At 40.9% G+C, this 104,495-nt stretch overlaps 7 protein-coding genes across 13 annotated transcripts in view; 1 reads left to right on the forward strand and 6 right to left on the reverse strand.

Moving 5' to 3' along the window:
* The window catches only part of man1a2 (mannosidase, alpha, class 1A, member 2), a 129,425-nt gene extending 104,865 nt beyond the window's left edge, over nt 1-24,560 (reverse strand). Inside the window, exons 1-2 of one of the 2 annotated variants that reach the window (XM_056388563.1) lie at nt 23,799-24,560; nt 21,690-22,218 (exon numbers count right to left, since the gene is read on the reverse strand). In XM_056388563.1, the coding sequence (XP_056244538.1) occupies nt 21,690-22,003 (314 nt within the window). In that variant the 5' untranslated portion in view covers nt 22,004-22,218; nt 23,799-24,560. Of the gene's footprint in view, nt 1-21,689; nt 22,219-23,610; nt 23,765-23,798 lie in introns of those variants that run through there. The other variant, XM_056388564.1, reaches the window with a different exon arrangement.
* A 10,435-nt stretch (nt 24,561-34,995) lies between these two features.
* trim45 (tripartite motif containing 45) lies at nt 34,996-47,793 on the reverse strand. 3 transcript variants are annotated; one of them, XM_056390092.1, is made up of 8 exons: nt 46,816-47,774; nt 45,423-45,711; nt 45,184-45,329; nt 44,388-44,704; nt 39,755-39,884; nt 38,357-38,471; nt 37,884-38,010; nt 34,996-36,970 (listed from the first exon to the last, which is right to left on the reverse strand). In XM_056390092.1, the coding sequence occupies exons 1-8, from the start codon at nt 47,301-47,303 to the stop codon at nt 36,816-36,818; spliced, it is 1,767 nt and encodes a 588-aa protein (XP_056246067.1). In that variant the 5' UTR covers nt 47,304-47,774; the 3' UTR covers nt 34,996-36,815. The 3 variants fall into 3 exon arrangements, 2 of the variants coding, with proteins under 2 accessions (XP_056246067.1, XP_056246066.1); XM_056390091.1 differs by having other exon boundaries at nt 45,184-45,711; nt 46,816-47,778; XR_008829101.1 differs by lacking the exon at nt 34,996-36,970 and having other exon boundaries at nt 38,357-38,466; nt 45,184-45,711; nt 46,816-47,793.
* A 175-nt stretch (nt 47,794-47,968) lies between these two features.
* Nucleotides 47,969-51,989, reverse strand: vtcn1 (V-set domain containing T cell activation inhibitor 1). Its single transcript, XM_056390093.1, has 5 exons — nt 51,798-51,989; nt 51,110-51,174; nt 49,831-50,190; nt 48,975-49,226; nt 47,969-48,501 (listed from the first exon to the last, which is right to left on the reverse strand). Exons 1-5 carry the CDS (start codon nt 51,827-51,829, stop codon nt 48,389-48,391), a joined length of 822 nt encoding a protein of 273 aa, XP_056246068.1. The 5' UTR covers nt 51,830-51,989; the 3' UTR covers nt 47,969-48,388.
* Nucleotides 51,990-54,482: 2,493 nt separating this feature from the next.
* LOC130178141 (CD209 antigen-like protein E) lies at nt 54,483-69,148 on the reverse strand. 4 transcript variants are annotated; one of them, XM_056390275.1, is made up of 8 exons: nt 68,591-69,148; nt 61,885-61,994; nt 58,947-61,627; nt 58,754-58,855; nt 57,442-57,591; nt 57,099-57,241; nt 56,176-56,285; nt 54,483-54,864 (listed from the first exon to the last, which is right to left on the reverse strand). In XM_056390275.1, the coding sequence occupies exons 3-8, from the start codon at nt 59,014-59,016 to the stop codon at nt 54,672-54,674; spliced, it is 768 nt and encodes a 255-aa protein (XP_056246250.1). In that variant the 5' UTR covers nt 59,017-61,627; nt 61,885-61,994; nt 68,591-69,148; the 3' UTR covers nt 54,483-54,671. The 4 variants fall into 4 exon arrangements, 3 of the variants coding, with proteins under 3 accessions (XP_056246250.1, XP_056246252.1, XP_056246253.1); XM_056390277.1 differs by lacking the exons at nt 58,754-58,855; nt 58,947-61,627; nt 61,885-61,994 and adding exons at nt 64,358-64,459; nt 64,551-64,677 and having other exon boundaries at nt 68,591-69,147; XM_056390278.1 differs by lacking the exons at nt 54,483-54,864; nt 56,176-56,285; nt 57,099-57,241; nt 57,442-57,591; nt 58,754-58,855 and adding exons at nt 62,953-63,095; nt 63,434-63,604; nt 64,358-64,459; nt 64,551-64,677 and having other exon boundaries at nt 59,682-61,627; nt 68,591-69,132.
* Nucleotides 69,149-70,130: 982 nt separating this feature from the next.
* Nucleotides 70,131-72,692, forward strand: dnajc15 (DnaJ (Hsp40) homolog, subfamily C, member 15). Its single transcript, XM_056389408.1, has 6 exons — nt 70,131-70,281; nt 70,983-71,034; nt 71,296-71,369; nt 71,726-71,802; nt 71,902-71,972; nt 72,156-72,692. The coding sequence occupies exons 1-6, from the start codon at nt 70,174-70,176 to the stop codon at nt 72,224-72,226; spliced, it is 453 nt and encodes a 150-aa protein (XP_056245383.1). The 5' UTR covers nt 70,131-70,173; the 3' UTR covers nt 72,227-72,692.
* Nucleotides 72,693-73,134: 442 nt separating this feature from the next.
* On the reverse strand, nt 73,135-92,668 carry sestd1 (SEC14 and spectrin domains 1). Its single transcript, XM_056389407.1, has 19 exons — nt 92,425-92,668; nt 90,474-90,543; nt 90,221-90,329; nt 88,706-88,796; nt 88,458-88,571; nt 83,275-83,388; nt 83,057-83,151; nt 82,894-82,949; nt 81,718-81,789; nt 81,003-81,160; nt 78,297-78,419; nt 77,883-78,077; nt 77,579-77,693; nt 77,314-77,479; nt 77,008-77,089; nt 76,666-76,788; nt 76,383-76,574; nt 76,046-76,149; nt 73,135-75,356 (listed from the first exon to the last, which is right to left on the reverse strand). Exons 2-19 carry the CDS (start codon nt 90,541-90,543, stop codon nt 75,077-75,079), a joined length of 2,259 nt encoding a protein of 752 aa, XP_056245382.1. The 5' UTR covers nt 92,425-92,668; the 3' UTR covers nt 73,135-75,076.
* A 631-nt stretch (nt 92,669-93,299) lies between these two features.
* On the reverse strand, nt 93,300-101,895 carry LOC130177661 (solute carrier family 22 member 4-like). Its single transcript, XM_056389562.1, has 11 exons — nt 101,330-101,895; nt 99,603-99,815; nt 99,072-99,175; nt 98,746-98,900; nt 98,367-98,538; nt 97,845-97,971; nt 97,671-97,771; nt 97,021-97,235; nt 96,178-96,360; nt 95,481-95,616; nt 93,300-94,615 (listed from the first exon to the last, which is right to left on the reverse strand). The coding sequence occupies exons 1-11, from the start codon at nt 101,537-101,539 to the stop codon at nt 94,513-94,515; spliced, it is 1,719 nt and encodes a 572-aa protein (XP_056245537.1). The 5' UTR covers nt 101,540-101,895; the 3' UTR covers nt 93,300-94,512.
* Nucleotides 101,896-104,495: the final 2,600 nt, after the last annotated feature.

Consider the following 104,495-nt stretch of genomic DNA (forward strand, 5'->3'; position numbering starts at 1 on the left):
CTGAGGATGTGAATCCCTGTCCTCCTCCAAGAGAACGGCAGCGCAGGTTGTCAGGAGTAAGAATGCAACATGATCCAGGCATTAAAGAAGAAAAAGAAAAAAAGAAAAAATGGATGTAGTTGGTGCGTACTTTGAATATTTAGACCCGAGAAAGAAATACAGAGTAAATTTAAGAACAATTTTTTTGTGCACGTGTCTAAGTGTGGTGTCTGTGGACCAAACAGAGATTCTCCAAACGGCTCTTCAGAGTTATTTATTTATTAACCCCTACACGTGATAGTTTATCATCCCTCTCTAAAGCCTGAGTATATTCTTGTTTTTATCTGGACTTCTTTTTCCCTCCTCCATACAGCAGCAATTTAAGATCATTAAGATTTATATATTTTGCCCTCTGCTCAGGTGTTTGACATGTGCACGTGCACATGCACGCACGGCACGTGACTAAAAATCACAGGGAAAAAAAAGGAAAGGAAGGAGGGAGAAGCAGGAGCAGAGTGAGGTGTGAGTCAGCCTACATTACAGCAGATGTCTTTATTGTAGACCTTGGTTGATACGACTGTGAGGTAGAACCACGAGCCAACTTCAGAAAAACAGGAAGACCCATCAGGCCACTGAAGAGAGGAACCATGAGAGAGAGGGAAAGTGTTTGCTGGAGGAACAGTGGCACATGACTCACGTGATTAAACCTGTTGCCTTCAGACGGCTGTAAAGGGAGTTTATCGACTGAAAGTAAAGGTCTGCTGTGGATGAGCGATGGTACTGAGAAATCAGCCCTGGCTTCCTGGTATCACTGCTGAAATGATAACAGGATCGTTAATAATAATTTAAATGAAAAAGACAAGGAAAGCAAAAATATAAAGGGATTTTATAAGTCTGAAAATGTTTATTAAAAAGGTGGGGGGGCTCTACAAACCCTCAAAGACGATGGGTAGCTTCTCATTTGTCTTAAATGTTTCCTCTACGTGTCTTGCAATTTGTAGAAATTATTTAGAAAAAGGAAAAGATATCGGAATTGAGGAAATAAACTTTTTAGAGAAATGACGCTTCTGAAGCAACCGCAGTTTCAAATGACGATGGCACAGCTGGATCAGCTGTCAGTCTGCAGGTGTTGACAGCTCTGTGAGCCTCAGAGTTTGTATTTGCACAGATAATGTGATCTACTGTCCAAACTTTAGTAATACCAGCGCATCAGAGTAGTGACAGACTCCGACATGACAGAAGAGAGTGTAAAAACACTTTGACAAGTATCATCACATTCAATAAAAAACCTGCACTTTGGATTTATATTGTAAACAGATTCGTTCTTGTGCACCGAAGGCTCATGAGCCAAAAAGGCTTTTTTAAATTTTTTGCATCTGTATTTGTTGATATTCTGTTTATAAATTCATAATGTAATTATCCAGGTTATGATGAAAAGATCTCGTCATTTATAAAAAATTTTCTAGACTGTTAAAATTATCTTAACTTATTTGATCAAAATGTTTTTACTGCTGAAAGATGAGATATGAGATTGTCTATGATACAGGTTAAAACGGGAAAATGAATAAAATGCTTTCTGTCTCCTTTATTAATCACACCTGCAGTTAATCTGATTCTGAACACATATAAAATCTGTTGTTGTATAAAATCAGTCAGATCAAACTTGAGAATCGTAGATTTTCTCTCATGAGTTCGATAAAGACATTCAAAGAAACCTGGAACCATCTCTGAAATAACATTTCACCAGACACGAAAAAAGACTGAACTTTTTATTTTTATCCTGTTAGTTACTCATTTATTTTCATTTACTTAGTTATGATTTGTTATTTACTTATTACTATTATCAGTATTGTCTTTATTTTGTTTTGTTGTCGTCTTTTTTTCTGTTGGTCGTTTGTTTTTGTTTTCTCTCCCCTCCCTTGGTGATGGGGGGATAAGGGTTTGGAAATGTGACGGAAAAAAAAGATTTTGTTTTTTGTAATTAAAAATGTTCAGGTCAACTGCAAAACAACAACAACAAAAAAAAAAATCAATCAGATGAGCTACAGCATCCGAATCTCTAACAAAGCGGTGTGTCTGTCCAATGAAAGACTTCTGCTGAGGACGGTCTCGTGTAACCTCCTCCAGGCCGCCTCCCCCTTCCTCCAAACACTACAAACTCTAACAAGGGAACCGACACGTCCTTCATGATGGCGAACCAGGACGACTTCCAGGTGACCCGAGGAGCGAGGACACGCGAAATAAAGTACTGAGAAGCATCAGTGGTTGCACCACACTCCCAGCCCACGGCTGACACGCTCCAAGCGGGCGAACCGGGACAACAAACACTCATTCATTCATTCTTCCCACTAAGGTGCATAGTGAGTCACCAAACTAACGAAGAGGCGCAGATGAGGGAAAAACAAAACCACTTAGCTTTGCTCCTGCCAAGTGGCAAAACATCTGCAACTCAGACAGACCTCAACAAGAGAGTATAGAAGTCTGCAAAGTCTGTCTGCTGTGACAGTGACTGTGTGTCTGAATTTTACAGAAAAGAGAATATAATGGAGTAAAGGCACAAGAGGACACATTGCAAAGAGAGGAATCGAGGCAGTAAAGAGAAAAATATGTGTAAAGAAAGAGGGAAGATTATGTGGGACAAGGAACGGGCTATGAGAGGAAGAGGGCCGCAAAAGACTGTGTGATCAGCATCAATCAACCATCCATTTTCTATTCCCGCTTTCCCTCTTCAGGTTCAGTTGGGGCTCCAAGTCTTTCCCAGCATGCACTGAGCAAGAGACAGGGTAAACCGAGGCCATCTCACGCATTGTTGCAGCGCATAAGAAGGAGCGAAAAACAACGTGTAGGATGGAATAAAATGTGACAGAACGCGACGAAATAAAGAACTGAAACTGTGACACAATGCCAAAAAGACGGGAGAAACGAATGTGCAAGACAAACAGGAAAGAGACAGATGTTTTCCACTAATCATCCTTCACACCACACAATGTGCATCCATTTTATAATTCTATCGTGGCGCTGAATGTGGGGCCAACAGAGACCAAAATAAACAGCTTCCCAGTTACGCAACACCGTTCTGGAAAAAAAACTCATAAATATTCATCCAGCATCTCTGTGTGTCTGACTTTAATTGATAGAAAACATATTTTGCAACACCGAAATGGCAATTACTGTGAACATGTTTGTGCTGGTGAACGCACGCAGCTGGGAAGAATGGTTCAAATGTGCTGGATTTATGTTTATGGTTTATGTGTAGTGTGTGTGTATTTCACCCTATGATGCATGTGCGCACACGTACAGTATTTGTGTTTTCTATTTCAAAGTCCATGATGAGATTTCTGTATTTTAGTCACTGCAGTCTTGCAATTTGTATGTATCTGTGTGCGTCTGTGTGTGTGTGTGTGTGTGTGTGTGTGTGTGTGTGCACCCAGGGGGTCACGCCTCCTCTGTATGCCATCCTCTGTGAATGAGTGTACCCTGAGCAACACGCATTTAAATGTGATATTTAGATGGTGTCGATGTTGGATGACTGTTTAATATGTGTGTGTCTGTGTGTCTGTGTGTGTGTGTGTGTGTGTGTGTGTGTGTGTGTGTGTGTGTGTGTGTGTGTGTGTGAAAGATGCCATGAAGCGTGACAAAAAGGAAATGAGGAGGTTAAGCTCGCACCATCGGCTCTAATGGGTGCTGATTCTGCTCCATATATGTTTATGTATACATACATGGAAAAATGTTGTCACGGAAACACAAACACCATCATACACACCACACGGCTCTGGTGAAAACTCCTTCCCACACTAACACACGTTAGTGCTCTGCAACCTCTTCTGCTCCCCTCTCTCCCTGATGATGCCTCCTCCTCCTCCTCCTCCTCCTCCTCTTCCTCTTCCTCTCCTCCTCCATCTCCTATCTAACGTCACTCCTTTCTCCTCCTCCGAGCAATTATCAGACTCATTCTAGCATTGCCGGTGATTCCCCTTCCAGTCTCATGTAATGTCAAACATGCAATTAAAAGCACCTCAACAGCTGCCTGACTCAATTACCTTGACACAGACAAGCGCGGGCAAAAAATCTATCGCGCCACCCAGGTGACCACGCCAGGCCTCGCCTTCACCTTTAGCTTTCTTACATCCTCTCATGTCCCCACCCACAGAAGGAAAGCCCCGCCTCCCTGATTAGCTGTCGCCAGTGTTAATTTCCTTTTTCTTTTTTAATCAGCCTTCCTTCCTGTCACTAGAATTTCTTCTTCAGCTATTGTCATGAAATCTGCTGCTCAGCAAACACCGGCCCCCTTTCCATGGCAACTGGAGAGAAGCAGCAGTTGTCGACCGCCTGGTGGGGTATCTATGAGAGAGGGGTTTTTTTTTTTTTTTGAAGCCAAGAAAACATAAGGCTCAGGGGAAAGCAGCACAGGCTAGATGCCATGTAACCATGGTAACAAACAGGCGCACGCACACACACACACACACACACACACACACACAAACACACATAGAGGTCATAGAAAGCAAGTCAAGTCTTAATTGCTTAATTTACTAATTTATGCAGAGGAATAAGACCAGCGGGCTGTTGGTGACTGCACAGTATCCGAATGAGCTGCTACTCCAATTTCAGGGGGAAACACAAACACGTCGGCTGCCTCTCAGACGAGATCCAAGTTACCAGGCACAGTGTGGGTCTCCTACAGTATCACTTTTTACCACAGCCAACAGACAGATTATACATGGAAAATGCGAATAAATGTGTTTATGTGCATCTAAGTAATTAAAGCTGAAAAATCATCTACAACTACAACATGTGCAAACCACACATACTAGCAAAACCCCTAAGCTGCAGGGATGATTGAAACCCTCACAGCTGGAGCGCGATCATCGCCTAGCATCACAGCTACCAAGTGACAGTGACTCATTTCACAGTCGGAGCGGACCGTTTTACTCCAGCTCCATGCCAGCTCAACCCACAATGAATCACTTTCATGAGAGACTGCTGCCACAGGTTCACGTCTGGTTGTCATCGTTCAGAGTCTGGAGTCCGCGGCTAAAGGTTCCAAGCACATCGCTGCTAAAACGCAAGGAGTTACACGAGATAAAATGAGAGCCGGTCCCAGCTGACATCTGGGCGAGAGACGGGATACAACTTAGACAGGTCGCCAGTCTATCACAGGACAAATAACCAGCACCCGGAGGAAACCCACGCAGGCTCAGGGAGAACATGCAAACTCCTCACACAGGAAGACCCCAGTCGCCATGTTCAAACCCACAATCTCCTCACCTTATCAAAATCAAATGCACATTGAACTTTGTCAAGAACATTGTGGGGGCCCCTTGCATACAAAAAACACAATGTTCCAGGTTATTATCCTGTAAATTATGCCTCTGAATGTATCTGACTACTGCCAATTATGTCATCACAAAAGGTTGTTCTGATTCTCGCTCTTCAGCAGCAGCTTGTTGCTTCTTCTACTCAGCTCTCTAGGTGACTGGAAACAGTCTTATCCTTGTACGGGATTGATTTTGCTTCCTGAGCATCTATTTTGCCATTTTTTAGGATGTGGTGTCTTCCTCATTCAGGATGTATCATAGATGATTGCTTTGCAACATCAGAGATGGCAGAACTTGGTGATACAGTCATTGACACAGGCAATGGACAGAACGTAAAGATGAGCAGAACAATTTCAAAATGGCCTTTCATTTTGTAAAAAGATAACCAAATACAGTTTCAGCTGTCCACTGTCACAATGCGATCCTCATTGAAACACGTGGAATAACATGTTCCTAGGGGATCACAACGGCTGGTGCACGTGAGCCGAGGTATGATGCATCATCTAGGTCAAACTTTGACAAACCCATGAAATTGTTTCTACATTAACAATAATTAAGTAAATATTCCTCAAAAATATATCAGTTTGATTGCATCATTTAACCAATCTTGGCATATTGCAGTATTTTGAAAGGAGCTCACCGCCGGGTTCTAATTGGCCAATTCATCCAATTTGTGTGGGTGTGATCAGGGCTCGGTTCATGACAAAGAAAAGGACGGCCATGTTGTATTCACTGTTTGTCTGTTTTTCTCTGTGTAACATTTTCTCACCATCACTGGACGAACATGGACCAGTTTGAGTTGAGGAAGCTCCACCTTTTCTTCTCCCTTCATCTTTTTTCATATCATGAAGTTCAGTAAGCTCAGGCTTAACTGACAAATTGTTTGAGAGGCGACGTCGCACTTTTCAACTGGGGATTGAAGTTGTCCTCAGTTAATAAGAACTAGTCCTGTAATTTCTGATGAAGATGCTTCTAACTTCTATTATTTTACTTTACATTTTGAGCTATTAACATTCAGTGATTCCAGTCAGATTGTGCAAATAAAGCACTGGCTCACTATTAAAATGAGAGTTCTACTTATAAATGTTATATTATACATCATGTCCTTTCTTTCTTGTCTCACACACTCTCTTAGAATATTGATGACGGTGACGTTTCTCTGCCTTCAGGAGGACGTAGCCCAAAGCCTGCCATCTCCTCACCTGAACCCATCAGAAGAGAGATGGTCTTGGAAGGCAGCGTTGTCGGGGATGTACTGAGGGCAATGTGCGGCCTGGAGTACCCGAGGTGCATCACAAACATTTTGACTTTATTCAGCGGGTGATGCTGAACCCGGGGTGGAAGTGAGCTCTTTGTGCACAAAGGTAGAGTGGCCTTGGTGCCATCTGCACACATCAACAGCCGTATTTACTCTTGAAAAGAGAATATATGAATAAAAGCCAGTGGTGATGGTGGCAGACATTTTAAAAAATACGGGGAGGTGCTCCCTGTCCACTTCTCAGCAAACATGACACACACTGAATACTGAGTAAGAGGAAAATTGATTATTTTTTATATATCATTTTTTAAATCTGTGGCCTTCGACCATTTGGAAAGGATTTGGTTTAAACTGTTATTGGCTCTTTTCATATTAAACCCATATAACTAATGCAAACTGCACTAAATATCTCTCCGTTGCCAACATACAAGTCCCACATTTCAGAACATAATGGCTGAACTACTCCCACACTACAGCTCTATCCAATGACATGACCTATCAGGAAAATAAATGAAAGTAATCAGAGAGTTGGATATTAGTTTAACAAGATTTACTGTCTCTTCAGCTGCTGGAAGTAACAAGGAATCGTCAGCTATCAAGTTGCTTGACAACAGTTCTGCAACTAATGATAGTTTCAATTACTGTTGTTTTGGTTTGTTGTTTTTTGTACACTGAAGCTACTGAGCAGTGAAAATGTTAATTTCAGAAGTTGTTTATATCAGTAATTGTTTAAAAAAAAAGGCATTTTTCAGTAGCTGTAAAATCTGAGATGCATAAAAAATCCATTAAAATGGTAAATAGACTGCGTTTATGTAGCACTTTTCTAGTCTCGTCGAACACTCAAGGCGCTTTACAGTATTTGCCACATTCGCCAATTCAGTCACACATTCAAACACACCGCACTATTAATGGATGAGGCATCATGGTTCAGTGTCTTGCCCATGATAAGCAGACTGGAGGAGCCAGGGATCGAACCGCCAACCTTTTGATGAGCGGACGACCCGCTCTCCCTCCCAGGTCTTTTGTTAGGTCACTGCCTGAAGACAAAAGGCCAGTCCCACATTCCCCCAGCTGAGTCACAAACATGGTGTAATTTAACCTTTTTTCATTGCCCTATAGCAACCTGCTGTGGAGGTGTAACATCAGTCCTACATGTAGGAAAGTGTGAACCTAGCAGACACAAAAAAAAAAAAAACACAGAATCAAAAGCCATTCTACATTTTTAACAGAAGCGATTGTAAGGTCAAGTGATCACGGATGAAAGATCAATAAGAGTTACTCTGTTTAATTCAGCATTAAGCTAAAACATCCAGGATCATCCTTTGTGCATTCCTCGCCAAACTTGACACACAAATATTAGATGAACTACTGACTAACTCTCCACTGATTAACATAACAACAGCAATATTTAATACAAACAACGATCAGCCACTCAAAGTGACTCTCTATAATAAAAGCCAGCTTGTCGATCCCTGCTACACACTGAAGCGTGAGCGTAAAACTGTGTAGAGCTGCCAGATAGAACTCAAAATATAGTAAATAATAAATAAAAAAAACACTTGACCTTCACCTCCAGAATAAAACAAGGCGAAACCAGTTCTGGCCTCTCTTATTACAACGGTCTGCAGTATTATGCAGAGCTGATAGAGTCTAAGACCTTGAAAGGGTAACAGCAAAAAGCTTCCACTGTATACCGTCTTAATACAATATAAATGCATGAAGGTGTGCTGACGGGAGCGCTGCTACTTTATACTGACTCAGGACAAGTGCATGAAGGTGAGTTTAGATCAAGGTTATCCCTGCGTGTGTGTGTGTGTCTCCATAGTCCATCTCTGACACCTGAGTGTTTGCTTCTTGCCGAGCATCTCTAGGCCAGAGAGCTCTCCTGGGATCAGGCCCCTTGAGTTTCAGCTTATGTGGACAAGTGTGGCTCCCGCTAGTCCCATAAACACCATAAGTGGAGTAACGAGGACCATGCTGGAGGTTGAGTAAGGCGGCAGAGTTCTTGTTTGTGGTGACCTGTAGCTCCCGGGGTTCCCTTCAACATCAGACAGCTTCCATGTCCTGCTTTCTCCCCGTGACCCACTTGGCTCATATGGCAGCTGCAATGCTGCATGTGTAACTGCTCTCCCAGGCTTAACTGTGGGTGTATAACAGCATCCGCTCTCTTCTTCTTCTTTCAATTATATCTCTGCCCTAACAACCTCCTCCCGTTAGCTACAACCTCAAACACACACACACACACACATTTCTCTCACATTTCTGCTTCTCCTGTTCTTGCTCTGAGCTGTCGCATCCATCTTTGAATATCTTCGCACCCGCCCTCTTTTCTCTTTCCGTAATTATTTGTCCCAAGCTCCTTCCTCCCACTTGTCAAGTGTTGTGTGTATCAGTTAGTGATCCGTTACTTTCCTGTTACAGCTGCATATCAGCCTGAACACTGACAAAGCAGTTAACGAAAATAAAATCATCAAACCCCAAATCAAAAACAATGGCAGGCTGAATCACTAACACATGTACTACACTACGGCACATAATCCTACGATAATGCACCTCTGAATGACAAAACATGTCCTCTCTTCCCTCATCACTTCCTCCATATGTGTACAAACACGTACATAATCCGTCCATCCTTTATCCCTGTATGTTTCAGATTGTACACCTGAGCCCAGGGAGCCCTCAGGCTGTACCCATGTCGACATCCAGCCCTTCTGACCTACATCATGGCTGGCTGACTAATGCCTTTATAAAAAAACACGAGAGTCCATTTCCTCCAGCCGACACAGGCCACCCATGAAACAAATAAACACTATATGTGGTCGGTTACTGCCCAGCTAGCTAAGGCTTTTCTAAGTGTGGAAAAAGAGGGATGATTGAAAGGTTCACAGAGAAACGCTTTACAGAGAAACATCTGTAAAAATGTTCCCGTTTTTCGCCCGGTCAAAAACGATGCACAAGAGCAATTTTGTCAACAAAAGACAATTTTCTTTCTGCATTACTACACTTTATAGGCTACTTAAAGGTAAGGGTGGTTGTTGAACTGAGCTACTACAAACTGAAAGGGGCATTAGAGGGGAAAATAGGGGCTAAACTGAATCCTACTATTTTCTGGTGAGCTATGAAGCACCTGTAGCTGCTGCCTCCATAACCAAAAGTTTTTCCTTGTCTTATTCTGTATTTTCTTGCTGTTGCAAAATGACACTTTCCCTACACTGACCATTAAGCCAAAAATCATGGCTCTCAAGTCTTTCATTCCCCCTGGTTCCTTGTGGATCTAGATTACCTCACAAAGGTTTAATGAAGAGTCATGACACAGAGAACAAAAATCACCATATGAACAGAGATCCCATTTCCCATCTCCGGGCCAATCATAAATCCACCAGCCGGCGTCTTACAACTCAGGTACAGGGAACATTTATTATCGGGCCCGTGTGGGCTCTGATACATCCTGTGTGGTTGTGCTGATTATAGAGAAGGGAGCTGCATTTGCCTGTCAATTCAGAACCGTTTATTTGAAATCCGAGCCTCTGAAACCTGAGGGCCAATTCTTAATTTGGCGTTGAGCGATCTCACTTTGATCCCATTGCTTCAACTGACAGGGAGCCACTGTGGAGCAGGGCTGCAGCTCCAGTGTTTGGCAGGGATGGGATTTTGGCGAGAAGCTTTGTAGTTAACCATGGTCACATCACCCCTGAAGACAGAGCCTCTCTCGCTCTGTATTTCTGTCTCTCTCCCTCTCTCTGATTGTCTTTCTTGTTCTTGATTTTGTCTCTTCTTTGGGCAGCGGCTCCAATTGTTCATCTGTCACTTAAACCCACTGCGCCGCACTCATGCAAACCAATTCAAACAAGTGTCTCTCTTTCTCTTTTCTTTGGCTTTTCAAGAGGTCCTGTCACCACTCTGCACTCCGGAGAGATGACAAATGGGAGACGGAGTGAGGCACACTCCCAACAGGTACTACTGATTTGTTTCGCACACTCTGTCGCTCTCACATAAGCAGATGAAGAAGAAGATGACGCTCACTTTTACTTTCAATTAATTTGTAATGTCAAAAACAATGACAAATACCCACAGTTAGTTAATAAAAGTGGATCAATCGAATCTCAATAGCTGCACTGGTAATCAGGGATTCTCCAGTCAAGGTTTTAGGGTCATCAATTACCAATCTGGATTTGTTCTTAAAACTATTTTCACACAACGTTCGCAAAACTTTTGACTGATGTCAGGCTGCTGCCCGTGCATTTTCCTTCCTCTACAGAAGTGGTAAATCATCTTCAAAAGTAATTTTAATAGGACCACTGATTCGTTACATCTCGCTCTATCCCATTATGCTTTGCAAAATCTTCAATTACCTCCAGGATTCTGGATACATCTCCCCGCGCTGCACGCTTCTTTGAGCGATCACAGAGCGGCTTCAAAGTGCGAACAGTATTGCAAACAGACATTTCTATATCTCTTTCACTGCGATGACATCACAGTTGCTACAGCACCATATTTGTTGCATGTGCAGTCCCGTGGGCTCGGCTCATTCTTATTTAGTCCGGAAATCCTGCTTAATTCAATTACAGGATTGTCCTCTGTGTTGATATGGGTCATGTGAGTCACAAACTCTTGGTTATATTTAGTTTTTTGCTCTCACATTCTTGCTCTTGCATGTATTTTGACAAACCTTCAAGACTGAAAGCCTGTAACCTGTGTTACAAAGTGTCTAAAATTCACCTCTATTGTGAGGAGATGCCAAGGTCGTCATCTTTGCTCGGTTGCGCTCCGCATGCAGGGAAGCATGGTGGCAAGTCTTTTTGATTTTCTGCTGCACTAACATGACTGCTGGCTCTGCTGGGTGTTCAAAGATGACTTGAATACAGCTGCTGTCAGTCATTCAACATTACTAAAACACCAAATCGCCCAAACACGTAAAGCTAATGTAATTATCTCCCGTATTAACCACAATCAAAGCCCCTACTGTCTGTTCCACTGCAGTTTTCCCCGACCTCCTGTCATGAAATCATACTATCCCATTGTTTTCAGAAGTACAATCTCCTGTATGATGATGTGGTGTATATGATTTGGTGTCATGTGGATGTCTCACGATCCCCTGAGCTCTCTGACAGATCATCAATCACCGTTGTCAGCTCGAGAAGAATGGCAGGCACGACAACATATCAGATTTTCCTGACAAGACATAAAATGCAGAGTTTGCTGGGTACACCCGCTGCCAGAACAGTTGGGGAATTTAAATGTGGCTGCATTTTTAAAAAGGCACAGCTTGTCCAGAGGTAAATATTGTATACACGTCTTTTTTTTATTTTTATCACAGTCAAAGTTGTGTTTTTGTGACACTGGATACTGCAGCTCCAAGCACTGAAAGATAACAAGATGTCAAACTATTATTTTCAACGTTTCTGCACATCTATTTACTTTTTAGAACAATCCAATGTGCCATTATCCTTTACTTTATCCTAGGATTTACTTTTTATACAGAGATAATTATATCTCAAAACTTAACCACTAATATTACAGACAGTGCGACTACACCAGCAGCACAGATGACAAGATCTCCTTTGAGTCTTGTTGTTCCAGCACCAGTGTCTTTATGTTTATTTATCATGTGTCTGTTTGACAGTTCCTTCCATCCTGTAACAAACTGGCTTTAGAATATTTTTTTTACACTGACATTTATTGTCATCTGAGAAACTGCAGCCTAATCTTGTGACTAACCACGGATAATGAATTGTGGCGCACACAACACGTAGATTTATCAGGAAGGATGGCCTTATGGAAACACCCCACTCTGAAAGTGGGTCATTTTTGCTTATTTTTATTTATTTATACAAATTTAATGTAATAAAACAAAATATATGGGTTGATCTTCAATTTTTTTTTCTTGTAAAAATCTAACTAAAATATTATTGCATTGTTTCATTACATTTGTATGTACATATATTAATTAATTAATTAATTAATTAATATTTAAAAAAGGATGTTCTACTTCTTTATACTGGAAGTACAGTCTTAGAATATAAGATTTCAACTGTCCCTGTCTCAGTCTCTCTGGGAATTTTTACCAATTCCCAAGAGTTTTGTGTTGGATGTTGGAATCTGCTGCCACTGTTGCTCGATGGGTGATATTATCTGGGGCACTGATGTACTGAAGGTGTAACTTCAGCACCTACACTCACACGCAGAAGGAGCAAGCATGGGTTTGTCGATGAGCATCGGAGAAACAAATGATTTTAACTAAAAGCTTGTTCTAAGTGGTACAAATTATTGTTTAACTTAAATTGGATTATACTGGTGATATCCACTAATCATGGGTCAGAAGAAAAGAACAATGCCCTGTTGTTTCCATACTGAATAACACAGTATAAAGACATCAATGTCAGAGCCCCATACTGCAGCAACCTGGCCTCATCTCAAACAAACACAAACACTCAGAATCACCAGTGAACAGACCTGATGTTTTCCTCCTGGTAATATCAAAATGTGTTTGTTTTTCTTGTGCTTTAATTAATTAAAAGCACCAACGATGTTTTTTTTTTTTTTTTTTTTACAAACAGAACAGAACCTCCAAACGATGGTTGGCCACTTTCCAAAACGACCGATGCGCTCATTTGAATTCTGCTATTTCAGCCCAAACACACTGCTTTTTACACTAAATCGTCCACTTCCCCACTTCCTTTGTGTTTTTATTTATACACCTTGATGGGCCAAAGCACTCTATTTCCTCCACAAATACTCTGTCCTCAAAAAGGTTAAGAGCATTGTTCATGCAAGCTGGGGCCTGGCTGAGTGTGTGTGTGTGTGTGTGTGTGTGTGTGTGTGTGTGTGTGTGTGTGTGTGTGTGTGTGTGTGTGTGTGTGTCTTAGTATTGTTGGAACTTGTTCAAAACTCACGCCAACTTTGGCACAGGTATCAAAATTATACTATATTTGATGTCTCACTTTGTCGAGACAAACGCCTCTTCTTCTTCGTTGACAAGTAAAGGTCACTGTACATTGTATTAACCTGCTGCGTTATCAAAACAAATAATACAGTCTAAAATAAATTCAATTGTGATTTAAATCAGGTGATATCTGATGACATAATACCAAGATCTAAAACCTGAATGAAATGAATGAAAAAATGTCCAACATTAACTACATAAAGCCTCTTAAATTTCTGCTGGTTTTGTCATATCACCGTGAACAGCAGGTAAAACAAAACATGACATTTACAGACGTCATCTTAGTCTCTGACAAGCTGCAATTGGCATTTTTCTCTATTATTGACATTTAATAGACAAACCATTCATCAATTAATCAAAACAAAAACAATCAGCTGAATGACCAATAGTGAAAATACCTGTTAGCTGCAGCTCTGCTTGGCGGTTTTTGATACTCAGTGCTAAGGATACAATTCAGTCAGTACTGAAGCGCCATAATGAAGAGAGGTGTTAAACTATGAAGGGGTATAAAGGGTTAAAATCATGCTGGTTTTGATTTGAAATGAAGAACAGCTGATTTTACCGACTCTGCTGTTTATCTAAGTTAATGAAGACTAATCAGTGAAAAGAACAAAGTGTTTTCTTTGGAAAACCTGTAGCACAGACTCTGAAGCATGAGCAGTCCTTATCTCCTCCCCCCACCCCCCTCTCTCACACACACACACACACACACACACACACACACACACACACACACACACACACACACACACACACACACACACACACACACACACACACACACACACACACACACACACACACACACACACACCCTCCCCTCTTTGGCCAATCTGAGAGGCTGCAGCTGTGTTATACAGAGAGAACAACATCATGATCACATGAAAAAGATGGAGACAAAACAAGAGAAAGAAAGACAGGAAATGAGACGCACAGAGAGCAGATCTGATAAAACAGCAGCAGTGTTAATGAGGAGATTAAGCCTGATGAAGTCCACTCCTCATTCTGCAGGCTGCTCGCTCTAATACCAACCGGACTAGATGAGATCTCCCGACAACAGACAAATTAATTAGGATGAGCCTTAGTGAAATGACTATGAACACTGATCTAAGAGATGAATTTATATGTGATATCTTATTCTGCATGTGTTGATATCTACTCTGAAACCAACACAACACTGAGTTTTAATGGACATAATAATGAGGACGGCTGCAACTAGAAAAACACCTTGCAGTGAAAGTGATTTTCCTTCTCTTTATAATTACTTTTCATACTAGTGAAGTTGCACTTAATGCTTGTGTTAAGTTCTGAAATTCCACTTTCTATGTCCTTCTAAAGAGGGTTTTCCACCAGTGATCATCCCTAATACATAACATTTATGTGAGATAATAAGGTTCACCTCTACCATTTTAACAGGAAAGACTGATACACTGATAGGAATTTAATTTGCAATTTAATTTACATAAGGTTTGTGCAGAGTCTGTTTAGAAGGTCAAGTGCGAGGACAAATTTCTTGTATAATTTTAATGTTCTGACTCTTAACAAGGGACAATTTGTGGGCATTTGTTGTCCAAGATGGAGTCCTCTTAAATAATTTAATGGAAATCAACACACTGGCTGCAAGTCCAAAACTCCTGCGGTAAACAATACTTATGAAAAATACAATACAACACCATCAGAATGAAAAAAAAAAAAAACGACCCCAATGCCAAGTCCTTGTTCCAGCTGGAAATTCAGAGTACCCTGCCAGCCACTTGGGCAAGTAACCAGACATCATTTTGAGGGGCTCATACTCTTCAAAAAGTTTAGCTGGCTGGTAAAACAGCAAAAAAAAAGACTATGCATTTTATAATTTACCAGCTCAGGGGGAATATATATTTCTTTTATAGCCTGCCCAATGAACAACACGGTACAAATGTAGGTATGGAGGTGGTTTGCACAGTTGAAAGCGGCCTAGCAGCTTTTACTTGCTGTGAGTCAAGGCAGCGGTATCGTGTTTTTAATCTATTTTTTGGCAGAGACGGGGAAACAACAGGTGCAAAGAAAAACCTGCAGCTGAAACTCAGATGCTTGTGAAAGTGCGGCTATGGTTGGAATTTTTAAAAGTAATCGTGGTGATGGGACAAAGCTAAAACTGCAGTGATGTTATCCTTTAAAGCCGCGTTTTAGTTCCAGAGAAATCCAACCTCAAGCCCAATACATACAGCCTGGCTTTAGACATAAAACTGTAAACAGTTCAACAATTTTGATGGATGTGTGAAAAGCCCATTTAATATAGGTGACTCCTCCATTTCCTCTGAACAACAGATGCTGATATTAAATGGCTCTGCCCGTGTTGAATCCACAAACCAGAATGGATGGGTTTCATGCCCCCTCCGCACCGACTGCAGCGCCTTGGTATTCTTTCCAGGTTGAGCTAGTTTGACAGTGTGTGTGTGTGTGTGTGTGTGTGTGTGTGTGTGTGTGTGTGTGTGTGTGTGTAAGATGGGGTGATCTGCACGCACAAGCTGGTGCTCCTTTATTAGCACTGAGGTTCTTACACATTGAGAAATACACACACTAGACACAAACACCAACCTAGATTTACTTTGTGGCTGACAGGCGAATGAAGCGTGAAGACACAGAAATAATATCTAAGATCACACTAAATATGATAAATAAGTGCACTTTGATGTTGGCCCGCGTTTTAAATACAACCTGAGGGAAGGGGGACTGTGCTGATGATTTATGGCCATATCAGGGCGCAAAGGCAAAGCTCTGGCCCTGCAACTCTAACAATAACTGGCAAGGCAATAAGTGCTGCAACCAGGTTACTTGCGGTCACAGCACTAAACTCCATTATGAGAAGGATGCTGTGTGAAAAGGTTGAGTTTGTGCATTTTCCTCTACCTCTGGCTGTGTTTGAACATTACATGACTCACTTGACGAATACTTGTCAGCACAGTAAACAAACACGAAAACCAACAAACGTGGGTTAACGCAGCGGGAAACTGAACCCTGAAGCCTGACAGTACGGGTATGAGTGGTACAGAAGCAGATTTTGTTCAGCACCACTTTATGTGTCAGCAGCACGGATGCACAGACACCGCAGGAGCGCATTCATACGATGGTCGTCAGCAACAGTTCCAGTTGATGATGCTGCTCACTCTCTAAAAATGTTTAATGCCAAAGTGCCATCAGCTTTTATTTTGAAAAACCTATTAACAGTCTTCTCCAGTATCAAATGTCAAGCCCTTTAAAGTCATTTCTGAAATTGGTCATCTAATAGCACGCAGGCTGGGCTTCTTCCTGGCCATCAGCCAGGTGTTGGGTGTCATGTGGGCGGAACCCAAATGTAAAGATAGAGTGACACGTTTGTACAAGCGTTTTTTTGGTGGAGTAACTGAAAGATTCAGGGGAGAGGCAGATGGGAATACTCTTCACTGATCTCAAACCCTGCAGACACACAAGCCTCCTTCAGTTTCTTATTAGTTTTCTAAAAGCATTTTATGACAAAAGACAGGAAGGAGCAGAGTTTGTGACTATTACATCTTGAATGAGCAAGTCATACTCATGCGGACGCCCAGGCAAGTTCACAGAGCCACAGGTAGATGATCTTTTATTTACTGGACCATGAGGCAAAAAAATTATTCAGAAAACAGGATATTAAAGTATTGACTTCAGCAATCCCTAAACTGCAGGAGGCTGCTTTTTTCTCCCATCAGCTGTGAAGATGATGCAGAATCCTAACACACTTCCTCGGTGCTGTACCAAATCCCTGGCCTACAAATGAAGCTGCACAGCAGAGAAAATCTTCATGACAACTGCAGATATTCCTGCGATGGTGAGAGAATTAAAGTGGGAAAAAGCGTCACCCCAACAAAACCATTAAATATGCATCTTCCTCTAGATTAGGCAGCACTAACTGATATTACTAAAACACACAAGCATACAGCTAAATATTGGTTAATTTCGGTGGCAGATGGCGAGCCTGTCAAACCTACTGGGCACTTTGGCAAGAACCCAGCATGAATGCTCATGTTGTAATTTCCAAACCTGGACAGAATAACACAATTCAGAGATCTCCACTTGGCTGCTGTAAGTCTAAATACACATGCCCCTATTGCCACATGTGATTCAGATTGTCAGACCAGCTGCACTGTAGAGCTGTTCTGCAGCTAAGGATTATTTTCATTATCAACCTGACAATTACTTTTTCAATCAACGGTTTAGTCTATTAAATGTCATCACAGTTTATCACATCATAAGGGGACATCTGCAAAACAGCTTTGGCAACAAGCAGTTTAAAATGCAAGGATGTTCAGTTTACAGTGATTAAAAGAGAGAAAAGCAGTAAATCATATCAGTGGAGTAGTGATATATCTGATCAGTTAATAAGAGGTGGGTTTTTTTCTGCCCCCTTCCATATTGCTGCTGTAGCCACTTACGGCTCTTCTGCTGCTGAAAAGTCACAGCCTCTGTCACCACGTCCACTTGCCCCCCTCTCTCACATGAAGTGCACTGCTCCTGGCTACTCCTATATTGTTTGAGTCAGACCAAAACAAAACCAAGGCAGGACCATTAATGGCCTCGCAGTATGTTGAGGTTGACAGAGCGTAACACCCGAGCGATTCGCAGCGATCCACACATCCGTCCGAAGGCATCCCCTTTTCCATTCACCTTGCAAGCAATCGACTGCAGGATCCTGGCTCTCCATCCATATAACAATCACTAATCTCTCTATAAACATTGGTAACACACAGTAGAAATGCAGACCATATTGAATGTTGCACTAATCTAATAACACAAACGGTCTCACAAACAAAAAACATATACTATACTATATATCTGTAACTCTGACTGATCACCAATACTTATTTTCAAATCAGAGGTTGCATTACTGCAAAATCCCTCCAGTGTTGACGTGTTGCATTCAGGTGTTACATATTAATCTTACTGTCTACAGATAGCTTTAGCTGGGATTAATGAGGTTTCTCCTGTTGTCACCACAAAAGGAGAAGACTGGAGACAAAATAAGACCAGCCTGTAGTAATAATCTCTGCATAGAAGATCACTTTCCAGTGCTCATTCTAGCAGACCTCCTCCTGTGCAGACATACTCATTTGGCAGTAATATTTCAGTAGAAAATTGTTCCCAATAAGGATGGCTGGCATGAGGGTCTGGACTTTTTTTCTACAAACCAAATGACATAAAACTTCACTGTATTGGACTGGCAACCTCAGCAGTGGACGTCACATCTTAAATCCTCCCCCAGAGGAACTGAAACTATCTGTGCAGCTGGATGGCACAAGAAGCAAGTGGGAAAATATATTTGTTTTGTCTAAAGTGTGCCTGCCAGAGTTCGTCAGCCCCATAAGTGTCCAGTAAAACCAGTCTTAACCAATAACCCATCTGCTGCATCGTGTTAAATGACTACTATAGAGGAGAAAAACTTCCAAATGACCACCTTCAGACAAAGCCATAAAGTCAAGCAGACGAGAAGCACAACGTGACGGAGGGAAAGATTTTAAAATGCCAACAGTCAGAGAAAATATTTTCTTGGTTGTAAACTTGACATTGAGAAGCTTAACAGGAGAGAGGGCAAGTATGAGACAGAATGACTGATTGTCTATTTGAGCTGTAAGAAGAAACTGTCCTATAATCATTGATATACTTTATATTCTGAAATTACAATAATATAAATAAGAAAAAGAAATCAGGACGTGATAAGTAAAGTGAAGCTCTACCAGAGCCACTGGATCCTTGTGATTTACAATTTTTCCAAAAACAAACATCCATTGCACAAAATCATAAAGCTACAAAATAGTTCAATACAGTGAAACAGCAAGTCATTTACCCATATATTTTCAGGCATTTTGAATAATGGTCAACATCTCAAAAATTCACTTGAACAGCTGGATTAATCCATGGCAAATCAAATAATAATCTTTTCTTTCTCAAAAGCTTTTATAAGACTAATAAGAGGCTGAACTTGAGAACAGAGCCCCGGTTCTCTGGGGGGTTTCTGTGGCCAAATACAGGTGGTGAAATTATTAGGAGTCTGCCTCTGTTCCTGAGGGTCTCTTCAAATGCTAGCACACCTCATTTTCCAGGGGCTGTTGGGACCCTGGTACTCTGGAGCACACAGTGATGATTTTCAGATCAGCTGAGGCAGCAACAAAACAAAAAGCAACTGGAACACATTTATATAAGCTGCTATAAGCAGACAAAAAATAAATAAAAAAGTATATCACATCACATGAATGCTTATGTGAGGTTAAAAGCACCGGGAGCATGCTTGTGACTTTACATTTGCATAAAACTAATTTCAAGAGATCTCTAAAGTATTATTCTCCCTCTTCAAAAACTAAAGTTGTCATCCCAGGGACATCTGAGTGGCTTCTTCTTTTATATCACTTTAACAAGCCCCTTTGGTCCAGAGCTACATTCAATGAAACATGTACCGGTATATTTTGTATATTTTATTTCACTTTAACTATTTTAATAAAGCTATATTTATTTATTCATTTTTAATATTAAAGGCTCAATTCAATAACACACATGTCTTCCAAGGATGCAAGCTTCCGCTGCAATCTGCAAATATACAGGAAGTAGATCACAAAGCTGAAAATTGCCAATAAAATGAGTCAGATTCAGCTTATTTAATATTGAGAGAAAAAAAGATCAAGGGAAAAAAAAATAAACTTAGCACCCGAAAGGGCCCAAAAAAAAAAAAAATGCAGCCAAGTCACGTTTTGCTCTTCTGTGTCGCCGGACAATAATAATTGCGTTATTTCAAGCAGGCTGCATCCAAAGCTCTGGGAGGCTTTCAGGATGGAAAAATGAAAAAAACACCACAAGGGACGAGGAGGCAACACTCAATGGTCCCCACTGTGAAACTGTTTGAGAAATTGCTTTTAACACCTTGCCCAGCACTCAGTAAAACTAATGACCTCCCTGGCCAGCATGGAGGAGACCTTTCCTATTAAATTATCCTTTCCACCTCCTGTTTGGCATTTTGTGCATTTTATTTCAGCCATAAGTCTTTGGTCGCCCCTCAAAATAATACACAGTTCATGCATGTATGAGTCAAGCTAAAAAAAACCTGATGCTGCTTATGTAATTATAAGTTAAATAACTATACTATTTTTGAATCCCTCAGTGTGTAGGTAGTGCACGGCTTAAAAATAAACAGAGGCTCTGAAAACCCTCCAAGCCAGACATCCAAAGTGCAATTAATCAAAATATGTAAAAAAAAAAAAACACATTTTTACTTATGTGCAAAGTAATGTTGTTCAACAGTTCAATTTGACAGATCAGAGATAAACAATCTCAATTAAATTAAACAAACACTTAGGGAGTTTGGGTTAACATTTTGGTAGAGCATCATAAAATTAAAAATATGCAGATTTTAAAGTACAAAATAGCTTTCCATAACTGATTTGCTGCCTTACAGTAAGTTATTAAAAATGTATTAAATGTCAATGAGGTAGACTTCCCTTTAAAGTAAGTGGGGTCAGTTAGGAATAATATTTGGTAAGAGGTCATGAAACTCGTCGAGCACAGTGGATTCCAAATAGCACGAGACACTCAGAGGAGCCAAATATGCATTTGATTTAGGAAGGAACAAAAAGAGCAGACGATGGCTGGCTACCGGCCAAAGAGCCTGGACAAACTAAATGACAAATGTAAAAGCTGCAGCCAAATTTCACCAGTATTTGGCTCGCAGAGGGCAGTCATTTCCGAGCCTGTTTAAGCAGTTACTAAAGCTTTTCAAACAGCCAGCGTGTTCTAGCTCATCAAGTTCAACCGTGTCTGTCCGTGGGATGGTGCAACAACACTGGGGCCAAGGTGATAAAAATTTCTGTCGTACAAGAACTTAAACAATTACACCCAGCGGAGACACAAAGGGCAAGCGTATTCAGGACAGCCCCAGCTGCACCAGAAGATGAAGGAAAAAAAAGAGAACACCTGCGCTGACGTGTACCTAAAGGCTCAGAAGAACGCGTCTCACTCTACAAACTCTGCCCCACCCCTGGGTGTCACCACAGACTGCTGAAGAAGTGGAGAGTTGCACCTGCCTTCATGGCCTCAAGCAAACATTAGTCTGTGATGGTAGGAACCAAAAATAAACCTGGTCATTTCTAACAATTAACAAAACTTGTTGCAAAAGTTTCTTCTCTGTATATTTATTATCAAATAAGTGACTTACCTATGTCTGTGCTCGTCATGTCCTCCCTGTCCATGTATGACCACCTGTCCAGAGGCATGCTTCCCCTCTTTGGGCGAGTCAATATGAGGGATGAGCACATCCTCCAAGCCCAGGTCAAAGCGCTTGTGCTTGGAATTGTCCGGGAGGAAGAAGAAGGCCCCAAAACATAAGGTGATGAAGGCACTGAGAATGAGGAGGAGGATGAACTTCTCGGAGAGCCTCAACGTAGCTCTGTGGTGCGGGAAGGAGGAGGCGCCCGGTGAAAGAGTGGGTATCCTGCGGCCCGACAGCGGCAGGAGAGCCGGTGTCGTCATGTTTTGACTGATGAAATTTAAAACTTAGCTCAGGGTAGGGGTCGGGGGGCAGGGTGGGGTGGGGTTTACAAGTGCCACAGGAGTTGTTGCAGCGGCATGCACCAGCTGGTTGACTTTATTATCTCATCCCTGCATTGGTAAGTCCAGAAACCGAAAAGGGCTGAGGTCCCTCAGTGAAGGAGTGACTGGTCAGCAGGAGAATGGTCATGACGATTCTGAAAGAAGAGACATTTCAGATAAAGAGTTAGCATTGAATTCAAAGTTGATGAGTTACCAATATTTCATTGAGATCTATTTACATTGTAGTTACCAGAGACTCGCCACCATTTAATACAAATCTGATCTTTTCCTCCCTTCATTTTAATCACCCTACATCCACACAAGCAGCACACAGAGCTGCTACCCTTTATAGTCTTTCCTTTAGTTGTCATCTCTCCACCTTAGCAGCATGTCCCTTGTAACCACTAGTATCATCTCGCCAAGCCCTCTGACAAGCTTCTATAGAGCCAATTACGATCACACATACATGCTGACAACTCAAGAAGCCGGGGTGTCATATATCAAGTGATAACTGAAATATTAGAGTAAAAAAAAACAAAAAACAATCCCCTTGCATGCTATGGTGAATTAAGCAACATGTCATCTCATAAATAAATACCTCACAATCTCTCCCAGTCACACACACACACACACACACACACACACACACAAAAACACTTAATCCTTTGACCTAGAGAAACAAATGACAAACATATTTTCCAGAGGCTTAAGGTATCACGAGGCTGTGCAATATCGAAGACCAAACCATCACCAAACAACTGCCCTCTGTGCATACTCTGCCATCTCTGCCAGCACTAACACTGCAGGACGAAGCCAGCTTTCTGTGTTTGTTTCCTATGAGTGCCACATAGCTTGCAGGTATACATAGCTTGCAGGTATACACATATCGTGATTAAATGATCTCAAAAATGACGGCGATGAAGAGCAAGCTCAGCCTACGTACAAACACCCTCCTGCCATCGGAGTCGACCGGAATGACAATTCACAGTTGTGTGGAAACCTTTGGCAAGAGGGGCAGGACATGCAAGCTAAGTACGCTGCATCACTGTATGACATCTGAACTTGGAGCCCTTCAAGCAAATACTCATGTGGCTGTACTTCACTACCTCGTAATCGCATATGTAAGAAAGACATGGAGCAAATGTTTGGTACCACTCAGCAGCTGCTCCAAGTGCTTCTGCGAAGGATGGATGGAAATAAAACGAGTAGCCCCTTTAAAGACTAGCCGAAAAAAAAAAAACGGTCGTAATAACGAGTGTATTCACGTATTAAATGTCTGAGACGATGAGTTTTAGTCAGTAGTTTTCCATCGGGTCTGTGTGTAGCTACGATGTCTCGGCGTCTCTACGCTGAATACCAAGTTCATTCTCTGGCAGTGCCAGTCTGTGTGAGCTGATTAGCCGATACAAAATGCTAGCTAACAAGCAAACGAGAGGCTAACTTATCCGGCTAACGATGGCTAGCAGGAAAAAAACTAGCAACGGTAAATAAACAACCGGGCAGCAGTCAGGAAGAGACGTGGATTTAAGAAAAATATTCCGACATACGTGTTTGGGCTCGCTGACATTTTAGCTATCCCTTGATAAAGACTGAGCTGAGAAACCTGCAGCCTGCTGAGGTGCTAGCTATTAGGCTAGGTTGCTAACGCTAGCTAGCTGGTTATGAAGTGACAGAGGCGGTCTCTTGTGTGGACGCCGCTCTGCTGCTGCTGCTTCTGCTGCTGCTGCATCACCACCTTTCTCATTTGCACGGTGAAAATCGATGCCAGTCAAGATTCCCGGTCCGCCGTTTGGAAGAAGCCGCTGTAGCAGGTGTCCTCATGTCCACGAATGGTAACACCGCCGTACCCTGCTCCGGCTGAACCGTCCGCCGTCAGTTCAGAGCCACATAGCGTTACAGCTCCGAGGACGCTGAGAGGAGGTTGATGACTGGCCGCTGTGTTGGACTGCAGCGACGGACTGACTGAACTGCTGCTGCTCGGTGATCCAGCATCAACTACTCAGCCTGCCGACTTAGGGACCGTCTGACAATTTCGTTTGGCAGAATTATAATGTGTAATATAACATATAAGTGTGGTGTGGGAACAACTGTAATAATCAGTGGTAGCAATTTGTAATGCTTTAATGCAACGGTACAATGCAAAATTCCCAGTTTTAGAAAACCAAATATGTCAAAATTGTACTTAAGTGAATATACTTAAATATTTTTCACCACTGATCATTTCAATAAATTTGCTTACAAATAAAAAATACACAACTATTAACAAGAAAATGCACTTTAAGTATCAAAAGTAAAAGCACCAATTATAGTATTACAGTGTGTATGTATACAATATTATATCAACAATTTTGATAATTATTACATTTTCAAGTAAAAATCCCCAATATTTGCTGATTCTAACTAGATTTATGTGTTATTTTATTTTATTTAAGACAAAATAGTGCCCCCTGTAGCTCTAGAAGTGCACCCCACTGACAACATTAGGTTTTGTTGAAGATATTATGCATGACAGGAGAATGGACCAGGGTCCATCCAGTTACACTGTGGGGAATAAAACATGGCTATAGCCTACAATTTTACTGTCATAAATAATTTGGAAATGATGTTTGAAAAGGGGGTGTCTGATCATCCATGCCCTTGGAAGACAAAATCCTTCTGCCAGGAGTTTTCAACATTCAATCACTGGTGTTTTAGATATTGTGTATGATATATAGCACATCGGAGCAGACAAACAGAAAAGACCAGATTCATAATCTTAACCATTTCATCCTGGAGGGCCACAATTTGGATCATGTGTGGGGAGGGACTGTGGGGGCCCAGTGTCAGATTTCATTAAGGAGGCTCACATTTAGCTCTCACAACCCTGCAAATATCTGCAACTTTTTATTTGCACAGATTTTCTGTAAACTGCAAATCACTCAGTTGTAAAGAGCAAAACTGGACAGCATAAAATGTCAAGGTCTTTGTTGCCATCATTAGGCTAATAAGTGTCTCTCAGCACTTACGAACTTAAAGAGATTTTATGGCCCAACAAAGAACAAAATGTCTTCTGGTTCTTTCCTCAATATTCTGAACTCAACTTCATTGTGCAGACACTAAACTGTTAAAGATGTTGCTATTAAAAAACATTAAAGAACTGAGAGCAGGATTGCTATTATATTACTGTACAATCTACTCAAAGCTGTCATTTTCTATAATGATGAAAGAGTAGCAGTTTATTACTGTTTATTTATACTTTTTTTCACAGGGGGTATATTTGCAGATTTTGACTGTAAACTGCAGTACATATATGATACTTGCTATTATAAGCTATTGATTAATGACCTGCTAGCAAAAAGAACTACAGTGATTAATTTTTTCATAAACTAAATCCTTGGCAATGTTGCTATAAAACTCTGTTTTAGAAATTGCAACTTAAAATGTTGAAGAAAATAATACAGCTTCAGAGTGTCTTTTAAAAACATGTTTCTCTTTATTAAACTTGTGAAAAACTATGAAAAGCTTTTGTTGAAAAAAAAAAGCCTGTGTTACAAGCTAGAGGTGTGGAATTGGAAAAAATTTATGCAATTACGAGGCAGGGAGGCTCTAATGAAAAGATGCTATCAAGTTGCATTGTGGGAAATGTAGGCTCAAGTGTTTTAAATCCCTACTAGTTCGATACTAAATCATTGTAGTAGTAAATTCTAATATTTCTGAATGGCATTCAATAAGTATAGGTATATGTCCAAGTCAAAACTGTGTCCTGTCATCTTTTTACGTCAAGACAGTTTTTTTAAATAGAGCCTCAATAAATAATGTTCAGTGCAAACAGGACAATCTCACTGTTACAGACAAGATACACAGAGAGTGAGGACTTCACCACTGAAGACTGAACCAACCAGCAGACACTTGCAAACCCTTAAACAAAAAAAAAACAACACTCAGACAACTGACCGGGATGAAGAACATCAGAGAGAGAAATTCAGTTGATGTTTTACAGCAGCACGCTGCTCTATCGACTACACTGCCTGGATCTGTACATCATACATGGTCACCACACAAAACTGAATAACCCTATCAGATGTGCTCTCCTTTATCAAATGCAGGATGAGCTGTGCTGCCAGGAAGGACACAGTTTATCATATTAGTCCCCTGGCGTATGCCGAGAACTTTCCTTCCTTTTTTTAACCATGACAACGAGTGCTCTGTGTTTTTTGTTTTTTTTCATCAGAGAGGCAACGCTGAATATGAGACAGGTGTCACTTTGCTTTCAGGAGCGTTTCTTCCACTCTCAGAGCAGTTTTCCCTTCGCCCTGGCCAAGAACACTCTCCCAGCCAAGAGCTCGCTCGGCTTTCTCCGCAAGTGAAGGGTGTAATTTGTTAGAAACCTCAGCGATGACACTTCTCCTGCTGCTGAATAGCTGGCTTTCCTGTGGTGTGACTTGGGGGAGGGCCACAAACCTGGTTCAACCAGAAACCGTTAAAGACTTGCCACAGACAAAGGTGACCATGATTTGTTCCACAGTCTTTTCACTTCAGTAGAACAGAAGGAGAATACAAGGCAGCCACATAAATATATAAAAGCCACCATTTCAACTTAAGTACATATTATTCAGAAACGGATGATTGAAAGCATAGAAGGTGTGAAGGCCTTGAGCGGCAGTAAGTGGATGTGCAGAAGTACTGCTGTATCTCCGCAGTGACAACCTTTGAACAGTTTTCAAAGGGATTACTTCTTTCACCTTTGACAGTGAGGTCTGTGGAGAGTCCAGAGAAAGATGGGACACTGTTTCTGGAAAGAGATGTTGCTGTTGAATCTTCAGTGGGAAGCCACACGAGTAGTGCACCTCTGGTATTGGCACGACATGTGTTGCGTGGAGTCATGGATGGATGAATCCTATCAACTTTTTCTCTTGCCACCATGAGGTCGACTTTGTTAGTTTTTAGTTTTTAATTAAATGTCTTGACAACTATTGGATGGATCGCCATCACATTTCATACAGGTCCCTGTGGTTTCCTGAGCATCATTCATAAAAAGTGATCCCTGGCTTTCTAGCACCATCATCAGGTCAAATTTATACTATATACTAGATACTATATACTATACTATCATATACTAAACACCAAATCTAATGACATCCCCATCAGCCTTAGCTCTGCTTTGTGTTTAGTGCTAATTAGCTAATGTTAACCAGTTCACTAAGACGGTGAACATGGTTTACATTATTCCTGCAGAGTATCATCAGCATATTAGCATTGTCTTTTTTGAGCATGTTAGCATGCAGACTTTAGCATTTAGCTCAAAGCACCATTGTGTCTCTGTTAGCGTGCTGTAGACTATTTTTTTTAATGCTTAAGGGATCATGAAGATCATTTCTTTCATCTACTCAAATTTTTATTTACTCGTTTATTTTTTGTAATTTGTGTTAAGTTAATCAATTACATATTTACTAGTGCAGAGCTACATTCATCTTATAATGCAATTTCTCTCTCTATCAATCAATCTCAACAAATGAGACTACAGCTCATTGAAATACTCGGAGCCGCTCACTTCACCAGCAGAGCTCTGCGTTTGAAAAGCAGGATTGTATTTCTTCTCCTTTTCTCTTTCACTGTGCCTGCTCCATATTGAAGTAGAGCTTAGCAGGCAGTTAGACTGCACTTTGATACTGTCAGCCCACATACCAAAGTGAGCTTTTCCCTGACAGGTAATCTATCCAGGTATATACTCCAGCCACAAAGACAGTCCCAACATTTTTGCTGAGTGTGGAGACAGCCAGCCGCTGAGTCCATCAGCTGGTCCTTGAGCTGCTGCCGGCTGGGGCCTCGCTCTCCACAGCAACAACAGGACCGTGGGGGCGTCTGATTTACAGGACACCCCTCAGTGAGTGAATTAGCGGCAGTGCTGCGGCGTGCAGAAGCCGTCGTCACCGCAGCGAGGACCTCCTTTCTGACAGGCATCAATGTGAGTCACCCAGTCATCACACACTGTCATCAGCAAGGAGGGCTGGTCGGGTTTGATGCCAGGGCCGGTGTGGGTGCAAGACAGACACACAGAAAAAAAACAAAAAAAAAACAGAGGAGCTGAGCAGGCACAAAAAGGCTGACAGCTTCCAAATCACAGCCAAGTTGCAGAGAAGGAGGATGTGTGGCGGTGAGAGGAGGAGGGTGTCCTTTGCTTCAATGCATCTTTGATTATCATTGTCAGAGGGATGGATGGACTGGGAAGAATTTATCGCACATTTCACACCCAAATAGAACAACGCTGCGAAGACAAAACACTCATTCCATATTATTTTGTGGAAAGGATGAAGAATAAGCAGAAAAAAAAAACCACAATCAGAAAATGTTACAGGATCGGCCTTGGTATGACACTACATATCATAACCACAGCAAAACTCTTCCTTCAGCTCACTGCTTGACAGAGTGAAATGGTGAATTGTGCATCGTGTGCCGGATCAGAGCGCCTGAGGGAACCCGCCTGTCAGGGCAAGGTCAACTGCAACCTCTGGCTCCGGTGGGCAGTGGCATGGGGATGTGTCCCTAAAGGAAATGTGAAATGTGCAGAGGAGGGGTCCTACGACGAACTCTCGATTTTTGACATTACAGCTCATGGTGCGATACTGCACCTTCTCACAAGTGATCATGAGTCCCTGGAGAGAGTGTGGCATGATGGGTAGATAAACTCTGTCCACATGGATTTGTAGAGCATTTTCTTTTTTTTATGCCATAGTGCAGGGACACCTATCTGACAGATGATACCGGAGGGTGGGGATCCTATCTCTGTCACTGTGGCACAGATTTGAATTATTACAATTTTAGCATTAGTAGCTCTTCCATGGCCGCGAGGGGTTGTTTTGTTCTTGGTTGCTGCTTGTGTTTCGTCTCCCTTCAGGTCCTGGTTTGGCTGAGTTCGGACTGGCCAGTCCATCCAGAGTGAATTTAAGATCATCTGTCCCCAGTTTTCTCTCTCTCACTCCTGTGCTGGATCTCCCCCTTGCACCACATGGAGTACTTTTTATTTCGCATCATACAACACCACCCTTTCGTACATGCACCCACTAACACCACTGACTTTCTGTTATGTAAATAAATGTGATTTGTTCTTTAACCATTTCCCTCCTTCTGTCACGGCCTAAGAGATGGGTCGTGACAGCATTATGTTTCATTGAAATAAAGACTTTTAAATCACCCAAACTCAATGATTTCAATATTCTTTTTAAATTCTACTTAAGTGACAACATCACATTGTAGATTCATGGAAGCATTATCACACTTTTTAGTGAGGTATTTGTCTTATTATATAAATATGAGTTTTAATATTTGTATGCCTGAACTATTTCATTAAATGGAGAACTGGAAATGTGTTGTGCATCAAAACTGTATGTCCTTGTAATTCTTTACTAGAATAATTTTAAAAAGTTTAGAAGTCTTTAAAAGTGATGATTAAAATCAAAAATTTGCTGCAAAGTTTTGTAAGTAGATCCCCAGACAGTCAGGGAACCGTCATATCAGCCATCGTTTGGTGAGAGCAGTTCATGTTTCACCTCTCAGTTGATAGCAGCCTCGTTTCACAATGACACTCCTGAAATGCAGTCTGTGCAGACCAGAGGAGAAACACAAACCCCAGAGTGGCTTTCAAACACTCATTTACCCTGAAATAGAAAAGGAGAAAAGAAAATTAAGACAGCAGGCGGAGATTCAGGTGAGAAAACCAAAACATGTGCACAGTAAATCATAAAAGTAAAATATCAGAAATGCATATTGCATATATAACAATGAGCAGCTGGAGTGAAATGAATTCAAAAAGCTCTGACACAGAGACACAACAGGTATTTTTACAACTCACTGCATCAATGGTTTTATGGTTTTTGAGGTTTATTTTGTTATAAGTCACAGTGAAAATATTATCTAGGTATTTTTATGGTACTATATTTTAGGTGTACTTGTGAAACACTTGTGTTGCCGTAGAAATAAAGTGTACTTGTACCATTTAAGACTCAAATAGATGAAAAAGATACAAGGGCATAAAAGAGACAACCACACACATTAAAAAATAACCATCATCCATATAAAATCCTCGTCATTATTAATAATCCGTTTTCACACAACAGCGCCCTCACACCATCACTGTGACTGTAAGTGTCTTTTTATACCTTCAGGCACTTTCACAACATTCACTGAATTAACATGTCACCGTCACAATTTATCGCCATGGCCGCGGTGAAGGTTATTTCGGAGGCTGTATTTATTGGACAGCATTATATTGTTCAGTGGCCACGTATATGCAGCAATGTACTCTTTCTAAAGTGTGTTCCACTCTTGAACCATCCTTCATGAGCATCTGTTACTGATTTTATGTAGTTGTAATCTTTTTTTTTTTTAAAAGATGGATGTGCAGTTTGTAAACCAAGGTCTTCACATTGTTCCATCAGCGTCCGTGGACTGGACCGCAGTAGCTGACAAACAAACAGGCTTTATTGGCTTTTACCAACTCCACTGTTTTCTAGCAGGAGCTGGTTAAGCTCCATTTAGAGCTCAGTGAGTATATTACTGTCGTGACAGTCGCCTAACCTCTTTGTCTGTAATCAGGTTACACAGTGTTCAACCTGAATGACCTGCAGTCTCTTAGCCTCTGTTGATATCACACACACACACACACACACACACACACGCAAGGTTTTTCTGAGGGAAGGCATGATTTTCTCTCATATAAACATTGATTCTTTTTTAGCATTTCTACATCAGTGGGAGTTGCATGCTTTTATTTTGAAGAAAGCCTCTGTCAGAGCTGCATTTTATTTTACCGACCAATTTTTATGTGTCAGAAGGATTTGTTTTTCTTGCATAAGTTGTCCTGGAAACTATAGTCTGTGACTATATGAATTATTGACACCACACTAATCACGATGAATTATTCACATCTTAACACACAGGGATTCTCCAACAGGGATTTATGTAAAAGTGAGTTCATATTGCCTGAGTTCCCAGAATGAATTTCACGTGACCTTCAATGTGAATGATTGTGTGTGTGTGCGTGTGTGTGTGTCCTGACTTGACAATGACAGAAGCCTGTGCTGTCTCTTGCAGCCTGGAGATAAAGTGTCTCTCAGAGAAGGATGTCAGGTGCTGTCACAACACTGGCTTTGAGGTAGCACGATGCTGTGGTAGGTTACCTGCATCTCCAGCAGCAACAGTTTATTTCTCTTTGTCTTAAAATGTGCAGTTTTAAGGTGAAGTCATTCTTTTTAGATTTTATAATGAGAGGATGACCACACAACTGAATTCATCCTGTGTTTTGACCTGTGTCTGTCTTTTTCAAGGAGAGATTTACACAAGTATCAGCTACAGCATTACACAACACAAGATGGATGGAAAGTGAAATGATGATGTGTCACACCTCAGTTTCCTACATCTTGCCAGAAATATTTACCTAAAAGTTTCCCCCGCTTTCCCAAAAAATGTTGAAGGGGCTTTTTGTAAGTTTTGCTATTGCTACATAGCCAATGTTAGCAAAAACAGCTGTTTACTCACCAGCCATTGTTGCATTTGCAAGATCAGAGGTGATAATAATACGCCCTCTGAGCAGCACTACTTCTTCAGAGCAGGCTGGACACTACTGTGACTCGGTATCGGAAAGTGATGTGACAGTCCGACCAGGCCAGGGCTAGCTGGTTAGCATGCTAACTTCACTAGAAGAAAATAAGTGATAGAAATAGAAGCAAAACAAGAGGGTTGCTTTCCACCTCTGGAGACAGCTGTTGGTGAGTAAGGGAATGAAGTTTGCTGCTGAACTCACAAGCAAATCTTCCTCATTACGACTCCATCCGGTCCAGAGCTCTGCAGAGACAGAAATTAAATGTAAATCTCATATTAAAACAGTTGTAACTTGTCACTTTTAGGATCAGTTTAGCTTTTGCTGCTCTTGCTCCTTAACTGTGGAACAACATTGCAAAGGCTCAGAGAAATAAAAATCTGTGCAAATCATTAAATGCCATCTGAAAACCCTCTTTTCATAGACATTTTCTGGATTTCATGACTTTAAATTTGGTTGGTTAATACCTCCTTGTTTTATTTATCTTGTCTTCTCTGTCTCTTTTTTGCTTCTGTTATAAAAAGGGCTATAAAATAGTTTGTTTGCTTGTTTGCCCACTTCTCAAACAGGAGACAAAAATGAATAAATAAAGGAGTTAATTACATCTCACATGGGGGAATATTAAATCAACAAAACATCCAGAAACCACATGCTTATATCATCAAGTTTTCATTACATCTAAATGCCCAACACTCTGTATGAATGTGAAATGCTGTTTTGCATGTGATAAACCACATAAACCTTTGCAGTCTTTATAAATGTATGTAAATAAACATGCCCATATATGGTGTTTTTATAGATGGTCATAATTCATAACATGTAAAAATGTCCCAGTATTCACACGTTATATTACACGTGTGATAAATTCTTATGTGCTTCATTATAAGGTGTTATGATTACGATGATGATTATTATTATGGCCCCCCTTCCCTCTGGCTTCCTGTTTGGACACTGGAAGCTAATTACAGGCTCCTCTACTGCTGAACCTTCTATAACTCTTCTCTGGAAAAGCGTGATGGGCAAACCATGAAAACATAAAAAAAGAAATAAAAAAAAAAGAAAAGAAAAAGAAAAGCACCAAATGTAAAAAGATTAAACATAAGAAAATATGTCTCTTGACTGCGAGACAATATTGTATCATGATCGTTGGTTCAAGGTACATTACTTGGGAGCTCAATGGAGGGTGAAGGAGGTTTATGAGGTCTGGCATAAGTCCTTCTCTCTGGGGTGCGCAGCAGCAGTTAGCATCCTGCCATTTGCAGAGCACCGTCATTGTTCAATGTGGTGTGTGTGTGTGTGTGTGTGTGTGTCAGTGGGCTCAGATCCTACTGGACTGAGGCCACTGAAAGTAAAATAGAGAGGAACTGAAAGAAGTGGAAAATCAATAATAAAGGCAGGTTTTGAACCACTCCATCATCTTTAACCCACACCTGCCGTCACCTAATGGAAGCGCCTGTGTGTGTGTGTGTGTAGGTGTGTGTCTTCCCCTACAGTGACCTCCAGTTTCCGGCTGTGACCCCCCCAGCGTTGACTGCCATACGAATGGACGTCAGGCAATCGCTCATTTCCAATTTGCTGTAACTGAATTACTGTGTTTGATCAAGCAGTGTCACCACCACTGACATCTCTGATGGAACTTTCCTCTGTGACGGGTTTTAGTGGAACAGGTCCCCATTCATCAAACATTCATAGTAAGAGAGTCAATCTTTAACCGCTTAAGGCATTTTTCATGATAATGCAGTATTCATCAGGAGCCTCTTAGCGCGCGGGGGCTCTGGTAAAGACGGCTTTTGAGAACGCTGATTATGAATGATTTGTAAGAACAAGCACGGCAAACTTAATGTCACAGGCAGAGGGACATGATCATTAGTTCTGGAAGAGCAGGCAGGGGAGAGTGGCTGTCTCCTGCCACCTGCTGGTTCAAGGAGGGATTATCAAGCTCATTGAGCTGTGAGACTGTTCAAATATGCAGCTACTGAGGGCGAGATTACGGCTCTCTGGTGTGTTTTCTGCAAATCACTAAATTAGTTCAGTTTAATTGCAACCAGGGATGTGGGAGAAAGCTTTTACAGTTTCAGTTTGATTTAAAATCTCTCCCCGATGTTTATATTTACATACATACATAAAAAATGTGAAACATTTGGTACATTTTTTTTACTCAGTTAAAATATAATCACTTGCAAACACATGGAAACACAGGGTTCGCTATAATGGCTGGAGGACAAAGGTCATATTCATATTATTAATTAGCTTCAATGTAAAAAAAAAAACAAAAAAAAAACAAGGATTTATTTCCACTAAAATAGCAGCAAGATTTAATATAAAATTCTTGTAAGTTAGAAATGTATTAATTACCTTTTCCTCTGAGGCAGGTGTGTCGCTTGATTTTTCGTTTTCTCTCAGATTCCAGGACTCAGTGTCGTGTTCATGAGGCGCTAACTATAAGACAAAAGCCATTCAGAGGAACTAAAGAAAATTGTGAGTGAGAAAGTGTTGCTTTGTTGCCTTGTGGTTGGGTTATGGAGGGATGGTTACCTTTGTCACCTGCTGCACACGCAAAAATAACACTTGAAATGCTGTTGTATTATTATATGAGCGACTCAGAGCTGCACAGTTAAGCAAAATATAATCGAAAATCGCAATATGGTGAAGTGCAATATCCAAATCGCAGGAGCTTCAGTCTACAAATCATATTCTCCAGATGTAAAGGAACATGTTTGTTTAATACAAGACCCAACAAAAAAAATCACATCATCATCATTTTAAATTTTCATCTGAAATCGCATCTCGCTATATCTGCCAAAATAATCTCAATATGATTTTGTTTTTTGCATATCGTGCAGCGATAGACGGTTCGCTGTTGATTCGCTTCTATCAAGGACTGGAGCAGAATTTTAAAACTGACACATACGAGACTTTATTTCATCGTACAGGCGAAAACTTCAACAGACAAGACGAATGTACAGTCGGTGTGAAATGGGAGATATCATTAAAAACAAAATGCAGCAGAAACATAGGCACAGTGTCATGATGAAGATCTTGGACCACAAATGAAAGAGGTTAGTCTTCATGTTAAGGATTTGTTTCACGTCTGTTTGACAACGAGCAGATCTGAGCTAAAAAAAAAAAGAAATCACACATCTGTTTGAACTCACACTCAAGATAAGGCACATTCACAACACAGATACACACAGAGGCTTTCACAGTCTCCTGAGTGTTTCTTTCTTTTAGGTTGGTGGTTATAAGTCAGTGGTTGTGTCACAGCCTCTGGAGAGGAGCAGCTTTGTATTCTGGGAGGAGGCTGACTGCACCTTCGAGCTCTCACTGTTTCCCAGATAAAGCCCTCTTCACTGGGGGGTGGGGGGGCACGGTGGAGCTGGCTTCTTAATAAAACTGCAGGAAACCCCAGTGTGTGCAGATTTTAACAACAATGATAAAGCACTCAAGATTAATATGTAAAAATCTTCATATACACACACACACACACGTGCACACACACGTGCACACACACACCTGCAGCATAAGGCAGCTGTTGTGGGCTGCACCTTCCCACCTTCACTGTAACCATGGAAATTAGAAGTGTTCACAGACATATTTCTTTACTTTAGTTAACAGTATATGGCACCACAGCACAGGCATCAATATAATCTCTGTCTTGTGTTTCATAGTTATTGATTGTTACTTCTGTTTTAACCAACTGTACCTGTAGTTAGCATAATGCAATCATATTATATCAGCTGCAGTAAATACTATCAATTTTGGTGGCTAATCATTTATTATTTGGTAATTATTACATACACACATAGTTAATATGTAGCAACTGTTACAAGAAAATCAATTACCTGCAGTGAGGATGAAGAAATAAGGGAGTAATAATACTAATCTTATTATTAGGAAAATGACACTCAACCCATAATTTTCTCAGCATGTATCCATAACAACCAGTAAGTATGTCTACAAACATACAACCTCCAGTGAGTATCAGGAATCAGGAATCTCAGAATGAATCTGCAATCAGCTAAATATCGTTTGTTATGACTTCAGATTTTTATATATAAAATGTATATATAAATGCTGTCTAGTCTGGGGATCACAGCCCAGGTTTTCAAAGGAATGGTGTGTAAAGCTATTTTTGAGGCTTACAAAATGATTTCCTTTTCTTTATTCATGGAACAATAAAATATGAATAAAAAAAAAAAAAAAAAAAAGTAATATCCTTTCAGTTTTTAAAAGATTGGTTTAGCAAGTGTGAATAAATTTCTTTTCTATTGGTCGTTAGCTGAATTGATAAGAATGTAATCAGGCATATTTTAGCATTTAGCTTCAGACTGAACCGGTTCAGTCACTTCTTAATACACAGACCGATGACTTTGTTTTTGTTTGTTTTTTCTGTCTATATTGCTTATATTTATTGTATTATGTGTGATGACTGAATAAAAAAATCTATCACTATTGAAAAAATATCATCATCAACCTGTAATGAATGATGTAATTTACTTTCCCTTCACTTTGCCTCTTGTGTTTCAGTGAGTTCCTACATTAACCACAATGCATTTAAACAACTTCCGGAGAATGATCCTGTAAATTCTGTGTGTAGACGGAGAGAGATCAGGCGTCCTGTGGCGTCACGGTTCATAACAAACACACTTCCTGGTTTAATTCTATCATGATCCTCAATGTTTCCATTTTAAAGAGTTTTACGTTTAAGATTTAAAAGATCGATTTCAGCACCTTTGAAATCGGCAGCTGCTTCAAAGTAAGAAAAAAAAAAAAAGGGGCAGACGATGGCTGATGAAAGAAAAGTGTAACAATGAAAAAGCTAAACTCTCCCTTCTCCCAGCAACAGCTGCTGTGGTGCCCTTCAGCAAAGCTTTAGCATGTGCGGCACGCGCTGCTGTGATTGAAGCAAAAGGCACTCGACATAGATTGAGACACTTTGGTGTTTATCTTATATGCTGAGCTGGTAACTGTATCAGAGGTGAGCACTTTCAAGACTTTGATGTCCTGCTTCACTCAGTGTCTTTGGAGCTTCACTTTCATCGTCTGACCTTCTCAAAGATTCACACCAGCCGTCCTTCACCCCACTCCCCCCCCCCCCGCTGCTCTAACCTTTTCGGTTGCCGCCACCTTCCATTAACTTGCATCATCTTCTTGCTGGGTCTCGTCTGTGGCGTCGCCTCAGAGCTCCACGGTTCGCAGGTGGCCGCGGGGGGAAACCGCGGCCAGCACGCTCTGAGGCAAACACTCGGACTGCTCCGCGGTGCTGCCACAACAGGACCAGTGCGGCTTCCCCGGGTGGCCCTTATGACCGTGACCGCAGCCTTTAAATCCTCCTGCCGTCAGACAAACAGGGAGGAGACAGACAGACGAAGACAGGAGATCAGAAACAACAGGAGTGACGCTGAGATGAAGGACAGAGAGGGAGAAATAAACTAAGGACCATTTATACTGGAGACATGTGTCTGATTTAAATCATAACTTCGTCCTAAATGTGCCGCTGCGTGACACTAGTTGTCAAAAATTCAGGAATTTTTCAACATTTTCATCAATTTCTCAGGAAATAATGTTTGGATCCTTAAAAATCATACATATTAACGGCATTGAGATCTATGAGGTTAAACAGTTTGGTGCAGATTCAGACAATAATCTGGATCTTGTGGCAGAAAACGTTTGGCCTTGAAGGAGGTATGCACATAAACTACATTAAATGAAGGTAGCATCTCATCTAAATATTCTTATACTGTTGTATATCATCATCAACCTGTAATAAATAACGTAATTTACTTTGCTACTTTCACTTTACTTTGCCTTTTATTTCAGTGACTTCCTACATTAACCACGATGCCTTTGAACGACTTCCAGAGAATAAATTCTGTGAGTTGATGAAGAGAGATCAGTTTCTTTTCAGCTGAAAACTGTGCCTCCTTTCTCAAAATGCAAAATGTCATCTAGAGGCATGGTTCATAACAAACCTTTTAGTGTAATTGTATCAGGAGCAAATCTGATTTTTGTATAAATAAAATTAACTTCAATGCAACTGCACATGAAGAGTAAAGAGAGCATCAGATTACTGCATAATAAACCGGTTTCTCTCAGAAACAGAAGTCCACAGTCTGTTCTCTGTCCACGTCCTTCTTAAAAACAAAGTGAACCATTTTTGTTGTTTTTTATTTTTGTTCGATGTGAAAAGCACCTCAGTGAAAAGTGTCCCTCCGATCGGACACTTTCAGGATGTCTTGTGTGTACCTGGCATGGTTCCTGGACAGCCACAGCGAGCCTCTTTGGCTCCTCCACTGGAGCAGAAGGAGCAGCAATGAAACGTCCCACTGTGACGCCTCAACTTCCTCTTTACAGTCAGACTGAACGGGGAACCCTGCAGGAGGAGATGGGAGAGAGTCAGTGTCTGTCTGTCTGTCCGGGTCGACAGACACCAGCACTACATAAAAACAGATGCAGAAAAGTGGCTGGATTCTTAAAAACTCAGGATATCAGGATTATCAAGCATCCCAGCAGACAAATTCAACATCACAGCTGTTGCAGGCAGCCTGGTTTGTCCATGTCGATTCATTTAGTCAGGATGATGTTAACAGCCCCGAGGTGACACACTGGGAGCTGCCGGCAAGGCCACGGCTCAGCCCAGCATCAAATCAAACTACTTTCCAATGCATATCTCAGCTGAGAGAAGTAATAAACAACAACTGTTCTGAGTTGTTTCGTACCTTGACATGTTGAGCTTTGACACAAACCCACACTGAGTAGGTTCCCGGCCCCTCAGGTGTGTATGAAACACTGTAGGATCCGTCGTTGTTGTCGACCACTGTTGTCTCCACTGTGCTGAAGGAAAAGATCACAAATGATCTGAAACGAGTGTCCCTTCCTTACAATTCATCTCCTGCCATCAAGTTTCCTCCCCACATTTCATTCGATGACATTAACAACAACAGTCGGCAGAGCAGAGTTTGTTTCTTGTTTGTATTCAAATCGTCATATTTGACTTTTTAGACAACCAGAGATCAAAGCATGAATTCCTTTTCACATCACAGGCAGAGGACGATCCAAACACTAACCATGGCTGTTAGTTATTTAAAGTCAGTATGTCCAGTTTTCATGAGGTCAAAGTGTCCTTCAAGTTGTTACTTAATGAAAATTGCAATCTCTGTGATGCTTTCGACGGCTCCCATAGTGATCTCATTTATAATGCACAAATGATTTTTGAAATGTTGCGAGCATCAAACTTCATTCTTTCTGTCACCAAGAAAACAACGTAAAACAACCCTCTTGTTTTGCTTCTGTTTCTATCACTTCTTTTTCTTCTACTGAAGTAAGCATGCTAACCAGCTAGCCCACTTTCCGATACTGAGTCACTGTAGCATCCAGTGTTGCCCGAAGAAGTAGCTCTGCTCGGAGGACGTATTATAACGTCCAACAATGGCTGAAGCTGTTGGTGAGTAAACAGCTGTCAATTAATGCTAACGTTGGCTATGTAGCGATAGCAAAACTTACAAATAACTCATTTCATGCTGGAAAGCTGTGGTGATCACTGAGATGTAACTGGTTTCACTACATTTCATAGAGGTAACTACCATCAGTCTGGTGTGAGTAACCGCAGTTAGATAATGTACGTCACTTTAATTACAGACTGCAGGTGAAACACACACGCTGCCTTCACGTGGCTGGAAGAGTTAATTAACTAACTGGTAAGAAACAGATATTAATCAGATATGAATCTTCCTGTTAGAATAAAACAGAAAGCAAAAGCATGAATTAAATGGGTTTGTGCGTTTTCTTTTAGGTCACAAGAGTAACCCGTAACCATAGTCACAGAAATAGCACAGTACACAGATTTAAATTGCCCCGTTGACCTGCAACAAAGCAGCTGCTCAACACACTGTGAAAAACTTCACTTGACCAGTCTGGACACAAACACTTCAGTGTGCTGCTAAACATCCAAATACATTCCACGAGAGGATAAAACTTAATCGAGCCTCATGAAAATACCATGCCAGAGAACTTCAGTCTCTTCAGAATATTTCCTCTAACCTGAACTGAATTGAACCAGATCTGCTCAAGAGAGTTAAAACACTGACACAGCAGGTCAGGCGGTGTCAGGCGCTCACCAGTTTTTCTTCTCCTTGTGGACGACACTGACCAGGACGTGCTCCCCACCTCGCGCCATCTGCTCTCCAGCCGAGTCCCGGCACACCAGGGTGAAGCGTCCCTGCTGACCCTCCCTGCCCCGCTGCAGACCTGTGGCCGCGAGGAGTTAAAGGTTAGAGACGTGAATTTGATTGTCGAGCAGCTCGTTCCAAAATAAAGGGCATTGATCTGCTGCAAGCGTTTTTACCCCGGCTGCAGAGATTTACTCTCATTGAGTCACAAGAGCACGAGCAGAAAGACACCAAAACCTCTCTCATAGGCAGAAAAGCACTGAGAGACGTGTCAGAGAGAGTGGCAGAGAGGTCTCATACATCAAGGCAGAAATCTCTCTGACACAGTCACACCTGCAGAGAACAGTTTGCTTCCTAAGTATCTACGCACAAACTTTTGCAAACACACAAGAAGCAGGAAAACAGGAAGAACACAACGACTCGTCTCTCCAGGTTTTACGAGTGATCCTGCTCGACATTAGAAGAGGCACTCCATCATTCAGACACACAAACTGGAGACACTTTGTCTTGTGTCCCTTAAAGACTTCAGTCACACACTCCATCTCACCCACAAACAACCCCCCCCCCCCCCCCCATCCCCCCTGCAGACTGCTTAGATAAGCCACTTTCCCCTCTAAACATATGGTGATGGCAGTCAGTGTGACTTCAGGCACAGCTGGGCTTCACTGCTGCTGACCACAGCTTTCCAGAAACTCACATTATCATTTAGTGTTCCACTAACTTGCTCTGCTGTGCTGCTGGGGTCACACTCGCTGATACAGATGTTCATCTGCTGCTGCTGCTGCTGCTGCTGCTGTTGTGTTAAAGCTAACGTCGTTTGTGTTCACATCAGTGATTAATGTTACTTGGCATTTTCTTGACACACAATTAGCCGTCCCATGACTAATGATCCTAAACTGTGTTTTCATCTGTCTTTGCTCAGTTTTCCAGTAACTGCAGGCTGATCTGTTTGGATGCTGTTGCTAACGAATGGATTCAATGCTCCTATTCCTACAATATGTGCAAAGCTACAAACACTGCTCAGACTAATATTAATGCTACTTAGAGCTGCTGCAATTGATCGATTTATCGATCACTGACAACTCTTTTGATAACATGTTGTTTTGAACCCAGTCTCTGGCTCCTAACACTTCGCTCGTCTTCACCTGGGCCCACGGACCAAACCTGGCAACACACGCAGCAACAGCAGAAGAAGAGCAGAGACACTGGATGAGAAGATGAACTGCTGATTGTCGAAGGAAGAGCTCCAATATGTGTCTGAAATCAAGTTGTTGCTTTTACATTTAAACAAACAAGAGAAATCTGAGATCCAAATATGGAACTATTATTTTAACTACTGCTGTTACTGGGGATCGATGTAACAACGCACATTTATTCAAGTGTTGTATGAATCTGATGTAAACTGGCAAAAGGTATTTTTTTTATACAGATCATCAGCTATAAAACAATATGAACTACATTACAATTATTTCTGAAATAGCTCATTGATTAATTGATTAGACCAGTGGCTCTCAAAGTGGGACCCCCAGAGATCCTTGAGGGGGACACTAGGGGACCCAGCAAAAAGGGGAATAATTTATTTTCACTTTAATTCCATCCATAAGAGAACCACTGGAGTAGGAAAATAATTAACAAAATTCTTATGTCAGACATTTATCAAGCAGGAGTTTCATCTCCTCAAATGTGAAAATCTGCTGTTTTTCCTTGTTTTAAACAGTTGTAAACGATGTTGTTCAGACAAAACAACATGAAGAAGTCACATTGGGCTCTGGGAAATCGTAACGGGCAAACAACTAATACAAAAGAAAATCTTAAAAATGAATCAATGAGAATAACTATTAGTTACAGCCCTGGTTAAGATATTAAAATACTAAAGGGCAATGACACGTAAACACTGTAAGTCTGGACCTTTGAGTTCTCGACATTTCTACATAATACAAGACATTCCCTTCATTCAGACATTCCTGCTACTTTGACTTAAAATACAGAAATTAAAACCACTGCCACAACAAATACTATCATTAGAAACACTAGTGCTGTCACTGCTGCCACTAATGGGTGTGAATTATCTGTGAATGTGTGTGTGTGTGCTCTCTAAGCCAAGTACCCAGCAGCTGTCACCATTACTGAGCCAGCTGTTGTGGCCAACATTTCACCTGTGCCGTCCAGATCCACCATCTCAAACCCTCTTATCACTCACAGAGAGAGAGAGAGAGCGAGAGAGAGAGAGAGAGAGAGAGAGGATAATTATCACTTAACTGCACCTAATAGTCAACGCAGAAATCTGCCCTTTATCTGCCCCCCCGTAAATGAAGGAGCTGCTGTGAGAAGCTGATGTGGCTGATGAAAGTTAACTTGAGGGGGAGCAAACACATTAAAAGGTGGATAAAGATGGTTTAGCTGATAGCAGTGATACTGTGGATTTATAAAAACCAAACCCAACACAAGAAAGGAGAAGTCTTTGAAACACGATATGGAAGTCAATTGGAAGGAGGTGTGGGTAAATGAAAGGTCACTGCAGGGTGAAATACTCTAATACACCCCGAGCCAGACCGACACGGACACAAACAAGAGCTTCACACAACACACAGACTGACCTTTCTGGCAAACACGGCAACAAAACAGCTGATCTTTGACTCCGACGAGACTCTGAATAAAGTCTCTTTTACTTTGTACTTACGTTCTGAGACGTTCACAGAGAAAAGCTGCTGCAAAGCTCTGCTGCCTCTGTGTGTGTGTGTGTGTGTGTGTGTGTGTGTGTGTGTATTGAAGGTCTGTAATTTGTGGACGCCCAACAGAGGACCACATGACTTGAATTTTTTACTTTTGTTTACTTTTTTTCCTCTTGTGCGTTTATTGATTTATTGTTTAAACATACGTGTTTGTAATTCTCCTCGTTATAACTAAGTCTTGCTTATTGACACTTTGCCTCTGTGTCTTTTATTGCTTTGTTTTGTTTTTATGTTTGTAACACTTTGTAACTCAGTTTTGAAAACTGCTGTATAAATAAAGATATAATTATTACTGAATGCGACAATATGACTTTGTTTTTCTGTGCTCTGAGTGATTTCTTAAGGCTGCAACTTTAATTATCAATTCATTTGTAAATTTTTTCTTTTTTTTAAATAATCATGTCTGTAAAAAGTCTCTGTTACAGCCCGAGGTTACGTCTTCAAAATTGCTTCTTTTGTCCAATAAACAGACTAAAACAACCTAAACATATTCAATCAACTAAACTACAACTATAATAAACAGAGTAAAGCTAATTTTAATATTATTAATTAAGTTTTTCAGCACTTTACTGTTTTTAGATCTGTAATGCTTTTGCTATAATTTAGATGTACTGTGCAGACTGTCAGAGAGACGAGGAAAATCTGGTACATTCATGTGTTTATATAATCCTTTTTATATCATTTATATAAAGTTCACCCTGCTCAGGTCGGTCCTGGTGTCCAGTGAGGGAGTGAAGCTACATTTATCTTTATAAGAATTCATTCCTGTGGCTTGAAAATGTCCAGTAGCCACTTACAATGTCACCTGTGAGTTTCCCTTCTCTCTTTAACAGTGTGTGTGTGTGTGTGTGTGTGTGTGTGTGTGTGTGTGTGTGTGTGTGTGTGTGTGTGTGTGTGTGTGTGTGTATATAAACACCATCCGCTGCCTTCAGGCCTGTTGAGTCGCCTCAGCATTCCTTCGATCCCAAAGGAATTTCTGTCTCGGAGCCCAAAGCACCCAGGAAGGAAACAATGGTCTTTAACTGCTCCAGTAGAAGTTGGTCCACACTCCACCCCCCCCCCCCCCCCACCCCCCCACCCCCCAGCATTTAAACCTGTCCCCACCCTCCTGCCTGCAACGATTCACACAGGCTGATCTCCAGCTGTAGCTTTAGACCTGTTTCAGGGCTAAATATCACTTTGAACAATAAATACATCTGTAATTAAGTGAATCCACAGACTTAAAAAAGAAACATTCATGACACATCTGTTATAAACCTGAGTACTGCAATGACTAGGAAAACAACAAATCCCATTAAAGTCTCAATGTGGGAGTTTATTCCTGAGCCTATTGGTTCCTTCTGAAAATAAATCTCTTACTCTGTTTTCATGTTTAAAACAAGTGAAATTCAAACACATTTGTTGCACTAGTGAACATTTACATATGATGTATTTGGGATTGACTCATAGAATCCAGGGTAATAAAACAGTGTCGGTAAGTGATGTGTTTTAATAGGTTTTGGATGGAGGTTTATAGCACAGAGCAATAATCCATAACATGCTTTACAATACCTGTCTGGTCCTTTTATAGGATTTCTTCTCGATAAAAAATATAAAACAACAACCTATAACCTTCCTTTAATTTAAATGAAAGGGATTAAAAAAGGTGCAACTCTACTTATTAATACCTGATCATGAACATTTCACAACTTATTGCAGGATATTAACCTGTGTATTTATTTCTTTCTTTATTTGGATCCTGATTATCCCTCACTAATGTAACTGCTCTTACATGAAGATCAAATAACTTTAATAAAATAATAAAATAATTAATAAAACCGATCCTTGTACTTTCACACTGGTGCGTTTACCTTCCCCTTCGATGGTGCACTTGCTGAGGTCCGCTGTCTTAGAGTTGATCACCCCGACCACCGGGTAGCCCTCCACCTCCCCTGCTGGCTCCCTGGGCATGAAGCAGATGCTGCTCCCGTCGTCGGGGGCGACGGTCGCCGGGTGAGGGTCGTAGCCGCTCTCCGCCAGACTGGTCAGTCTCCTCAGGGTCACTCCTTTGGCGCTGAGGATCTCAGCGTCCGACCCGCAGCTCAGCAGCCTCTCTGCGAACTCCACACCTCCTCGGACATCCAGCAGAGCCTGCTGCAGCTGAGCCCTCTGCAGGTGCAGCTGGTTCCTGGTGCACAGGCATAGCGGGAACATTTACATTATTCTACGGTTAACCCACAACAGCTAATTTTCAACAACCAGCATGAAAGTTGATGACTTTACCTCAGAAATAAAGTAAGAACCACATCTCACTTCCTTCATTCTGCTGATGAAGACCCTGAGATGTGGTTGAAAGCTTGAGGAAATGCTAGTAAGTAGAGAGTGAGTTCAGATCATCTTCTGAAATTTCAAAGTGAGATAAACTTTACGGACTTTACTCGAGGAGAGCTTTGTCTCGGAGTCAGTCAAATTAAAAGAGGAAGGTATCAAATTTTCATTAGAGATGACTGTGGGGCCAAAAGTAGAATTCCCCTCCACCCCCACCCCCATGGGAGGTCAGAGGTCAGGGTGACCTAACCTGCAGCTGAGAGAACTGAGAGCTTCTATTCCTTGTTGAGAGTGTGAGAAGGACACTTCAAGATAAAACTGCACCGGGTTTAGTCATACCTGCGTTGGACACGGAGCTCCTCCAGGCGACGCAGCAGAGACAGGCAGTGGGCTTCCACAGCGCTGGCATAACATCGCGCAAACGCCCTCACCTCGATGGCTGTCGCATCCACTCGTGCCTGCAAAGCCTCCTGGGATACTTCCACCTGTAGGAGAGAGAAGAGAAAGAAAAAAGGATAGGAAGGTTTTAACATGGCGGTTGGTCTCTCCGACGCTGGGATGAACAGACTCCGTAGCACCTTCTGCAGTGACTCCTCCAGACGGTCCAGGCGAGGACGCAGGCGCGCAGTGATCAGCTCTCGGATGCGGTCTCCATGACGATCTATGACGTCACGCGTGGGGCAGCAGCGGTGGTCGCGGTGCAGCGTGGCGGCACACTCCAGGCAGACGGGCAGGTCGCACGGCTGACAGAAGAGCCGGAGCTCCTGGCCGGGATGGAGGGAGCAGAGGACGGGGCGGCAGAGACGACCACGAGACCTCAGCTCCTCCACGCCCCGAACGGAGTGAGACGCTGTCCGCTTCTGCCGCCTGCGGACAGCAGAGAGAACAGATACTCACATGTCTGCATTGTCAGAATAAAGATTCAGTTCAACCTCAGGCCTCGGCTGGAGGTCAAAGGTTACCTTGTGATGGCTGTAAGAGAAGAGAAAACAACTGAATAGAATACAACTTTAATAAAGAGGATAGAGTAGAAAGATATAGACAAGAACCTCACACATACTCTACCTATAAAACAAGAGTCTAACCTTGTTGCTCTGTTAGTGTGAGCTCAAAGTACAATAGAGTATAATAGAACCTACTCACTAGTTCAAGTTTCTCCAAAGATTTGACGCTTGTCCTTGGAAACACTGTCTTTGCATTGTGGACTGACGGTTGGACAAAAGAGATAATTGCCACGAACTACCAATTCTATAGACAAATGACTAATCAAGACACTAATATACAGATTTATTGATGATAAATAATTGTAAGTTGAAGCCCTGCAATAGTCCCTCGCCTCTTTGTGAGCATCATACTGCAGGATAGGCTCGAGCGAGACAGAACCAACCTACCAGCTTGTTAACAGAATAGAATGACATAGAAATGAATGGAGTAAATAGAATCTCACACCTATAGGTGAGTGTGACAGCACAACATGCGCTAAGACAAAACCAAACCTTCCTGTGAGCTTGACAAAAGAAAACAGTAGATTGGAATAGAATTTATCTGCTTAAGTTCACCTGTTTAACTGAATTGTAACTCTATTCTATTCTATTCTATTCAAGTCCAAGTCAACAGGTAGTTTCTATTCTATCAGTGAGCTGAATATAACATACCGGAAGAGAAGCTGCATGTTAACTTGACAGCAGAATAGAATAGAGTAGACTAGAACATGATGAAATACAACAGTACAGAACTTCTGTGAGTGTGGCATAGAATGGAAGAGAATAGAAACTCTCCTCTCACGTGGAATAGAAACAATCTCAGAATGTGAACCTGACAGCAGAATATAGAATAGAGTATAATAGAACATAGAGCATATATAGAATCTCACAGTGAACATGGCAGAATAAACTTGAACAGAACGACAGAATCGAATAGAATCAATCGAATAGTACAGAATCGAATCGCATAGAACAGAATAGTATCTACCTGTGCGCCTGGCAGCAGAACTCGCACAGGTTGATGGAGCAGACTTCGCAGCGGCTCTCGGCGCCTCCTTCGCCGCACAGGTCGCATCCCAGCGGGCCGTTCGTCACCAGGGTCTCCAGGAATATTTCGTCCAGCGCCAGGTGGTCGGTGCTCAGCCCGGCCGGTCCCGACGGAGGAATGTCCACCTCGGAGTCACAGTCGGGACAGAGCACCGTGACGGTCACGGCGGGCGCGTCCGCCTCCACCGCCTCGCCGCTCCTGCCGTTCTCTGCCGCGTCCCTGTGGCGGCGCGAAGACACGGAAAACGGCTCCAGCTGGGCGATACAGTCGGAGCAGAAGGTGTGCAGACACGGGAGGATCTTAGGGTCCCGGTACAAGCGTTTACACGCGTTACAAACCGCCCTCGGGTTTACTAAGGCGCCGTTTTGTTCGTGTTCCGAGTTTGACGTTGACTCCGCCGCGGTTTCCTTCTGCTCTGACCGCGACATTGTCTGTTTTTTGGGGATTTCTGGTGCCAAAAACAAACCAGTGATTAGCCCTACCACGATGAAACCCACCGAGCCCCACAAACCTGTTACAACCGGAAGACAACTTCTCCAGAACCGGCTCTTCCTCTGCACAGTGACCGCTCACATGAAACCGTCTATTGCCCGACAGAAAAGATAATTGAATTTCATCTCACTGATTAAAATCCCACTGGAAAGTCCTACTTTTCTTCGACAGAAGTAAGCGGCATTCACGGCCCCATGGGACATATGACACCTCGCTCACTACCGGACCAATAGGAAGCCTCACACAGCCTATCAAGGGTGGTTCAAAGACTTTCAGGACTCTTTAGCTCCAGTCTGGGACCCTGACTGCCCCCATCTACTGGCAGGACAGGACAATGTGGTTTCTGGAGCATCACACACAATAACTGTACTTTTTAGAGTTAGTCTGGTTTTATTATGTCAAATGCTGCATTCAATGTTTTTTTTTTTTTTTTTTTTAAGAAATCCTGAGCTTAATTAGTGTTCAGTTTTTCATTGATTGTAAAATAATATCATATAATAATATGTATGGAATTCAGTCTTTAAGTGCTGAAATTTCCTATATTTTGATATTCTGTTTATTTTAATGCAGTTTCCACACAACACATGCAGTTTTATGTTAGACTGACAATTTAAAATAAAAACTCTAAATAACAAGAATTTTACTTTTTTAAAAAGTTTACTGACAAATAATTCACTTACAGCAAAACATGACACATACACCAGAGGAATAAAAAGGAAATGTAAAAGTAGACTGAGAAAAAGCAGTAGAGTTAAATGGTGTTACATGGTAACAACACCCACTGAAACAAATTAATAACCAAAGTAACAATGTTCAGAAATTAATTGCACTGCTTTTATGTAGCCTATTTTACATCTGTCAAATCCTGACAGTGAAGGCAGCACATGCATACACAAAGATATACTGTATGTACCCAGGATGAGGTGTATGGCGAATATTTAACCTGTATTTGATGTACACTAAATACAGATCAATCAAATAAAGTGATTGATTGGTATTTAATGTATGTTTGTGTGTGTAATTAGGTCAGATAGCAGATGCAGAGGACACTGGTTATAATGCTCAGGTAAGCTGACGCCAGCAGAGATGAAGCAGCACTGTAGATGAAGTATGTGTTCTTCGAAACACCAGAGCCTGAAAAATATGAAAGGAGATTCAAATAATAATATTTTTGAGTGAAAAGTTTTATAATCATTTTTTTCCATCTTTTATTCTATTTCACTTTAGGGTCTAGGTTATTTGTTTTTGTTTGTATTTTGAATTTATGAGTTAATGACAAAATCACTCTTATATCAGTGAATATTTTTATTTAGAAAAATGCGTGCTAAATTTCTGTTCAATTAGAATATTAAATTAGGATTATTTCACCAATTTAGCATCATACTTCCATGAAGTTGAGGGACTTAAATCATAGAAAATAAAAATTATTATTCACTAATATGGGCCTAATTACAGAGACAATCAGAAATAACAAATCTGATGACATCACTAGGGTTAAACTCATTTAAACTTTTAAAAGGGAAAACCATTAAAGTTCATGTCACATCAACAGAAAGATTTTAAATGCTAGGAAACCCACATCATGATATATAATCATAAATTCACACCTGTTACAGTTGCCTTGGAGACAGACAACACCAAGTCATTTTCAATCCTGCAGGTGTAGGAGCTGCTGATGTTGACTGGCTGCAGCTTGCTGACTACGCTGTAAATCCCTCCAGAGTCCGGTGAGAAGTTTGTGCGTCCCTGCAGGACGCCTCCATCACTGTTCAACCACGTCACATTTGGCTTGGGGTACCACCTGCTTGCCTCAGCAGTCAGGACGCCGTTTGAGAAGTTAAATGTTGGGGCTGAAAAGGCTGAAGCAATATAAGCGCTGAGAAAAAGATCATGAATCTGTGCTGCATTGAGTCATTATCACAATATGTGTAACACTTTTCAATCTGTCATGAAACAAGGTTATAAAGTTGCAAAAAAGAAAATAAATAAGTGCAATAATACAGTTAAAATCCAGTATAAATAGCAGTATAAATCATCTGACCTCAGCCTGTAACTCTGACAGGTTCAGATCTTCTCTTTAACCCTCCAATTTAGCATTTATAAGCTGTATAGATTAAACATGTTTGATCAATTAAATTTATTACACACTATAATGCAGATATTTGCAGATGTAAGAGTGTATTAATTAATTTTTCAACCACAATAACTCCTCCTGTGGACATGGCCGCTGTATAAACAGATAATGAATGACCATATAGTTAAACACAGTTGTAATAATATAAAATATATCTTTACAGGAGAAGTTATAAACACTCTGCTTACCACTACATTATATGTGTCGTAAACCAGTGTCTATATACTGTTTATAAATCCTAATCGAAGTTGAACTGAAGTCAAGTGTTTCCAGAGAAATACATTTTCAGAGCAAACACACAGTGAAACCGGAAAGACGAGTCATCCTACCTGCTGTCCTGAGACGAATGTTGACTTTCCCTCCTCCGTCAGAGGAGCTGATGCTGCAGGTGTACTCTCCCTCATCACCACTTCTCACACTCCTTATCAGCAGGGAGGCGTTCCCCGACAGTAAAGCATCAGAGGAGATCTCAGTTCTCCCTCTGAACTGCGAGTTCTGCTCCCCAAGATCCGGAGCTCCATCGTCATACCGGTAAACAAGTCCCTCTAGGTCCTTCTTCGTCCAGGTGACTGACACCTGGCTGACTGTGGTTCGTCCAGTCTCTGTTTGAAGATAGCAGATGAGAAGCTCATCCTTGCCGAGGTTGGCGACGGGCGCTGTGTTGGTGCTCGTCACGTCAGAGGAGGATCCTGTGGGACCAGGACACAGGCAGAGACTCATCATGAAAAATATCCACATTATTAGCTTTGACAGATTTCAGTTTACTTCATTGTTTTTTAGTGCAAATCTAAGAATTTTAAAAGGATTTCTTAAAGGTTCACAGGTTCACTCACATTCCCAGAGTCATTTGTCCCTGTTGTGCAAACTGGCCATGAAGAAATGCCTTACTAAAGTTACTCCAATGTAAGAGAAGGGAAGGAAAATCCACAGGCCTTGTTCTGTGTGAAGATGCTTTATTAAAGCCCATATTTATCCCATATAGTCTAAAGGTCTGTGTCCATGTGTTGTTTGATTATAGATCAGGTTTAAGTTCTTTATTAATACTGTGAAAGTATCAAAGCCTCAGTCCACAGAGAAATGCACACAGCCTGTATTCAGAAACTGAGCCTTAAAACCAGCCGTCAGGACTTCTGGAACTTTGTGATGTCACAACGAAGCAGTCACCGCTCTCAGCCATGCCCCAAGCATCCAACCTTGCAGGATTTGGTTTCACTGAGTGTTTTACCTGAAATTATTATTTGATAACTCAGAAAACAGTCAGCCAATCAGAAGAGAGGCTCCTCTCTTCTGATTGGCTCAATGACCTGTAGAGCTCAAGAGAGAAGCCTGAAAATGCACAAAACACCCACAGACGTCTGCACAAACATCATTCATCTTAAATGTAAACTCAGCTACGCATTCAAATACACACAGAACATCACACATGACGCTATAAACAAATAGGCTACACATGCTTTTGGCAATGTCTTGTCATCCACAAGAATAAACTGCTTTGTAGTTTAGACAAACACAGTGTGTGCTGCACACACCCATGTGTCCCCTCAGGCCTGACAGGGCCTGTCACTAATGATACAAGATTCTCACGACTCGAGGATCCGTGGGTCTTACCTGAGAAGACCAAGGCGAGGGTGAGGATGATGATGGCCGAGAATATGACGATGAGGGTAATCATGCTGCACACAAAGAAGAAACACAAATACAGGGGAAGTGTAAGGTGAAACCGCCTCAGCTAAAATCAACACGTGGATCAGTTTTACAGCTTCTCCTCCTGCTGCAGAAATCCACTCACACCCAGCGGTGGAACAATTACATACATCATTCACTTAAGTAAAATACAACAACCTAGAATACTCATTTAGCAGTAGGAGTTTTGCATCAGAAATATCACTTAAGCACGGTCACTGTACAGTTACATGGTTACTGATGCATCAGTGCTCAAGTAGGATTTTATGGTTGAGATGGAGCTACTTTTAGCTACTTTATACACAGCTGGAGTGGACTTTTCTCTCACCTTGTATGGACCAAATGTCCCTAATAAACATGGAACCACTAACAACTCATACACATCTCATCTGAACCATGACAAAGAACCCCAACACTGTTTTTTTAAAGAGATCACAAGCTGAAAAAAGTTGATAATCTTTGAGAAACTAGACTTAAATCTTTAACAATACATTATATAACCTGAAGAACCTGTCGAATAAAGTGGAGTAATTTTGCACCAGAACAGACACATAAATATTTTCAACATGTGATCACCACCGGTGCAAAACATCTGCAAACCTCGTGGCCACACCTGGCGAAGATGATCTGGCCGAGGGTTGCCATGGCTGCCGACAAAACCTCCTGAGTGAAGAACAAACGCTTCGATCCCGCTGCTTAAGTCAAAGGTCCAGTCATGCCATTCGTCCTAAACATCCACCACTCATTCAAAATACACCAGATTTCTTCTTCTTCTTCTTCTGCTGCTGCTTCTTCACGCAGTGACAGTCTGCTCTTTTGCCTGTTTGGCGTCTCTCGCAGCACTTGAAACACAACACCATAAGTAAATATTACCTTTAAGGTGTGGGCTTCATTCTTGTTGACATGTTGTCACAGTAACTCATTTCTTATCAAATTAATAGGTACATGCTGTTGATTTACCTGAGAAAGAGGCTCAGCTTGTTGAATTACGGGTTAAATACCTTTACTGTAACTATGTGATTATAGATTATAGATTATAGTATTGGCTCACATTTTGTGAAGATAATCAGTTTATAAACAAGGTCAAGAGCCCAGGGCTTCCTCCAACACTTTACTTAAGGTTGAATATATTTGAAATTAAATTTACATGACTAAATAAAAGATGTAAAAGAAACAAACAAACAAACAAAAGTATGTCAGGTTCCTTTGTGTATTTTAAAAACAAGATTAGCTCTAACCATACTGAGGTAACAGTGGTGGGATCCTTCACTTGACCCTTCACTAACGAAAACCTAAATAAAAGATGCACAAAATGTGTTTCTGTTTGAGGTGGAAATACAAAATTTACTGTGGAAACTGTCAAGACGTTTGGCCAAACATGACAAAATCTACATTTCATTTGTAGATAAATTTGATTTTTTCTCCTCAAAAATAAATTACAAAAATAAGTGTAACATTGATTTGACATGCTAAATATCACATTTACACTGGATCAAAACAGCATATCATACTATATTTAGTCTATAGACACATAATTCATTTTGAAAATCCTAGGTCTGCACAATGTAAACACTGGACAGATGATATTTATTCTTTTTTAATATATAAGAATCCAGAATATGTGTGTATCAAAAATGATGAAGATCTGTTGCCTCATACTTTGACTGATATAAAGATATACAGAAAATGTAAAGTAAATGTAAAGTGAAATGTATGTAAATGGGTAAATATACTTAATATAAACCTATTGATAAACATAAATATACCACTTACTTTCTACCTGTGTCTGTCTGTGTGTTTGATTAGAATGGCTGTAGTTTTATTTTTATAATAAAATGTCATGGTAAATGGAAAAAAAAGACCAGCATCCTGCAGGTGTAGGAGCTGCTGATGTTGACTGGCTGCAGCTCGCTGACAACGCTGTAAATCCCTCCAGAGTCCTGTGAGAGGTTTATGCGTCCCTGCAGGACGCCTCCATCACTGTTCAACCACGCCACAATCGGTTTGGGGAACCACCTGCTTGCCTCAGCAGTCAGGACGCCGACCCCATTTTACCTCCCAAGGGTTGAAAAAATGTCAGGACCAGCAGAAGCCCTTTCTACGGGGGCCCTGAGAGCTCAAAACACTGCAACTTAAGAAAACACATGCAAATAAACAAAACACAAACAAATTCAGAAAACATAATCAATTTGTCCTGGTAGAGCACGCACCATGAAGGCGTTCGATGATGTCACTTTGTTCTCCAGGAAAATTGTGATGGTTATTTTTCACTGTTTTCTGATGTTTTATAGACTGAATGATTAGTCAATTAATCCAGTGGTCCCCAGCCACTGGGCCATGTGCTGAACAACCATTGTCCTCTGTTCCCAGTTCTCTGTTCACTGACACCACAGTGCTTTTTGTTCATTTTAACCATTGAATAAATCTTTTTGACCTTGACCTTTGTTTCTGTTCCAGGACACTGGCTTTGGTGTAATCTGTGGTTTTCTATCTCTCTGTAGCATTGTTGAAATCAGAAGAGCCTATTGCAGCAGAAGGAACACGTGGAAACGTGGCTGCACGTCTTCACGGGACTGTTGCCCTCCCTACAACAGCCTGGTTTATGAAGAACTTCTGGCAGAGCAAGTGAGCGACCATTTGAGCAGCAAGCTGCAGGAAAATAGCAGCAAAAAGAGCAGAAGCAATCTGCAAGCCTTTCCTTGTAGTTATTGAGAATCATGAGCAGCAGTTAAAAAACGCAGGTGATGGGGTCGACAGTGTCAGCAGCACAGTTTCGGAGGTCCGGAAGAAAATCCCAGCCTTCGATTTCTGAGGTTGAGTCGAGGTTGTTTGCATGACGTTACATCCCAAAGCTCTGGAGAAGACGCTGGGAAGTGAAGCCTCTTTCCCCATCGACAGAAGACCTGATCAGTCATCATACTGAACGGCCCCCACAGTAAAGCACAACAACTTAAACACAACAGTATTTGTATAAAAGTATTTGAAACAATGTATCATGACAGATTACTTTCTAAACAACAGGTATACGGCATGAGAAGCATCGTTCAGCAATGGTTAAGGAGCTATTTGAAAAACAACAACATGTATAGTTTGCTGGCAGTGATTCTGAACATACATGTGGAGTCTCACGAGGGTCAATACTTTTCATTTTACATATTAATGATTTGTCTGTTTTTTTCGATCCAAAAATATTTTTGTTTGTTCTGTTTGCCTAAAAAAAAAAAACGTGGATTCCCGTTTTTGGAAATTGATTAAAAGAGGAGGAAAAAAGGAGGATAAATCATGGATTTAACATTGGTGGGGTATTCAAAATCAATATAATTAATATAATCATGAGCTCTCTTGGAAACCTCACAGAGCAATAACAAAGTCACAAATCAATAATTGAACTATATGAGGTTGTTGTATTGCAATTTTGTGATAGACAGAACGTTCATCTTCAGGTGATTTGGTGATATAATTACAAAATATCTCTCTTACTACCAACTCAGCCATGATTTGTAGGTATAGGACATTTTCTGATGTAATCATTTATCTCACAGATCCATTTCACATCATTTTTACATGGCAAATCATTCCAGTTCGTTAAATCATTCGTCCCCAGTATGATTTGGCCACAGTCCTCTTCCCCGAGACTTTGATGTCCACCACCGTTATCAGGCTGTGTCTCCCTCCAGTACCTAACAGATCAACAAGACAACAGTGAGCATGAACATGGTCTATTATTCATGCTATTCAACAGGAAGGTATTAATCTATATTTGTCACAACGCATCAAATAAAAGGACACAACCACACAGAGAATGATTCCCTTAGCTCCATGGAGTGTTTTAGCATTTAGCTCATTGCTTCTTGGTCAACACCTCCATTCTTATCAGTGTTCTGTCCAACCACTGCAGGTAGCTGAAAAAACATTAGATAGTCCCGCTTCACACAACCTGACACAAAGTTTAGTAGTTGAAAACAAACCCAACTCCAACTAATTGTAATATCGCTCGGAGTGTTCAACTGTTTGCTAATACTTGTAGCATATCAGTTTTCTAAGGCGATATGTCAGTGTTGTGTTTTTGCCTCATATGCAAGAACTTGAGAGACACTGCAGAATGTAAGAATAGTACTTTAGGTTGTCGATCGCTGCAGCATTTCCTACAAAGATTCTCAACGTCACACCTCCTCTCAGAGTCTCTAACACCAGTATCAAGTCTCAGAAACAGCTAACATGGGTGACAGAAGCTCCCTCACACAAGGACTCATTGTCAACTACCCAGCTCCCACTTCAACTGCATAACTGCATAGGAATGCATAAACGTTTGTCAAAGCAGAGTCGAACTAATACCACCAGCTGACCTGCAAAATGTAAACAATACTTGAGGTTGACAGTTGCTACACAGCATTTTCTACGTCCATCTCATACACAGAGATTGTCATTGTCTAATTAATCCATTAGAATCTTACTTACTTAAATTACTTGGCTGAATAATCGACACATAAAAATAAAATTTATAAATACACGCAGCTTTGAAGTGACACTTTATTATGTTGAATATCTCCTCTTCGTTTTAATATTTGTACACAAAACCCACAGGAACTAAATCCTGTTTCTTTTTAAAGAAGTTTTTAAATAGTTACCAAACTACCTAACTTAAATACGGTATCTATATTTTGGGTTATGTCATTCTGTTCAATGACATCTCTAAAGCTGTGTCAGCCAATACATATTGCATTAACCTTTAAAACATCAACGAATCTCCCAAATATCTGAAATGGTGAAGTTCACCGCTTCATGGCTGCAGATGGCAGGTAGAAGCCTGACTGAAAGAACCACAGCACCACCTAGTGGCCTTACTGGGAAATACATTTCAGTTCAACTGGCGTGATTATACTGAGAACACGTCTGTGGTTTCTGATCCCCATAATTATCCCAACAAATAGATACAACAGTGTTTATATTTTAGTTTCTATCCAACAAGGGGAAGCACACGTCTGCCTTACTGTAGAGACAGTGGAGTTCCATCGATCCATATCCAGGTTCCCTCGCTGGCTTTGTCAGTCAAACCGATCCAAGCCAGAGTTTCTTCCTTGATGAGCTTAGAGAGGAACGTCTGTTCAATAAAAACAGAAAGTTAGCTACAGACGTTAGCTACAATAGCAGGAGAGTTGCAAGTATCACTGTCTACAGCTGGTTTGCTGTTAGCTTTGAAGGAGACAGCTAGTTGTCTTGTTGTTTGCTCTTTTATAAAAGGTTTTATAGCGACAAAGACCTTAAAAACACAAGTTTGCTAGCACAGTGGGTTTATTTGGTTGAATGCTTAATTCAAAATGCTAGCTTAGCTTCCTCGTTAGCATTGCTTCAAATCTACGGTCCCCTCTTCTGTCACTGTAGTTTTATAAAAAATAAACTAAACAACTAACTCTCACTGTTTTTTTTTACTCTGTTGTGTTTTGGATGCTGTGTTTGTATGCATGTTGTTTGTTTTGCTGTCAAGTTCAAATATCAGCAGACATTTTCCAGCATTGCACAGTCTACCTTTAATGGTGATTCTCTGACATTTCCTTTACGCACGATGAGCTAGACTTTGTAGCTTTTACTATTGGATAAATTGCTTTGAAATTTGGTACAGACATTCACGGTCCCCAGCAGATGAACTGTAATTACTTTGATCTATGAACTTTATCCATCTGGTTAAAATGTTCATTTTATCAAATGCTTTGATTTACAATCAAACAAAACCCATGACATTCCCATCAGCTTCAGCTGTACCTTGTGTTGATTGGTAATTAGCAAATGTTAGCATGCCAATGTACTAAAGCAACACAAGGAACATTTAGCAGCACGAGATTGGCTATAGACTCTCAGTCTTGTTTGGAAATATGGAATATCAACATTTATTTACACAAACACGCCTGCACAGTACCTGCTCTTCAAGACTGTCTATGATCACTAGATCTGCTTCTTTGGCTCTGCAGTCCTCTCTGCCTTTTTCCCAGGAACCAGTGTTACAGGAGAGGAAATAACAGGCATGACTAAACCTCCTCCATCCTGCAGGACAAAATGTCTCTGTAAATAGAAAAATTCACTGATGAAAACATGAACGGCAGAGTAAAGAAGAACTTCAAATTTGCAGATTGTAGATGATTAGAGCTCAGAGTACAACACCAGCTCTGTGCTATTCTACATTGTGTGTGTGTGTGTGTGTGTGTGTGTGTGTGTGTGTGTGTGTGTGTGTGTGGGGTCAGTAACCACAGATGAGACTCAACTCTGAAGCCTGTTCAGCTCTTTAGTCATTTCCGTGAGATTGGCAACAAGCAGGTCTCTCTCTTCAGTCAGGGAGAAGAGTTTGTCATCACTGGCCTGAAATCGCTCAGTCAGGTTGGCTTCTGCAGCTGAAAGCTGTACGGAGTTATAGTCTAAAATCAATCAAGAGAGATCTGTATGTTTATTACAGGATCACACCACCAGAAAAGAAAAGACATTTGCGTCTATGGATCTGCTTTTAACAATTGAGTCATATTATCTCGACCTTCTTGCTTTGTATGTTGCGTCCTGATAATACCATGTCTTTCATGCCACTCCTCTAATGCAAAAGTGTCGCACATGAATGAACAGTAGATGTATTTATAGTCAAATAAAAAAAGACAGAGAAGTGAAACTGAGGAGTCAACTCTCTCTCTCTAATCTTTTCCCAGCAAATATTTTGATATCCCCCCTACGGAGTCCCTAAGGGGACATGGGGAAGAAAATGAAAAACTTGTGTCCCCTTAGGGGCTCTGGAGATATCAAATAAATATTGACATGAAAATCAAACAGTTGGATTACAGCACTAAAATGTAAGTTTGCTTGATGCTGGTGTTTATCCGAAGCCCTGCTTACACAGCATTGCGTCATAATCACAAAACATGAAAAACATTTTTTTTTATACCAGTGTTGAACTTTTTATATGACACTTCGATTAAAAGCTGCTTTGATTTTTAAAACAAACAAACTGAGAGAAAGACAGAACAGGGTACCGAAACCAATTAAGAATATATGGGGGGGGAGTCGTGTGGCATAGTGATCTAAGCACGCGCCCCATGTGTAGAGGCTACAGTCCTCGCTGCAGTTGGCCTCGTTTTGAGTCCCGCATCGTTATATATATATATGCAGATGGATATAGATGGATGTTGTTTGTTGCCTTGTACCAATAAAAACTTGAATACACAAAAGAGACTTGTTTACTTAACACAAGATACAAAGCTCTACTTACACAGATTTGCTGTTTTAACTGCTTGAATATGCATATCTACTACCTTGGTAAAAATTCCTATTTTTTAAAATCAGTATTGAACTTTTTATGACACTTAAAGGTTCCATATTGTATAAAGTGAGATTTCCATGTGTTGGAAAGTGAAAGTATCAAAGCTTCAGTCCACAGAGAAACGCACACAGCCTGTATTCACACACTGAACCTTAAAACCAGCTGACAGGACTTCTTTAACTTTGTGATGTGACAACAAAGCAGCAGTTAACAGTACATGAAGGGGGCAATAAGAACGTAAAAGGCAGTGCAACACAACATGAAACCAGACTCACAGTGGACACTGAGGCCGATGAGCCCAGCCAGCAGGAGAAGACTCAGCAGACTCAGAGAGAGAACAACAGCTCCATGAAATCTCCTCTCAGAGCTCCTGGGACCTGAACAGAGAAAAGACCAGTGAGTAAATACAGTAACAGATGATTAAACAGATTTATCCTCAGCTCAGTCACATTGTCTGAACATTTTTACCTGTCTGACTTGGTGAAGGTCTTGATTGGCCAGGTTTGCCGCATTCAACATTGGCATAGATGTCGTCCATCGCTCACATCACTTTCTGAGAGAATGTGATCTCTGCAGCACAATTTCTCACCTTCAACTTTGGAGGAAGTCACCAGTTTCAGAGGGGATACATCAGATTTATTTTTGTTCTTGTTTCCTTGTGTAGTTGTGTTGTTGATTGTGGTTTTTGATTGATTCTTTCTTTTTTTCTTTTTTTCTTTCTCTCTCTCTATCTATCTATCTATGAATGACATTATTTATAAGAAAGTATATATATATATATTTTTTTTTTTTCTTTCATGAGTTGTTAAAGTCAGATGTGTAAAGGGTCTTTACAGTTTAACTTTTGAGGAAGTAAGAAGTGATGAGAATATCCGATGAAAATTGTCACATAAAACAGGAACTCTGCGTTCTCAGGACAACTTAATGCTTGGTACGGAGGTTTAAAGTCCTTTTTAGTGGAATAGAAACAAATTCACTGTGTTGTTATTTGGTATGAGGGTTTTTGGAATGGACGATGTAATATGAAATTTGAGGGTTCATACTAGTTTGGTGAATTGGTGATTTCCCAGAGCAGTAAATGTGAGCGTACATGTCTTTATCCAAAACATGTAGTTTGTCCATGCCCTCTGAAATGACACGCAGAAGCAATTTCTGATCTGATGGTTGTGGATTAAGTAAATAAAGGGACTCCAGACATTTACATATTGATGGAAATGCTCTATCTTTATCAGTCACACACAGTCGCACACGCAAAGGCCTTTTGCATAATCATAGCATATATAATAAAAGTATTAACACATGTATTATTTTAAAACATTTTGTCCACAAGTACGGGCTTTTCTGGAGCTGCCATCTCTATCTACTGTATTTTCTTCAACCCGCTCCGTCTGTCTAAGACGCGACTTGTCGTTTCTCTCTCCTCCTCAGTCTAAACATGCGAGTGTGCGTGGGAGGCGGCTTACATCCGCTCGGGCAACTACGTCACACTCGCTGTATACCGTGCAACCCTAGTAGATTTCGTCCATCGCTCTGAATGTCCAGTCTTCTCAGAGGACGACAGCTCTGCAGCACAGTTCATGTAAATGATTGAAGTTTTGTTTTTTTCTATTTCTCACCTTCAACTTCTGAGGAAGTCATGAATATTAAAATGGTTTTAATTGACAATTACTGCCACACCTTTTGAAGCAGCATTATTATCAGATAAACTAAATTACATTTACAAAGGACTAAATCTCCATCTGTCTATCCATCATGTGTTTTAGGACATTATTTAATAATAAATGAAAAACTGTGAATACATAATGGATACCAACAATGTGGAAGGAAACATAATTATTGGACTGGACTAACTGCATGTGCTCAACATTTAACGAAGACACCCCTAGTCTTAGTTACATATGAAGTGTTACATACCACACCCTCCTTTCTCAATATGAAAGTCACACTTCACTGGCGATATGTCTCAGTAACTGCATCACATCAGTCTGAGTGCACAGCACTATACATTACATGATGACACCAAACTAGCACCACCTTCTGTTCACATATATAATGTTATTCTGCTACAAAGATAATAGGCAGCTACAGTCTGAGTAAGTTAGTCAACCAGAAATTTGATGGCAAAATTATATATTATATAAGGAATTTTCTTATTTACAACAGTCTAATATGATCTTCTACAAATGATGTTTGTATACAAATAGTCTACATTTGTAAAATACAGTTTGGAGTGACCATTATAGTTGGAGGTGGAGTGTACAACGCCTTTTGTCCTTGACAGACAACAGTTATAATTCACTTGGCCACAAGAGGTCCCTGTTAGATACATAAAACCTGCTGTAGGTTGTAGGCATTAGAAAAAACAGACACTGCCATTAGCTGATAAAAATAATTCTGTTCAAGTGATTGTTGAATGCTTTATTCTGTTGTGTTCAAGTATAGAAGGATAAGCATATCTATGGTTTTCTAAATACCCTGGCGTGACTGTGTGCCTTCACCTCAGCTGGAGCTTTAGAGCAGCTGCTAAACTTAACTAGTTAAAGTAACAACTAACGATTCAAAATAAAATATTCATTTCCTTCTGTAAATCCAGTGGTTTTCTGTTTTCATGGAGCATGCAAAGAGCAGCAACCTGTGGTGGGAAGGTAAGTACTGACAGCAAACTTGTTTTAACACCACATGTTAAGTCTGTATGTTTAAGTTTATTGTTCAGTTTTAAGGTTTTGATCGGGTAAGTACATCGCTTGTTGCAGGTTTACATATCCTCAATTATATTTCAGATTGAACTACTGTCAGTTATTTACACTAAACATTAAAAGGTCCCATATTGTATAACATTATGTCATTTGAAAATTTGTTGATTGATAGATTTTATAATTTTGATGAGAAAGAAGTAGTAACACATGAGTCTCTCTTTCACACACACAAGCATAAACGGACACTCAATACCAAAGGTCTTTGTAAAAGCATGAATGGAGATTACACACCAGCGCTAAGCCATTTTCTCACAGATCCATTTCACAGAAGCAGTACATGACTGATCGTTCCAGTTTTTATCAAAATCCCTGCTAGTTAATATATGTGCACAGTCTTCTTCCCCCCACTGCGAATCTCCACCACCATTATCAGGCTGCCCTTCCCACCAGTAACTAGAAGGTTAAAGAACAAGAGCATGACAACAACATTAACCTCTTACAAGAACAGAGTCTCATTCAACAAACGCTTTTATCCAAAGTGATTTACAAGTGAGCAGGGTCGAGTGAGGGCTTTATTGAGCTACGTCACTGTCATATGATATATATAATCATATAAAATTACATTAACATACAGGTATTTTAGTCTTACTACACACTTATACAGCAAACGTTCTCCAAAACCGCTCAGTAGAAAATCATTCAAGTCTGACCTTTGAGTCAATGGAGTTCCATCAATCCATTTCCAGGTCCCCTCCTCGTCCCTGTCAGTCAAACCAATCCACCAAAACTTTTTTCCTGCAGCAAATCCAGTAAGGAGTGTCTGTTTCAAGCCAAAAAGAACAAACAAACACAAAAAACAAGATCAGTGAAACGAAACCACTGCGCTCATTTATTCCTCTAAATGTGTTTACCAAACCACGGTGCAGGAACTCTGGTAGAGACAGGAGATCAATGTGACACATGCTGGTGTCCGACTTTAGTCGCTGCTAAATGTGGATCTGTCTCGACCTCACTCTGTTCCTTAGTTCCTTCATTCTGCCTTCACTCGAGACCTTATGTGAACCATGCAGAAGTGTCGCTACTGCATGGGCTGCACTGAAGGGGGTTCCTTTGGGAGACATTTGTGCCGTAGCATCAAGGACAACACCATGTACCTTTGCAAAACTTTACAGAGTGGATGTGACCTGTTCAGAAACAGTAGGCTCTTTTGTTCTAATGTTTGTTGCCCACAGAGGTTCGGACATTTAGATTCTGCCGTTCCTTTAAGACCTTTTTGGTACGAGTCCTCCTATTTAGATCATAGCGACGTCAACATTCAGTCTCACAGATCCATAATTACATTCATAACTTTCACCAGAAAAGGAATCAGGAATTGAATTTCATTGAACTTAGCACAAAATGATAAAAAATTTTTTTAAAATGCCTGTCGTTCTTGTTGACTGATGTCCAAATATGGGACATTTCCACAGATTTTCCACTGAATTTTTAACTGATACAAAGATATTCTACTGATCAAATGCATACAACATTATATACGATATTAAAACACAGTGGAAGGCTAAAGCAATGTTAGCTAGCTTGCTAAAGATGATACACATGGAAAAGGTGTCATGAATTCTTGTTGGAAAACCAGAAAAAGATGGTACAGAAAAGCAAAAGTGCATTCAGACAGTTTGACGTTTTATTATGTTTAATATCAGCAGGTTGAGTTGAATTTCACAGATCCGTTAAAAAAGCAGATACAGATGCACATAAACATTCAAATATACACATTTTACCTGCTCTTCAAGACTGTCTATGATCACCAGATCCGCTCCTCTGGCTCTGCAGTCCTCTCTGCCTTTTTCCCAAGAACCAGACTGAGTGGAGAGGAGATAACAGGTACCGCTGAACATCCTCCATCCTTCAGGACACGTTTTCTCTGTAAGATGAGTCAAACAAAAGTCATATGTGTCCAATATGTCAATACTCACAATTCCTCATTTGAAGGTGTTGTAACGCTCAAAAGTCAAAGTCATGCTGCTTCTTCTAATGACTCTTCACTGTCTACTTTTAGTCCAGTTACTAACTTAACACATACATGATGCACATCAGAACAATAAAAAGGTTCCTTGGAAGTGAAAATAGTGTAACTTGGATATCACAAGTTGCATCATCATTAAGTAGATCACAGACTTTACACTGTAGAACTGAGGATCCGTACAGGCTTCATAGATATAAAGAGACAGCTGTGCAGAAACCACACAGGCAAACACTCACTCTGTTTGGACAAACTCTGAAGCCTCTTCAGCTCTTTAGTCATTTCAGTGAGACTGGTATTCAGCTGGTCTCTCTCTTCAGTCAGGGAGGAGAGTTTGATGTCACTGGCCTGAAGACACTTAGTCAGGTTGGCTTCTCCAGTGGAGAGTTCTGCATTTGAATTTTTATGGTCTGAAATAAATCAAGAGACGCCTTTACGTTTATTACAAAATCACAGAACCAGACACAAAAGAATCCTATGGGGTACATGCTCGTTACATTAAAAGATGATCTGGATCTGTGAATTTCCTCTTATGTACTTCGTTTTCTTAGTTCCTTATTTCACAGTAGATATTAGAAAAATCATGACTTTGAAGAAATGCCACCCTTTTAATGCAGAAGTTATATATATATATATATATATATATATATATATATATATATATATATATATATGTATGTATGTATGTATGTAGATGGATGTAGATGGATGTCGTTTGTTGCCTTGTACTAATAAAAACTTGAATACACAAAAGAGACTTGTTTACTTAACACGAGATACAAAGCTCTACTTACACAGATTTGCTGTTTTAACTGCTTGAATATGCATATCTACTACCTTGGTAAAAATTCCTATTTTTTAAAATCAGTATTGAACTTTTTATATGACACTTTTCACTTAAAGGTTCCATATTGTATAAAGTGAGATTTCCATGTGTTGTTGGATTATAGATCAGGTCTAGTTTCTATATTAATACTGTGAAAGTATCAAAGCCTCAGTCCACAGAGAAACGCACACAGCCTGTATTCACACACTGAACCTTAAAACCAGCTGACAGGACTTCTTTAACTTTGTGATGTGACAACAAAGCAGCAGTTAACAGTACATGAAGGGGGCAATAAGAACGTAAAAGGCAGTGCAACACAACATGAAACCAGACTCACGGTGGACACTGAGGCCGATGAGCCCAGCCAGCAGGAGAAGACTCAGCAGACTCAGAGAGAGAACAACAGCTCCATGAAATCTCCTCTCAGAGCTCCTGGGAACTGAACAGAGAAAAGACCAGTGAGTAAATACAGTAACAGATGATTAAACAGATTTATCCTCAGCTCAGTCACATTGTCTGAACATTTTTACCTGTCTGACTTGGTGAAGGTCTTGATTGGCCAGGTTTGCCGCATTCAACATTGGCATAGATGTCGTCCATCGCTCACATCACTTTCTGAGAGAATGTGATCTCTGCAGCACAATTTCTCACCTTCAACTTTGGAGGAAGTCACCAGTTTCAGAGGGGATACATCAGATTTATTTTTGTTCTTGTTTCCTTGTGTAGTTGTGTTGTTGATTGTGGTTTTTGATTGATTCTTTCTTTTTTTCTTTCTTTCTTTCTCTCTCTCTATCTATCTATCTATGAATGACATTATTTATAAGAAAGTATATATATATATATATATATTTTTTTTTTTTTCATGAGTTGTTAAAGTCAGATGTGTAAAGGGTCTTTACAGTTTAACTTTTGAGGAAGTAAGAAGTGATGAGAATATCCGATGAAAATTGTCACATAAAACAGGAACTCTGCGTTCTCAGGACAACTTAATGCTTGGTACGGAGGTTTAAAGTCCTTTTTAGTGGAATAGAAACAAATTCACTGTGTTGTTATTTGGTATGAGGGTTTTTGGAATGGACGATGTAATATGAAATTTGAGGGTTCATACTAGTTTGGTGAATTGGTGATTTCCCAGAGCAGTAAATGTGAGCGTACATGTCTTTATCCAAAACATGTAGTTTGTCCATGCCCTCTGAAATGACACGCAGAAGCAATTTCTGATCTGATGGTTGTGGATTAAGTAAATAAAGGGACTCCAGACATTTACATATTGATGGAAATGCTCTATCTTTATCAGTCACACACAGTCGCACACGCAAAGGCCTTTTGCATAATCATAGCATATATAATAAAAGTATTAACACATGTATTATTTTAAAACATTTTGTCCACAAGTACGGGCTTTTCTGGAGGTGCCATCTCTATCTACTGTATTTTCTTCAACCCGGTCCGTCTGTCTAAGACGCGACTTGTCGTTTCTCTCTCCTCCTCAGTCTAAACATGCGAGTGTGCGTGGGAGGCGGCTTACATCCGCTCGGGCAACTACGTCACACTCGCTGTATACCGTGCAACCCTAGTAGATTTCGTCCATCGCTCTGAATGTCCAGTCTTCTCAGAGGACGACAGCTCTGCAGCACAGTTCATGTAAATGATTGAAGTTTTGTTTTTTTCTATTTCTCACCTTCAACTTCTGAGGAAGTCATGAATATTAAAATGGTTTTAATTGACAATTACTGCCACACCTTTTGAAGCAGCATTATTATCAGATAAACTTAATTACATATACAAAGGACTAAATCTCCATCTGTCTATCCATCATGTGTTTTAGGACATTATTTAATAATAAATGAAAAACTGTGAATACATAATGGATACCAACAATGTGGAAGGAAACATAATTATTGGACTGGACTAACTGCATGTGCTCAACATTTAACGAAGACACCCCTAGTCTTAGTTACATATGAAGTGTTACATACCACACCCTCCTTTCTCAATATGAAAGTCACACTTCACTGGCGATATGTCTCAGTAACTGCATCACATCAGTCTGAGTGCACAGCACTATACATTACATGATGACACCAAACTAGCACCACCTTCTGTTCACATATATAATGTTATTCTGCTACAAAGATAATAGGCAGCTACAGTCTGAGTAAGTTAGTCAACCAGAAATTTGATGGCAAAATTATATATTATAAAGGAATTTTCTTATTTACAACAGTCTAATATGATCTTCTACAAATGATGTTTGTATACAACTACTCTACATTTGAAAGTAAAGTTTGGAGTGACCATGATAGTTGGAGGTGGAGTGTACAACGCCTTTTGTCCTTGACAGACAACAGTTATAATTCACTTGGCCACAAGAGGTCCCTGTTAGATACATAAAACCTGCTGTAGGTTGTAGGCATTAGAAAAAACAGACAATGGTATGGGGAGGGGGGAGGTATGGGTCTACCTAATGTAAGATTATATAATCTATCATTTGAAATGTCTAGATTGATAAAACATTGGAAGGGGATAGATCAGGAGCTGAGCTGGATCAAAATTGAAAGAGAACTAACTAGCCCATTTGAACCTCTGGATGTCCTCTCACATTGGGCAACAAATTCTGAACATAATTATTTTTCAAACCCAGTGCTGTCTTATTCTAAAGCAGTTTGGAGAGAAATTCATAAGATATATAGTATTTCGCACTTGAGACAACCTTACGCCTCTCTATGGTATAACCCAGCCGTGCGTATTGGGAAGAAATCTGTTTATTGGAATCAATGGCTTGTAAGAGGGATACGCAAAATAAGAGACCTGTGTGTGGATGGAGTTTTCATGTCGTTTGCCTATATTATGCAAAAATATAATCTGGAATATAAAGGTAATTATTGGAAATATTTACAAATAAGAGACTGTATCACAAAGGGTAAATTTAATCACCACAAGAATACATTGATGGAAGTTTTGGATCTACCAAGTATAACACACAGAGCAGCCATATTCTACAAGACATTTAATGGTTTACAAGAAGATGTGTGTAAAAATCTGAGGATCATTTGGCAGAAAGACCTAGGGTGTGATCTGAATGAGGAGCATTGGTTAAATATCTTATCAAATACAGGGAAACACATGAGAGAGGCAAAGGGGAAATTTATTCAGTATAAGATAGTTCATCGATTTTATTTCACCCCTTCAAAACTACATAGAATGGGCTTATTAGGAAGTAATTTATGTTGGAAGTGTCAGAGTGAAATAGGGACATTTTTACATGTAATTTGGGGATGTAAACTGGTGTACCCGTTTTGGGAGAAAGTACTGGAACATGTGAGTAAATGTCTGGGTGTGGCGGTACCTATATCACCAAGACTATGTTTGTTAGGGGACCAAACAGAAATACTAAATATATCTAAATATGAACGAGGGGTTTTAAAAGTTGGGATGGTCACCGCTATTATGGAAGAGTACAGTCGCCCCAGATGTTAAAAAATGGATGGAAATGATGTCAGAAGTTGCATCATATGAACGCATGTTGGCTAGAATTAACAATGAAGAGGAACATTTTAGGAGGGCCTGGGAAAGTATTTTTTTGTAGGTAGGACATATGGAAAAATTTGAAGACATGGTGCTGAATGTATATTGTGGTTGTTTCAAAAAAGGAAATGTTGATTTGCAGGAGGCCTTTGTACAGTATATATGGTTGTATGCTGGATATACTGTCTGTTGATGTTGGTGTCAGTGTTTGTTTTCGAGTTTGATTGTATGTTTATGTGTGTATGAATAAATAAAAAACTTTAATGACAAAAACAGACACTGCCATTAGCTGATAAAAATAATTCTGTTCAAGTGATTGTTGAATGCTTTATTCTGTTGTGTTCAAGTATAGAAGGATAAGCATATCTATGGTTTTCTAAATACCCTGACGTGACTGTGTGCCTTCACCTCAGCTGGAGGTTTAAAGCAGCTGCTAAACTTAACTGGTTAAAGTAACAACTAACGATTCAAAATAAAATATTCATTTCCTTCTGTAAATCCAGTGGTTTTCTGTTTTCTTGGAGCATGCAAAGAGCAGCAACCTGTGGTGGGAAGGTAAGTACTGACAGCTGTTGATTCTGACACAAACTTGTTTTAACACCACATGTTAAGTCTGTATGTTTAAGTTTTTTGTTCAGTTTTAAGATTTTGATCGGGTAAGTACATCTGTTGCAGGTTTACATATCCTCAATTATATTTCAGATTGAACTACTGTCAGTTATTTACACTAAACATTAAAATGTATATTCCATATTGTGTATAATAATGTTTGGTAGTTTTGAGCAAGTTTGAAGTTGTTTATTTAATTTATGAAAAAAAAGTAAAAACCAGGGACCAGGTAAGGTTAGCATAACAAACACTAAGTTATCCGCTAGCTAGCTAGCTAGGTTAGCTAGCTAGGTTAGCAGTGTTGTTAGTTAGCAAAGTGTTAACTGTCGCCGCTCTCCGGTCAAAGCACGTAGGGAAAAAATGAACTAGCTTTTTTTACTACCATCAAACACATTAAAACTGTAGGACGTTCAGAAAATAAACATTTACTTACCGAAAAAAACTGTATATCACCATCATCTCTCCAGTTTGTTAGTGACGAAGAATGAGCCATAATTACTGTGAACCGAAAACTCATTAAAACTAAATAACTAACAGCAAAACTGCCAGTGCTAAATTATTATTCCACGGACAAATATTGAGAAAAATAATATTCAACACAACTGATTCAATACGAAACGCTCACGACCCAAGCTCTCCTCCGGTGACTGATCCTCCGGTGATCGACCTCCCGGCCTGCCGCGTCATCTGATCAATCATTGCAGACCAGGTATATCAATCAAATAGCCACGCCCCCAAAAACCCCTTCTTTTTTTTTTTATAACTTATTTTTTATTGAAATTTTCTTTCAACAATTACAGTGTCTTAATCAGCTGGTGGAAGTTGCCCTCTTTGTTGTCATGCCCCCTTAAAGCATTGCCCTGTCTTGCCAAGCATATGACCCCTCCCACAATCTTTAAGAGATTATTTCTGGCTACCTACTGCTGCTTTTTTAACTGAGAGGAAAGCTGTGTACTGACAGGCTGTTTGCGGTGCAAATGTGTCATCATCACTGCTGAATGACAATCACTGTCTTCCTGTTTTAATAAAAGTTCCATCAGCCTTACTGGCTAGAGAGGATTTCTGATCTCCAAAATATTTGGCACAGTAAAAACATAGCACGCCCTTAAACAAAGGGCTGTAATGAAGCCATTTGTACTGCCAAAACCAACTGTCCTGAAATTTGAGAGTCTTTTTTGTCAGGGACTGAGTCTCAATGAAGCAGGTATTGGGCTGGTGTGGACAGCTGATCACTGCTCTCCCTGTCTGGTTCTGTCCCTACATCCCTGTTAGTCACCTGAAAAATACATACCATGTAGTGTTGAAATAACTGCATTTTTTAAAAAACTTTTTACTGTCTATGTGCTCTACTAAATTACATTATAGTTCCCATCATCCACATCTTCAGAGACTGTCCCTGTCTGGCCTTACAGCATCCCTCTCACTGTCTCTTGTGACCAGATATTATTATTGTACCAGAAGAACAATAACTGACCCTGAAGATCATTTTAATTTGAATATTATGTTTTTCTTACTAGTTTTATTTACTGCTGTCATGTAGGCCTAGGTTAAACAACACAAGGAGAGAGTGAGAAAACAACAGCACACACTGAAGACGCAGAGTTCAAGTCACACACGTTTGTTTTCCTTAACAAACGGAAATAACAAGAGACGAGTCAGTTGACAGCCAGGGTTCATAAAAGGAGGAAATATTTAACATATTTATACATAATATTGGGGGGGACAGATTGGTATTTTCCCAGTATTGGGGGGGACACGACCCCCCCCAAAGGATGTGTGGTTACGCCCATGCATAGACGGGGATTTTTAATTCAAAAATATTGATTAGAGTAGCTTTAAGATCACAAAATTGTCAACTCCAAATAGCAAGCGGTATAGTATTTATAGTATTTAACAATTTATCTCAGAATATGTAAACCCTCATTTTATTTTCTGACAGGAAGCGGCTTTAGCAGTTGAGTCTTATTTTGAAAGGTACAAAACGGATGAACTCTGGTGACGTAGCAGGGAGACAACATGGCGAGCGGCAGCGGAGTGACCATGGATGGAGGAGACATGATGCGATATGCTGAATACACTCCAAAAACAACGGCAAGGAGCGACGCAGAGATAGACAGACGGCTGGTGAGTATCTTTCGTCACCTTGAGGAGCTTTGTGGAATCTGTCAAACTAAACCAAGATGGTTTTTACCTGCTAAAGTTTGTGTTAGGTAACCTCAATGACCGCTAATGTAACGGCCTGTCAATGCTCTTGCATCAGATGCATTAATAACAAGTGAATTTGTTGGGTGTTGATTTTGTCTCATTTCCTACAATATGTCGATACGTGTAAACCTTCAGTACGTTTGTTTATTAAATCAGAACCGTTTAAACCACAGGAGTCAGGTAAACCTCACCTGAACATTCATGGTAACTAGCTAGTCACAATTAGGTAACCAAAAGATTTATTGAGGTTTAAATGTAGTATAGTTTTAATGTATCTAACACCACACAATCTGACTAATTGAGATCATCAGTCTGACAATAAAGCCTTTTACAGAAATCTAATCGGCAACTATAGTGCAACTGTTTTGAAATAACACAATCAGGGAGTTTAATAGTCACAGTCAAGGCCATTCATCGACTCGTGGTTTTGGGTAGAGAGCCTTTGATTTAGCTTATTGAACTTATGATCTATTAGACAGCAACAGAAACTGGCTTGCTGCTTTCTCAACAGTGAATCATACAGGACACACTAATGCTGCCACACAAATCTTCATTTAGCTGTGTTATATGACCCTCCTAACCCAGGGTGGTAACTGCTGGATGTTTTGTTTTGGTGACAGGGAGGAACTCTGATTGCAGTCGGTCTTGGTGTGGCTGCTGCAGGTTTTGCAGGTAAGAAAAGTTTGATGTAGGATCAGTAATTTGCCAAAATGATATTCTCTCGATATGCCTGTGTTGAAATCTTTTCCAGGTTTTCGTTTATCATCACTCAAATTGTTACTCTGCCTTCAAAACTATTATTATTATTATTATTATTATTATTATTATTATTATTCACTTTCTAAAGTCAGAGAAGTTTTCTTTACAGATTTGTTTTTGGTGCTCCCTTTTAATTTATAAATGTGTTTCATGTGTCTTGTGTTTGATTCTCAGGCCGCTATGCATTCCAGCTGTGGAAGCCTCTTGGACAAGTCTTCTCCGAAACTGTCAAGAAGATGCCCACATCAGTGAGTAATTAATTAACTTCCTATTAATCAGGGTCTACTGTGCAATTCATGTCCAGTCTTTTTCTGATTAATTTTCCATCTCACTTTTCAGTTGTTTGTTATATGGATAGATTGCAAATTTATCTGCACTAAAGATGCGTTTTTATTTTTTTGTACGAGTTGCAGATGGTTTAAAGAAACACTTGAGTTACCTTAAATTTAGATCTGCGGAGAAAAGTCTGGCATTGTTTCACATTTTATGATTTTTAGGGGAAAAAATACAAATTAACAAATATTAAACGTAATCCATTCCAAAGTTTTTAATTATCTTCAGACTGTTGATAATCAGTGCGTTTAACGCTCTTCTGTCACCTTAGGCTTTCTCGTCGTATTACAAAGGTGGTTTTGAGCAGAAGATGTCCAAACGAGAGGCCAGCCTCATTCTTGGCATCAGGTAATAGAATGAGTTGTAGTAAATATTTTGTTTGTTTTACCTTTTCTCCGTGTGTGTTACTATTTATCACATTAATTTTTTTATTCATTTTATGTCCAGCCCAGTCAGCACTAAGGCCAAGGTACGTGATGCCCATCGAAGGATCATGGTCCTGAACCATCCAGATAAAGGTAAACTTCAACTGATGCTTAACTAAGGACAGATTTCCTTTTACCTCCGTTTACCTTTTCTACCTCTGACCCTCAAAATGCCAGAAATTGGGTGAGCATTCCTATGTATTAATGTTAAATGAATCAGTATAAAAGTTGTGTTTGTGTGTGTATGTGTGTGTGTGTGTGTGTGTGTGCGCGCAGGTGGGTCACCGTATCTCGCTGCAAAGATCAATGAGGCCAAAGACCTTTTGGACAAAGACATCCGGCGATAACCTGCACTGTTCACAAACACTTTAGAGACTTCCATGACTTGGTTCATAATCTCAGCTCTGTTGTACTGCTCCATCAATAATGACATCAACACCAGACCTGGACCTCCACTCCGGCTCCTGGAAGATGACAGAAAAATATATATCATGACAGTGTCCGTCTTTAGCTGGTTACATAACTTACCTCAAACTGTATTTGTCAGTCTTCAGAACATATAAATACGTATTTTCATGAGTAGGGAATGTGGTACAGTTGGCCTCTAGTGGTAACTGTTGTGCAAAAAGAGGACAGTACTGCTGCTGGGTATAACTTTTTGGAACGAGTACGCATATGTCAGCATGTAAGTTATTGCATAGTGATGTAATCTATTTAATTAGAATAATAAATTCTGATGTTTCCATGTTTAACAGTCACTACGGTCATGGTGAAAATAGTTTTTTTTTTTTTAAAATAAACTTAAAAAATAGAGTTGTGTATTTCTATTAAAATGAGTGACAGTGGGAGAGAGAATGTCTCACTCTGTAAAATTTATTGGTATTTTAAACCTCAGTGTGATTTTAAAGTTACGCTTTTAAAATGTTAACAGTGAGGAGTGTTGCCTGCAGCAGCTGACTGACAGAGCAGGTCTCATGATTCAGGAGTCCTGTGTCTAGCTTCTCTCAGACTGAGGAGCTAGTTTTAGCACTGAAAGGCTTTGAATTATTCTCGGATTAAAAAAAAAAAAAAACTTAGAAGTCTTAAAGTTAGGACTGATGCTTGTTATTTTCAGAAATTTCTGCTTACTGAGTGAGTTTGGAGCTAATTTGGCCTTAGGATGTTTTATAAACATGTCTTCATCCTTGTTGCTGTGTCTATTAATGTAAGCATTTTTTGTAAAAAAGCAGATGAAAAAAAAAAACATCTCAGACAGCAACTTTAAAAAGCTTCTTTATTTAGGGGATGAGGTCATACTGATGTCATTGTATGTTATTGGACTGAATGGACAGAGAGCAAGACGTAGCATTTAGCGGTTACACTTACAGCAGCAGTTAATGGTCAAAAACAGCAACCAATAACAGCAAGGTTGGCTTGAAAAAAAAAAAAAGTCAAATAAATAGAAAAGGAATCTCTTATTCTGATGTCACCATATCGGAAAAACCAGTCCCAGTGCACCCGCTCTCTCTCTACGCTGGACCGCCAGCAGAGTCAGAGGTCACCTCAGTCTCTGTTGTCAGTCTGGACCAGAGCGAGCAGCACGGGTTGGATTTCCATCATGAAGGCAGAGGGTTTACTTAGAGCAGCAAAGTGGTCGGAGCCTCTGGGTCCTTGAAAGGTTTAAGCACCATGGATACGTATGTCATAACTGCTGTCCCAAAGACCATTTCAACAAGAAACAGGCCTAAAGTCCAAATGAAATTATAAAGTCGAACTTCATTAACTTATCTCTCCTTGGTTAGTGTTTACACTTGTGTATTTATTTGGTCAAATCAGTATTTTCCCAAAATCCTCCTGTAGAGGGCAGCAAATGCCTTTAGTGCAGTGAGTGTAATCAAAGTGTTTGCAGCAAAAAAAGTGGATTATCCTGTAAAATACATTCTCAAAGACAACACTACGTATTGTTTTACAGCCAAAGCCTGGTGTATAATCCACATATCTTAGTCCAAGATCAAAATAAAACTTTCTATGAAGCAGGACAAACACAGCGCTGAGTGTGTGAGAGCTGCCAATGGCAAGCTAGGCTACCTGTCCTCGACTTTCCACTTGGAATACAAACTCAAAAAGGTGTGACATTGATTTAACAAATGCCGAACAAATTTCAACTGGACTTTTTAATATAGACTTGCGAGGGGATTTCACAAATAAAGTAAATATTTGACTTCGAGCCAATTGGATGTTGTTTTTTTGTCGTTTTGCAATGCTCTTTGGGACTTGTAGTTGACTTTTCACCTCAAGTTGCTATAGAAACAGTCTTACATCTTTGAGTTTTTGCTGATGAAAGCAGAAATTTTTTTTTCAGCTTGTTTGTACTGGTGATTCATCCGGGAGAGTTTCATGTCCATCCCGGTGTTGAAAAGCTCCAACAGACAGTCAGCTGAAAACGTCTGTAGATGAAATGTACGGGACTGTTGATGCAGGAACAGGATCAGGTCACTGCACCTGATATGCTGAAGCTCCGCCCTTGGAGTTCCTGTACTGCTACTACACACCAACCTCATCTTTTGTTAGCGGAGGCAAATAAAAAGGCGGCAATGAAGCAAGAAAGGAGAGAAAGTCGGAAGAGGCACAGACGGAAACTTAAGTAACCATGTGAGCACCATGGAAGCTCCGCCCACTTAGGTCAACAAGCGTCATGCTGGGAGGGAAGGAGAAGGAGGTGTTAGGTTTATGTTAGGCGTTTTCTTATCCAAACAGGTTATTTTTTTTACAGTCGATCTTCATTAGAGCATCCAGAGACACGAGTATTAATTATTCCAGTAAATAATTCCAGTATTTTACATTTTTGATCCCACAGGTCCCGTTAGGAAGGAAATCTACTGGATCGCTTAACGGCAGAAAGAAAAAGTTAGAGGGTACTGTTCTTCCAGGGCAAACAGTGGTAAAGCTTTCACAGTTTCTGCTGAAAGGAGTGAAAGCACGACGGAGAGACATGTTCATCCTCTTGAAGGAAGGGGAGGCAGCGAGGCTGATGGGTAATGTCGTCTGATGTAGAGAAATAGCTGCAGTAAGAGCAACCTACTGCTGCAGCGAGACAGAAGCGACCAATCGAGGGCTTCATTGGCTCAGGGGACGACAAATCGCAGGTCTCAGTGTAAATGAATCAGCAGCCCTTCATTAACAAGCTTTATTAAGGTTGCTCGGTTTAACCTTGTCCATCAGCAGTCCTGTGTAGCTCTCTCCAACTCTTCATCTTTCTGCCCCACCTCCTCCTGCTCCTCCTCCTCCTCTTCTTGCTCTTCTCTCTCGCTGAGTTCCTCTCCGATCACGTCTAGCCGCGCCTCCTGCCCGTTTCGCACCTCCTCCTCCACATCGTGGTCATTATGAAGCCCCGCCTCTTGCAGCTGCAGCCGCCGCTCCTCCACCAGCAGGAGGCGCTCTCTGACGCCCTCTGCTGCCGCTGCTGTGTCGCTGGGACTCCCGAAGTACTGCTCGCTCCTGAAACAGTTTGAGTTAGAAGCATGTATTATATGAAGTGAGTATGTGTGTGTTGTGTTTGTGCATTAAACTGCATTAAATACAGAACAAAAACCCGTTAAGTCACATTATGGGGACTCGCCTCCTATGTGAGGACACAAAGCTAAAAAGCGAAAATCATTAAATTTTCTTGACTTTTTCTAAATTGTACGACTAATCCATATATGTATAATTACAATGGATAAAATAAATAAATCGTTTTTGTTCACCATCGTCCGCCACAGGTTAACTATAAATCTCTAAAACCCCACAGCACACTACCTGCTCAGCACCAAAGGGCAGACAGACACAGTTAGAGACTCGCTGGTGAACACAGTGGGGCACTGAACTGCTAAAGAGCCTGATGTGTCTCTTACGAGCTAAAAGAGACTGATTATTGGAACTACAGCCAGAAACACAACTATGCATGTGTCAATAGGCAGCTGCTAACAAGTTAGCCATATTAACTTAAAAGGCAATGATATGTCACTGTTGGGTTCACAGTCTGTTTCTGGTGGGCCCAGGTTTCAGGATAGGGTTGGGGTCAGGCATGTAGTGGTTATAGTTTAGGTAAGGGTAGATCTTCCAGGAATGAATGTCAGAAAATTCTTTGGTCAAAACAGGCTTGAGTGTGTGTGTTTGTTTTTGTGTGTATGTGTGTGTGTTTGTACCCATCGGGGAAGATGACAGGCATTGTCAGTCTGTCCAACAGGGTTTTCCCAGAAGAGTCGACTTCATCCAGAGACTCCGCCTCGACACATTCCTGCTGTAACACCTGAAACACACGTAGTGAAGGTACAATTATATTTTCAACGTCTGTGTGGCTGCAACAGGGTGTGAAGGTGCCTGTGATGTAGATTTCCACAAGCCGACTACACCGCTTTTAATTCCTAGCCAACGTCAGCCAATAATTTTGACCTGCCGACGCACAGGTCGAGCTCTCAGTTTGCTGGCGTAACACCCGACACATAATACAGCGCGGCGACTCTCTCGCTCAGTCTCTCTCACCCTCTCGGCGGCGGTGTGGAATGTCAGGGCCAGCTCCAGTCTCTGTTGCCTCTCTTCGGCGCTGACGCTGAACTGTTTCCAGACTCGGTTGAGCCTCGGCAGAGTGTCTCCGGACGAGCGCGTCGTACAGCGAAGGGACTGACAGAGGACGACGGTCGCCTGCAGCAGCTGACGGCCGTAATCGTAGGTGCTCTGAAGAAAGACAGAGACAAACATGGGCTACTAATCAAAGCTGCTCTAATCAATATTTTTGCATTAATAATGGATGAAATGAGTTTCTCACCTGAGCCACGTCCACAAACTTCCTGTGTTTGTCCAACATGGTCCTGGTCTCTTGAGACTCGTCACCCAGTCTCACATGAGTCTTCAACAGAGCGTCCAGCAGCTCGCCAAGCCACTCTACTGCCTGAACACACACACACACACACACACACACACACACACACACACACACACACACACACACACACACACACACACACACACACACACACACACACACACACACACACACACACACACACACACACACACACACACACACACACACACACACACAATCATCATCTCATCAATACAGGAGGAACATACGTGCGTGCTCATGTGTTGCTGTTGCGTGTCTGACCTGTAAAGCATCTTCTTCACACTTGAACAGCTGGACCATCTGTAGCATCTTCAGCCTCCTCACGTCCACCATGTCCTCACATCTGCAACACAGACACACGCTCTTTTTATGGCTTCAAACAAACAGCAGAACCTAACGATGGGAAGTCCTGCTACAACGAAACAAAATAAAACACCATTCTGATCACTTAGCTATCAGCAAAGGTGGGGTGATTAAAATTTAAATGGCTCATCCTCTGTGGAGCAGGAAGAGGTATGAAATGTGTTTTACTCTTGAGTGACCAGAAGAACATGGGCATCTTCTAACCTCTGCTTGCGGAGCTGCATCTCGTCCATCACGGCCTGGATGTGCTGAACGTTGTCCTGCTGTTCTCCAGCTGGACTCTCGGTTTCCTCCAGAGTCCATGACGGCTGGCTGCACATCTGCTCCATCAACAACGACCCCTTCTGACGCAGAGAAGAAAGACCCGCCTCTGCACGGAGGGGAGACGGTGAATGTCACAGAGGAACGTTAATACACCCAGCAGTTAATGTGTCACTGCTCTGCCACAGGCTTAAATTAGAGCACGAACCGACAGTCTGCAGCTTCTCCTCCAGAAGTTTGAGGTTTTGTTGAATCGAAGCTCCGTCAGCTGGAGCCACATCAGCACAGAGCATGCCCAGTAGACCGTCCAGCTGCTGGGACAGCTGCAGAGACAGACACATCACATACACAAGTCGGCTTCATCCTGGGATTTTTTAGGTTTTAGTTTGTACTTCGCAAACAGACCAACTATTGATACAGCAGTTCACCTCCTGAGGAGCCCCTTAAATTCCAAGAAATCACAATTTACATTCTTTCTCCTTTGATGGAGCGAGGCTAACGGTGTGTGTTACCTCCTGTGTGGTGCTGTGGAAGCCCTGCGCCGCCTGCAGGACGTTCTGTCGGTTCTCCAGCTGAGCCGCCTGTCGGTAGCAGACGTCGCTGAGCTGCTGCTGCAGAGACTTCAGCTCCGCCACTTCCTCCTCCTCCCCGGCACTGAGCAAGGCAGCGATCTGCTGGTTCAACTCCACGTACACCGCAAACCACTCCTGTACACACACACACACACACACACACACACACACACACACACACACACACACACACACAGATACAAAATCAGCCCAATGCTCACAGTGTATCACCAGTGTTAGTAAAATGTCTGATGATGGAAGCATCAAAAGACAAACTGCGCTCATATCTGTATTTAACCCCAGTTTGCCCTCGTCACATGATCTTGTGCGTGTGTTTTCATCGTGTTGCATTACACTGTGCTGGCTCTCGATCTCCTCGTGTTTCTGCTGCAGGGCCTGAGCCGCTCGCATCGAGTCTCCGATCGCCTGATGAGTCTTCAACAGCTCTGAACCCGGACCCTGCAGCCACGTGACCACCTGAGAGAAAGACAAAGAGGAATCGCGATTAAAAGACCGTGTGATCTCCTTTGGAGGGAGAAGTGGGAGGAACTATTTTTTAAGTAAAAGTGCCATTCATTTTCTCTATAGACAGTACAGCACAGTACATGAGAGGAACAACTGTACTAAAAAATATTTGGTTCTTGTCTGATAAAAAGTTGAGTGTACAAGCTTGTGTATATGAAACTGTAAGGTGAGAAGTTAACTACAACTCCCACTACTTGCTCTGCAAACACCGACAAGAAGCTGTGACCAGTCAGCTGTGACAGTGTGACAGAGAGCCAGCATGCACATAACCAGGAGCCTGAAATTGAAGCAGCTAAATGGAGTTCAGCCATGATTCATTTTATTATTTCCACCAGTGCTTTTCCTACTGTGGCATGTCAAAACGTCGGCTGTGAAAAAGGCCTTTTGGGGGGCATATTGTTGTTTTAACCCGACCTAACCCTTCAGTCTCCGTGAATCTCTGAGCTGCAGTGCAGCACAGCGACCAGCAGGAGGCTCTCAGGCTCCACTTGTCTCCAAGTTGAAGTCCACATCTCATCACAGTCATATCAAGATTTTCTTTGACATTGACTGTGCATAAATATTTTCTTAAACAGTTATAAACAGAATTAAAAAAATCACTATCATCCTTTTTATCCACCTTGTACTAAATATATTCACATGTTACAGTAAAGTAAGTTTAAATAGAAACATGAAATAGAAAACTGAAGTTAAATCCAACAGCTGATCAAAGATGATGAATTGGCTAGGAGTGGAGGCGAGACGTTTAGTCTCTTGTGTGGGTAAAACTGGATCCTACATTTTACCATTATGCCCACATCTTTCAAACTCCGTGTCCCAAGTTTATGTCTCAACAGCTGCTGTTGGAGAAAAAAGTCCAGGTCTGGGCCAGAGTCTAAGTCTAGACCTCTTCACCAACACTTAACTTTCTACAAAACTGCACTTTTACTGGAATCAAAAAAGATTTAAAAAAAGAAGTCACTAGAGATGGTCAGAGTCCAATGCAATAGAATTTATTCTTCCACAAGAACAAAAGCGAGATCAGATCCGCTGCATCAAGTATAGTTCCTTCTTAGGATTCTCCACCTATTTTCTTAAGTGAACGTATCAACACCATGGGAGCAATGGTGTCCAGCCCAGCGTGGAATTTCCCCAAACCAGGCCTGCCAGGGCACAGTAGTAGTGCCAGGTGCCCAGAAGCCTCCTGTTTATCCCCAAACTGGGCCTCGCTACAGCTCCAACACCACTGCTCCCAGGGCAGTGATACACCATTTAACAAAAAAAAATATATATATTAGTATAATATATAAATAATAGTATATTTAACAGCCGCCTGTTCAAAACCTGAAGGTAAACAGGTAAGGTCTTTATTTATTCTCTTTTTAATTGTATAGAATTATACAATTAAAATAATAATTTTTTTTAAAGTGTCTAATACAAAATTAACTCTTTTACATTGAGTATGATTTTATCATATAGTGTACAGTAACATCTGGAACTGTCTATCCAGATGTGTGTGGGCCAGTATCATGATTTAATTGTATTTATCAGGTCAGTGATGCCTTCAAGAGCTAACACACACACACACACACACACATACACACACAGTTCGATCCAGAACTAGGCCAACCCCCCCCCACCTCAAATCCTCCAGGCTAGCGAATGACATGTTGTGGTTACCATGGCAACCCCAGGCTCATCTCCAAGACATTGGTGTTACCCATCAGCCCCTGCGGCTGCTAGAACCCCATTAACGATAGTATTTTCTGTCTCTACTGAGGAGCTGTGGAGCAGTGAAGCTGCTCACTGACTCCGTTACTGAGGGTCAAAGGTCAAAGGCTGGATGATAAAAGAATCGAGGTCACACACTTTTAGAGACTAAGGAGGCTGATTCTGTCACCCAACAATGTTTCCAGAGAGTTGTGAGCGTGCGGAGGACGTGTTTACAGAGATGGTCAGACGTGAACTGCAGTTTGACTTGTAAAGACGCTTTACACAGATGGTCAGAGCGCCTTGGAAAACATCTGTGTAATTTGAAAAAGTGTATGAGCAGCAGTGAACATGATTACGGAAATAATTTTACATTTGATGTCTTGAGTAGAGTTAGTGATACTTCAAGTGTCTGTCCAGTATGTATGAAGTCACAGTCTGTAGCTAGTTAGCTTAGCTTGGCACACAGAGTGGAAACAGAGGGAAACAGCTAACCTGGCTCTGTCCAAAGGTAAAAGAACACACCTACCAGCAAATCCTAAGCTCACTTATTAACAAAATATATCTCCTTTCTTTCATCTTCAATTCACACATAAAGTCCTGTACAATATGATGTCTCAGTCATGTTTTAGTGTTGCTGCTTTTTGCAGGAAAAACAGACAAACAAACAAACAAACAAAGAGATAGAGATGTAATCATGATTCTGGCTTCTGGATTTTTAACTTCTACTTCTACTTCTAACTACTAACAGACAAAGTGCTTCCCTGCCATCCACAGGCTGCCCAGGCTATCCAGAGCAATTTGGTCTTCAGTGTCAGTGTGTGTGTGTGTGTGCGTGTGCTTTACCTGCATGACCTTGGTGTGGATCTCGTCTAGCTGGGTGCGTTTGTTTCGCTGCCTGCAGAGCTCCTGGTATCTGGTGTACTGCTCCCTGAGAGAGTCCAGCAGCTTCATCACCTGAGGCTGAGCCAACAGCTCCTCCTCCATTGGACACCAGGCTGGACCTGCAGGTCAGAGGTCAGAGGTCAGAAAGAAGACCTGTGGGGTTACTGTCCAGGACGTCCCCTTATCTTTGGTGTAATCAGACAAAAGACGCCTGCACTGACTCCTTTTCAGGACATGGAAAATATCAGTTATATAAGGTGCCTTCAGGTTTTGCGTGCTATGAAACAAAACAATAAATAATAACAGTGCAGTTTCTTCCTGAATAAGTTACTGTGATATGGTTTTGGGTTTCTTATCCGTGACGCAGTATCACCAAGGAGGTGTCTGATCTGTCCCACATTCATTCTGCAGCATCCTGCTGATGTTACTCGTCTGCTGCTTCTGAGGACAGAGACGCTACAACAGAGTCTCTGTGGACTGTACCCTTATACTCTACTTCATACTGTAGTAGCCGGTGTAGTACTCTGGAGCAGCTGAATGGCTGCATTCAACCGCCCATCTCCAACAACAACAGTTCAGAGAGAAATAAACAAAACTTTCATTCAACTTCATTCCTCCATCTGTCTAAGCTGGACCAGCACAGTCACTTCTGGATGACTGACAGCTGCTTCCTCACCTCCCTGTCCTCCTACTCCTCCCTCTGAGCCGTTGAAGCGACGCTGCTGCAGCTCTGACAGCAGCTCATGACCTGCAGACAGACAGACAGACAGACAGACAGACAGACAGACAGGCAGACAGACAGACAGGCAGACAGACAGACAGACAGACAGACAGACAGACAGACAGACAGACAGACAGACAGACAGGGTTGATTTGAGATTTAACTGTGTTACAAAAGCATGTGAAACAATAATTCATCAGCGTTTGCGTACATGCTGTTACATCATGAAAGGAGCTGGTAGAGGGAGGAGGGTGGTACCACAAACAAAGACTCCTTTCACCTCTGCCCAACACACAGACACAGGCTTGCTCAGTACAGTGAACACAGCCATCCATCCATCATTCATCCAACCATCCATCCATCCTTAGTCTCCGTTTAGCTCCAGGTCTTAGTTGCAGCAGGCTGAGTAACCAAGACCACCTCCCGTCCACCCACATCCTCCGGGTCAGGGTGAGCCCAGATACACCGACAGGAAACTTAGTTTGGCTGCTTGGATCCACGACTCCAGTCTCTCAGTCACTACTCAGAGCTCATGACCACAAGTGAGAAATATTTCAGTAGCTGTGTAGTTGTGTACACAGTAAGTTTTTTATCCCTTGTTTTCACTGCACTTAAGGGCGAAAAAATCTTTTACAAGAGAACAATCTCGTTAACATGTGGCTGATTACGTAAGGATCAGTCACTCGGCCTGCTCTTGCCTGCAGCCGGTTCCTTTATTTATTTTTAAAGCACAGCGTGGACTGGCACCAGGTTACATCTCGAGAACTCATCGTCCCCTCACATCTCCTGACCAATCGCTGCTCTTATTTTCATGCTCCATTCATTCCAGTTAAAATAAAATGCCTAGGCATTTTTTCCACTCAACTGTGGAGTAGTTTGACATTCACTATAACATCTTACATGACTGGCAACACTGGTTTTATTATTTACTTGTTCTCTGTGCCATGTGCCTATGCCGTTCTTGTGATTTATCCACAATTATTGATCCTTTTTATCTGACTTTTCGTCTGCCTTTTAATTGTCATCTCAATTTGCTGTCTTTGAATGTGCTCTGACCTGACTATCAGAGCAACATGTAACATTAGCATCACGTTTACACAATGACATGCAGGTCTGAGAGATGATATTTACCGGTCTGAAGGACAGTCTCAGGGTCAAAGGAGGGCAAGAGGGCACAGTCAGCTGATCTGCAGAGGACAGATAGACACACAGCTCTGGATTTCATCTGTCTACTGTAATTGTGAGCGTGTGTGTGTGTGTGTGTGTGTGTGTGTGTGTGTGTGTGTGTGCGTACTTTTCCTTGTCCACCGTGCTGCTCTTGTCACTGTCGTTGATGATGGACAGCTCGTCCAGCAGTGATGTCGACTCCTTGGTAAACTTCTCAAAAACCTGCAACAAACAAACAAAATACAAAACAAACTGCCTCAGACCTGGTGCCAGGTTACCACGGCAACAAGCATTTTAAGTCATAAAAGTATGAAACACGTGGATTTATTTAAATAAGATAGTGACCAGTCTCTTGTTGAGCCAGTCGTTGTGGTCGTAGTCCAGACTTCCTCCAAAGTCGTCAGTCAGCTGACAGGGTTCAATGTAACGGGTCAGCTTATTGGCCGAGACCAGGATCACCTGACACAGGGCACAGACACAAAGCATGCAGGGAGCATATTAATCAGACAGTAACAATAATGGGCCTCATGAAGAACATTTTCATTTTCTTATTCTGAATCTCTGCACAAACTTGTTGTGGATCGCTCGTTTCAGGCTGATGAACGCCACCATAAAATTGCCTAAACCCTAAACCTGCTCGGTTTGTGAGTTTCAATCACAAAAAGAACTGGACACTGTGGAGGTTCAGGAAATCAGCAGACAAAAACATAAGAGTCAGTATTTGCATTAGAGGAACCGAAAAAACCCAAACAACAAACATTAGTCAACAAGGTGTCATCAGACACACAGAGACCGGTTTCACATAAAGAGCTGATAAAGTGGACCATGACTAATGTAAGAGATGGAGTCTCTGAGATCTTAGACGAGTGAGTATTACAGGCTACAGCAGCTGATGTTACACTATCATGTGCGATACACGTGTCATGTGTGGATGACATGTGTTGGACAGCGTCCTGCATACAGTTGGCAGTGTGAAAATTTTCCTAACAACTGAACTGTATAAGTTATTGTGACACAATATGTCAACACAAATCATAAAATATGAAGAAAAATAGCAGATTTGTAAACTGTAAAAATATGACAAATATGATGAGAATATTAATTTAGTTTTTTTGTTATATGTTTGACTTTCATTAATTTAAGTATCATATTTAAACTCTAAATTGATTCAGATAAAAGTCATCATGATTCATATGTCAAACAAATGTTTTTCCCCTCTGTGGAGACGGGTAGACGATCTGTACATGACTGGTCTGACAGGTCTGAACCCCTCGTAAATTTCATCCTTATCTAAGAGTAACAACAAAACCAGTTGAAGGCCACAAATTCTCTTAAATCACTTGTACCGTGCCACTCGAGAAAGAATCTGTTCAAACACGAGGTTCTTGCATTCAACCTGCGGCTTTTACAATATGAAATTTCATTCAGTTTAAATGTAACACAGCGCTAACTTTAGTTTATCTCTAAATCTCTCTGCAGGACACATACACCCGCTCAGAGTAAAACTTAAGTGTAAAACAGACAGGGACAACACCCACATCCCTACATTAAAGAGCTCATGAAATGATAGAGATAGCATGAATAATATGAAACATTCACAGTTGGTATTATTCTTATTAATTTCACATTAAACACATCAATATCACTTATAAATTGTGCAATAATCAGTAACACAAGAATACTGGTGAGCTAAAGGACAATGAGGAGCAAAACACTGAAATGACAAATCAGTCACAATCCCTGTGTTCACCCTTTTGGAAAAACACAAACAAACATCATATACTGATGTTGTCAACGCAACAGCAGAGGAAGTATCTTCTATAAGCTTTTCTCTGAATGCCTGAAAGCCACAGCTGGTTGTCACCAAAAGGAAACTTTAGGTGTGGCAAATTTTTCCAGACTGAAAATACTTCAGGGCATCCTCTCACTGGCTAAAAAAAAAAAAAAAAAAAATCACCCACAGACACTGTCACTGTCTCAAAGAGAAATGTTCTGGATATGATAATTCACTTTAAACCTTTCTTGAAATATCTAAAATTGTTGAATTGTCTATTTAAACCTTCAGCTCCTAACTAGGTGATGACTGAGGTGATGCAGCTCAGACACTGGAGCTATTGGTTGATGACATTTTGGGACATAATTATAGTCCTTGTTTTCTAAATACTGACGAGTCACTGCAGACACAACTGACTAAAAGTTACTTTTAGCCTCTTTATACAGAGTTTCTCAAATTTTTCACCGACTCATAAGCCAAACTGTCGGGACATTCTCAGATGCTTCATACATACAAGCACTGATCATAGATTATCTATCAAGCATTGCTTCAGTCTCTCAGCTAAACAGACTTCATGGATCACAAGACAAACTTCTTCTGAGAGCATTTTCTAAATCTGGAGATAGAGCGTTCAGTGTTCATGAAGAGCCTGTGATCTGATCTGAGGTTTTACATCTTCTCCGAAGAAAAACACACAAGTTTAGCTTTAACTACAACATTTAACTATGTTTCACATTTTTTGTGTGTGTGTGTACCTGTATGGTCTTACTGACCACTCAAAGTGCTTTACAATACTTGCCACATTCACACACACATTCATACATCACAGGCACACACTGATGGAACAGCCATCAGGGGCAAAGTGGGGTTCAGTATTTTGCCCAAGGACACTTCGACACGCGGACTGGAGGAGCTGGGAATCGAACCGCCAACCTCTTAATTAGCAGATGACCTGCTCTACTTCCCGAGCCACAGCCGCTGCTGCACATATGTTTCATCCCATCTCATTGTTATATCACTGCATAAAACCCTCTGAACAACATGTGTATGAAAGATTACTTTACAAAATAAATCTGGACAGTCAGACAGCTGGGAGCGAGTCTGGCTGCCAGTTGTCGCTGCAGCAGATGCTGTCAGAGATATTGGACTCAGCTCAGTGTGTGTGCATGTGTGTGTATCACAGGATACTTTGGGGACAGATTTTAGACAAGAGGCTGGTTTATTGTGGAAAGGGCTTTTGTTCTCAGTTGGGAAAAAGATGTGAAAAACCTTAATCCTAATCTTAACCTCAGTAGTTAAGATTAGGGTTAAATTAAGGTGAGCAGCAGGATTAAGTTAAGGATAGCAGTAGAGTTAAATCAATCAAAGTTAGCAGTACGGTTGAGTTAAGGTTAGCGGTAGGGTTGAGTTAAGGTTAGCAGTAGGGTTAAATCAAAGTTAGCAGTAGGGTTAAGTTACCGTTAGCAGAAGGGTTAAGTTAAGGATAGCAGTAGGGTTAAATCAAGGTTAGCAGTAGGGTTAAGTTAAGGATAGCAGTAGGGTTAAATCAAGGATAGCAGTAGGGTTAAGTTAAGGATAGCAGTAGGGTTAAATCAAGGTTAGCAGTAGGGTTAAGTTAAGGATAGCAGTAGGGTTAAATCAAGGATAGCAGTAGGGTTAAGTTACCGTTAGCAGTAGGGTTAAATCAATGTTAGCGGTAAGGTAAAGTTAAAGTTAGCAGTAGGGTTAAGTTAAAGTTAGCGGTGGGATTAAGTTAAGGTTAGCGGCGGGGTTAAGTTAAGGTTAACTAAGTGTTTATGGTTAGCGTTTCCCTCCAGGAAATGAATGAAAATCTATGTAATGTACCCAAAGTTGACTTAGAACATGTGTTTCTTGTGTGTGTGTTTATTTAAATGTAAGGTCAGACTTTAGAGCAGCTGTACGACACACACCCCACCGTGACATCCACACACGCTCCATAGTTAAGATGAGTCACATTTCAACACTGTCCCAAGAATCTCCCTCCCAGCAGCTGTGTGTGTGTTAAGAGGAGAGTGTAAGTATTAAAATAAAGTGAAGAAGATGAGCACTTAGACTTAAACAACAAGCTCAATCTCAGCACATTTTCTTTCAACAAGGCACCGAAGAGTTCTTCATTCAAATATTCAGTATCTAAACAAACTACGTGTTTAGGAACCCACAGCTCAAACATTGACATTGTGAATTTGACTCATTCCTTGAATCAAAACTGTTGCTGTTCATCAGCCGACTCTTACATGTCGGAGCGGCCTTGAATGTACTAACAGGGAGATTTTTCTCTAACGGTCTGAGCCAACATGGCCGCAGAAATCTGGGTCACACTGACTACTGATCTCTGTCGGTAAAACCATCTGTTGTAATAGAGGAGGAAGCTGGCCGAAAATCTCTCTCTCTCTCTCTCCCCACACACACACACACACACACCACACACACACACACACACACACACACACACACACACACACACACACACACACACACACACACACACTATCGATCCTGGCTCAGGTTTCCAGCAGCACTCAGGACAGTTAATGATGCTCAAGGTTATTACAACAGGCTCAGTTCGTCTCTGTTTGATATCAGGTAACGGCACAAATCGGGAGTGTGTGGGAGCGGGAGTGTGTGTGTGTGTCTGTCTGTCTGTCTAATACTAAAATGTCCTCACAACAACAACAAAAAGGAGGCTTTCCGAGCAGCCTTTCAGTGTAGTCAAAACATAAACCCTTACAAAGACAACAAAAACAACAGCAGTTCATTTCATCAACACTGAAAGAACCTGTTAGTGTTTGGGTAGAGGAAGTCATTCAGAGGGAGCCAAAGTCAACAATCAGAAACAAAAATATGGACAAGATTTCTCAGCATCCGACAGCAGCATCTGAAATTGTGGGATACCACACGCAGCATGAGAGTGCAGGGAACAAATAACAAAAGATATTAAACATTTAAAAAGTTTATAGAAAAAATAAGAGATCACAAGGGAAACAGTGTTTTTGGGCCGACCAGCTTGTGTGGTCCTCGGCAGGAACCTCGAATCAGCACCAAAGATTCTCAAAGACAAACAACAAAAAGATCAGCGCCGGTTCTCCCATTGTTCTGTCCCACAGCTGTAACAAGACTTCTACAGCCACGTTAGCAGCTCTGTGCTCTGCTTTCAACTACATCCTAACAAGCTCACAGTGACACCTTCACCATCTTAGCTTAATGTATCAGCACAGTCATATTTGTAATAAGAACTGGAAAAATTATCCAATTATTAAAAGTGTGCGTGTGCAAAATGTACATCAGCAAAACATTTCATTGCAATCCAACAGTCCCCCACAGCCATGCTGCAACCATGACTAAATTACACAGTTGGCTCCACTGTTTTGTTAATGACACACTGTATACAGTCAGAGTCTACAGGGAGAAACGTGGCACCACAGCCTCCTGAGGTTCTTTAAAGTTTAGGTTATGGAAAGCCTCAGATATCAGGTTAAGTTACTGCAGTGGAAAAGGGAACCAAACCCCACCCCAGCGCTCTGGACTGTTCCTGAGCTCAGTTGCAGCTTTCACACTTTCACACAACAAATGTAAATAATTCTTTTTTTAAAAATGGCTTCAGAATGAGAAAATCTCAAATTAAAAAAGACGTTCTTTTCAAGTCAGGTACAAACTTTCAGAATCCACAAAGACCTCTGTCTCAGCACTGGAGGGGTGAGTGAGCATGAAGGAAACTTGAAGCTGGGAGACTCACCTCAAAGCCCAGGCGGTCTTTCTCCTTCCAGAAGCAGAAGTGTGTGACCTTCTTATCCCAGAATTCATCTGGCTTCACCACGCAGACCAGCGACACCTCGGCTGGGATCACATTCTGAAAACAGCATTAATAGCATCATCGTCCACAGCTGTTAATTGTCAGGACAAGGTAACACCGTCATGTAGAGGAATTACCGGGCCTCATGTTTCTCTGTACTGGGTCTGGAGCGACGGTAAATGTGTTTGTACCTGCAACATGAGCACGACAGTCTTCACAATGTTCCACTGAGACTTCCGTCCATCCACGATGACGGTGAAACCTCGGGCCTTACACTTCTCACTGAGAGAGAGAGAGAGAGCGAGAGAGAGAGAGAGAGAGAGAGAGAGAGAGAGAGAGAGAGAGAGAGAGAGAGAGAGAGAGAGAGAGAGAGAGAGAGAAGGCATTTTATAGAACAAGATATGATTCAAACTATGAACAACACACATCTACATTTACATACAGACTTTCCTGCTCAAGTGTGCAGCTTTAGAAGCGCAGAGACTGATGCAATAAAGTCCAACTACTTAGACTGGAAAAACGCATTTCCAAATCAGAGGTTAGCTTTTGAAAGCAAACCACAATGATGTCGACTGGCAGATTTACTTAACGGATAATTCCGGTTAAGTACAACTTGAGGCTTGTTTTTGTAGTATGGGATATCATCTTGTCAGTTATGATAACACTGCTGTCGCCAAGTTGCTGCTGTGTTCTCACGTCAAATCAATTGCTTGTGATTACAACGTGAGTACAATGTAATCATATCCAATATCCAGAAAAATACGGTGCTGGGCCAAATATAAGACACTTCTTTTCTCCTGGAAATTATGTTGTAAAAAACATGGGATCATATTAAACTCAAGGACTGGACGTTTACGCCTTCATGAAATCAGATATTCTTTGTTGCGCCAGCTTCTACAGAGAGTGTTGCATTATGGGTTGTATGCAGCACTGATGTTTTTGAAGCTCATTTACAGTGTATTTTTTTAGAATTAGTCCACTTTTTAAGGTTTGTATGAAGCCCAGTTTAAACTACAGGTTGCGTAATCTGTCCTGGAGGAATCCCCCCGACATCTTCACTGCAGAAGTAAAACAGATGAGGACCTTAAAAAAGAAAGACAAATGCGAGTCTGTGGCTGAAAAATAAGCTACACAATCACAGGACGACTCGTATGAAAGTGTTGTGTTCAACAAGTCATGGTCACGGTCACAATTCTTGTCTCCCATTGGAGAAATTTGTCTCAGATATAAGGAACTGCTGCATGAAAGCATCGCAATGAAACACGTGAAACAAGACCACACATACAAAGACCAGCCTGATATGAAAATAACCATGTAAATTAATCAGAAAACCATCCACTCTGTTAAAAATGACAACAACTCTTAGCTGACCCAAGCTGAACTAAAAACTAAACAACACGTTTCCAGAAGCAGCTGTTGGGAAAAGGAGGAGTCATCTTATAATCAGAGCGGTAAGACCCGAGTTGTAATAAACTGGAATCATCCTTTAAGCCGTTTCCAGTGCAGCTGAACAAGCTGGATTCTTCCACCGGAGCCGAGTACAGATCCAGAAGCTCTTCAGTGACAGTTTACCTCCAAACATGTCCAAAGGCTTTACCACTGAGACAAAACAGCCTTTGATTTACACAACTGCACACAGACGCACAACAACAAACTGTCACTGCTGCTGCCAGCACTGCGACTACTGCACGAGTGTGTGCGTGTACCTGGGGATGCTGAGGAGGTAGTCCAGTGTGGCGCTGAGCTCCTCCATGCTGGTCTGATCTGATCCGAGGGGGATGGTCAGGATCAGACCACTGCGCCGGTCTTTGCCCCCTAAAGACGCACAGACCCGCAGAGAGGGGAGAAATCCGGTTACTCACCAAATGCAGGTGAAATGAGATTAAACACAAGTAGACATGTTATCTTATTTGTGTGTGTGTGTGTGTGTGTGTGTGTGTGTGTGTGTGTGTGTTTTACCGGACAGAAAGGCCAGTTTCTTCTTGAGGATGGCGAGGATGTTGGTCGCTTCCATGGTAACGTTTGACATCTGGAGACACACAGGAAAACAATACTCAAAAGGTCAGGCTCACATTTTTTCCCAGTTCACCTTAAAACGAATTCCTGCCGACTCCAGCTGTGACCCTTTTATTTATAACTGTATTGTAAGAGATGGGAAACAAAATCCACAGTCCTCATTTGGTTAAAAAAAAGCACATTCTGAAGTTAAATGGAGGCCAATATGAGGAGGAGCAGTCTGCAGTTGCCAAATCAAGCCAAAGTTAGTGTTAAATCCCCTCTTTGTATTTCCACACGCAGTAACACAAACACAAAATTTCATGCTAAAAATACTTGACTTGTCTAAATCACACGAGTCTACTGGTTCAGACAGCAGACCAGGATCTGAGACACTGGTCCACTCCACAGATCCAGACATGATCAGACAGTAAACACCGGTCCTCAGGTTCAGAGTGGAAGCAAAACTCAGTATGAACCCTCGTTACTGTATGAACTGTATTGCTTTACAGAAATATGACAGTCCTGTTATGGGTGATAAAGGTAACTACCTATCGGATCACTATTAAACACTGCAGCAGCACAGACGCTCCATAAACCCCCCCCCCACTAAAGTATTATGGGACTACAGAGACACGACAGCGATTTTATGTCAGGATTTTCTCTCAGCTGGTATTTCTCCCAGCCGATTCAGATTCTTGGCTTCACATTCGGCTCAGTCTGTGATTTACTGACCGTTTCAACAGCGTGTTAGCAAGCAGTCAGCCAGTAAATCAGTCAGTTTACATTTCCGTTTATTTATTGGTTGATTCAACCGTACGGTAGTGAATTCACACTTGTATTTATTTCACAATGTATAATGGAGGATCTCAGCCACAAAAATGTTCCCAGTGGTTAAAATTAGTTCTGCCTTATTGCTTAATATGATTCATGTAATGGACACGATTTGGCTTCAATCAAAAACCTATCTTTATCTCTCTTTGATTTAGAGTAATGATATGTCCATGGCTTTCATGTTTGTATCATTTCCTTTTCCATTTGTTCCTTATTGCTTCTTTTTATTATAAAAGGGTCAGAGAAGATGTTTCTCAGTCATCTTAAATGCATGTATTTGTGTTTTGTGCTCTTCTCTGTGGTTTGAAGTGAGTGGGGATCTTCGGAAAATAAACATAATGCCACGTGTGCAGGAATCAGGATTTTTTTTTTCGAAAATACTTGAATTAATATCTGATGACAGTTGTGGGGTTTTACTTTGTGTTGTCAATCACATCTGATCACACCACACCCACACAGTCCTGATAAAGCAGCCTGCATGAGGACTTTAGAGTTTAACTCTTAATAAATACATTTTAATTGTTGCTTTTTTAGACATTGATATTTATCGTCATTGAGGAAAAACTCAAAATCTGGAACAAGGTTTTCAGGGTCTTTAATATTTCATCATTTCTTTTACTTTGTGTTTACTTCCTACACTTACTAAACTTTCTCTACAGATTTTTAGTGTTCGACAATTCTACTTAACTTTGTTTCAAGATAATAGCTTAATTAATTTTGTACAAATGTGGTGATCATTATTATCATCATCATTAGTAGTGGCAGCAGCAGCAGTATTTGGGATGAGGCTGGTTACCGCAGCACCAGTCAGTCCTGCAGCAAGGCTTCGTCCTCACCCTCCTCCTCCTCAGCCTCAGCCTCAGCCTGCCTGCGGCCTGGCTACAGCTGCAGGTCGGCCCGGCCCAGCTCGGTTTGTCTCGGCTTGGTTCGACTCGGCCCACAGACACAATGACCTACATTCAGAGGCTGCGGGCTGCGGCTGCCGCGGCTCAAACCTCCCTGACCTCAGACTCGATCCACTCAGTATCGACAACTTCAAGATCGATCAGCATTCAGTATTGATCAGGCGGATTTTTCTTACCTTTCAGTTAAATCTGCAGCATTTTATACTGTCCCGATTTTTTCTCCCAGTCCTGCTCCTCTTCTCCTCTGTCTCTCCTTCTCTTCTGCGGCTCTTCCTCTCCTCCTCCTCTTCCTCCTCTCGGGCTGATTGATCAGCAGATACTGAATCTGTTTTCCATTCAAAAAGCACTGCAGATTTCAGCGTCCTCTCCGTTTGCTTTTAACAACAGTAGAAACACAGAAAACAGGCGGTGGAGCTTGCTGCTCTGCGCAGCCTCAGTGAAGACGAATAAATGAACTTGACTTCCGGTGAAGCGACATTCAAAATAAAAGCCTGAAGGAACCATGGAGGCATGGCCAGATAAACCTTGTGGGGGTCTGGGGGTAAAAATTTGTTTTTGGCCACTTATTGACCTCCACTGTACATGGCAGAAAATATTTTACTTTTATTTATTCATATATTTATTTTAATATTAAATATTTTGAAAATAAATAGATATTTAAAATGTTCTAAAAATGGACTTGGCGAATATTTTATGGAGAAATTGTATTCAAAAATACACCTCAAGGATACATGAATGAACACATAACTTATGTTTACAAGAAACCTCCACAGGATACCTTTAATTGACATACCGTATCTGCATCAAAATGTGAACACTGAAGACACAAGCCTGTCTCCTGGAGTCTCTCAGGAGCGCCAGACAGGCTCTGGACAACAAGGGAGGAGAGAGGAAAATGTAGGGACAAACTGATTTATCAAAGTCAGAGGAAAGAGGTTCAGAGAAAACCAAGCAAAAAGAAGAATATGGGTGGAAACTGACCCTCTCTCTTAGCTCTCAAAGCCATACACTTTTTTGACACAATTTAACAAGAGAAGCTGTGTTTATTTATTTAGCCACTACAGCGTATTTTGATTTCTGTAAAAAAACAAAACAAAAAAAAACAACATTTTTTTTTTTTTTTTGCTTTAATTTTGAAGGTCTGGTTGCCTCTTTCCCAGTAAAACTGCAACTTCATAAAACTGGAGTCGTGTGTCCGGGGAGGAGTCACAGCCAGACAGGCCACGCCCTACCCAATTCAGACCACTGAGGCATTCAGGCGCCCTCAGAAACTGCACAACCTATTTTCACAATGACAATTATGTTCAAATAAAAACAAAAAAAACAAGGTACATTCAAAAGTAAAGAATATAGAATTATTATAATTTAATGAGATGACATTTAAGTGCACAGTTTAGACATTAAGAAAGTACATGTTTTGATTGATTTATTAATTCATACATCACATTAAATATATACACCACCTTATATTTGTCGTGATTATACTAGTAGAAACCAAACAATATATTCTGTATAAATATATTAATATTAATATATTACCGATCCTGAATCTTGTAAAGTAACTTTACGACTGCTAATACCAATGCTACACCAGCTGCTACAGGAGACTTTACAGGATTCACATTCATGTGAACTTCAATTCATGGTTATGATTAAATTTCTTCCTGTTAAGGGAGTTTTTCCTCTTCGCTGTCACCGAGTGTTTGGTCATGGTGGGAACAGTTGGGTTTGTCTCTATAGTGCTGTAAGTCTTGACCTTACTTCGTAAAGTGCCTTGAGATATATATGTTATGATTTGGCACTATATAAATAATAACTGAATTGACTTGAATTCATGCACCAGTGTTTCATCCATGAGCAGCAACACAGTAAACTAGATCTACAGTAATTGAAGTAACCTGCTGTGTGATTCTAAGTAACGGTTTTTAAAATATTCGTTCTTTCCATTGACTTTAATGGAAAAATACATTCAGTTGTTTTGTGACTATTTATTTTCAGCAAAGCTTTGCATGAGTTTCCCTTACTGTATGGAATAACCATAAACTATAGTTGCTTCTTAAGGTGTCAGTGAATGCATCACAAAAGGCTCTGCAGGTCCTTTCCAAGTGTTCACAAGTCACCACCTGGTGGACACAAGAAACTACACCACCATCCTGTCATAACAGAATAAAATCTCTTTTATAAAATACAACAGTTTTGGTGTTTTGGGCAGTTTTAGTGTTGTCTGTAGTTTTACTTTTTCATTTGTTTGAGTGTCAGCAGTCTTATAGGTGAGTTGTGCAGATGACTTCGGGTGCTGTGGCCTGCTCTTTAGTTGATTTCCCATCATCCTTTGGAGGAGGGGTGGAGGCCCACGGCAACCGGAACCTGGAAGCCAGATGAGGAGAGGTGCATCGATCAGACTGCAATACAGGGTTTTCATCCAAGTGTTTTTATTTATGTTTTGTTTGTTTGTTTTCCATCGTACTTATCTTGTTCTATATATTTTTAGCAATTTTTTTGTAATGGATATGTAATTCAAATAGGTATATTTTCCTCCCATACATATTTCTCACATATATTTGTATTTATTTATATTTATATTCATATTGACTTTTATATGTATGTGTCTGAACACTTTTGCTCAGTTCATTTCAAAGATCCATAGTCATGTTCATAGACTAAATTCGTCCACTTTCACAGTCAGCACTGATTTTGACTGTCTTCAGTTCAGAAGTACATTCAGTCTGTTTGTGATACAAGCTGTTGTGTTCAACACAAAACTAGTCAATAAAAGCTCATTGAAAATGATGGTTCCATATAGTCAGTTCAGTTTGAGTATTCGTTGATTAGGATTTGTTCATACTGATACACACTAATATCCAAAATGGTGCTTTCACTCTAGTCACCAGCCTAGACACACAAGTGTTGAGCCATCATTTCAAGGCAAGAAACTGCTTTGGTTTGAGGGAGGCCAGGTTATGGAGGAGGACCACAGACATTACGCAGACTTTGAGCTAGTGCTGTTTAAAAATGAGCAAACTAATCTTTTCTACTGGTACTTTTACAAGTAAAGTATGATATATATATGGGGTCTACACTGGTATGTACTGCCATCAGGTTAATACTCCTGATTCCTGCTGCCCACTGTTTGTTTTTTGGTGACATGGTGCTCCAGTTTAGTTAAGTTATACAACTTTAAGTGCCTGTTAGTGTTAATAATTGTGACAGTGAGAATTGTAAAATGACTTACCTCTGTGTGGGCGGCATCTGTTGGATGGTGTCAGGAAGCGGCTGCCTGAATGTCTCCGGCAGGAAGATGCAGAAGAAAACGCTGAGCAGCGACAGAGACGCCACAACGATCCACGGCAGGAACGGATAGAACACAGCTGGAGACGAAACCAGACCAGATGAGAACAGATCAGGTCAGAGAGAGTTCATACTTTCAAGACTTGTACATTGCAGAACTTCATGAGCATTAAAGGGTCAGTCCAAATTTAAAAGAGAATGCAGAGTTTTTGTTTTATTTGTCTACATTTTGGTCGCCCACCCAATCAAAGGACAATTTCTAAGTGTGTGGATTATTCAGTGTCAGAGACGTATCTCAAATCTCAGCATGTAAAACTGGAACTAGGTGTTTTGTTAGATACAACATATTTTGCAATTAGGATGAACTGACCCTTTAAAAACCCGACCTTGATTCAGAACCAAAGACCCATGATATAAATTATGACATTCCTGATGCCACTTATGATGCTTCTACAACTGCTACGACAGCAAGTATTCTGATTCTCTGCACACCAAAAAAAACACTCAAAATATAGTATTATTAAGTATGAATATAGTATGAGGTATGAACTTTACACATGAACAAATTGGTGCGAACAAATCAAATGTGTTATAGAGTTATCGTTTATCTACAGTATGATGTATGAACTGAGAAGTCTCACCCAGCTGCAGCAGGTATGGAGAAACAGCTGACCCCGCTCTGGAGAACATGGCGCATGTCGACATTGCTGTGTTTCTGATGACCGTGGGAGACAGTTCGCCAGTGTATATATACAACATCCCGGTGCCAGCCATAATGCCATATTTACCCAGCAGCACCAGGGCCAGGGTGAAAGCTGGTTGACCTATAGAGAGAATGAGGACTGTAAGCTGGTGATGGGAAACAAAGCTTAGAGGCACTGAACCTCTATGAAGCATAAGACTATATGCTAAACTCCAATGATTGCCCATTCATAACATAACTATGTATCTTTTTATATAATAAGCATCCAAACAGGGTTATGTTAGAATTCATTAATTCATTAATTATACTACTATACTTCTACACAAGCCTTTCAGCAGCAGGTGAATCTCTGTATCCTAGAGATTTCAATCAGGTGTCTGTGGTGACTGTCTCGCGCTGCGCACCAGTAATCTCTTTATATCAACCAGTGAGTTTGCGAGAGCTGAAGAGGGTGTTCCTGCTGTCTACATGTATATTGTAAACATATCTGGAGGCTCAATTAGGCACCAGGCAGACAGCTGCATTATTTTTCATTTATAAGGTGTCCCCTTGCAACACAGTACAACATGCAGCAGGTACGTGTCAAGGGTCCATTGTTTCGAATTTCAATGGTAAATTTGCAACTGTTATTGTAAACTGCTTATGTGTGGTGCAAGAATGGAAATCCTTGACTAGGGGGGTAGCGCTTAGTAAACAGTCATTATTTAAGTCTTTAATAAGATTAATATTCATATTAAGGAAGAAAGAAAGAAGTGAAGGAGTACAGCTACACCGTACTCACTGTGCAGAGTGACCTGGATGAGGAGCAGTGCTAGCACCCCCAGCAAGGTGAAGGATATAAATGACAGGCGTCGAGGAAGACTGCGCGCCGCCAGCCAGATAGTGACATATGCTGGGAGCTCAATGGCCGACAGCAGGAAGTAGTTTAGGAAGGGGTTTCCATTGAGGCTAGACATGTTGAATGACAACCCAAAGTAGCTTACGCTAATAGAAAACCTGCAAACAACAAGAGAACAAGACTATAAATCTGAAGTCCTGTAGAGGCTGCAGTGTTGGTAACAGCAACAGTATGAGAGTAATGGACAGAACAAACAACATGGTGATGATTTGGTTTTAAAGATTTGGTGGTGGAGCTTAAAAGTTTGTACAGAGGGTTGTGTCAGAGGAAAGATCGTGGGACTCATTAAAATCTAAAGGGTTCACCCTCTGCAGCGCAGGAATGCGATCAGGAAATGTCAGGGCAATCTGAACATTAGTTTATAACGTTGCTTGTGTGAGATGGTGATGCTAGAGGAAAGGTATGGTTACCTTGTTGTTGCTCTTGATGAACTAACGACTCAATCTTGCTATTGCCATATAGCAAAGCAAAAAAGGGGGAAGTTCCTGAATTCTTAGGGAAGGTTTTTGAGATGTAAAAGTGCTCTGACTCACCAGATGAGCCACAGGATGAGTGTGATGTATCGAATGTTCGTGGTCCTCAGCAGGTCCAGGAAGCTGAGGGACTCTGCCTTCTGGCTTGTTGTCTTTTCAACCTGTGGAGAGACAGAAACGTCTGACCACTGTCCTTTAGAGTGTGGGATAAGACTGAGGTTATGAGGTCCTTACGTTGGCTGACAGGAAGATGACGTCTGGAGGTTCCACTCGGTTGTTCAGAGCTGCTAACCTCAGTATGAATTCTGCTTCCTGCAAACGGCCACGAGACACCAACCAGCGAGGAGACTCTGGAACCAGCCTGGTGACAGACAGACAAACACAAAAATGTATCCAGTGTAATTCATTAGAAGAATATGTAGCCTACGATAGCCACAGCGATATATATTTATATACATAATGTTTCAGGGTAATTACTAACAAATGGTAAATAGAAAGCTACACAGATTAACCTGTTAACCTTAAAAGATAAAACATTAAAACCTTTTCAACTTCAGCTATTCTATAGGGTAGTACGATCATCCTGATTGATCAATTTCTGTTGTACAGAGTTGAGCCAGATCAGAAATGATCTGACAACCATGATGAAAATCTGTGAAAAACAGTCAAGTCAAACTATGAAAATGTCACTTACTAATTAATCATATAGTACATAAGATGCATTTCTATCTTGATAGCGTACTGAGGTAATCTTACCGCCAAAGGGGAATACAGGCGATACCGGGCACAGTCATGGCCAGTGACAGCTGTCTCCAGTTCCTGACCAGGTAGGCGGTGCCAGGCAGCAGCATCATAGCGATCACGTAGACAAAAGGCAAAAACAGGCAGGAGAAGAGAACTCTGCTCGAACCAATCAGGATCTCTGAACCTGTGGGGGGAAACGCTATGTTTATTTTGGGGTTGGAAGCTATGACTTAATACAAGGCCCAAAGAGACAGAAGAAGATGGTGAACATTTTAAATTTAGACAATTTAGAACAACACAAAACAACAACAACTGACAACAACAACAACAACAACAACAACAACAACAACAACAACAACAACAGTGTCCTGAAATTGGAAATAATCCTTACCTAGTACAAATACAACTATGTAGCAGGCGATCTGACCCATGCCCAGCATGAAGAAGAGCACAGTGAAGACGGGCCAGGACGGAGCGAAAGCCAGAGCGCCGCTGAAGATGGTAAGCATGGCGATAGAGCCGAACAGAACAGGTTTCCTGCCAAACCTGTAGTACAAATGCAACAGAGTGGTGTCAGCAACAAAAGCAACATAACAGTCCTCAGATATTAATGCCCAAGAAGAAAAACACTGAAGGCTGAAGATATTTTTGGCAGTATTCATCAGCAGCTGCGAGGATTAGGTACGGGAGACAGTTTGAGCTAAAAGTGTAAAGTACCGGTCAGAGATCTGGCCAGAGACAAAGCATCCGCACACCCCTCCCAGGAAGTACACAAGAGAGGTCAGAGGTTGTTTCCACTGGTCACTGCACACAAGGTTAAACTGGAAGACAAAGGGACTTATGGGGATTCTGGACAACCAAAATAGAATTTGAAATCCATTTTCAAATAAAGGTAAAACGGAAATTTAGCTGTTGCACCAGAAGTTGTGGCACAGACACACTCCTCAGATGGATGACATAAGCAGGACCCCAATCCAGTCATTGCTAGTTTTTAATCTGAGCTTCCTGTAGACATCTGAGGTCAGTCAATGATTGGTGACCACTGAGAAAGGTCAAGATGTCCTGGTTTTACAGACACAAGCTGTTGTGACCACACTGGATCCTTATATAACATGCTGCAGTCTAAACAGTAACATACAGTAGGCAGGAGGAGGGGGTGTCACCAATAGCAACAACAAAAAAAGTGAAGTTACAGATACTGTTATCGTGTTAGTATGTGGAGGAGATGCAGTAGTAATAGTTCAGTACCTCTGTGACAATAGTGGATTGGTAGTACTCTGTACTGTAGATCCATCCATCTTTACAGCCCTCCTGCTTCAGGCTGGAGAGGAAGACCTCTGGACCAGATCCAGAGAGGTTCTGGATTTGATCTAGGCTGGGTCTGGTTCCCATTGCAGACAGGTTCTGCACCAGGTCCAGCTCGTACCGGCTACAACTGCTCCTCTCCGTCAACCCGGCCACCTGCTGACCAGGAAACAACATCATCACTATTTCCAACCTCCACTGTGTCTGCAGAATCAGTCAGGAGAGAGCAGACCGCATCTGTTCAAACTAGACCAGTTTTAACCTGCATGGGGATCAGAGCATACACACACTATACAGTAAATTATTAGCTGGCTGTATATAACAAATAACCTTATTTTAAACCCAGTATCCCACAGTGCTGCAATAAATATAGAATATTTACCCAAGTATTGTACTTAAGTAGTACTTTATATTATATACTATACTTATACTACTACACTACATATCAGAGGTAAATATTGTAGCCTACCTTTTACTCCACTACTTGTATTTAACACCCACACTTATCCAAATATGTGATAAACATATACAACATGATCCATTTTTATATCAACATTAAAATGCTTCTTACATGTTAATGCATCAGTAATAATATGAACTGAGAGAAGCCATTCAGCTGCATAATGAGTATTTTTACTTTTAATACTTTACATTGTGCTGATAATACTTCTGTTGTTTTCTTTAGTAAGAGTTTGAATGCATGAATTTGACACATAATGCAGTATTTTTACATTGTTGTATTTATACCTTTACTTGAGAAGAAGATGTGGATTGTTCTTTCTTTACTGGTGAACCATAATGTTAATGTTGTCACCGGTTTATATTGAGAACAGTTGTCACTTGTGCTTTGGTCTCGAAACACATGTTGCTCTTGAGTTTTTCAAATATAATTTTCAAGTCTTTGTGCACCACCAACAGTGTTTCCATCCATAACATTGTAGCGAGATGTGGGTGGGAGTCGTGGCGAAGATCATGAGAGAACATGAGGGTAACATAAAATATATCAGTCCCAGGGGGGAGATGAATAATCCTAAAACTATCGGCAAGGCCAGATACCACTGAGGTGAAGTTCTGTAACTTTCCTACTGAGAAAAGAAGTCAAAAGTTCAGCTGCAGAAGCGGTTCAGGAGAAAGCCCCGTGTTGAATCCCTTCTTAAAACCTATCAAGTCCTTTGATTAGATTTTATAGAAAAGAAACACTGTATGAGTGTTGTCAATGTTCAGTTCAATGACTGGTCACCTTTAGAAACCAATCTTTAATAATAGTTAATGTACACGGCCAGCTGGTCTGTGTAAGTGAGGACTGTTGTGAACGTTTTCCAAAGTAAAGGATTTTCTATCTGTGTCACATTTACTATAAAACCTCAAACCAGTGAGACCGATGTAAACAATGAATTTTCAGCACTGAATGCTTTTCAGTCAGGTGTTTTTTTTGAAGACTTTTCTCATACTTGTCACTTTTATAACCCATAATTATCTTCAAATACTCATCTCGTCTTGCACTTTATATGACTATAAACACACTTTCAGTGTAGATCAAACAGAAACTGTAGTGGACAGTCAGTAGGACGACATGACAGAAATTCTGATTTGGGAAATGGGCTAATAAATTGAATTTGTACGTCAGTGTAGAGTGTGATCCCCTGGTTCCAGTTCGGATGGGTTCTAACCTGTAGTGGGATGCTGGCCTGGATCCACTCTTCGCTCAGATTGCTGTGGGCTGGGATGTGGCAGTGGTGGGGGGGGCTAGCCAGCAGGAAGATGACAGACAGGAGGTTGTAGCCACATGGAACAACGGTGAGACAGAGCAGGAAGAAGACTCTCCTCTGGAACGGGCCCCAGGTCCCCAGGAACGACACCGACTCCTCGTAGTCCTGCATTTTACTGGACTCTGCTTAAACTCTGTTCTAGTTGTTGATGCTATATAAGTTGATGCTGTTATAGGTACTGAAGCAACTATAACAATTAGGTTGACTATACATGCACGAACAATATCTATCTCAATACTACAAATACTTTTAGAGCTACGTTTAGAAAATATTTATGCTGGAGTTCTATTATTGTGATAGCTGTAAAAAAACTACTAATCTATAAGCAATATTACAACAATAAGTACAAATGCTTCCTGTTACTACAAGTATAATAACTAGTTCTCCCACCAGTACAAGTTCTACTACAATAAATGTAAATATAATGGCTATTTGAGTACAAATACTATTATGACTCCTGTTGTAGTGTCAGCTTCTCTCTGCAGGATCTCTCTGTCGCTTCACACCTCCTTTATCCAGACAAAAGAACTCCTCCTCTCTCCTCCTCCTCCCCCTCTCATCCTCCTTCAGAAGGCTGAAAAAAACTACACTTCTTATCAGAAATATATATAAAGTGAGCAGAAACATTGTGTCCATTTTGAAAGGTAGAAGTGATGATTATTGGGACTAAATGAAATCAAGTATTAAGAGTTAGTAACAGAGGGTTTCAAAGATTGTTTTGTTTTTCATATCATTAAGTGCCTTTTCATACCAGTGATTATTAAAGATGGTAAATAGTCAGATTAAATGTAATCACTCTTGACTGATTTAAGAGACTCAAAAACCTCTTTGGTTTAGTATTAATTAATTCAGTTTTGGAAGTCATGATGTATTAAAGATCAATCACATTTGTTTTTAATCATTCAGGTTTAATATCAATTCAGAGCCCCAAAAAGTTGCAAGGAATTAAATTTTTATAATGGATAAATAATAATATGGAGAAAGTTATTATTAAGTTATATTTCCAAAGATACTAATGATTATTTCTATGCTTCAGTTGTGCAGGTCACGTGGAAGGAATCTCATCTGTCACCAAGATTTTAGAGGTAATTTGAAGACACTACAAGTCTCTGTTGATTTTGTTTTATTGTTTATGTAAGGCCGTCACTGCGTGTTTGAGGACTGCATGTGTGTCATAATCTACTGGTTCAGGGCGAGACAGCACTGCACTGAAGATGCCTCATCAGCTTTTAACCGGCCTGATCATTTATTTACCACGGAGCAGGAGACACTGATTTCACGGTAAATGATCAAACCAGTCAAAAGCTTCCTGTCCAGTCCAGTTGTGTCTGTCCGATGACCTCGCCTGTACCGGTTTGCTCAGGTAAGATGGATAGTAGGTGACACGTCTCTGTTCAAGTGCTTGGCTCCCTATGATGCCACTTGGATCCAGACCACACTTAGCCAGAGACTCATAGTTAAAGCGTGGACTTTGTACAAGCTTAAAAGTAGAGTTTCCTCCTCTCACTCTCCTTTGTTTCAGTTGATTAACAGGATTATGTAAGGAAATGGCAGAAGTGACTTGATCATATCAATGGTTCATTCAATAAGCCCAGACCTTGAATGCTATTTTTTGTGATAAATATCCCTTATGTTGTGCCTTTTATAACATTTCCAATGTTAATTTTTTATTATAAGCAGGTTTCTTTCTCTTTTTCTTTTTACATGCATTCAATCTTTTTATTACTTTTATTATTGCGCCTTCATTCTTCCTAGTTTTGTGAGTAATTGTGTCTCTGTTGTGTCTGTGATGAACTATTACTGACTGCTGAGCCATTGCAAAATTACTTATAGTATACATTTATATGTAAAACGTTACATGCATTTATCTACCGGTAATGCTTAATTGTCTAATAAATGGCTAATCATAAAAAGAAACAATCTGATGTTAAATGTGCTGTAATGAGATCAAGAGAACAGCAGAATAAGACGTGTTGTCTTCTGTTACAAGCACAAATGATCTGTTTCTTATGGGAAACAGTCTGCAGAGGTAGGAGTATGGGAGCGGGCAGTTTCCCATCAGGGCTCACTGTGTTAACATCCAAGGCCATATGTGCAACATGTTTAGTGAAAAAGTAACTGCTTGATCATAAATATGTCAGGGAGTAAACACTTTCCACTGAGGAGGAAAAAGGTCATTAATTGTAGATCCTGTCGCAGCTGTTTCAATTTCTGCAGCTCTTCCTCATATTAACCCTCCACACTGTCCACATGTTTTCAGTCCAGTGTCAGTCATAAGTCAACACGGCCCTCATGCAGGCTAAGTGCCCTCTGGTGGACATGAAAGGAGAATTATTATAGTCACGTGAAAATCTGTGGGGTCAAATGAGAAGTCTCATTGGAGTCTTCAAGGTCTCATGAGATTCACTTAGGACACGAAAAGGTCACTAAAGATACATCGGTACCTTTCGGGTCACATGAAGAGGTTTGTGAGGTTACATGACAATGGTGGGATATTTAAGATCTTGCGACTTGGTTCTTGAGACTAGTTTGGGCTTTCATGCGATCCATACGATCAGCTGAAAATCAAATTGTAACTAACTAAGGTTACATGAGAATCGCTGAGGTCACATGGGGGACCTCTAAGGTCATGAGACTTGTTGAGGTCAAATGAAAGTTGAGGTCACAACTGAGGTCACATGACCGTCTTTAATGTCACATGTGAATGCAGATTTAATTCAAAATTTATTTTTTTAAATTATTATTACAGTTATTATTTAAAACTATGTCAGTGTTATAACCTTCACGGTGGGTGATGGCGACCTCTGCTGGTGACTTTATAGATGCTCTTTATTTGGGTAGGGAATGTAGAGTACAGGCAACAGTTTACTACTCAACTAAAAGATGAGAATTTTAAGATCACAGGTGAGTTTTTGTCATGAGAGTGTCATGACACTTTAGGTTACATGAGTGTCTATAATGTCACACATGACTTGTTGATGATACATTAAAATTACTGAGGTCTCATGTAGCCTCAATGAACTCATGTGACCCCGAAGATTCTCATCATGAGAATCTTTGAGGTCAC

This window comes from Seriola aureovittata, chromosome 11, assembly GCF_021018895.1.
Source record: "Seriola aureovittata isolate HTS-2021-v1 ecotype China chromosome 11, ASM2101889v1, whole genome shotgun sequence".
NCBI classification, from domain to species: domain Eukaryota; kingdom Metazoa; phylum Chordata; class Actinopteri; order Carangiformes; family Carangidae; genus Seriola; species Seriola aureovittata.

Excerpts from the sequence above, each read along its gene's own strand:
- trim45 (XM_056390091.1), bottom strand. The coding sequence starts at position 47,303 with ATGTCGCGGTCAGAGCAGAAGGAAACCGCGGCGGAGTCAACGTCAAAC. Across the intron at positions 38,472-39,754 it reads CACAAGGAGAAGAAAAACTG|CACAGTGGAGACAACAGTGG; the intron begins GTGAGCGCCTGA and ends CTTTTCCTTCAG. Across the intron at positions 38,011-38,356 it reads TCAAAGCTCAACATGTCAAG|GGTTCCCCGTTCAGTCTGAC; the intron begins GTACGAAACAAC and ends CTCCTCCTGCAG.
- vtcn1 (XM_056390093.1), bottom strand. The coding sequence starts at position 51,829 with ATGGCAACCCTCGGCCAGATCATCTTCGCCAG. Across the intron at positions 50,191-51,109 it reads CCTCGCCTTGGTCTTCTCAG|GATCCTCCTCTGACGTGACG; the intron begins GTAAGACCCACG and ends CTGGTCCCACAG. Across the intron at positions 49,227-49,830 it reads CATTCGTCTCAGGACAGCAG|CCTTTTCAGCCCCAACATTT; the intron begins GTAGGATGACTC and ends ATATTGCTTCAG.
- LOC130178141 (XM_056390275.1), bottom strand. The coding sequence starts at position 59,016 with ATGGACGACATCTATGCCAATGTTGAATGCGGCAAACCTGGCCAATCA. Across the intron at positions 57,592-58,753 it reads CATCGGCCTCAGTGTCCACT|ACTATAACTCCGTACAGCTT; the intron begins GTGAGTCTGGTT and ends GATTGATTTTAG. Across the intron at positions 54,865-56,175 it reads GGAACTCCACTGTCTCTACA|GTACTGGAGGGAGACACAGC; the intron begins GTAAGGCAGACG and ends TTGATCTGTTAG.
- dnajc15 (XM_056389408.1), top strand. The coding sequence starts at position 70,174 with ATGGCGAGCGGCAGCGGAGTGACCATGGATGGAGGAGACATGATGCGA. Across the intron at positions 70,282-70,982 it reads CAGAGATAGACAGACGGCTG|GGAGGAACTCTGATTGCAGT; the intron begins GTGAGTATCTTT and ends TTTTGGTGACAG. Across the intron at positions 71,803-71,901 it reads AGCCTCATTCTTGGCATCAG|CCCAGTCAGCACTAAGGCCA; the intron begins GTAATAGAATGA and ends TTTTATGTCCAG.
- sestd1 (XM_056389407.1), bottom strand. The coding sequence starts at position 90,543 with ATGTCAAACGTTACCATGGAAGCGACCAACATCCTCGCCATCCTCAAG. Across the intron at positions 88,797-90,220 it reads TACCTCCTCAGCATCCCCAG|TGAGAAGTGTAAGGCCCGAG; the intron begins GTACACGCACAC and ends TCTCTCTCTCAG. Across the intron at positions 75,357-76,045 it reads CCTGTCATCTTCCCCGATGG|GAGCGAGCAGTACTTCGGGA; the intron begins GTACAAACACAC and ends AAACTGTTTCAG.
- LOC130177661 (XM_056389562.1), bottom strand. The coding sequence starts at position 101,539 with ATGCAGGACTACGAGGAGTCGGTGTCGTTCCTGGGGACCTGGGGCCCG. Across the intron at positions 97,236-97,670 it reads CTCATCCTGTGGCTCATCTG|GTTTTCTATTAGCGTAAGCT; the intron begins GTGAGTCAGAGC and ends TGTTGTTTGCAG. Across the intron at positions 96,361-97,020 it reads CATCCAGGTCACTCTGCACA|GTCAACCAGCTTTCACCCTG; the intron begins GTGAGTACGGTG and ends TTCTCTCTATAG.